The 121,794-nt window shown below is 48.9% G+C and overlaps 4 protein-coding genes and 1 non-coding gene across 7 annotated transcripts; 4 read left to right on the forward strand and 1 right to left on the reverse strand.

Moving 5' to 3' along the window:
• Nucleotides 1-617: 617 nt before the first annotated feature.
• LOC133373324 (uncharacterized) lies at nucleotides 618-9,922 on the forward strand. The gene is made up of 7 exons (XM_061602895.1): nucleotides 618-830; nucleotides 1,309-1,537; nucleotides 2,520-2,631; nucleotides 4,542-4,687; nucleotides 6,503-6,579; nucleotides 8,487-8,591; nucleotides 9,705-9,922. Exons 2-7 carry the CDS (start codon nucleotides 1,316-1,318, stop codon nucleotides 9,862-9,864), a joined length of 822 nt encoding a protein of 273 aa, XP_061458879.1. The 5' UTR covers nucleotides 618-830; nucleotides 1,309-1,315; the 3' UTR covers nucleotides 9,865-9,922.
• A 2,712-nt stretch (nucleotides 9,923-12,634) lies between these two features.
• On the forward strand, nucleotides 12,635-41,319 carry THOC5 (THO complex subunit 5). 2 transcript variants are annotated; one of them, XM_061602802.1, is made up of 20 exons: nucleotides 12,635-12,746; nucleotides 14,016-14,115; nucleotides 15,047-15,190; nucleotides 15,801-15,956; nucleotides 16,972-17,069; nucleotides 18,940-19,086; nucleotides 20,931-21,045; nucleotides 22,668-22,800; nucleotides 26,556-26,633; nucleotides 27,812-27,852; nucleotides 29,296-29,395; nucleotides 30,485-30,593; nucleotides 35,374-35,475; nucleotides 35,561-35,657; nucleotides 35,882-35,996; nucleotides 36,869-36,972; nucleotides 37,463-37,550; nucleotides 38,336-38,451; nucleotides 39,199-39,389; nucleotides 41,046-41,319. In XM_061602802.1, the coding sequence occupies exons 2-20, from the start codon at nucleotides 14,020-14,022 to the stop codon at nucleotides 41,107-41,109; spliced, it is 2,094 nt and encodes a 697-aa protein (XP_061458786.1). In that variant the 5' UTR covers nucleotides 12,635-12,746; nucleotides 14,016-14,019; the 3' UTR covers nucleotides 41,110-41,319. The 2 variants fall into 2 exon arrangements, with proteins under 2 accessions (XP_061458786.1, XP_061458787.1); XM_061602803.1 differs by having other exon boundaries at nucleotides 12,636-12,746; nucleotides 15,801-15,914.
• A 5,677-nt stretch (nucleotides 41,320-46,996) lies between these two features.
• Nucleotides 46,997-60,882, reverse strand: NEFH (neurofilament heavy chain). The gene is made up of 4 exons (XM_061602489.1): nucleotides 59,982-60,882; nucleotides 52,796-52,995; nucleotides 49,849-49,973; nucleotides 46,997-48,635 (listed from the first exon to the last, which is right to left on the reverse strand). The coding sequence occupies exons 1-4, from the start codon at nucleotides 60,880-60,882 to the stop codon at nucleotides 47,081-47,083; spliced, it is 2,781 nt and encodes a 926-aa protein (XP_061458473.1). The 3' UTR covers nucleotides 46,997-47,080.
• A 21,471-nt stretch (nucleotides 60,883-82,353) lies between these two features.
• AP1B1 (adaptor related protein complex 1 subunit beta 1) lies at nucleotides 82,354-117,054 on the forward strand. Of its 2 annotated transcripts, XM_061602567.1 has the most exons (22): nucleotides 82,354-82,530; nucleotides 90,403-90,464; nucleotides 90,820-90,925; nucleotides 91,561-91,696; nucleotides 92,441-92,686; nucleotides 95,295-95,485; nucleotides 95,862-96,083; nucleotides 97,613-97,733; nucleotides 98,132-98,227; nucleotides 99,578-99,693; nucleotides 100,649-100,814; nucleotides 101,547-101,645; nucleotides 102,325-102,584; nucleotides 103,085-103,286; nucleotides 106,065-106,085; nucleotides 107,408-107,548; nucleotides 108,590-108,735; nucleotides 111,106-111,235; nucleotides 112,092-112,176; nucleotides 112,287-112,373; nucleotides 114,157-114,311; nucleotides 116,399-117,054. In XM_061602567.1, exons 2-22 carry the CDS (start codon nucleotides 90,428-90,430, stop codon nucleotides 116,471-116,473), a joined length of 2,838 nt encoding a protein of 945 aa, XP_061458551.1. In that variant the 5' UTR covers nucleotides 82,354-82,530; nucleotides 90,403-90,427; the 3' UTR covers nucleotides 116,474-117,054. The 2 variants fall into 2 exon arrangements, with proteins under 2 accessions (XP_061458551.1, XP_061458552.1); XM_061602568.1 differs by lacking the exon at nucleotides 106,065-106,085 and having other exon boundaries at nucleotides 82,355-82,530.
• LOC133373584 (small nucleolar RNA SNORD125) lies at nucleotides 108,825-108,919 on the forward strand. The gene has a single exon (XR_009759711.1). It is a non-coding gene; the product is annotated as a small nucleolar RNA SNORD125 (small nucleolar RNA).
• Nucleotides 117,055-121,794: the final 4,740 nt, after the last annotated feature.

Raw genomic sequence — 121,794 nt, forward strand, 5'->3', positions numbered from 1 at the left:
TCTTTTTAGATTGTGAGCCTGAAGGCATGGACCATCTTTGCAATGTGATTTTTTATGCGATTCACATGCTTTTTCTAAATAACACTCTGAGAGCCTATTTGGCTGAAGGGCAAGGGGGGAAATGCTGTAAATAATAAAAACGATGCATTTCTGCCACACTTGGGCGTACCAAAATTCTGTTGAGAGTTATGCCCTCTCAGCTGGCCCTCCTATTACTGAACGAGCGGTCGCGAGCAAGAAACTCATCAAGCCCTGACGAAGGAGATTTTTACTTTCAGCAATACATATAGATTGTTATGCTATCCTCAGCTGCCAACGCTTCCTGGTTACTTTGCAACTCCACTACATGTGACAGAAAGAGCCTATTTCTTGGCATCCTTACTGCAAATTTAACAAGTCATCTATCCTGCTCGATAACTAGGGAGTTAAGATAGCATCATAATATATCTTTTGAAGCATTTTTTCATGAATTCTTGCTGACGCAGACGTGTTACAACCAGCTTACTCTTCCACATTCTGTTCCAGCCTCTTGTATCAATGGGGGCACCGCCCCACCAACCTCAGTCTGCTCTCAGCAAGGCGCCACTTGCCTGTTGTCTTATTTACAACAACCAGTGCAGACAGGGTGGCCCTGCCTGTCACCTTCTTCTTCAGACTCAGTGTTGTCCTTGGAGAACTCAGCAGGGAGGACTAACAAGACCGGAGTTAGTTGGCTCAGCCTCTCATTGGCTCTGGCTCCACCTACTGTTGGGCTCCCAGCCTTCCGCCCCACCTCCAGACCCAATGGGCACCAGCCATCGCTGCTTAGAGGCTTAAACCTATATAAAAAGGTAAAGGTGTCCCTGCACTTGTAGTGCAAGTCGTTTCCGACTCTTAGGGTGACGTCTTGTGACGTTTACAAGGCAGACCGTATATATGGGGTGGGATTGCCAGTTCCTTCCCCAGCCTTTCTTTACCCCCCAGCATATGCCGGGTACTCATTTTACCGACCACGGATGGATGGATGGATGGAAGACTGAGTGGACCTTGACCTCTTTTACCGGAGATTCGACTTCCTCCTTCCATTGGAATCGAACTCTGGCGTGAGCAGAGCTTCGGCTGCGTTACCGCCGCTTACCACTCTGCGCCACCTATATAGATTGCTTTTAAACCTATATAGTTGGTTTTTGGTCTGTTTCGAAGATATTTTTAGTTGTTTTTACATAAATCGACCTCACGTAGAAGATGATATTAACAACAACAGCAACGACAATAATAATACCACCCTTTGGAAAAAGCTTTGACATTTTGCCTCCTTCTTCTGGCCAGGTATAAGATGGAGATCTTGGGTGAATTTGACAACGAATCCCCGCTCTACGTCTCTTTCTGCAAGCGGATTTCCCCAGAAGACTTTGAGAAGCAGTCCTTGACATACACCCAGAAATCCCTGCAGGATCTTTACACCAAAATGGAGCAGAACCCAGGGATCTGCGAGTCGATTGTACGGAAGAGGAAACAACTGGAAAATAAGGACGCTGGCTTGGCCTCCTACCTGAAGGTAAGACTTGGGGCTTATCAGGAGAGTGATTGGGGCTCAGAGCAAAAAGGAAAGGGAAAAAGAGGCAAGCCCCAGAATTGAGTTCCTTACATTTTTCAGCGTGTATTGGGAGGCTTGCCTCTGTCGTTCCTCTTTTGTATTTAGAGCCTCTTTTTCTTGCTTGACTGTGGGGTGGATACATGTCTTCCCATTAATCATCTGCTCATCCCACACTTTTCTGTGCATTTCCCCATCACTTTCCTAACCGGAAAAAGTACATGCCTTCTGTAAAGTGGATTTGTTGTACCAGGGTGACAGAGCCCTGTAATCCACTTCAGTTACAAAATACTGACAGTCTGGAGGCACCCAATGCTGGTGCATCTGGGGAAAATTAAGGGCTCACATGATCCCAGCATATCGTCCCCATCGACAGTTCAGCAGCAGCAGGATTCTGCACCAATTGGAGCCTCTCGCAGAACGCCTCTCCCCCATTCATCACTGCAGCCCCACCAGGCGACTAATTGTTGGAAATAAAGCATCAAAACATGTTACAATCAACCTGAACTGAAGGGGGGGGCAGACAGAATGGCAATTTATTCTTCCCTCCCTCTGCTGATTCCTCCTCTGAAAGTGTTTGTTGTTTTGGCAGGCTTTGCTCCTCCTCTCCTCTCTTCTTTTACTGTCTTTGTTCTCAGTTAGTGAGTAATGGCTCCCTGGTACATATGCAGTATGCAGTTCTTAAGGTGCTGCATTTATTCCCCACAAAGACAAATTGAGGCATGTGGGATGCTCTCCTCCCTGCAAGTAGAAATCTAGCACATCAGAGAGAGGGCTTGGCTGGCAACTTTCTACTTGCAGGGAATAGTGTGTGTTTTTGTCCTGGCTGTGCGTTTCGTGGTAGAGCATTTACCACCCGGCTCCCTGCTATCTTATCCAGCCGCATGGCACGGTGCCCAGCTTCTCATAGGCAAGCTCAACTGCCCTCCCCTTCATTGTCTTCCAGGCCAAGTTCTCTTCACTGTTTAGCAGCAGCAACCCAATGGAGATGGAGGACATCCAAGAAGAAGTGGAGCAGCTGAAGCGAGAGATGCAGAAGGCCAGCAGCTACGCTTTTGGTATGCCCTGCCTTCCTCTAGCAGAGCTGGTCAGTTAAGGCAAATGGGACACTGCCCCACCAACCTCACTCTTGATTCCTCCAGGCCCACCTGCCTGCTTTCCCACTAACAACCAGCCCACTGCTGGTGGCACTGCCCCTCTGCTTCCTCTTTAGTCTCAGCATTGCCCCTGTTGAGCTCGGGAGGGAGGTGAATGGAGACAAAGCTAGAGTTAGTTGTCTCCGCCTATCATTGGCTCTGACTCCATCTACTGTGGGGCTCCCTGCCTTCCGCCCCACCAGCTGCAATGGGCACCAGCCACCACTGTGTTCTAGCCATGTAGGGCTGCCTACACAATCACACCGTACGGGTTATGCGCATGGCTTCCCCCAAAGAATCCTGGGAACTGCCGTTTACCCCTCACAGAACTACAATTCCCAGCACTCTTATTATTATTATTTATTACATTTGTATACTGCCTCATAGCCAAAGCTCTCTGGGCGGTTTACAACAATTAAAAACATTAAAACCAAATATACAAATTTAAAAACACATTTTAAAAAAAACAATTCAAAAACACATGCTAAAATGCCTGGGAGAAGAGGAAAGTCTTGACCTGGCGCCAAAAAGATAACAGTGTTGGTGCCAGGCACACCTCGTCAGCAACATCATTCCATAATTTGTTGGCCACCACTGAGAAGGCCCTCTCCCTTGTTGCCATCCTCCCAGCTTCCCTCAGAGCAGGCACCCAGAGGAGGGCTTTAAAGGCATAGCACGTATTCAGCCACAGTCTTCCCCATGCCTCCTCTCTTCCAAACAGCTGCCATCACTGCCTCTTTTGCAGGGGTGGGGGACTCCAGCCTGAGGGCCGCATTCCTTTCTGGGCCACCTCTTTTGCGTACGGAAGACCCTCCACAGCTGATGGAGGCTATTCAAATAAACAAACATCCACATATGTCCCAGGAGTGGGATGCTTGTGGTACTCCAGATATTTGATGGGCTGCAAACCCCATCAGCATCAACTGGGATGGCCAATGGGAAGGGGTGATGGGAACTGTAATAATAATAATAATAATAATAATAATAATAATAAATTTTATTTGTTGGTCGCCTATCTGTCCAGGTTAGTGGACACTAGGGTGAGTTAGTTCTCTGAGCGCCTCTCTTTCCATTTTTTTCCATTTATTTATTTACTGCATGTAGCCAAAGGCGTGCCACTTCCGGGCAAGATGGGGTGTCGCCACAGTCAGGAGAACCCCGGGGTTTGCAGAAGTCCCAAAAACTTTCTCTAACAATACCCTAAGTGTTCATGGGGGTGGGGTGGGGGGACGCTCCCCGAAACTGAAGCGAGTAGTATGCAGACACAGTGGCCATTAAATGCTGACCAGCTGTTGAAGGGCCAGGAGGAATCTGAAACCAGTTGGGAGGCGGAATGGAGTGGAGTAAGGAACCAGGATTGACGGTGATGCCTGATTGTGAATCCAACAGTCCTGCTGGATGAGGGCCAAAGCCACTCTAGTCCAGTGTCCGGTCCTCACGGTGCCCAACCAGATGCCCTGAAGGGAAGCCCCCACACAGGACCTGAGCGCAAGAACACTCTCCCCACTTGCGGTCCCCAGTAACTAGTACAGACAGAAGCACGCTACCTCTGGCCATGGAGGTCAAACACACCCTAAGAACCTAAAGAAAGCCTGGCTGCTTGAGCACAGTGGCCAACCGGATGCCCATTGTGGGATGCCCGCAAGCAGGGCCTCAGCGCAAGAGTGTCTCTCCTCTCCGGCGGTTTCCAGCAACTCCGGTATTCGGAGACACCCTGCATAACTGTCCTGGCTAGTAGCCACCGACAGCCTGATCCTGTTTGCAGAGCGAAGGCTGCTGCTGTGCGATGGGTGTGAAACAGTCCCCCTGAAACTGTCTTTCCTCCTTTTCAGCTGCCAAGAGGGCTTCGCAGGGGCCTTGGGAGAGAAGGGGAAGGAAGAGCATCCCAGTGGGGAAATTCGGCCCCAGCCACACCAGACTTCCCGAGCCAGCAACCATTCCATCCATGCCCAAAATCTTTGGCCCGTACCCAAAGCAGGTTTGTTGTGCTAATCGCTTCTGCCACACTCCTTTGACCTTTCCCTGGCTGGACAGCCAGCGCCAGGTGCTTGTCAATTGAGCTTTACCCCCACTGCCTCCATTTCTGTCTGCTCCCTCTGTTGAATTTTAGACTGTAAGCTTCTTGGAGCAGAGACCTGTCTCCATATTTGGTATCACTGGCGACTAACCCTGATGGCTATGTTCTCCCTCCGCTGTCAGAGGCAACATGCTTCCGAATCCAAGTTGCTGGAAACCGCTGGTGGGGAGAGTTGCTCTTGCGCTCAGGTCCTGCTTGCAGGCGTCCCAGACGTATTATTCGGTTGGCCACTGTGAGAAGAGGATGCTGGACTAGATAGGCCTCTGGCCTGATCCAGCAGAGCTCTTCTTGTGGAGGTCTATTGTGATAGCAGACCCTCCATGCTCAAGGGCAGTCTATCTCTGAATACCAGTTACTGGAGGAGAGTGCTATTGAGCTCAGGTTCTGCTTGTGGTCTTCCCTTTGGGGCATCTGGTTAGCCACTGTGAGAAACTGGACTAGATGGGCCTCTGACCTGGTTGCTCTGATGTTCTTATGCTTGCACATTGATGGCACTATGTAACATAAATATTATTATTACCAATTGGTACCAGTTGATTTCTGTACTGGATATGAATTGATTTTATGTATGTGCTGCCATTGTTTTAAACTCTCTCTCTCTCTCTCTCTCTGTATTATATATATTTATATAATGTGTGTGTGTGTTTTCTAAAAATTGTTTTTAAATATGCAGTTATATTTAACTGTTTTTATATATGTAACTGTTTTATATATGTTTTTATTATTTTGTGGGAAGTGATGCATAAATGAAATAAATTATGAGAGTAATGACAATTAAAGCCGTCTCTATCAAATTCGCACTTTCCCAAACAATATGATAACTGAAATGCAGCCATCCTTCGAAATCCACACTATGAGAATTTTGCGATGCAGTTTGCCAACCAAACAATATTTACAAAAATGTGTAAGTTAAGGGAAATGCACATGAATGTGTGAGTGAACATAACATGCAAAGATCCATTATATATGTGATGAGAGATGGATTGCAAAAATGTGTGTATTAGTCAAAACTGCCTATAAAAATGTGTTTATTAGGAGAAATTTGCACTAAAATGCAAATTTTTTAAAAAATTGCAAATTGCTCCAGAAATGTGGAAAACTGAATTTAAGATTTGAAAAATTATGAACTAAGAGAACTGAAATTGACAGACCTTTTCATCCCTAAGTACATCTAAAATAGAGAATACCAAACGTAAATAAGTAAAGAATAGCTCTGCCCTAGACTAGCAATCCCCCGGGGTGCTTCCAGGCTGTCACTGTTGTCAGGTGGGATTCAATAACTTACCGGCAAATTCAGGTTGTGCAAATAAAGCAGATGTGGGGCTGTTGCGCAAGAGACCTGCGTCCCCAAAACAGCGGACGTTTTGTGATAAGGAAAGTGACAGGGAAATGCACCAGAAAGTAGAGGATCACATTTGCTTTGACACAACGTCATTGAATCTCTCGGGATGAATGTTAAATGTTAAATAAGCAGGACTTCTGGAAGCGCTCCCTGCTTAATGGGAGCCAACCCATCATCCTGCTTCAACTGCAAAAGCAAACCCAAACTGGGACTACCAAAAGGAGCAAGGAGGGGATGCCATTGCCCCCTATCCTTTTCGAGAAATACCCCAAGATGGTGCAGTGGAGCAGCCCAGAAGCCGCAGGGGTCCTTTTAGATCTGGAAGGGCAATTGTTGACCGTGCATAACAAGCCTTTACTCTTCACCCCCAACAGACAGAGAGATCGACGGGTTCTTTGAACATGGACTTGAAGCAGCCCTGGGGGGGCATGTCACCGGTCAACCAAAAGAGGTGGGAGACAGCTGCAAGGCAAGAGTGGGCAGGGAGGGCTCACACTGGCCAAAAAGGCCACAATGTATGGGCGGAGAAGTGAAACCTAGAAGACAGTGGACGAAGGGAGCTCTCTGCCCCTGGCTTTATTTCATTTCTTGGCGGAAACTTTGATGGCACGCATGCAGGAAACAGAAATGGACAAGTGCATATAATTGGACCAGTGTTTGGATGCAGTGGTAGTTAACACCCATTGGGACTAGTAGGGCAGAAGGCAGGGCGCCCAACAGTAGGCAGAGCCCAGCAGTAGGTGGAGCCAGAGCCAATGATAGGTGAAGCCACCTAATTCTAGTTTTGTCCTCATCTTCCTCCCTCCTGAGTTCTACCAGGGCAACACTGAGATTGAGGAAGCTGACAGACCCTTCCAACCCCTGGACTGGTTGTTGTAAATAAGAAGGCAGGCAAGTGGGGCTGGCTGAGAGCAGACTGAGGATGGTGGGGCAGTGTCCCCATTTGCCCTAATGAAACAGCCTCCACTAATTTGCTGGTCTATGACCGAAATAAATTCATGCATTCATTCATTCAGCCTTCACTAAGGACCAACGGATGAGGACTACTAAACTGAAGCCAAATCACGATAAGACAAGAGTGGGTGGGTAATTTGCAGGTCTGGGAATCGGGTCGCTTCCCTGTTCTGGATGGGATTGCCCTCCTTCTGAAGGAAGAGGTGTGTAGCCTGGGGATTCACCTAGAGAGCCATCATGGTTGCCGGAGGCTCAAGTGGCCATAGTATCTTGTTGAGTTTAGATTTATTATTGTACTGAATGTTGCTGTATTTGTATTTCAATTGTAAGCCGCTTTGGAATTGCATCGCAGCGAAGAACGGGTAGGAAATATTTTAAATAAAACAAAATATGAGTGGGCAATGGAAATATGGGAGATAGTAAATATGGCAACATTTTCTAATATAATCTGGGTAAGCGTAGGTACACAATTCAATAATTTCTTCATTGAAAAATAGGACTTAGTTATTATGTACTAGCAGCCTCGCACCTGGCATTGCCCACTGAGACTAGTAGGGCGAAAGCCAAAAAAATCAGTGCAGTTTTGAAATCGGGTTAAAATCAGGGCCCTTTGGAAAGGCTCTGTCTGCCATCTTGATTCAAAATGGCATCCAATTGTACCCAAACGTACACAAAAAGCTGCTCCTTGATCTCAGAAACCACCAATGCAAAATTTGGTTACGATATCTTTTAACAGGTATCCAAATGCATAGCAGACAGACAAACACCTTTCCACAGTATAGAGTGCATAATAAGACGCAAGACAATATCCAGCCTTACATATACAATATCCTTACAATATCCAACCTTTGGGCAATAAAATCAGTTTTTATTCAGACACACCTTGGGCCCATAAACGGACTTGTTAGGGCTGTTGTAAATATGGTGTAATTGGTTCAACACTTTTTTATTGATGTATTTTACCTGCCTTAGTGTGTGTGTGTCGGGAGGCAAATGCACTATATAGATAAAGTACTCTTATACCACTTTTAACAGTCATGGCTTCCCCCAAAGAATCCTGGGAAGTGTCGTTTGTGAAGGGTGCTGGGAGTTGTTAAGAGGCTCCCTCTCCCCCTCAGAGAGCTCCAATTCCCAGAATGGTTTAACAATCAATCCCTCTTCCCAGGGAACTCTGGGAGTTGTAGTTCTGCGAAGGGGGAAAAGTCTCCCAAAAGCTCTCAGCAACCTTCACAAACTACAGTTCCCAGGATTCTTTGGGCCATGATAGCTGTTCAAAGTGGTAGGATGCTCCTTTAAGCATCTGGTGCAGACAAGCCCTGTGTAACAATGGGCTGCCGTGAGCACCACATGATGGCGAAGACGGGATCAAATTTAACAAATATATATTACACATTTGTGTTTTAGCTGCACGGTCAACCTGCATCCTTTAACGCTGAACCCCAGTGGCTGCCATCCCTCATCCCTGGGTAGCAACTCTGTCAGCAGGCTGAAACCCTCCACTTTCCCAAGGTAGAGTTTTCTTTCAAGGTTGCCCGATGCGACCCTTGTTCCCACTCCGCACGTGGTCCCATGCAAGGAGGCATTCCATATCAATATGACGGCCATGGCTTCCCCGTGACGTCTCTTCTAGAAGCTTCCATGGTTTTGAGCCAGGCCCTAGCTCCCAGGTAAGACCTTTTGGGCCCTTGTGAGAAGGGGCCTGGTGAACACACACAGAACTCTGCATTGGTGTTCTATTGAGTCACGGCTAGGGATGGGTACGAATTTTGATTCAGTTTGCATTTCAAGCCGAGCGTATCAAATTCGTGCTTTCTGAAACGGTACGAGAGCCGAAACACAGCCATCGTTCGAAATTTGCACGTATTTTAATTTTATGATGCTGTTCTCCAACCAGATAATGCTTAAGGAATGCATATATTAGGGGAAAGCATGCATATGAGTGAACGTAACATATTAAAATCCATTAGTTGATGAGAAATGGCTTGCCAAAATGTGTACAGTAGTCACAACGCCCCCCCAAAATGTGTTTAGTAAGAGAAATTCACACTAAAAATACTGGAGAATTTTCATGAGGATATATATATTAAAAAAATCTCTAATTGCTGCAGAAATGTGAAGAATGGAATTTAAGATTGGAAAAATGAGAAACTGAGAGAACCAACATTGATAGGTCTTTCCATCTCTGGTCGTAGCTTCCCCTGCCCAAAGAATCCTGGGAACTGTAGTCTGAGAGTCCTCTCTGTTGGAGAACCTGAGTCCCCTTTTCAGGACTACAACCCCCAGAATTCCCTTGGAAGAAGGAGCCAATGTTTCTAAGGCCCCATCTGCACTATACATTTAAAGCACTGTGATACCACTTTGAACACTCATGGCTTCCCCCCCCCAAAGAATCCTGGGAACTGTAGTTTGTGAAGGGTGCTGAGAGTTGTTAGGAGACCCATCTTCCACCCACAGAGCTACAATTCTCAGAGCAGTTTAACAATCCCTCTTCCCGTGATGACAGTTTAAAGTGGTATAATACTGCTTTAAATGTATAGTGCAGATAGGGCCTTAGTTGGTAGTGCAGATGTGCTCTCAAAAGATGCCACAGATTCCTCACAGGAACTGTTTTTCTGCTTCCAGGACTACTGCCAACAGCCCAGCTGAATCTCTCCACAGCACCAGCCCATCCAGCCCTGCCTCTGTCCTAAACACGCTTCTGCCGGCACAGCCAAGAGTCAAAAAAGAAGACAAGCAGGATAATGAAAATCTGGGCCCTGGTTCCCACCCTACGGGGGCCTAGACGTCTCTTGGTGTATCACAGGAAGATGCTAAGCAAAATGAAAGTTCAGTGCATGGTCCTTATCTGTGTGGTGGCTCTGATGTCGAAGCATCTCCGACTTTGTTTGGGGGGCTGGGAGGGTTAGGAGACAAAATGGCTGACCCAGGTAACATCCAACCCATACATTTACAGCACTCTTAGACCACTTGAACAGCCATGGAGAATCCTGGGAACTGTAGTTTGCTAAGGGTGCTGGGAAGTGTAGCTCTGTGAGGTAGGGATGGGCGAATTCATTCATTTTAGTTTCTCTGTTTCTCTCTTTCTCACTCTTTTTTGTGTGTTCTTAAGTTTATTTTTATTTATTTATTTATTTATTGAATTTATATCCCACCCTTCCTCCCAGCAGGGGCCCAGGGCGGCCAACAAAAACACTAAAACACTCTAAAACATCATAAAAATGGACTTTAAAATATATTGCAACAAAATAACTTTCAAAACATGTTCAAACAACACCTCTTTAAAAACATCTTAAAATGCAATCCCAGCACAGATGTGGACTAAGGTCTTTACTCAAAAGGCTTGTTGAAAGGTCTTCAGTAGGCGCCAAAAAGATAAGAGATGGCGCCTGTCAAATATTTTTCAGTTCTCCATCTCTCCACGTCAGTTTCCACTTTAAAAGGTATGATGGACATTTGTCAACACTTTTGTGTGAATGTCTCCTAACAGACACACCACTGTATGCAGCTTTGTCTGACAGACACATTTTTGCAAAGCAATTTTCACTCATAGAACACACTTTTGGGTGCTGTTTTCACAAATATACTACATTTTTACACACACTTTAGTATATATGCATTTTTGTACTTATTGCTCAGCTGGAGAACTAACTGTGTTGCAACATTTGGACAAGTGAGATTTTCTGAAGGAAGGCTGTCTTTTGGTTTGTGTATTGTTTCAAAATTATTATTATTATTATTATTATTATTATCATCATCTTTATTTATACCCCACCTTTTTCCAAACTGGAACTCAAGGCGGCTTCCAGATGGAAAGTACACATAATTAAGAACATACAAAAATCTGCATTAAAATATAATTAAACTTTCAAAAAGTGTGAATAAGCTAAGTTAGCCTTTAAATATGAACTGTATCTAATTTCTCCGCTGTTCCTGCTGTGTAAGGTCAGTGGCCTTAACAAACTACAGCCTTGGCTCTTAAAGTGATGTAAGAATCCTTTAAACATATTTTCGATATGGAGAGAAGAAAATAGACGGAAACAAGACAGTGCATAATTTATCTGGGTTCGGTACAAACGTAACAGCACACCCCTTTCCCAAATATCCCTTAAAAAAAAACAAGAGCAGCGATTCCCAAACTTTTCTCCCCATGGAGCACTTGAAAACTGCCAAGAACGTAAGAAGAACCTGTTAGATCAGGCCAGTGCCCCATGCAGTGCATCATCCTGTTCTCACAGTGGCCAACCAGGTGCCCTAATGCGACACTCATAAACAAAAAGGACCTGAGCTCAAGAACATTCTCCCTCCTGCGGTTTCCAGCAACTGCAGAACCATGCTGCCTCTGACTGTGGAGTCAGAGCCTAGCCATCATGGCTAGTAGCCTTTTCCTTCATGAATTTGTCTAAGCCTCTTTTCAATTCATCCATCGGTGCCTCTTGTGGGAGGGAATTCCATCATTTGACTACGTGCTGTGTGAAGGAGGACTTTCTTTTGTTGCTCCTGATTCTTCCAACAGAGGGTCATGGTGGCCCACTTCATGAATTCCCTGCCTGTGGTAGCAGTTCCAGTTCCGTAGAATTCAAACTGCAACACGATACAATACAAGGAAGAAGCAATAAATATACTGTTAAAAGTCTAGATGCACAAATGCACAAACACACCATGGACCACCTGAATGAAGCTGACTGACCACAGTTTGGGAACCCCTGAACTGGAGACCTGATTGCCCTGTAGCAGGAATGGAGGACCTTTGCCCTTCACCCCAATGTTGAGAGAGACACACAAACATGCTCCACCTGCCCTTCACCTTGCAGTCTGAAAAGATTCAAAACTTGCTAAGGACCTCCAGATGTTGTGGGACTTCAGCTCCCAGCAAATGGTCAGGGATGGAGGGCCATCTGCCCAGCCACAGGTGAGGCACTCTTGGAATCTACACACAGTTACAGCCAGCGGCTCCACCCCAGTGGGGCAGTGGAATCTGCTCCGGGCTTTAGTCCATACTATTGGTTCAGCACCTTGGACAGCTCCCTGAAAGTTCAGACAAAAACCTGGAGTGGATTCCACTGCCTCACCGACATGAAGCCACCAGCCACCACTATTTACACATATGCCTGGGAGGAGTAAGCCCCACAGAACTCAGTGGGACTGACGCTGCGTACACACCGTACATTCAAAGCACATTCCCTGTCTCCTCACAAAGAATCCTGGGACCTTCACAGATCTACAGTTCCCAGCACCCTTAGCAAACCACGGTTCCCAGGATTCTTTGGGAGGAGATGGGGAATGTGCTTAAAAGGGATGGGGCTGCAAGCAGCCTTACTTCTGAGTAGACACGATGGTGGCCAGGATTGTGGTGCGGGCACCTGTGGCCTCTCCGAGATGTTGCTGGGCTCGCCGCTCCCACCATCCCGGCCGGACCCTGATCCGTTTGCCCAGAGCCAGACTGCCTGCAGCGGCTGATTGGGAGTTGGCAGTGGCACCACAAGAGCCACAAGTTCCACAATCCTGCTGCAGCACCCGCAGGGCGCCACTAGGGGTCACAAGAGGAGCGGCGCAGACGCTCTATCTGAGCCTCCCGCTGGCATCTCCGCGTTTCCGGTTCGCTATTTCCGGCTGTGGTAGGGAACGGAGGGGCTGGCCGAGCAAGAAGAGGCTTCACCGGCGACGGTAAGAAGGGACGGGAACAACCTTTGAGGAGGGTTGAGCTGAACTTGGGCGGCTTTTAGCCCCGGGTCACGTCCGCCCTCTTGGCTAGCGCACAGCCTACTGGGCACTTGGTGCCTCCAGGCGAGGGTTTTCCTGAGCATGTGCAGATTGCTTCCCAGCCGCAATCTGGGAGCAATAGTGCCGTTGCTCTTTCTGGGTTGTATCCAGCCGAGTCCTGCTCGGAGTAAACCCAGTGAAATGAATGAGCCTAAGTCAGCCCTTAACTTCAGTGGGTCTACTCTAAGTAGGGGGGGCTTTGGAAGCCCCTCCTCTGTCACCTCTGATGGGGAGGGAAAGGGATTTAAAGAGTAGCAAATGGTAGTAAAATATGACAGGTAAGAGGACTGGTTTACATGTAGGGAATTGAAACTTGCGTATGACCCACACATTTACGTATTTATTTCATTTATGAATCACTTCCTACGAAGCGTGTCCAAGCAATTTCACAGTAAGTATTTTGTCCCTTGTTTGCCACCCTGGGCTCCTTCTGGGAAGAAGGGTAGTATACAAATTTAATAAATAATAACAATACAGCAAAAACATCAACAAAAAGATATCTAAACGATTTCATATATTAGAACAATTAAAACAATTTCAAATCCACTACAGAGCCAGTGTGGTGTAATGGTTAGCTTGTTGGACTAGGATATGGGAAACCAGGGTTCAAGTCCCCACTCAGTCATGAAGCTCACTGGGTGACCTTGGGCCAGTCACTGTCTCTCAGCCTAACCTACCTCACAGGGTTGTTGTGAGGATAAAATGGGGACAGGAGAACCATGTTGAGCTCCTTGGAGGAAAGGTGAGATATAAATGTAAGAAATAAAGAAATAAATACAGATACAGATTGGGATAAAAAATCACACAAAAGGCTTGATGAAAGGGAAAGATCTTCTATAGGTGCTGAAAAGACAATAGAGATGGCACCTACCTGTTATATAATGGGAGGGAGTTCCAAAGGGTAGGTGTCACCACATTAAAACCCAATTCCTGCATCCCAACAGAACAGACCTTGTGATGAAGTGGTACCTACAGGAGGCCCTCTCCTGCAAATCACTCCTGTAGGTCTCTATTTTAGCATGTGTATGCCTGGGAGTGACTGGATGGCTCTGGGAAATTTTAAATAAGAAAGGAATTTTCTTATTTGCACACATTGCTTTGGTGAGTGATTCTTCTGAAAGTAACTTTACTTAAATCCTTCTCTTCATGAATTGGCAAATTCTCACATTTTAGGAAAATGTCGTCAGATTCCAGTAAGAAACGGAAGCCCAAGGTCATCCGCACGGATGGAGGCCCACAGGAAGGCAAGCGGGGCAGGCCAGATACTGATCAGGTAGTTTCATGATACAGGGGCGCTGGTGGACCTTTTGGGTACTGTTTTATAAAGTGGAGTGGTTTGGATGCATCTGTAAAGTTTTGGCTACTCTATTTTAATAGCATGGTTTTGACGAGTAACCAGGTCTAATTAGTTCCTAGTGAACTTAATCAGAGTGTGGTCATTCAGCGTAAGTGGTGTTAGGAATAAAAAAGGAACATCTCAGAGCAAGCCCACCCAGTTTGTGAGCCATGAAGTGTTACAGCCCACCAGCTATATGAGTATGAAGCTGCCCGTTGCTCCGTCAAGCTTTGACCAAAATGGATGGATGTTTCCAGGCACCTTGGAGAATAATATCTTCACCCAATCCCATCTTAACTTAGTACATTGGACACGCATGTTGTAGGTTTCTGGATAAGATTTAACATGAATGCTTCTGCCAAAATCAATGCAGCTAGAGATGTGAAGGCCTGGGGGAAAACTTTCCCCCCTGAATTTTTCCATTCTTTCCCACCCCCCCACCCCCAGGCTTTCACATCTCTAAATGCAACTTCCCAGAATCATTTGAAGGAGCCTTTCAGTCGCTGGCATGCTGTGGGAGCCCTAATGCAGAGCTGCCTCTCCTGTCTTTCAAAAACAGATTCTCTGACAGGTGATTGGGAAGCACCTGACACCTTCATCCTTAGGCTGGACCTTTTTATCCAATGCTGGCAGGCTCTATCCTAATTCAAACTCATTTTCTCCTTTAATTCTGAAACTAGATCAACGGGAAGGACACTGAGGGAGGCTGCAGCCGGATCACCTTCGGCTAGCTTGATATTCTGCTCCCAGAGCGAATGGAGTGAGAAGCTGTAGAGGACCCTTTCTGTCTGACACACCTTTGCTTCTAAAGAGGAGATGAGGGGAGACCTTGCAAGAGTTAAACTTCCTTCTCTTTTCCCACTTGCAGGATGCCAAATACTACAGCGAAGAGGCCGAAGTGGATCTGCGGGACCCCAACAAAGATTATGAACTTTACAAGCAGACCTGCCAGGAGCTCCAGAGGCTGATGGCAGAGATCCAAGAGCTGAAGACCAAAGGCAACAAAGACAGTGTAAGGCAGGGGCAAGGGAACCAGATGCGGCCCTCCAGGCCTCTCTGTCTGGCCCTTGGACTCTCCCTGGCTGGAATGTGTCTTCGAACTCTGATCATGCCTCTTGCCGGCCTGGGTGGAGGATAGAGGAGTGTGTGTGTTTGAGCGTGAATCAAAGCTAGGCAAAATGTACGTGGGTTGCTCCGCTTGCTTTTGCCTCTGGCCCTGCCCACTCCTGGCATGTGGCCCCCAGAAGATAGCCTAGAAGGGAATGCGGCCCTTGGGCTCCCACCCCGGCATAAGACATCCTAGTGTGACCAGGATATATGTGTATGCGTGTGTCCGTGAGAGAGCAATGCTAGAAAAGCTCAGATTGATAGATACTTGAAAGAGGGAAAGAGCTGCCTGGGGAAGAGTTAGATGCACAGCCAGAAAATGGTCCCAGGCACACATGGGGGCCACCTTGCTGAAACCAAGCAGGCCTGAGTCAGGTCAGTGCCTGGTTGGGTAAAGACCAGGGAACCTCATGCATGCACCCTTGGGTTTGATGATGGCAAGAAGGCAGGAGACAAATGCAAGAAAATGAATAATCATCCCAATTAGCTTCCTGTTTTTCCTCTCTGCTGTTCAGACTGCTGAGATAGAGGAGCGGCGCATCCAGAGCTGCGTCCACTTCATGACCCTGAAGAAGCTCAACCGTTTAGCTCATATTCGGTTGAAGAAGGGAAGGGATCAAACCCACGAGGTACGGTGGTTGAGTCCGGAGCACCTGGAACGGGTTTCAGCGGTGAGAAGGCTGGATGCAGCTGGACAGAAGCTTGTGCCGCATATTGAAACCACCTGCCATTATACATATAATTATACATAGCAATTTTAGGCTAGATCTTCAAGCCTGTACCATGCCAGGGAGTGAAAATGTGGATTTTTAAAATCCCACCCTTTCAAATCCAGGGGAGATACATAGGAGAATATATCTTCTTTTGGACTGATGGAGCTGACTTTTTTTAAAAAATTGAGACTGTGAGGGTATTGATATATAATGTAAATAAATGTAAATGCTGCCTTCAAGTTGATTCCGACTTACGGCGACCCTGTGAATAGGGTTTTCATGAGGCTGAGAGGCAGTGACTGGCCCAAGGTCACCCAGTGAGCTTCATGGCTGTGTGGGGATTCGAAGCCTGGTCTCCCAGGTCGTAGTCCAACACCTTAACCACTACAGCACACTGTTTTTTGACCATGTGGCTTTCTGTGTTTTCTTAAAACGCTTCCCCATGTGGAGAACAAAATGTGTCATTTTGAATTATTCAGATGTGCAAATCAGGGTTGGGGAACATCAAATGCGGCCCTCCAGGCCTCTTTATCTGGCCCTTGGGACTCTTGTCAGGCCACATACACTCCCACGTCATATCCATTATCGCCAACTCTGCTTCGCACCCTCCTGGAGGAGTGTTGCCTGGCTGGGATGTGCCTTTGAACTCTGAACATGCCTCTTGCATGCCTGGGTGGAGGATAAAGAGGAGTGTGTGAAAGAAACTAGCCTACTGTGCAAAACTAAAATTTGCATTTGATACTCTGGCCCTGCCCACCACTGGCATGTGGCCCCCAGAAGGTTGCCTAGATGGGAATATGGCCCTCAGGAGATTACACACACACACACACGATGTAAATCTGTGATTTCAGTTTGGTCTCACCAACCTACCCCTTTGCATGAGGTCTCATCGTCTGCCAAGCAGCTTAGCCACATCAACTAGATTTATCACGGCCCGGCTCCTTAATGATTTCATTGTGTGTTTGGTTAACAGGCAAAGCAGAAAGTGGATGCCTATCACCTGCAGCTCCAGAATCTGCTGTATGAAGTCATGCATCTGCAGAAGGAGATCACTAAATGCCTGGAGTTTAAGTAAGCAGCTTAGCAAGGGGACGTGGTTGGAAGGTGGAGAGGCGAAACAAGTTTGTTGTTGGGGCTCACGAGGGTGGGAAGGGTGGAAGGGCCACAGCTGAGCGGCAGAGCATCTGCTTTGCATGCAGAAGGTTCCCGGTTCAATCCCCAGCAGCATCTCCACATAGGGCTGGGGGAGACTCCTGCCTGAAACCCTGGAGAGCCCCTGCCAGTCAGTGTAGACAGTATTGAGCTAGATGGACCAATGGGTCTGACTCTGTTCCTAATGTAAAGAGTGTTGTGTAAATTTGTATACATGTTAGCAGAGATTGTCAACGGTCTGAGCTCTGTGTGTGCGCAAGTGTGTGTGTTTACCTAAGTGGCAGGCTTTTACCCTGCATTGAGATCACTGAGACTTAAGACTTAGTGAAATAAGAAAAGCAACTGTATTTATAGAAATACATAGTAAATGGAAAGGCATACCTAGTTCTAACTAACTAAGTTGGAGGCGCAACGCCCAGACATGGGAGTTGCCCTCATGGCTCCGGACGGAGAGAGCAGAGACAAAGGTGTCTCCTCTCTCTTGGACAGTCAAAGGAGAAGAGAAAGGGTGGAAGGAGGAGGGGTGTGATGCGTCCTTCCCTGGCTCTCCCTGTCAGGTTCCTACCTGCTCGTGGTTACTGCCTGTCTCTAGGCACCACCAGGGACTCCACCAGTCCGGACCGCTCTCTCTTATGATTTCTCTCCCCGCTCTAGCACAGATCTCAACAGATCCCCCTGCTAGGCAACCACCAGTAACGTCCCAATACTAGTATTCCCAGAGACTCTGAATACTGGTATTGTTATTCTCTTCACCGCTGCCACCATTTGTTACAGTTCCCCTTCAGCCTTGGTCATTACCTTACCCTCCCTTCTGGTCTGTGAAACTCCAGCCAAGGATCAGACCTTTGGTAAACCAAATTAAGTATTTATTACAGATAACAAAGCTAACAAGATTAACAAGATTTCTTCTTAAGGCACATAAGCATATGGTTTTACTCAATACTAATCTGAACTCCACCTCCCTCCTGGTAAACAACTCTCTAAACCCCACCAAGCAATCCACTCTTTCTCTTCTCCCTCCAGATTCCACAATTCACCACCTCACATTCACCCAGATTTACCTGTCCTCCTTTCATTTATACTGTCAGCCATTTTAAACATTCAGCCAATCATCAAGCATTCTATTGCCCATTCACTCCCTCTCCTCTTTCACTACTTACCATGTATACTCTAAACAACCAGCACTTACCATATATACACTAATATATAGGAACATTACAAGGGGCAGATAAGCTTCCCTAAGACATATCAGTCTAACGACGGAAGGGAGTCAGTCACAGTGTCACAGGTAAAGGTAGGCAAGCCTAGCCATCTGGAGGACCCTAACTCTATTTCCCTTGTGGAACATAAACAAAAGAACGAAACAGGAGTTGCTCTCGCCCCACTTCCTACAAAGAATCTTCCATCCTATTGCGGTAGGAAAGAGAACACATATTCACTGAAGGTGTATCATAAGATCACCTGGAAAAACACATATCATACCGCCATCATTCCCCTCTCTACAAAGCAAAAATGTCCCCCTGAAGGAAAGAAAGAGGAATCTGCGTGTCTTGCTGCGGTTAAGTCCTGCTTTCCTCTACTGCTGTCACCTCTGGCCATTTGTTGGGGCTCCAGCGAGCCGTTTGTATCCCCTGGTGGGGGCGGGAGCAGCTTCAGTAAACCTTTTGCAAGGCCCAGCTTCTGGGTTGCCACTGAATTGCAGCTAGCTCTGTGTCGTGACCCCCAGGTGAAGAGAAACATCTCTCCTCCCTTAAGTTTATATGTGTTTTTTCCTGGACCCTTTCTTCAGGTCCAAGCATGAGGAAATTGAGCTGGTGAGCGTGGAGGAGTTTTACGTGGACGCCCCTCCAGAAATCAGCAAGGCAGAGATCACGCTCACTGATCCTCACCAGCAGACCCTCTCCCGTCTTGACTGGGAGCTGGAGCAACGCAAGCGGTGAGTAGGGTAACCTGGCGGATGCCACTCAGATCAGCCACTCGGTGGCTTTAAGCAAACTGCTCTTCTCTTTGCAAAGTCCCCCCCCCCCCGCCGTTCCAGTCTGCAATCTTGTTCCTTCTAACGGTGAACTTGGGTGGTGAGTGCCAGCAGGGATTGTAGCCCAAACAAGGGGCTACTAGGTGGCTTTAACCAAATTCCTATTCTCTTTCCCCAGCCTACCCCCTTCCCCTTCCAATCTCTAACATAATTCCTTCCAATAGTGAAAAAGACCACTGGTATAGCACAGTGGGGAGGAGAGCCTGGCTGGGAGGCCAGAGGCTGGGAGTTCAAATCCCCACTCATGTCTCCTGGGTGTCAAGGGCCGGCTAAAGATCACCCCCACAGTGAGTGGCTCAGGGGTTACGTGCCCTGCCACCTGTACAGCCGTGGGCAAGTTGCATAGTCCCAAGGAGCCCAGTTGCCCCCCAGCTGGCAGTTGCAGACAAGGAAGGGGCAGGCTTGTGCAGCTGCGGCAAGCTGAGCAGGCCCTGGCCAGCTGGGGAGGACTAGCCTCAGAGGGGGGCAATGGGAAACCCCCTCTGAATACCGCTTACCATGAAAACCCTATTCATAGGGTCGCCATAAGTCGGGACCGACTTGAAGGCAGGCCATTTCCATTTTCAGTAGTGAAAAAGTTGTCAGCAAGGATGTTGGGTTTTTTGTTTGCTTTTTTTAAAGAGAGATTGCAGTTAGACAGCATTACCTGTAAACCCAAATGATCTGATGTAGTGGGCAAATGGATATTATTATTATTTATTTATTAGATTTATATCCGGCCCTTCCTCCCAGTAGGAGCCCAGGGCTGCAAACAAAAGCACTAAGAACACTTTAAGACATCATAAAAGCAGACTTTAAAATATATTAAAAGCATCCTTAAAAACATGTTAAAACAAAACATATTTAATTTTTTTTTAAAAAAAAGCTTAATTAATTTATATATTTATATCCTGCCTTTCGCCCAAGGGAATTAAGGCAGCACACATGGTTTTCACAACAGTCCTGTGAGGTAGGTTAGGTTGAGAGAGTGCGACTGCCCATGATCTTCCCCATAGCTGAGCGGGGATTTGACCTGGATTTCCTCAATCTGACACTCTTTGGCACTGGATAATACTGTCTCCCAGATACGTGACTGAAAGACACTGGGATTTCCAGTCCATAGGAAGTTAAGAACGTAAGAAGAGCCTGCTGGATTGGGCTAGTAACCCATCTAGTCTAGCACTCATTTATCCTAGTGGCCAACCAGATGTCCTAATTGGAAGCCCACAACCAGGATCTGAGCTCAGCTGCACTGTCCCTAGCTGTGATTTCCAGTCACTGGTATTCAGACGCATACCATCTCCGACAGTGGAGGCAGGAGATAACCATTGTGGCTAGTAGCCATAGACAGCTTTATCCTCCATGAATTTATTCACCCTCTTTTAAAGCCATCCAAGTTGGTGGCCATCGCTGCCTCTTCTGGGAGCAGATTCTATCGCTTTAACTCTGTGCTGTGTCAAGAAATACTTCCTTTTGTCTGTCCTGAATCTTTCAACATTCAGCTTCATGGAACGTCTGCAAGTTCTCGTGCAGCACATGTGAAAGAACCTCCTTTTGTCTCCTCTGAAGCTGTCGATACAAGATTACGTATCTGAAACGGCTACCTCTGAAGGAACCTAAGCTTCCCTCTGTGCTTCTCAGTTCGGGAAATCTTGAAGATTTCTTAACAACCCCGAGAAAAGGGAGCCTGTGCGTACATGTTGCCTCTGAACCGGCCTCTTGCTTCTTGACGATATTGTTGCTTGTTGTCGCTCTCCTTTGCCCAGGCTGGCAGAGAAATATAAAGAAAGTCTGGCTAACAAAGAGAAGATTCTGAAAGAGATAGAAGTGAAGAAGGAGTATCTCAGTAACCTCCAGCCTCGCCTCAACAGCATCATGCAGGTATGTTGTGAGCCAGCGTTTCTTTTCTTTTCTGAATAGCAGTTCTTGACATGGGTGTCAAGAAACCTGTATATCCTGTGGATGGAACAGGAGAGGTGGCCTTTCATACTGAATCAAGCTGCCATGGAAGCCTGAGACTGATTTTTTTTTTTTTAAAGGCATGCTGCTAGCCCTCATCATTGTAGAGCGGGGAACATTACTAAGATGTTGCTGGACTACAGTTTCTGCTGTTCCAACCATTGGCCACACTGGCTGAGGCTGATGGGAGTTGGAGTCCAACAGCCTCTGTAAGGCCATGGGTTCCCTGTCGCTGCTGTAGAGGAGAAAAAAAAATCTGAACCGATATTATTTATATCTAAACAGTTCCCAGTAAAGATTCTGGGTGGGATTTGGGGCAAATCTGCACCATACATTGAAAGCACATTCCGTGCACTTTTAAAGCGCATGGCGTCCCCCCAAAGAATCCTGAGAACTGTAGCTTCCCACCCCACACACAGACCTACGGCTAGCAGCTCCCTTAACAAACTACATTTCCCAGCATTCTTTGGAGGAAGCCCTGTGCTTTAAATGCACATCGAATGTGCTTTCAAAGTATGGTGTGGATCTGGCCGATAATCTCAAGCCCCAGTTGCTCCCTCAGAGACCTTTATACATTTGAGGAGGCTGGTTTGTTTGCTGTGTAACAGGGTTGGCTAACCTGCAGCCCTGCAGATATTGTTGGACTCCAGTTCCCATATGCCAGTGGTGGGCAGGGCAACCAGCAAAAGAAGGCAGAGGAACGGATGTAATTTTTACTTTTGCACAGTAGTCTAGTATTTACACACACTTGCGCTTCCCTCTCTGTCCTCCAAACAGGGACACATCCCAGCCAGGCAAAAACACTCAGGGAAGGTGTGAATTAGGGCTAGTGAGGGGTGTGGCATGGGAGGGCCGGATAGAGAAGCCTGGAGGGCCACATTCAGTCTCAGGGCCTGAGCGAGGGGTGTGGCTGGGCAAGACTCCTGAGGGCTGGATAGAGAGGTTTGGAAGGGGTCGCTGGGCCTGAGGCTTCCCACCCCCTGGGAAAAGAAGTGTCGGGGTCTGCATAAAAAGAGATTGGGGGCCGCATGTGGCCCCTAGGTCAGGGGTTCCTGAACTGTGGTGCATGGGTCACCAGTGATCCACGAGCTTCATCCAGATGGTCCACAGCATGTCCATGTTAATTACCCATACTGACGCTTAATAGTCTTTTGATTGCCTCTTTGATATTTTATATATTGTACTTTATTGCTTTACAGTCTGAATTCTGTGGCATGCAAATGGTAGTACAATCAAATGCAATGAAAGAAGCAATCAAAGTACCATTGAGAATCATGCAGCATCTATCAGCGCCCATTACAGCTGGTCCAAACCATTAACTGGTCCTCCAAGACCCCCGCAATTTTCAGGTGGTCCGTGGGGGAAACAAAGGCAGCAGGTCGCCCAACAGTGCGCTGAAACATAACATCCACTGACAGCCTAAAAACAGCCATCGTCTGAGCACGTTGGTGATAGCGGGGGCTCTGGGGCGACTGCCCCGACACAGACGGATTTCTGACCGCTGCCCCCTCTCCGTTGCGCCTGCCCCTCCTCTTTCCCGCCAGGCGTCTCTCCCAGTCCAGGAGTACCTCTCGATGCCTTTTGACCAGGTCCACAAGCAGTACGAGACGGCCCGGCACCTCCCTCCGCCTCTCTACGTCCTGTTTGTCCAAGCCAGCGCCTATGGCCAGGCCTGCGGTGAGTGGTCTCGAAGGTGGCCGAGCCAGGCGCATCCTCGGCATCCTGCACTCGCAAGGGGAGCAGGGCTCAATTTCCCAGCTCCTTGCAGAATGGAGACTGTCATGCTGTTGTTGTTTTCCTAAATGTGATCAGCATAAGCTCTTTTGTGGGCTTCTCAGCTCCCTTGAGTCTGCAGGGTTGGCGGCGTGGGGCGGGGGAGAGAGAGCGAGCTGCCTGAAACCAGATGAAGCAGCTGCATTTGGGGACCTCGTTGTTCTGAAGCTGTAACTTGAAAAGCCCCATCAATTTAACTTGAAAATTCCCCTTTCCTCTTGAAAGCTCTTTCTTACCTTATCGATTACATTTGTACCTCCAAGGACCTCAAGGCAGTGTACACAGTTCTCCCCCCTCTCCATTTTATCTTCACAACAACCCTGTGTGGTAGGTTAGTCTGAGAGTTGTTAGAGCGGTATGACCATGGAACCCATGACCTAGGGAGGTGGTGGGCTCTCCCTACACTGGAGGCATTCAACAGGCAGCTGGACAGCCACCTGTCGGAGATGCTTTGAGTTGGATTACTGCACTGAGCAGGGGGGTGGACTGGATGGCCTTATAGGCCCCCTCCGACTCCATGATTCTGTGACAGTGACTGTGGCCCATTAAGCTTCATGTGGCCAAGTGGGGATTCAAACTCTGATCGCCCAGGTCCTAGTCCAGTGCTCGGTCCTGCTGCACCACACCGGCTCTTGTTGTGCTTAAAGAGCCCGTCTGCATGAGTCCTGTTTCAGCCAGGAACATCAGCATAAATAATAATAAATAATAATAATAATTTTATTTATTGGTCGCCTATCTGTCCAGGTTAGTGGACACTCTAGGCGACTTACACTAGCTAAAAGCTATACATAATATACAATATACAAAAACAATCTACAGTCCTAACAATTTAAAACCAATTTCCAGTTAAAACATCATAAAATTAATCCTCCTCAATCCCATAGGCCTGCCTGAATAGCCAGGTTTTTAAGGCTCGACGAAAACCTATCAGGGAGGGAGCATGTCGGAGATCATACGGAAGGGAATTCCAGAGGGTGGGGCCCACAACCGAAAATGCCTTCTCTCAGGTCCACACCAGCCTAGCTGTTTTAGCCGGTGGGACCGAGAGAAGGTCTTGAGAGGCTGATCTTGTGAGGCGGCATATTTGGTGATTCTGGAGGCGCTCCGTCAGATAAACTGGGCCGAAACCGTATAGGGTTTTAAAGGTCAACACCAACACCTTGAATCGGGCCCGGTAAACAACTGGTAACCAGTGAAGATCTATTAATACTGGAGTGATGTGATCACGGCGACGGCTGCGCTTGATCAAGCGTGCCGCCACATTCTGTACCAGCTGTAATTTCCAGACCATTTTCAAGGGTAACCCCACGTAGAGCGCATTACAGTAGTCTAAGCGAGAGGAGACCAGGGCATGTATCACCTGTGGGAGCAGATGAACAGGGAGGTAGGGTCGCAGCCTCTGTATCAGATGTAATTGATACCAAGCTGCCCGACTCACCGCCGAAACCTGAGCCTCCATGGACAGCTGGGAGTCAAGAATGACCCCGAGGCTGCGGACCTGGTCCTTCAGGGATAATCTCACCCCATTAAGTATCAGGTCTGTAATACCCAACCTTCCTCTGTCTCCCACAAGTAACACCTCGGTCTTATCGGGATTCAGCTTCAGTCTGTTCTCTCCCATCCAACCACTTACGGACTCCAGGCACTTGGACATGGTATCCACAGCCAACTCTGGTGAAGATTTAAATGAGAGATAGAGCTGAGTGTCATCCGCATATTGGTGACACTTCAGCCCAAAACTCCTGATGATAGCCCCCAGCGGTTTCACATAGATATTGAACAGCATGGGAGAGAGGATAGAACCCTGTGGCACTCCACAGTTAAGGGGCCAAGGGTCTGAAACCTCATCTCCCAAAGCTATTCGTTGGTACCTGCCTGAGAGATAGGAATGGAACCACTGTAGAACAGTGCCCCCTACTCCCAATCCCCCCAGGCGATCCAAAAGGATACTGTGGTCGACGGTATCGAAAGCCGCTGAGAGATCCAGGAGGACGAGGAAGGTATATTCTCCCCTATCCAACGCCCTCCTCATATCATCTACCAGAGCGACCAAAGCTGTTTCAGTTCCATGCCCAGTCCTGAAGCCCGATTGGAATGGATCCAAATAATCCGTTTCCTCCAAGTGTGTCTGTAACTGTTTGGCCACCACTCACTCAATCACCTTGCGCAAGAATGGTAGGTTAGAGACTGGGCGGAAGTTATCCAGCTCTTGGGGATCCAAGGAGGGTTTCTTTAAGATGGGTTTTATCACCGCCTCCTTGAGGGCTGATGGCATAGCACCCTCTTTCAAGGATGCATTTACCACTGCCTTGATCCCTTCGCTCAGTCTCTCTTTACAGCTCATTTTGAGCCCTGAAGGGCAAGGATCAAACAGACAGGTGGTTGGTTTCACAGTACTGAGCACCTTGTCCACTTCCTCAGAGGGAAGAGTCTGAAACCGATCCCATCGGACCGGAATGCAACTGGCCGACTCTGGCCCACTTCCTGTATCCACAGTGGGCGGAATCATGCTCTTCAGACGCTTGATTTTACCAGCAAAGTGTTTAGCAAAATTATCACAGGAGATTTTTGATTGCTCCATGGGTTCCAGAGACACTGGACTGACCAGACTTCGGACCACTTGGAACAATCTCCTGGGACAGCACTCTGCTGTCTTTGTTGCCACTTGGTAGGCAGTTATCGCTGCTCTAACCAGTGTCTGATCGTCTTCAGTGTGAGATTTCCGCCATCGGCGCTCAAGTCGTCTCACCTCCTGTTTCAGACCCCTCAACCGTGGTGTATACCAAGGTGCTGTCTGAGTTCTGTTCAGCGGGAGAGGACGTTTCAGAGCCACCCGATCCAAAACCCCAGTGATCTCCCTATTCCACTCCATCACCAGGGTTCCGACCGGGCGTCCTTCAGTCAGTTCCAAATCACCCAGCGCATTCAGGAATCCCTGAGGTTCCATCAGGCGTCTGGGGCGGACCATCCTAATAGGTCCTTGCCCCCTGCGGAGGGTGTGTGGCATCGAGAAGTCTATATTCACCAGATAGTGATCTGACCATGACACAGGGTTAGAAGAAACAGCCCCCATTTTCAGAGCACTTCCCTAAGTTCCCTAAGCATAAGGTGGCTTGCATGTTGTGTTTTTTTACCTTGCCCCATTTGTTCCACTTCTTCTTTTTTTAACAGGCTAGGGGAGAACTTGGAGTATTGTGGAAGTAGCAGATGAGCAAAAGCAGATTTAGAGACCCCTACCTAATCCCCTGCTCTTTTTGTAACCCTTGAGCTAAAATGCCTTGCTGTTTACATCCCTGCCCTGTAACCCAAGAGGCTTGGGAAAGGTGCTTGCCTCAAAGAGGGAGCTGGTCCTACGGCTAGCTGGTTTTGCATCTTGGCCAAGTGGCCCCAGTGTGACCACTCAGCTTTGCATGCAGGGAGCCTTTGGACTCCACCCTTGGGCACCTCAGCTAACAGGAACGGGTTTGGGAGAGGTGGAGTCCTAGGGCGCTGAGTTTGTGGTACTGCAGCAGCCGCAGGCTAGACAGACCTTCTAGTCTGACTTGTTATAAAACTGTGCCTTTTCTTAGAAGGCTAGTGTGCTTTGCGAAATGTTACAAGAATTGGTGGGAGTCGTCTTTGGGGGAGAGGCGTGGTTAATGGCGCCATCTCTTGCGCAGATAAGAAGCTGGCTGTGGCTATCGAAGGCAACGTGGAGGAAGCCAAAGCTCTCTGCAAACCTCCAGAGGACTCTCAAGGTAAGTGAGGGTCCCTAAGCTGCCTTTGCTTGTCGTGGCAGTAGAGCACGTGGCGTGCTTATTTATTTATTTTATTTTTCATCACATTTATCGCCCACCTTTCTGTCCTCTAAAGAGATCAAGATGTGGCATATGTGTATATCCCTGGCTCCTTTATATCCTCACAACAACCCCGTGAGGTAGGTTAGACTGAGAGATAGTGCCTGGCCCATGGTCACCCAGTGGGCTTCATGGCTGAGTGGGGATTTGAATCCTGGTCTCTCTCAGGTCCTAGTCCAACACTTTAACCACTGCACCACACTGTCTTGCATAAAGCCCCAGGTTCAGGCCCCGGTACCTCCGGTTAAAGGATTCCCAGTTACATGGGTCGAGATGTAACTCAGAGAGCAGCCACCAGTTGGCATAAACCAGCCCTCCCCAGCTTGACACCTTCCAGATGTTGCTGGACTACAACTCCTAGCAACCCTTACCATTTGCCATGCTGGCTGGGGCTGAGGGGAGTTGGTCTGCGCCAGCCTTCCCTCCAGGTGTTTGCTGGGCTATGACTCCCATCAGCCCCAGTCAGCATGGCCCAAGGACCAGGGCTGAGGGGAGATGTAGTCCAACAACATCCAGAGGGCCACAGAATGTGGATGGCCCACTGGCATCTCAAGTGTTGGAACTGGGGTCACATCCACCCACCATACATAGAAAGCACTTGGCTTCCCCCCAAAGAATCCTGGGAATTGTAGCTCTGGGAGAAGTAAATTACAGGATTCTTTGGGGAAAGTCATGTGCTTTGAATGGGTGGTGAGGCTGTAACTTGAGCCCAAAGCTATTTTTATCTCTCCCCTGGGAGCTAACCGAATGTTTAGCCAAAACCATGCCTGCAGAAAAGTTATTGTAGAGAACAAATAAGTGTTAACAGGTTTATATTGGATTTTGTACGTAGTGGCCTGGGCTGCGACCGGCCGTGTGTGCTCCATAACCAGGGAGGCTTTCCTGCTTTATTATAAGAGCATCAGATGAGCCCTGCTGGATCAGGCCAGTGGCTCACCAAGTCCAGCATCTTGTTCTCGCAGTAGTGGGAAGCCTTCAAGAGCAAGACCTGAGCGCAACAGCACAGAACGCTGGACTGAATCAGCCTTTGGCCTGAGCCACCAGCAGGGCTCTTAACGTTTGTTTATTTTGGTTCACAGACGATGAGAGCGATTCGGACGCTGAGGAGGAACAGACCACGGTAAGGGTTCCCCCCTCCCGTTGCCAGAATTGCGGGGAGGGATGTCGTGGTGAGCGGCATGTCTCCTTCCGCCTTGAAGCCCGTTTGCTGCGCCACAGTTCCATCTTCTTTCGCGTCTCGCGCATGTTGTCACTCTCCCTTCCGACCCCCAGTTAAAAGCAAAAGCAAAGGACCTCTCTTGTATTCTGTTCCCATCATCGGGGTGTAATGAAGCGCGGAGAAGCACCGTCAGAGATATCAGGGCGTTGGGGATGCGCTGACGTGCATACCACCCTCGTGGAGGTCCTTTGCTTTATCATTCTCTTTCAGCTGTCCCCTCCCCTCTCTTCAGAGGGACTTCTGGAAAGGCCGTACTCAGCGGTAGCGCATCTGCTTTTCTCATCGTCATCATCAATTGGATTTATGTCTTGCTCTTCCTCCCAAAGGAGCTTAGGGCATCAAACACATCCACAAAACAATTTAAAAAGCATTCTAAAAACAGTCAAAACATTCTAAAAATGGTTATAAACATGGTTTCATCCAGTGATCTCCGGGTTGCCAAGAGCTTCAGCCATCCGATGCCTGGGTAAATGGAAATGTTTTCAAATTCCTCCTGAAAGTCAGTAATGACAGAGACAGACATGTCTCTCCAGGGAGGGCATGGCACAAACACGGAACCACCACTGAAAAGGCCCTGTTGACGGGTTCATGGGCAGCCCCCCGGTAGCAGCACCACCAACACGTGGAAGGCCGCAATCCCTGGCATCTCCGAGCAGGGCTGGGAAAAGGAACTCCCTGTCTGAAACCTTGGAGAGCTGCTGTGGGTTAGTGCGGATAATAATGAACTAGGTCTGACTCAGTGGGTAGCATTCAGTGCTAATCCTACACAGAGTCACCCCATTTAAGTCAATGACCAACTTAGGTTCATTGATTTCAGTGGGTCTACTCTGAGTAGGACTTAGTGGAATACAACCCCTGTGGAGTTAAGGACCATAGCTCAGTGTTAGAGCATCTGCGTTGCATGCAGAGGGTCCAGGTTCAAGCTCCAGGTAGGACAGGGAGACAGAGCCCTGTCTAAAAGCCTGGAGAGTCGGTCAACGTAGGCAGCACTGAGGGAGATGGACTGATGGCAGCTTCCTATGGTGAGCCTTCCCTGTGTGCCGAAGGGTTAGAATTTTGAAACAGGGTTTCTCAGGAGGGGGCAGCAGGCCTCTTGGAGGAGAGCGGAAAGGCAGAGATGAGCAAATGACCACCGTCGCGGGCCCGATTCTTGTCATTGCTTGTCCTTCCTGCTGCGTGTCTCTTGCTTGCGCTTCAAAGCACCTGCGCGGGACGGACGGCGACAGCATAGGGTGCCTTGACTGTGGTGCAAAGTCACCGCAAACAAAAGGGCAGCTTTGCGGAGGAAGCGGGCTGGGAAGGGAAAGGCAGAAACGTGCTGTGATTGTCCCTTCCCTGCTACAGAAGCGCCGCCGCCCGACCTTGGGGGTGCAGCTGGACGACAAGCGTAAGGAGATGCTCAAGAGGCACCCGCTGTCCGTCACCGTTGACCTGAAATGCAAAGGTATGAAAGCAAGACAGTGCTGGGCTTTGTCATCTGGTGGCGCCAAGCGGGGAGTCTCGCCCTGGCTGGACTGGGAGGTGGGGACGCACCAATCTGTCAGTCCTGGCTTCTCTCAGCTTCCCACGTTTCCAATCTTGAGTGCGGCCTGCCGCAAGATTCTGGACTAGATGGGCCTTTGGCCTGATCCAGCAGGGCTGTTCTGATATTATATATTTGATGAACAAAAGGGCTCTTACAGACACACATGCTGGTTGAAACTTATAGAATTGTAGAGTCGGAAGGGCTCTGTGAGGCCATCCAGTCCAACCCCCTGCTCAATGCAGGAATCCAGATTAGAGCATCCCCGACAGGTGGCTGTCCAGCTGCCTCTTGAAGGCCTCCAGTGTTGGAAAGCTCACCACCTGTCGAGGTCATTGGTTCCATAGTCATACAGTTAGGATGTTTTTCCTGATGTTCAGGCGAAATCTGGCTTCCTGCAACTTGAGCCCATTATTCCGTGTCCTGCACTCTGGGATGATCAAGAAGAGATCCCGGCCCTCCTCTGTGTGGCAACCTTTCATGTACTTGAAGAGTGCTATCATATCTCCCCTCAGTCTCCTCCAGGCTAAACATGCCCAGTTCTTTTAGTCTCTCCTCATAGGGCTTTGTTTCCAGTCCCCTGATCATCCTCGTTGCCCTCTTCTGAACCCGTTCCAGTTTGTCTGCATTCTTCTTCAAGTGCGATGTTCAGAACTGGATGCGGTACTCGAGATGAGGCCTAACCAGTGTGAATAGATGAGAACCAATACTTCACACGATTGGAAACTACACTTCTGTTAATGCAGCCTAAAATAGCATGTGCCTTTTTTGCAGCCACTTCGCACTATTGGCTCATATTCAGCTTGTAATCAACAACAATCCCAAGGTCCTTCTCCCATGTAGTATTGCTGAGCCAAGTATCTCCATCTCGTAGCTGTGCATTTGGTTTCTTTTCTTCCTCAACTCAGTTGAAGATTGTTTCTTACTCCTTCTCACGTACACACACCCTTTCCCAACTTGATAATTTGCATCCCCCTTCCTAAACCCCCGGCGTCGGCTGTGTCATTGCAGACAGCAGCATGCTGCTCCTCACCTTCTACTATCTGATGAACCTCAATGTCATGACGGTGAAAGCCAAGGTGACTGCAGCTACGGAGATGACCATGCCCATCAGTGCCGGGTGAGCTTTGGGTGGCGGGACGCCACTTGCGGGCGCCAGGTGCCGGGGTGGGATCAGCTGTGTAATGAAAGTTGACAGGATATTGGCAAAGAAACCTGCTGTCAAGGCTCCCTGCAGGATCAATGTGGATTTCTAATTTGGCGGCTGTTTTTCCCCAAAGAAAGAGGAGATTTTCCAGGGCAGTTGCTGCTTCATTGAAATTCAGTAACGGGGGGGGGGGCACCCTCAAAGTGCCTTGCCAGTGAAAAGCCAAAGGTGGAAACAAAAGTATTTTTATTTACTGCCTGACACATTTTGGGTGGAAATAACCCTGTACCAAGGGCACTCTCAAGGAAATTTAACACTGCTGTCTTACCAGTATAGCCAACTGCAGCGTTACACTTTATAGGCAAAAGGTCCTGATCAACTAAGGCCACATCCACACTATATATTTAAAGCTCCATAGTCCCACTTTAAATAGTCATGGGTTTCCCCAAAGAATCATGGCAGCTGCAGTCTGTTGAGGGTGCTGAGAGTTGTTAGGAGACCCCATTCCCTTAATAGAGCTACAATTCCCAGAAGAGAGATTGATTGATAAACCACTCTGGGAACTGTAATTCTATGAGGAGGAATGAGGGTCTCCTAACAACTGTCAGCACCCTTAACAAACTACAGTTCCCAGGATTCTTGGGGGGAACCCATGACCGTTTGAAGTGGTATCACAGTGATTTAAATGTATTGTCCGTTTGTGGCCAAACTGTTTCTCCAGTTCTGTCACAGATGCAAATGTTTTGTTTCCTGGGGTCTTATTAAATCATCCACTCATCTGTGTAGAAGGCAACACACTGAAACAAGCGAGCATAAATGTTCCCCTATATTTTGAGACAGTAAATATATGCAAGTACAAAGCTCTGATTTCCATAATTTGGAGAATCCGTAAGGAGTAATGGAGAGCAGGGTTTGTCACCTGCCGTTCTTGGATCACAGAAATCATCAGCCAAGTAATCTCCGTATAACAGAGTTGAGCCTTCTTTTAAACCATGTTTGCCCAAAACGTCAGGAGAGGAACCCTGCCCAAGAATCTCCTTCCCCATCTAACTTGCAGAATTTGGCTTTCTGTCTTCCAAAACTGTCCTGCCACAATACGTTATTTGGGCACTGCAAAAGGTAGCGCTGCCCATCGAGTCAGAGCAGGGGGAGCTGTGGGCATTCAAGTTTGCAAAGTTGACCTTTTCCCTGAGCCGCATCATTCCGTTCAGCCGCTCGGCACTGTCGCCTTGTAGACGCTGCAGCTGCATCCCCTCTTGGGCCTTGTTGACCCTTAAAGAGCGGAGAGCCAATAGCGGAAGAGACAAGGTCTGTCTCTGGTCTCTTAATTTACCTTGGCTGACAGACAGGGAGGAGCCTGACACGAGGGAAGAGTTCCTGTGGGTCTGATCACTTGGGGGGAGGGAGAGACAGACCCATTCTCCTCACCACCCCACCGCGTCTCTGCTGATCTGTTCAGCCAGCACAGATAAATTGGTGGCTGATGGCATCTCATCTCCCTGTCGCCTTTAATTACTCTCCGGCAGACTAATCGCTTCCTCTTCCTTTGCAGGGCTGCTGAGTCTCTCTCTGTCTCTGCTCCGCTGCCGCCTCTCCCTCTCCTCCTTTCATTTCTGGGTTACCTTGCCTCAAGGACTGGAGCTTTTATCCCTTGGGATCCTGGAGAACTTGGGTTTAGAGTGTGTGTGTGAGCAGAAAGGTAGAAGGAAAATCTGGCTTGGAAGCATAGCTCCTGAAATGGGCTTGGAAGAAGCAGCTTGTGCTCTCTCTCTCCAGGTGCATCTCATTGGCATGCAACACTAAACCACGGTTAACGTTAACCATAGTTAATGGACCATAGTTAAAGCTAAGGTGTCTGGCAGACGGCCACTTAAACCTTGGTTTATTGTGTCGCCATCCCCTCCCCGGTTAAAGGAGACACAAGCCAGGAAGAGCCACTCTTCACTCGCAGCTCTTTAGCTTTGGGACGATGACAGCTCCATAACCATCATTAAGGAGGAGGTGCAGGTTGACACGTGACGCTAAGCTGTGGTTAACGTTAACTACGGTTTATAAACCAGCTATAAGCCTTGGTTGACCATTGTTCGTAAACCATCGTTTATGGTTTATAGTTGATGGCTGTGCAAAGGCGAGTGCTGAAGAGTGTTTCAGGGTGGGGAGACAGATGTTGCAGCAGACAGTGGGCTGCCTGGCGATGGCCCAACGCCAATGGGGGGTCACGTCAAGCGGGAGACACCAAGGGGATTACCCCTTTGGTGTTGCTCCATCTGCGGTGCCATTAGAGGGCAAAGATTGAACCCCTATGGAAGTAGTAGGTAGATGGTGGAAGGAACCTGAGTGAGAGGCCGGGAAGATCTCCCAGGGTGAAAGACGGAGACGAAAGGGAAAACCTGTCATTTGGGGGCAGGAGGGGTGGTGATTACGAGCTAGTTTTGTACAGAGTAAAGATTATCCACTTGTACACTGTTTCTGCACATGAGATATCCGGCTGCTTTTCCCCCTCCTTTATTTTTCAGCAGGCTGCTGTTGTTAGCTATGCGTTATATGTCTTAGCAGCACCCATCCCTGCCTTAATGGATTTTGATTGGCTGTCTTATTATGGTATTAATATTTATTGAACTTGATTGCCGAATACTGATAACCTTTAGGTGATTTACAGTACAAAACGTATATCTCAATACAAAAGCCTATGATCAATTCCACAGCTTTTAAAATGCACAGAGACATGGTGACTATCCGTGTAGCGCCATCCATATAACAACATTTTGCAAGATTACATTAGTTAACAAGCCAGACAGATCTGTGGCCCCAGGAGTTTACAATCTGAATTTTGACAGAGGAGGAAAGGGTGGCAGGGGGAGAGAAGAGGGAGGAGAGATTTCAGGGGACATGCCCGTGCAAATGCAGTTAGGCTGTTTTGTTTATTTTTGCTGCTGGGGAATTGTCTCAAAGGAAACTCCCCCTGCCCCCCAAACTACTTTAAGACATCTTTTCATGCACGACTATTGTGTGACTGCGTACTTCCTTTTTTTATTTATTTCTACAAAAACCAGATCTGAGAAAGAAAATTCTCCTTGGGTGAACGGCCCTAAGTTTATGTGGAAATTCACTTCTACATTGCCATGGGAACTCTGCATGAGTTCGGGGTGTGTGTGTGTTTCCGTGCACACACCCCTTGCGGACTGAAACATTCTGACGTTGCTCTGATCTTTTGAAATTCAGTTTTACATTCCTGACTGTGCTATTCCCCTTTTTAAACAGGCTGCAGATTATCATTTCGAAGCAATGAGTATAGAATTGCATGCATGTATACCCCCTTCTCAGTAAGCAAGCTCTCTGATCAGCTGCAGATTAAACTAAAAAGGCCAGTTAAAAGTAGTGTTGTTGACAGAGAGCAGGGCATCCTCACCAAGCAAAGTGCACTTTACTGAGACCATGGCGTGCAGGCAGGACCAAATCAAGGCACTTGTAGTTATCAGTTACCTTAAGCAGGAGGTTCAGTTTTGGAGAAGTAGCCTGGGCTGGGGAACAGGTGAGGCTGAATAGGAACTGGATGTATTTATTTATCGAATTTCTCCCCTGTCAAAGGGCAGCAAACAGCAAACTATTAAAGCAGTACAGTTTAGAATAAAATAAAAACCCAAATTAATAATAATAATAATAATAATAATAAATAAAATTTTATTTAGCAGACGCCCATCTGTCCGACTGAACGGACACTCTGGGCGACTTACAATATAAAATACAATATAAAATACAATCTACTCATATACATAATCATCACATTATTAATATCATAACATCTCATCTGAAGACCATCTTACATTAATACAATGTAAAACCTAACCCACCCCAGAGATCCCATAGGCCTGCCTGAAGAGCCAGGTCTTCAAGATTAAACATCTAAAAGCTATTTTAAAACATCTAGAACCATTTCGAGGCAGGGAAGGCCCACAGGAAAACCTTTTGAAAGGTGGGGGTCACTGATCAATGAAAGGAATTGATGCTTTTGCGGTAGAGTTTGGATGAAGAGGCGAAGGCTGAGATGTGGAAGTCTGGGGTGGCAGCAGCAGCCAGGCAGGAGGTGATTGGAGGGTGAACCAGAGTTTTAGCTGAAATGTTAGAGAGGAAAGGGTGGGTGTTTGCAGTGTTGTACTGAGGGAGAGCGACATGATTTGGCTAGCTGTTGAGGCTGCCATCCTATACGCCCTTACCAGGGAGAAAGCCCCACTGGACACCACAAAACGTAATGTACGTAGAACTGCCCTTGTGATTGGGGAAAGCAAAAATGAAGCCTGGCTGGTTTTCCTGTTCTACAAGGCAGAGGATGTTGTTGACAGATCTGGAGAGCAAACAAGGTGATGACAGATGAGAAGGTCAGCAGAGTTCCTGCAAACCCGAGGGATTGATGCTAACTTTCCCATCTTGCAGGATTTTGGACGATTTCAGAACCTCTGTCAAAACCATTTGAGCTAAAGGGCTTTCTTTTCTCTAGACGAATCTCTCGCTGTAAAAATGTGGATTGCTTTAGGGCAGGAGCCCACCTGTCTTGAAAGTTTTGCTCATGAAACTCAGTAAAAAATTGTGTGTGCTGTTGAACAACATAAATAATCGCCTTCCAGGTGCAAATGGGCATTTCCCTCCTCTAAGGAGTTGGAGTTAAAGTTGCACAGCAGAGGAGAGATTTCTGAGTTAACTGCTGCTACAAGGCATCGCAGAGAGTTTCATGTCGCTCGTCCCTTTTTCTTCCCAGAGACCTGCTTTCCCCCGACTCCCTCCTGAGCTGCCTGTATCCCGGCGATCACGGGAAGAGAACTCCAAACCCTGCCAACCAGTTCCAGTTTGATAAAGTTGGGTAAGCCAGGGGTGGGAGAAAGGTCTGCCTTCTAAGACTTGCCTTGGTGGGCTCTCATTGCACGCTCTCCATGTGTTTTCTCCAGCATCCTGACCCTGAATGACTATGTCACAGAACTGGGCCATCCTTATGTGTGGGTGCAGAAGTTGGGGGGCCTGCATTTCCCCAAGGATCAGCCCCAGGTAAGTTCAGAAGTGCCTTTAAACAGTCAGGAAGGGGGCAGCCCAAATCTCCGCCAGCCTTCATCATGGCTGCTGGACTTGGTTCTCCAGATGGCAAAGGGGACAAGCGTATGCTTGTGGGTTTCTGAAGGCATAAAGGGGTTTATGTGACAAGCGTGCCAGGCCAGCCCAGTTATCCCTTGAGGCGTGGAGGTAATGCCATCCGTGTTTTGTCTCATCTGCAGAATTTTGTGGTCGCTGATAACTCACTGAGTGCTAGCCACATGGAGAGGACGATGAAATTGCTCAAGATGAGGCTGGAGTCTCGCCTTGCTCTGCACAAGCAATTTGCTTCCCTTGGTATGTTGCTGCCTCCGCTGTGTCCCCCAGAGGTGGCAAAATGCTCTGATTCCAACAGCAGCACACTCTGCAGCAGCAGGAGCCTTCGACTTTTTCATCTCTTTAGCACCCGACTTGCAACATGAGCCCTAAGGTGGCAGCGGAATGCTCCTCCATACAATGTAAATAAATAAATCCCCGCATGTGGAAATCTAGCATGTCAGGGAGAAGATGTATCTAGAACCGATTTCCTCTGACAGTGCTAGTTTTCTGGGGGCAGGGATTTTTATTTTGTGTGGAGGTGCATAACATTATCAGCTAACATTAACAATAAAAATATTCCATTGGTCTTAAACGCATAAATGAATACAGGCATTTATAAATGGGGTGGGGGACTAACTCAAGTCACAGATCCGTCTTGCCAAGCCACAAGAATTGACCCATCAGCTCCCACAGCTTTATCACCCTTGCAGGATCAGAGTCCTAGCAACCAGCAGATACTCAACAGTCCACCGAGAATTATCCGGTGCTCCATGGGCCGGCTGTCATCCATCTCCTGCCTGCCCTCGATTTAGACAACCTTGCTCAAAGTGCCTTTGCGGCTTCGAAGCACCTCTCTTGATTTCCCACTTCTGTCTCTGATGGAGTAAGCTTGTGCCAATACCACATGTGTGGGCCTCTCAGCCCTGCCGCCGCTGTCAGAACTCCTTGGAGTCTTCAGACGTTCAGGCCCTTTTTTAACCTTCTGTGATAGAAACCCTGAAGCCGCAATGGCTCAGGTGCTAGATCTGGCCTCCAGGCCGTCGCTCATGAACGTAATGTGTTGGCTCGGCTGAGGAAGGTTGGACTCTTTTCTGTTGTATTCACATTCCTCTTTCTTCCTTGGGCTTCAGAGCATGGCATCCTGCCCATCTCCAGCGAGTGCCAGCATCTCTTTCCGGCCAAGATCGTGTCGCGTTTGGTGAAGTGGACAGTGCTCACATACGAGGATTACCTGGTGGGTGGAGTCGCGTGGGAAAGATTGGGAGAAAATTGATTGGAATCTGAATCCCCTCCCCCAGTTGCCAGAAATGTTTGATTTGAGAGAGGAGGGGATCCAAAACCCATTTAACGTGGTTTGAATATTCCATTTAAGGAAGCTCAAAGCTTTACTCTAAAATAATATATGCATGCAAGTGTAGGCAACTGGAAACAAAAAGTTAATTACAACTTTGCTCAGTTTGCTTGGTATTATATCGATTATTTTCCAAATGATTTTTCTTTTTAAATGAAGTAATACATTTTTAGAACTGGAGAACCTTTTCTACGAAGGTTTTTCCATCCCAGGTCGCTAGCATCAGCTGCGACTCAAACTGAGCCATCCAGTCACTGCTCGTATTACAAGAGTTTGTGGGCCAAACCACTCTGTTGGGTGTGGACACACTGTTTGCCTCCTTTCCCCCCACCTGACCCATACGACCAGCTTATGATGGCTTTCCCCTCGGTAGGAGCTGCCCTACACTAGAGATGTCGTAGATGCTGGTTTGGCGGAGGACACTCACCTGTATTACATGGCCCTGATAGAAAGAGGGACAGGTATGTACGTTTCCCTTCCCCTGTGGTTTTCCACCCCAGAAGACTTGAAGAATACATTGATGTAACGCAGGGGCGGGGAACCCAAGGGCCGCATTCATTGTGCACAACCTTCCGGGGGCCGCATGCCAGTGGTGAGCAGGGCCAGGGGGAAAATGGGTGGAACAATGGATTACCTTTGTTCAGTAGGCTACATTCTGGTCATGCGTTAGGTAGACTTACTTTTTTTTGGCTTTTCTCCTAAACCAGGGGTTCCCAAACTTTCATCCGTGGACCACCAGTGGTCTGTGAGCTTCATTCAAGTGGTCTGCAGCATGTCTGTGGATTTGCGGTTAAAGACGGGAAGCGGCGCGTCCGTGGCATTAAATATTCATATAGATTTTTAATTGTATTTTTATTGATGCATTTATTTCTTATGTCTTGTATTATTTGAATTCTGTGGAATTCAAATTGCAATGCAATAAAATACAATATATATGAAAGATATATGAAGCAATATATATGAAGCAATGAAAGTACAATTAAAAGTCATACACAGGCAAAGTTGTAAAACTCTAGCACAGCACATTCCAGTTGCGGCAGCAGGCAGAGAAAATCATGGAGTGGTCTTGCCAAAGACCCTCAGTTTCCAGGTAGTCCATGGGGAGAATAAAGTTTGGGAACCACCGGCCTCAACCATGAGGGGCTAGAATTTTAGTGAGAGTGAAAGGGGGGGGGAATCCTGCACCAGATAATATTCAGTGGATGCACAGCCTCGTTGATACTCGTTTCCCTTAAAAAAAAACTAGCTAAGCTCCAGGCAGCTGTGGTGCTGAACCCAGGCTACTCCTCGATGCCGCCCATCTTCAGCCTGAGCCTGAACTGGAAAGGGGAGAAGACCAACAGCAATGACGACAACATCCGGGTAAGGCGCTGGGTACGAACCGGGGATGAGAACTCTGTTGGAAGTGGGGCAAGAGCAACTCTGGTTTGGGTTCTTTTGTTTGTATTCCAGAAGAAAGATAGAGTTCGGGTCCTCCAGCTGGCTAGGCTTGCCTACCTTTCCCTGTGCTGTGCTCTTAAGTTCCTTCCGTTGTAAACTGATGTGCTCAGGGAAGCTGACCTGCCCCTCCTTCCTTTGTCTTCTTCGACTGTCCAAGGAGAGAGGAGACATCTCTGTCTTTGCTGTCTCTCCTGAGCCATAAGGGCAATACCCAAGTCTGGGCATTGTACCTCCAATTTAGTTAGAATTAGGTATGCCTTTCCTATCTACTGTGTATTTCTATAAATAAAGTAGCTTTTCTTATTTTACTAAGTCTCAGTGATCTCAGTGCAGGGTAAAAGCCTGCTTCTAAAGTAAATACACACACTGGCACACACACAGCTCAGACCGCTGAGGATCTCTGCACCCATTCATCCTCCCCCCCACCCCTCTCTCTATCTGTTTCCATAAACTCTAGCCCAGGGATGGGAACTTGTGGCCCTCTAGGTGCTGCTGGACTAAAACCCCAATCAACCCTGGTCGTTGGGCCGTGCTGGCTGTGGTTGATGGGTATTGGGAGTCCAGCGGCATCTGGGAAGCCACAAACTCTGCTTCCCTGATGTCGGACATCTGCTAGGAGATCTCTTGGTGACTAACTTTTTCCTCCTCCCTCCCTCCTGTTCTTTGCAGGCCATGGAGAGTGAGGTCAGTGTTTATTACAAGGAGCTCTACGGGCCCAAGCCAGGCTACCAGCTCCTGACCAACCAGCTGCAGCGCTTGTGCGTCGTCCTGGACGTCTACCTAGAGACGGAGACACATGACAACAGCGTGGAGGGGCCCAAGGAGTTTCCGCAGGAGAAGATGTGTCTGCGCCTGGTCAGGTAGGGAGCAGCCGGAGCTGCAAGCGTCTCGTGTGGACACATGAGGACAGTGGAGTCGGACAAACTGGGATGCGGGGGGGGGGGGAAACGGTTTTGAAGCACTTCCAGCAGAGGCTCAGGCTTTGGCCAGTCTCTGGGTGAAAGGAACCCCACAATTGCAAGCGAGAAGTAAATTTAAGAAGTGAATGTCGGAGTATTAAAAACAAAATAATCCTTCCTCTTCTCTCCCCCCACCCCCCAAAAAAAGCACACCCTGCAGTAAGAAACCTGATTTCTGCACCCAACAAAAATTGTAGTATTTGCTTATTTTTGCATGATTCTGTTTGTGCAATCTCTCCCTACCCCTTATCATCTCCCTCCTTGTGCAGCTGTGAGCCTGCCTTTGCACATCCACGCCTGCCTGCCTGCAGAAGACTCATCTCGCCCCTTCCCATTCTGGGAGGGGGTGGAGAGAGCTGCATCTCTAGGAGGCGTCTGTTCATTTTCTCTGGATCTTGGCGCTTTGATCTTGGCTCCAGTGTCTCTTGGGAGCTGTCTCCCATTTTTCATCTCTACTTCTGGCACGGTGTTTCCTAATTTGGCACCCACAAGCTTGATGGCGTTGTGGCAGGCGTTGCGTTCTGGCTGTCCCCTCTCAAGCTCCTCTTTGCTTTGACAAAAGCAGTCAAAGGTGCAAATGCGTATGCTGTGAAGCCGTCAGAGACTGCAGTATTTTTCTTCCTTTTCACCAAGGATGGCGGCAGTGTGTGGGTAAAAGGGCTGAGCTGGAGATGAAACAGCCGCGGGGCAGCTGACGTGTTGGCGTCTGTGGGGAAGCAAAGGAACATCAGAAGAGCCCTGCTGGATCAGGCCTGAGACACATCTGGCCAACCAAATGCCTACGGGACGCCTGCAGGCAGAACCTGAGTGCGACAGCGCTCTCCCCTCTTGTGATTCCCAGGCAACTGGCATTCAGAGGCAATGCTGACTCCGACGGGGGAGGGAGAGCATGGCCATCGTGGCTAGTAGCCATTGATCACCTTGTCCTCCCAAGAATTTGCCTAATCCTGTTCTGAAGCCACCCCAGGTGGTGTCTGTTGCATCTTCTGGAGAGGCGTTGGAGTCCCCGCTCCAAGCTGCAAGTAGTTCTCATGCACTCATTTTCAGGTTCAATACTGATTCATTTAAATGAAGGGGGTATTTTTAGAATCATGAGGACTATATCCCTGCAGTTTAAAATAAAGTCAAAGATTCTGCCTGTTTCTTTGTTTTGCTTTCATGTTAATGTACTGACTACTCTATTCAAGTTTAAAGGTGGAATTGTACTTTGTGTTCTCTCTGCTGACACCTTCTGATGACAGCTCTCCAAGCTAGCATCCTTATTTACTCCTTTTGTTTGTTTCTTTGCCTGTTCAATTGTGAGCTTTTTGGGTCAGGGAGCCTTGCTTTTTTATAATGCACTACAGAGAAGATACTATTACTTGAGTTCTCACCAGTCAAGTGCAAAATTCTTGACTGGCTTCCTCTATTGCAGCAGGACACCTTTACAAATGTTAAAAATGTTTTTTTAAAGGCCCTTTCATAATGATCGTAATATGGCATCCGCACATTTTTGAAAAAGACTGAGAGCCTTCCTACAATAGCCTTTGATACTCAAAAATCTCTCTCCTTTCTTAGGGGGCCCAGTCGCATGAAGCCCTTCAAGTTCAACTATCCTCAGGGATTCTTCAGCCATCGCTGACAACTTCCGCATGGGATCCTCTCTCCAGACAGCTCTGCATCAAGGGGAGACAGAGAGTTGTTCTCTGAAGTTCTCGGCTGGCACATTTCCATTTTCATCCTGCCCACACCATGCCAGAGATTTCTGCCCGCCTCTGGTCCATCCATTCCGTTTTATCTGTAGCAGAGGTAGTTTTGAAATAATAAAAGGACTGTGCTTTCCTAAACTCCATTTAATATAGATTTGTCTTATTGCTGTGTAGAGAATCCAAGATGGCTTAGTAGAAAGAGGAGTGTGTTAGACCCCTGTAGTATCAGTGCAGACTTTTAAGTCACACCCACCTGATGTTATATGATGTCACACAGGTAAAGATGTGGCTGAGCCGACAGCAAGGTTGACAGGGAGTACCGATTAGCTGTTTAGCTCTGTGTACTGTAAGTGGTTAAAAAAAAACTTCCATGGACAAAGTGAGTGTCTGTTTTGCTACAATCGCTTCCGTTTTGGAAGCACGGCTGTAACTTTTCTTGCACCTGTCTAGGTAAGCGCCTTCTACGAAACAGTTCTTGGCACCCGACACAACCTTACGCAGCTTATCTCTCTTCTGAAAATGACCACCGCCCTTTGCTGTCGGGACCAGTTCCAGGGATTAGAAGAGGCTTCCTTGCACAGATGTAGGCAGCAGCGCTGTTGCAACCAAGATGCAAAATGGGTGGCTCGGATTGGGGGTGAAAAGGCGGATCCCACTGCAGGGAGAGGTGTAATGGGGTTTGCCAGAGCTACAGATGACAAATGCAGGGACCTTTTGCTCAAATCCTCCGCGGCTTGGTTGGGGGAAGCAGATGGAGCTGAAGCCAGATTTGTCTCTGTTTCCACCTTCAAAAAATTGACTTCCCGGCTTTTTTGTCAAGTCAGCTGGCTCCCTACTGCCGAATGCAAGGATGCCGGGAAGCGAGGACTGCATTGCAGCTTCCATTAGGAGCCTATTTTTAGCCTCAACGTTTCTGACTTCTTTCTGTACCCGTAGGAGGGAGTGTTGGAGGATGGGGCACAGGGCGAGATGGGAAGAAGAAACTTAGAAGAGTGACAGGGAGAGAATCGAAGGTGCTTTGGGAGAGCACAGGAACTCCCCAGTGCCCATGCTGTTAGGCTGGCACGGTTGCTTATATTGCTTTGGTTGCAAAACCAAAAGCAGGAGCTTCCCCACATCTTCAGTGGGGCTGTGCAGCAACAAATATACCTTAGAACCGCAGAGTGCTTTTTCCCCTCAAAAGTGCTTCTTTACAACAATCCTGCAAGGCAGGCAGAATTTTCTGCAAACACACAGGCACCTCTCTGTTTCCGTTGTCTATCCAGGTCATCAAGAGGCATTATTGCAACTCAAGGATGCGTGCCAGCCAGACCAAAGCCCTTGAGGAGACCACAGAAAAGGGCTGGTGAGAAGTATGCCCTGATGGAAAGGGTGTGACTTGGGGAGAGGCCCAAGGGCCGGATAGACAGGCATGGAGGACCGCATTTTGTATTCGGCCCAAAAGAAGTTGCTAAGGAGTGCTCTTGCTGTAGTCGGAGCAGTAGCTGAAAGCCCAAATTCATTTTGAAGTGTCTAGAAAAGTTTTAAAATGGAAATCGGGTATGATCAGGTGTTAGATGATTCCCTTTTTGGGATCACCAAACCTGCTTTTGGATCTGCTGTTACTTTTTAACATGTGGATTACCCTGCAATGTCGGCATGAGCAAATAGGTGAAACGGTTTCCAGGACTAAATAATGACCAAGACTTCATGCCCACCCACCCCCCAAATAGGGTTACAGCTGGGCAGATCCACATCATGTGGGTAACGGAAGAACCATGTCTGTCATCCTGAGCGCCTTGGAGGAAAGGTGCGATAGAAAATAAGTAACTGCCATGTAGCCCACAGAACTGAGTCTAGATCAGGAATGGCTGATGTAGTGCCCTCCAGCTGTTGTTGGACACAACTCCCATCATCCCTGACCGTTGGTCATGTTGGCTAGGTCTGATGGGAGCTGTAGTCCAGAGGGCGGCATGTTGGCTTACCCTGGCTTAGTAGTTCTCAAGGAGGTGGCAGACCTCTGCCTTGGACAAACCTTAAAATGGCAGAGAGGAGCTCACGTGATGGAATAGCAAAACTAGCATGCCAGGGAAAAGGTGCTTCCAGGACCATTTCCCCTTACTTGCTTGTTTTCAATAAGCAGGGAAACGGCTGATGGAGCGCGATTTGAACTTTGTGAACCTGCCAACTGCAATGGTAAAGCCCAGGCAGAAGTAGGAAGCTGCCGTGTGTAGGAAACCACATCTTGCCCCAGTATTGTCTGCTCTGACTGGCAGTGCCTCTCCAGGGCCACAGAGACTGGCCCTCCCCATCCCTTGCTACCTGATCTTTTTAGCTGGAGAAGCCAGCCATTGGACCCGGGGACCTTCTGCATGCAAAGAGGAACTACAGCCTCTCCGTGAGACTCTTAGGAAATGACGTGGGCATGTGCACAGCTGGCCAGAGAACGGGAGTGTGCTTTGCTTCTTTCTTTTCTAATAACTCCCACGTATATCCAATTAGCTTTCCTTTTTGACATTTAGTCTTCAAACACATTTCCAGTTTCTGCGGCTACCGAGGATTGTTTCAAATTGGCTCTCGTTGATTAATGTTAAGAACTGCGCAGATGTTTTTTCCCCCGTTGTGAAAATGTTAGAGATGAAAGTGGCGGTCTTTCACCTTGGGATGGCTCTTCCAGCTAGAGCCGCTGAACTGTTTCTCTCCAAGGAGAGAGAACCCTTTCCTCTAAAATGGGGGCAGCCCACGTGGTGCCCTCTAGAGGTTGCTGCTGGATGGCAATTCCCATCACGAGCTAAAGCTGAAAATCAATAAGCCAAGCCAACTGTAAGGTGGCACACCTAGGAACGAAAGGCATCTGGAGAAGTCTTCCCCAACCCGGTGCCCTCCAGATGTTTTGGACTACAACTCCCATCGGCCCTATTCCAGCAGACCCAGCTAGAACGGATCTGGATTTTTCATCTTCAGAAACCCACATTCCGTAAAAACGTGGCCTGCAGGGCCGGACCTCCCGTTAGGCAGAGTGAGGCAGCTGCCTTAGGCGGCAAGATGTTGGAGGATACAGCTGTGCACGACCCAACCGGCTGGCTGCGCACCCGAGAAGCTAGTCTGCTGGCCTCAGGAGGAGGCTGTCCTATTGCTACCACTGAAAGAAGATTCATCAGTCCAGTCACTCTTTGCAAGCGGAACAGGCCTTGTCCTTTGCCTCAGCTCTTGTACAGCCTGGGACTTCTATACATAAAGGACCATCTTTCCCCATATGAACCTACCCGGATCCTGAGGCTCTTCTCGGAGTACTATCTCCAAGAGAGTACCAAAGGTTAGTGATACGATAACGGGGCTTTTCTGTAGTAGCTCTCCATCTATGGAATGCTCCCCCCAGACAGGCCTGCCTGGCGACAACCTTGTCATCATTTCAGTGCTAAGCAAAGACTTTTTGTTTTCCTGGGCATTTGGGCAGCACCCAATACCTGTACATTTTTTACTCTGACTATATTTCTCATCTGTTTATCTATTCTATTCTCGTTGAAAATCGCTTCAGGGCTTTTTGTTGCCGGAAGCAACGCAGAAAGTCAGTCAACCTGGTCGAACAGACGTATGGAAGGAAGTCGATAAGTGTGTCAAGACAAAGGGTTAGAGATGAAGCTGGATCAAGGCCTGTGCAAAGTGTCCATTTAGGGCTCATCCACACCATACAGTTCAAGCACATCCAATGCACATTTAAAGCACATGACTTTCCCCCTCCCAAGAATCATGGGGACTGTAGTTTAAGGGTGCTGGGAATTTGTGGCTCTGGGGAAAACCACAGTTTCCAGGATTCTTTGGGGGAAGTCATGTGCGGTGGATGTGGTTTAAATGCATGAAGTGGAGCTGCCTTGTTGTGTCTAGTTTCTTTCACTGTACTAGTAAATGCAGCTTCTAATCAACAAGCAGAGATGCCCCTCGGTAACTGCTCTTAGACATCCCCAGAAAGGCTCATTCAAGTTCAGGAAAGGTTAATGGGACACATACACACCTTCCCAATGTTCTCTCCCATGTATTATTGCTTCCATATTTGAGAGAGAGACAGAGACTGTTTCCAGAGGGTCGCTATTTTGCAGGTGGGATTCAGTCATGTAGCAGCAAATTTGTGCAATTAAAGTGAGCACTTCCACACACACAAAAAAAAATCTGGGCTTTTTGCTGCAAGAAAAGTGATGGGGAAATGCATCAGAATGCATGGGATAACAATAAACCGCCCAGAGAGCTTCAGCTATGAGGCGGTATATAAGTACAATAAATAAATAAATAATAGCTTGATGTGACACTCCCCACAGATGAATCTGAATGAATGCCCAATAAATTGTCATATAACTTTCCCCGGCAGACTAGAAGCATGGGGAGACGTGTGTGTGTTGGTTGCTGAGCCAGTCTGAAAATACCGCCCCAGGGCAGAGCTAATTAGGAATAAAGGAAGCTGTTTTATACTGAGTAACACCAGAGGTCTGTCTAGCTCCATCTTGTCCACACTGACTGGCAGCAGCTCTCCAGCATTTCAGACAGGTCTCTTTCACCCCTACCGAGACACGCTAGGGATTAAACCTGCAAAGCAGATGCTCCGTGACTGAGCTTTGTGACCCTTCCCATTCCAGAAGCATTACACCACGGTGACCTACCTTTGCAAGAACATCCCTTCGGCTCAGGGATTCTGACAGCCCGATTAAAGGAACATAGGAACCTGCCTTATACTGGAGTATTTGTCCATTTAGCCCAATATTGTCTGCTCTGACTGGCAGTGACTCTCCAAGATCCTGCCAGAGAAATGCCTTTCCCATCACTTACTTCCTGATCCCTTTCCGTGGAGGTGCCAGGGACTGGAACGGGGACCTTCTGTGTGCAAAGTATGTGTTCCGCCACTGAGCTACGCCTCCTACAACCTCACTCCTCACACCCCAAAACAGGAAACCACAACACAATCAGCTCTTGGTTAGCATTTTTATTTGCTTTTATTGCACAGAAGCAACTGGAAGTGAACTTTTGAGGTGATGTAGTGCACTCCTCTTTTTTTCCTGTATGTGTGTGTGTGTGTGTGTGTGTGTGTGTGTACGCATGTTTGTGTATGTGATTGTTTACGACAGTGTTGGAGGGCACATCTATACTTCAAAAACCTAAACCGGTTGTTTCAACCAGTTTTAACCAGCATGGTGCCTTCCCCCAAAAGTGGTGGGAGCTGCTGCTCTGCATAAGGAATTCTGGTGAGAAATCCCTTCAGTACCCATGGTAAACTTGCATTTCCCAGGGTCCCTTGAGTATGGGGAAGATGAGGAAGCAAGGCAACGAAACTGGTTTTCAAACCATTTAGGTTTCTCGTATAAAGCACACCCTTAATGACCTTCCTCCCAAGACCAGCTATGGATGAAGCTCTCGACAGTGGCTACAAAGGAGTGTGTGGAAAATGAAGACAAGGCATTTTTGAAAAGATTGTTTTGGAATGCTCTAGCCTACGATACACCTCCCAAAGCATATATTTTGGCTCTAACTGCATACATTCGTTTATTGCGTTCAACCCATCATTGCCCCTCCTTGGAAATAAATGCACTTATTTGAAAAGGGCAGTCAAGTGTTGCTCCGGATTTCCCCCCACCCGCCTCTCCCCATTTTTAAATAAATTCAAGTGTTTAAATATGGCATTCTGCATATATCACATTCTGCTACGGAAGCTATCATAACATTATGGAACCATTCCTTTTTTTCACCTTTTGTGGCAGCTCGGTTCATTGCTCCTTTAGGGTGTTCTGCTTGTCTTTCACACAAACATATTGCTAACATGAGTTCCCTGTCTCGGCGAGCGAGAGTCACCACCCGCCTAAGCAAAAAATCTGGCCTTTCAAGGGCAAACGGGCACTCGTCCAGAGGCCGGGAGGGCCCTTGCGCAACTCCGCGTGCCGTTCACTTCTCGCTCTTCTTTGCTGTCTCATCCACCGTGGCGGCCACCCCCTTCTCTACGCCTTTGCTGTCTTTGGGGTCTGTGCCGGAGGACTTCTCCACTTTCTCTGCCTTGGGCTTGGTTGCTTTCCCCGCTTCCTTTGCCAGCTCAGCCTTGGGGATCTCTGCGGCCTCTTTGCTGGGCTCCTCCTTGGCCGCTTCTTTGGGTTTCACTTCGGCTTTGGGCTTCTCTTCCATCTCCTTCTTGGGCTCTTCTTTCTTTGCCTCCATCTTAGGTTTCTCCGCCTCCTTTTCGGCTGGTTTGCTTGGCTCTTTGGCCTTCACTTCTTTGGCCGGGGCCTTTGGCTCCGGCTCCTTCTTGCTGGTTTTCTCCGCTTCCTTCTCGGTCTCCGGTGTGGCCTTTGATGCCGGTGTGGCAGGCTCCTTTTCCTTCACCTTGTCATCCTCTGCCTTGGTGGCTGCCTCCTCCTCCTCTTCTAGGAAAGGCAGCTCTGGCTTGCTGGCTTCCTTCTCTTCCACCTTGCCCTTCTTCTCTTCCACCTTGGCTTCCGGTTTTGGCACATCCTTGGCCGGGCTTTCCTCTTCTTTCTTGCTCTCTTTCTTCTCCACTGCTTTCGTTTTCACTGCCTCTTTCTCCTCCTCCTTTCCCCCTTTCTCTTCTTTCACAGGGGCCTTGGCCTCCTCCGTGGGTGGCTTCCCTGGTTCCTTTTGGGGGGTAGTCTCCCTTTCAGGCGATTTGACCTTGGACGGCGGCATCTTGGCCTTTTCGGGAGACTTCGTCTCCTCCTTTTTGACCATCCCTGGAGATTTCAATTCCTCCTTTGTCGGGGTCGCTGCCTTTTCCGGTGATTTTGCCACCGGGGACTTTGCCGGCTGCTTGCTCGGAGGCTTGACCTTATCGGGAGACTTCGCTCCATCCTTGGTGGGCGCTGCAGCTTTTGCAGGAGCCTTGGCCTGGCCTGTGGTAGGGGAGGCCACCTTCTCAGGAGACTTTGCAGCTGCAGCCTGGGCCTCGTCCTTCGCTGGAGACTTCCCTTTGGCAGGGGATTTGGACTCCTCTTTTGCAGGGGAGGCGGCTGCTGGAGATTTGGGAGCCGGAGACTTGGCTTCATCCTTCACTGGCAACTTAAGCCTGTCTGGAGATTTGATTTCCTCTTTTGCTGCCGGTGTGGGCACCTTTGCTGGAGCTGCAGCTTCCTCTGCCTGTGGAGGCTTCTTTCCTTTTGCTGGCAACTTAGCGGCCTCTCCTCCTGCAAAGCCTCCCTTTCCTTCCTTTTTTGCCTTACCTTCCTCTCCTCCTCTTCCTCTCTCCTCCTCCTCCCCATTTTTCTCTCCCCCTTCTTCCTCTGTTACTTCTTCGGTCACTTGGACTTCCTCAGTCTGTTCTTCCACAATCACTGTCTCCTTCTCACACTTCTCCACCACTTTGATCTTTTCCTTGCTTTTGACCTTGATATGAGTGGAAATGCTGGGGGCCTTGGGGAGGGCTTCGGGGAAAGGGAAAGGGAAGGGGTCCATCCCAGCTCCCAGGCGGCATTCTTCGCCTTCCAGGAGTTTCCTGTTTCCAAAAGATGAGCAGGAGAGAGAAAGGAAGTCAGAACCTGGTATTCAGTCAGCTGCAAGTACTAGCTGCTATGCAGAAAACCAGGCGGGCATGCAACAACGTCTGTCTTTATTTTCCTTTGAATCTGAAGCTCCCTAATGGTGGGTGAAGAAAATTTATTTCCTCAGCCTCATCCCCCAAAAAGTTCCCTTTCCAAAAAAAATCCCTAAAAAAATGATGGCTAGAACTATTTCTAAATATACAAGGCAGTATCTATCATTCTCTTACCACTAGCACAAGGGCCCTTGCACTAGCCGACAACAGAGTGTAAAGGTTGCACAACAAAGGAATCCAACACAACAGTTGTGGTAGTGGAAGTTTGTGGAGCAGCTGGTTCTCGTTGGGCAATCTGTTGTACAACAGTATTTATTTATTAGATTTATATCCCTGCCCTTCCTCCCAGTAGGAGGAAGTACATTTTGGCAGTGTACGTCTGTTTTCCCTTGCACAACTGCCCATTCTTGCCACACAGAGGAGGGCCGGGATATCTTCTCGATCGTCCCAAAGTGCAGGACACCGAATAATGGGCTCAAGTTGCAGGAACCCAGATTTCGACTGGACATCAGGAAAAACTTCCTAACTGTTGGAGCCATTCGACAATGGAACCAATGACCTAGAGAGGTAGTGGGCTCTCCGACACTGGAGGCCTTCAAGAGGCAGCTGGACAGCCATCTGTTGGGAATGCTTTGATTTGGATTCCTGCTTTGAGCAGGGGGTTGGACTTGATGGCCTTAGAGGCGCTTCCAACTCTATTATGATTCTATTATTCTTGTTATACAATCTGTAGTGCAACAATCTTTGGCAATGTATTTATATTTTCCCTTGCACAACTGCAGATTCTCGTTGTGCAGCAATCTTTGGTGATGTCCTTGTGTTTTCCCTTGCACAACAATGTCCTGCCAACTCAACAAATATACCACTAAATGACTTTAACTTTGCGCTGCATCGGATACAGCCCACAGTCCAGAGTTGTCGTTGCTTGTAAACTAAACCCGAGGAAAGAGTGGGCTGAGGAGAGATGGAGTTAAAGAGCCATGGAAAACAGGACCCTGGGGAAGACTGGGAAGGAGGCATGAGTCTGTGCATGAAAGCATGAAGCAGGGAGGGTGTCCAAACGAGGAAGGGCTCAAGCCTTTGGGCAGCCGAGCAGGGGCGAATCGACACTTACCTGTAAGCCGCAATCTCTATATCCAGAGCCATCTTGACGTTAAGCAGGTCTTGGTATTCTCTCAGCTGGGCTGCCATCTCCCACTTGGTATTCCTCAGCTCATTATCCAGCTGTGCAATGGACTCCTGTAGAAGAGAGGCAAATGATTTCGCTAAGAAGCATTTTATGCCATGGAAGGAAACTCCCAGGGCCGGCCCTACTGTTGGGCAAGGCAAGACAGCTGCCTCGGGCAGATGATGCCAAGGGGCGGCAGTGAAGTGTTGGGGGACAGGGCAGTGTATGCCGCATGCCCTACACTCCTTTAAGCTAGACTGCTGGCATCAGGCACGGTGGAGGAAGTTGCCCTGTCACCAGTATTGGCTTCTATACATAGAAATTTGGGAGGGGGAGGCGGCGTGAGGAACCTTGTCCCACATTCAGTCTACAGGCCAGCCTTGCACAGGGCAATTGCATCTGCATTATTAGGTGCTGGAAGTGGGGCAAGAGCAATTCCTGTTTGGGTTCTTTTGTTTGTGTTCCAGAAGGAAGATAGAGTGAGGGTCCTCCAGCTGGCTAGGCTAGCCTACATTTACCTGTGCTGTTCTGTGCCTAACTTCTTTCCGTTGTAAACTGATACGCTCAGGGAAGCTGACCTGCCTCTCCTTCCTTTGTCGTCTTCTTCGACTGTCTGAGGAGAGAGGAGATGTCTCTGATTTTGCTCTTTCTCCTGAGCCTCGAGGGCAAGACCCACATCTGGCCATTGCGCCTCCAACTTAGTTAGCTAGTTAGAATTAGGTATGCCTTTCCTATCTACTATGTATTTCTATAAATAAAGTTATCGGTTTTATATCCCACACCTTGTGCAAGTGCAAGTGCATCCCAGGCAGCTGATAATGTAAAAAGGACAGCAATACAGTCACTGACAATGACAAAAAAAGTCTAAATAAACCCTAATAAGAATCTCTTATCTTTCTACTATTGCTATATTAGAGCTGACACCAGTATTTCCCAAAGAATTTGTAAGTGTCGAATTTGTCACGTTCACGTTTTTGCCACAACCAAACCATCCTTAGACTTTGCTGAGGAATTTCTAAGTGTTTGTTCTTTTGAAGTGTCCTTAAAAGATACATTTCAAAGGTAACGTTTGGAAAGGTCTTGAAATTAAAAGATCCAAAACTGACTTCCAGAAACAGGCTGCATTTGAGATTTCTGCAAAAGGTTGTGCCCACTGGATAACTCAGGATTGTATCCACCTAAGCCATGCTCCGAAGAGACCTATTGAAATGGATGGACTTAAATTAGTTGTGACTTCTTTACCCTGGGTTTCCTCTGAGTATGACTTACTCATGGCCACCAAGCTCTGAAAATTAAAGGCAGAGTCTCTGGGGTTTTCTGGGAATATCAGCTGGAGCTGGAGACAGAAAATGGATTTTCGGAGAGTTGAAGATGGTACGATAGCTGCCTCATTTCCGTTTTCTTATGTAGATGCATCCTCTCTTGCATACTGCTATCAACTCTGGTTAAGTAGGTTGTGTAGGTTTCTGGACCACTGACAAAACCTGCAAACCTATTTGGCCAAGGCAGATAACGGAATGAGCACCCTGTGGACAACGTTTCTTTTAAAGAACAAACCACTCTGGTCTGCCTCGAGCCCGAAAGAGCTTAACATGTCCTGGGTTATCATCAAGTTATACAGCTAAGATGGGGGGTTTCAATTCAGAACATAAGTCTAGATACATCTGTCCACCCCAAGGGTGGGGAACCCATGGCCCTCCGGAAGTGGCTGAACTATGGTCCCATCATCCCTTGCCATTGGCCATTCTGGCTGGATGTCACATCCAAGCCGGGGAGGGGAGTCCTCATCAGAGGAGGACCATGAGGAAAGGCCGTCTGCACCCAGGGTGAATTTGGCCTCTTGCATCAAGGCTGGCTGAACGGGTCCTAAGCCCGAGAAAGAGGTGTTGCCTCAAATGCCAGTTGGAAACCTACATCCAGAGAAGTGCCCAACTACAGGCCAAGGCTCCTCGTGAGTAAAGGTCTGGCTGAAGGTGGTTGATAAGAGTCAGCTGAGGTTGGGGGTGTGATTCCAGCAACTCCAGCTCAAAAACCCCAGTGTTTGGCTGAAACAGTATATATGTACTGGGTTCAGAGGAGAGCAACGAAGATGATCAGGGGACTGGAAACAAAGCCCTATGAGGAGAGACTGAAAGAACTGGGCATGTTTAGCCTGGGGAAGAGAAGACTGAGGGGAGATATGATAGCACTCTTCAAGTACAGGAAAGGTTGCCACACAGAGGAGGGCTGAGATCTTCTCCCAATCGTCCCAGAGTGCAGGACTTGGAATAATGGGCTCAAGTTGCAGGAAGCCAGATTTAGGCTGAACATCAGGAAAAGCTTCCTAAATGCTAGAGCAGTACGACAATGGAACCAATGACCTAGGGAGGTGGTGGGCTCTCCGACACCGGAGGCATTTGGGAGGCAGCCGAACAGCCACCTGTCGAATATGCTTTAACTTGGATTCCTGCACTGAGCAGGGGGGTGGACTAGATGGCCTTATAGGCACCTTCCATGATTCTATGATTCTACCAGCCCTGTACCTGACCTGTCTGCTGCTCTCCTGTTGACTCGAGACCTGACCATGCACTACCCCAAATCTGCCCCTCAACATGCGCTTGCCTTGCTTTGCCCACAGACTGCTTGGATCCGACCTTTGGACTGCTGTGACCCTGCCTGGCCCCTTTGCTGTGGACTCTGCTTGTTTGGACTCTGACTTTGGACTGGCCCTGGTTGCTGCCTGCCTTGGCGTTGCTGCTGGCAAGTCTCTCGCTTCCTCGGGAGCCTAGTGAGAACAGGACACTGAGGCTGAAGGGACCTGAAGCACAACGTAAGATCCGGCGGGCACCCAGGTGGGGAAGACAGTTGTAGGGAGTCGCCATGGGTCTCCAGCTCAGCCCCACTGCGTGCTTACCTGATAAGACAGGACGTCAACATGGTGGCAATCTTCTAAGTCAGCCCTCTGCCTCTCCAAGGACTCTTTCGTCCCCTTGAGAACTTCGAGCTCGGTCGTTTTGGATTGCAGCTGGTGGCGGTATTCAGAAATCTCATCCTGGGCCGTGCGGATGGCATCAGTGTTCACCTTGGCAGCTTCCGACAGCTTGTCCAGCCTCACTGCAATACAGGAAAGGAGAGAGATCATTTACCCCACCCTCATAAAGGTTGCTGGAAGATTGGCAAGTCAAAACGCAGGGAGAGATCTTCTTTGGGTACAGATAAATCTTGCTCTGTCCTTCGCACTCTACAACAGCAGTGGAGAACCTTTGTATGTGGACAGAAAAGCAATCTGTTCTTCCCTCTGCTGAATCCTCCTCTGAAGTGTTGTTGTTTTTTCCAGGTTTTCCTCCTCCCCTTCCTGTCTTTGTTCTCTGTTAGTTAGCAATGACTCCCTGAGTACAAGCTGCATGGCTGCTTCGCATGTATGACTTTATATCATAGTGTAGTGGTTAGAGCAGCCTTTCCCAACAACATCTGGTGGCCCACAATTCCCATCTTTCCTGACCATTGGCAATGCTGGCTGAGGCGGATGGGAGTTGTGGTCCAACAACACCTGGTGGCCCACTAGTTGGGAAAGGCTGGGAGACCAGGGTTCGAATCCCCACCCAGCCACGAAGCTCACTGGGTGACCTTGGGCCAGTCACTGCCTCTCAGCCCCAGAGGAAGGCGATGGTAAACCCCCTCTGAATACCACTTACCATGAAAACCCTACTCGTAGGGTCGCCATAAGTCAGAATCGACTTGAAGGCAGTACATTTACATTTCTTAAGAAACCTTACGTTTCTTTTGTTTTTCCAAGTACCAGTCTAAACAGACCAGTCAGTTATTTCATTTATATACCACCTTTGCTCCAAGGAGCTCAAGGTGGCATACATAGTCCCCCCCACCTTGTTTAATTTTCACAACAACCCTGTGAGGTAGGTTAGGCTGAGAGGCAGTGACTGGCCCAAGGTCACTGGCTGAGCTTCATGGCTGAATAGGGATTTGAACCCTGGTCTCCCAGGTCCTATTCCAGCACTCTAACACACTGGCTCCCTAAAAACATTATGACTCCTGGAACATAGGGAAGTCCTTGGTCTGTATAGCTCAGTTTTGTCTACACTGACTGGCAGTGGCTCTCTGGGGCTTGAGACAGGGAGTCTTTCCCACCTCTACCTGGAGATGCCATTGGGGCTTGAACCTGGGACCTTCTGCATGCAAGGCAGGTGCTCCACCACTGAGCTATGGCCCTTTCCTGTACTCCATTGCAATATGTATATATGAAAATGAAAACCGTAAGAGAACTGTGTTAATTCCTCTTGCGTGCCTGGATGGAGAGACAGAGGTGTGTGTGCAGAAACCTTTGAATTGTGCATGGTTTGAAAGCAAGGTTGGCATCTGTTGCTCCACCCACTTTTTTCTTTTGGCCCCTCCCACCGCCGATACGTGATTCCCTGGAATCTTGCTCAAGCATTCTCTCTCCAGCTTCCATGTTTGGACTACAGTTCCCATCAGCCCCAGCTGGCAGAGTTGGCGAAAGGTGGGGGCAAGGGAGGAGGAAGAGCAGACATTATGGGAACCCTCCAGCCTTCCCCCTCCAGCACTTCACTTCCTGAGATGACAGGGTGGTCCAGCCCCCTATGCTGGGTTCTGCAACATGATTCAGCATCTTCTTAATCAGCACCTAGGCAAGTTCCAGGGGCAAATGTGCTGGGCACTTATAATGCTGTTTCTTAAAGAGATTTTTTAAAAAAATGAAAATAGAATGGTTTTGCATTTATTTTGCCATGTTGAAAACTGCTGTTCAGGTTTAAGAGAAGACATTTTGCTCTCAAATGGCCAGCGTGCCCTGCAAAAATATTCCCTCTGCAAAAATACCTATTTGAATATGCTGTTTCCCTCTCTTGTCTGTATTTTTGTATGATCTAATACAAAAACCATTGTATTTAATTTTTGTACTTAATACAAAAATCTGGGTTGTATCCAATCCTACTCAGAGTAGACCCATTGAAACTGATGGATATGGCTGACTTGGTCCATGAATTTCAGTGTGGTCTACTCTGAGTAGGGCTAGCATTGGCTACAACCCTCTGCATGTACAGCATCAGTGAACTATAAGGGATACAGCCCTGGATATACATAAGTCCTGATTATTTAATAGATTCAGCTGGGATTTCTTAGCTCAGAGATGCAGAGGAGGCATCCTATGAAAGGATCACTGTCACTGAATTGCCATATGTATGCAATCTGTGCGCCCAAATCAATTCTGATTGTTTTTCTCTGAATCTGTTCACCTGTACTGAGGTGCTGAAGGATTTTTCTTTTAGCTGGATTAATTAATTAATAATCTAAACATACCCCAAGAAAAAAAATTTTTTTTTTTAGGAACTGTTTGAGACCCATTGTTAAGTGGCTATTCTCTGCTCTCCTAATCTCTGCTCATAATGCATATTTAACTTGCGGAACTCCCCTCCACTAGGTGGGTAACAGCCATTGTCTTCGGAAGGTTTAAAAAGGTTTTTGATGAATGCAGGATGCATTTTTCTGTTAATGGCTGGGGACAGGTCTGTTACTGGCTCATCATGATAACTCGGTGATACCTCCACATTCAAAGACAGTCTGCCTCTGAATAATGTATAGGGACACAGGAAAGCTTCCTTTCACTGAGCCAGGCCACTGGTCCATCTAGCGCAGTATTGTCAACTCTGACTGGCCTTGGCTTTCCAGGATTTCAGGCAAGGGACATGCCCTGCCCTCCCTGGAGATGGGACCTTCTGAGGGCAGAGCAGACCTTATGGAGGGGATTTTTGCCATGATCAATTCCAGATTGGAGACCATAGAAAGGCGATATGGGAGGAGAATGGTTGGGAAGAGGGGAGAGCCAAACAGCATGGTCAGAAAAAGGCTGCCTCATTCAAGTGATATCAGAGGGCAAGGAACCTTTCAATCCTCATGAAAATAAATGAATGGGATCCTGAGAAATGGAAGCTGTCATGGACTCACATTTCCTGCACTGTGAAAAATAAGACTGCACTTAGAATCTGGCCTCTGTGTCTGTCTCAGAACTGTGTTCGTAAAATGTGGACAATAGTGACCTACCTCGTAGGGTTAGTGTGCAGGTGCAGGCTAATATTGCAGCGCAACTGGTATGTGGAGACTTGTGTATGAATTGTGATTTAAGGAGATTTTACTTAAGAGGCCAGATTCTGGGCTTGGAGACGATGGTGCTAAGGGAAGAGAAGGGTCCAACACAGCCCCACATATGGAAAGTTGAGGAGGGCGCATGCTGAATCCCTCTGAGTAGAGTGGGAATACGATGCTATAGGAAACGATCTGGTACCAGAAGAACAAAATAATGCCCTGTCCCTGGGAGAAGGTGTGTTGCAGCTGGACTCCAGCGTGCAGAAAGGAAGTCAGTCAGGGAGGTTATCCGTTTCTGTTCCTGTACAACAGCCATCCAAAGAGATGACTTTTCTGAGGGGCAGAATCAGTCCTCCGCCTCTTTGTGGCCCAGATCACTCTCCACTTGCTGGCGTACAGTTGGAATCTGCAACATTAACATAGCAGTCGATGAGAGTGCTCCTGTTCAGGGTTCCAGCCGACCGTGCCCTCCTCCAGGATCCTCTTAAGCCGCAAGGGGCTCAAGCAGGCCAATTTACCCTCTGCCTTCCTGGTTTCTGGCCTGCTGTCTCGCCAACAGACACTCAATATTTTGCCACTCCTGGAGGCCACTCCTGGAGGCACGTTGGAGGTGGCACACAGGATGCTGGCCTAGATGATCCTTTGGCCTGACGCAGCAGGGCTTTTTTTGTGTTCCCTTCTTTTGGAGGCTTATTGGCCCGTTTTCCTCTCTCTGTGTGTATGTTCTCCTCAGACAGAGCCAGTTGCTTGGTGAGACCAGAAGTGTAGTCATCCAGGGTTGTGAGGGGTGGTAGACCCCTTACATTTTTGGGAGCAGGGTCCCTCTGTACAAACCAGTCATCATGAAAGGGGAGCGTATTAGCCACTGAGAAGAGTCCTCATGCTTTCCTGCCAACTGGAGGTAATCAGAGCAAAAGGAGGTGAGTCAGCCACTGAGAAGAGTCTTCTCAGTAGTTAACACACAGCCTCCCCTTTCAAGCTGATTGGCTCCTAGGGACATCTGTTGTAGTGGAGTGCTGACATGGAGAGCAAGGGAGATGAGAAAACGTGAGAAATGGGTATAGCTGTGAAGGGGCGTGATGTGACTCTCATGAAGGGGCCCTGCACTTCTGAATTTGCCACTGCACCACTGGTTGAGACCAAGGTCTCCAGCTTGGATCCTTGGCCCACGTTCCTGCAGCCGCCTCCAGGCCCCCTGCCACATATCATAAAGACGTAGAGTGGGAGGACAGAGCCGGGAGCTGCCAGACTAAAGAACGGCAAGGGAACCAGGCGACCACTGTGTGCAGATTGACTAAGCATGGGCTGCAGCAACAACTTGGTTTTCCCCGTCTGTGGGAGGGGGGAAAGTATGTTCCTTCTGCTAACTTCCAGCAACAGGGACTCCAAGCAGGGTGGAAATTAAGAGAGAAGTCCGTTCCCCCGCCCCACGCCGCCCCACCCCAATCCTAGAAATATATTGTGCCCTTGTGATCAGAGCCTGAAGCGTCCCGTACTACATGAGCGGAAGCAGCAAGGTCAGGACCCTGGACAGCAGCCTAAAGGAGCCGGGTCAGCACCCTGGACAGCGTCACTATTTCCCACGTCGGTCGTCGCGACCGAGCAAGGCGACTGTTGCCCTAAAAAACAGCAGGATCAGCACCCTCGATGGCGGCACCCGGCCTCGTCGCGCAAGCCTCGCTACCCTCGGGGGCCGTGAATGCGGTTTAGCATTGGGGGGGGGAGGAGAGCTGGGGTCGATTCTGGGAATGTGCTTTTGCTGCAGTCCCTGGCTCCATCCCGTGATTGGGGGGTGGGGGGCGGAAAGGCCCCTGTGTAGGGGGAAGGGCCCTGGTAGAGCAGACCCTGGACAGCCGTTGCCAGCCAGTGCAGACAGTATTAAGCTACAGGGACCGAATGGGTCTGACTCAGGAAAAAACAGCTCCCCGTCTTCCTCAAGTCCAAGAAGGGCTTGCCTAGAGCTGCAGCCGATCCCGACTGTTGCAGCCTTTCCTGGCCGCCCCGACCACCCACTCACCCACCCACGCCCACTTCAGCTCGCCTCTTCTCTGCCCACAGCCAGCTGAATCGGGAGGTTTGGAGATATCCCTGGGGATAGTAGGAAGAGGTGACCAAGGGGGCGTTGCCAGGGGATCGGGCCCAGGGAATTTCCCCGGGGGGGGGCGGTGCTGGAATAGAAGCCAGCCACGCTGCACCAGCCCGGCAACTGCACCCCTCCTCGCCGCGCCCCCGCCCCCGCGGGCGCTGACTTCGGCCTCAAGTTACTGCAAGACGCAATGGCTGACTCAGCAGAGACTGCGGAGCGGCGCCAGGCGCCCAGACAGAGCCCCCCCCCCACGCACACACCTCGTCCCCCAGCAAGGTTACCGCCAGCCTCCTCCCACCCCGCCCCACTTTCTGCAGCAAGGCAGATAGGCTAGGATCTGCCCTTTAGAGGCACCTCTGCAGTTCGCCTGGGTTGGGTGACTTCCATTCAACACTCTCTCTTCCCCCTCCCCAATCAGTAAACTTAGAGAGTCGCAATTCTTCCTCCCGCGTGCAAGGGCCTGCGAATCTCGACGCCCCCCATTCTAAAGAGAATCTATCCCGCTTCGTTTCACATTGAGGGAAGACACGAATTCATTTTCTTCCTGCAGAAATTGCTCCCCCCACAAGCAAATTAATGAGGGGAGACCTCTTGATTCTTCCCCCTCCTTCAAGAATGACAGTGCAACGCCCTCCTCCCACCCCTGTCCACAGTTCCGAACCAAGGACCCTCTCTCCATCAGCCCCCCCCCCGTTTCCTAGTCCTTGGGATCTAGGCTAGTGTGTCTGGCGCGTTACCGGACCTCTTCCTCAATGTACCCCCCAATTCAACAACTCCTTCGGGGATATGACCCATTCTTGCTCCAACCTCTGCCAAGGGCTAATCCCCCCCCCAGGAATGCCTCTTCTCCTGTCCACTGCATTGGCCAGCAACAAATACCCCCTCCGCCCAGTTCGTCTGCTTCCTTGTCTATCTTTACTTTGGGGGGGGGTCTCAGCCTCACCCTTAGGGGGTGGGAAAAATATATCGGAGAGCAGAACAGAACTTCTCCAGACTAAAGCTAGATAGCCTTGTTGGGGACAGCGAAGTAGGGACACGCCCCCATTGCAAAGTCTTCCTTTGCAGGGAGCCCCACCCCCCATGACAAAGTCTCAGTTTTGCAGCCTTGTGGCTCACCATGGAATGCCACTCCCCCTCCCAACGCACAGAACAGCCCCCCCCCCTGCATTTGGAAGTTCCTCCTTTCGATACATTTTGGTCTCCCCTTTCTTTGGTGGGAAGGGGGTGCATTGGGGCAGGCACGCCGTTTCAGTGTTCAGGGGTAGGGGGCGAAGGAATCCAAGGTGCAGCTCCTCTATGTGTGTGAGAGAGAGAGTGAATGAATGAGAAAGAGAGAGAGGATTCCCATAGAGTTTTCACAGCCTGCCCTTGAATACATCCAAGATAAAATTGCTCTTTTAAAATATAAATATATATGTTTTAGAAAGAACAGAAGTGAATTTTACAAGCGTTCGTTCCTTTTCACACATAACAACAGTAATTATTGAATTGCAATTATTATAACATATTGCTGCGTCTAAACGAATTAGGAGGCAGATATTGAAATAACAGACAATTCATCGTTGCTCTTTGGGGACGGGGAGGTAAAAGGGCCCTTAATGAAACCCACAAGCCCCACACCCTCCCCAAACGACCCTCCAGCCACCTAAAAGAGCAGCTGGGTCGCAGGAGAGGAAATGCCCCCTCAGTCCCTACCCCCGTTATCGGATGAGGCCGCTCTTTCTCCGCTGCTGCCTGCTTGGGTGATCCTCCGGCGTCCCCCCTTCCCTCGGTGAAGTCGCTGGCCCCGGGGAAGCCCTTTCCGGCTGCAGCCGCTGGGATGGTTCTCCACCCGCCCAGTCCCTCCCTTGTTCCCCGGCGGCCCGCCCTTCCTGCCGCCCGCCCCGTCGAGACTCACCTCGGAACCACTCCTCGGACTGGAGCGAGCTCTTGACGGCGTGCCCGTCCAGCTGGGCGCGGATCTCCTTGAGGGCGGAGGTGACGTCGGAGCGGAGGAAGGCGTCGCGGGCCTGGAAGGCCACCTGGACGGCGCCGCTGCCCTGGATCTGGAGGAGCAGCTCGGCCACCTCCTCCTCGTGGCTGCGGTGCAGGAAGAGGCTCTCGTCGCGCAGGGCCTGCAGCTTCTTCTCCAGATCTCCCTTGGCCAGGTGGGCCTCGTCGGCGAACTTGCCCAGGGCCCGGATGGCCGCTTCCGTCTCTTCGCGCTGCCGGGCCTCGTCGTCCAGGCGCTGCCGAAGGTGGGCCACGTCGTCTTCCAGATGCTCCTGCTCCAGCTGCAGCTGCCCCTTCTCGGCTCTCAGCTGGACCAGCGAGCCGCGCATGTCGCGGATCTCCCGCTCGTAGAGCTCCCCGATGGCGGAGCGCCCGGCCTGCTGCTGCCGCAGCGCCGCCGCCTCGGCCTCCAGCCGCTGGTTCTGCACCTCCAGCGCCCGCACCTTGTCGATGTAGCCGGCGAAGCGGTCGTTGAGCGCCTGCAGCACCTCCTTCTCGTTGCGCCCGCGCAGGTCGCCGTTCAGCGAGGACTCCAAGCTGTCTGTCGAGGAGCCCAGCTGGCTCAGCGCAGCGGCAGCCGCGGGCGACGAAGCCGCCGCCAGGCGCCGGTAGCTGGAGACGGAGACGGCGCCGGCCGTCGAGCCCCGCGACCACGACTGCGAGTGGAAGCCGCTGGACGCCAGCGAGCCGCCCGAGCGGGAGGCAGAGTAGCGGGCCCCGACGCCGCTGCCGAAGACGGGCTCCTTGCGGAACGAGGGGCCGGTTGCCGGGCCGGCGAAGAGCGGGTCCATGCCATAGCTCATCATGGTGGCGGCGGCGCTGTCGGAGCGACACGCCAGAGAAGCTACTGCGGCAGACGTTAGCCGGCGGCTCTTATATACCCGGCTGCTGCTGCTGCCGCCGCCGGCAAACTTCCCAGGGCCGCCCCTTCTGCGAGAAAAGGAGGGGGAGAGGAGGGGAGGAGAAGCCGCTTCTTCCCCCCCATGCACCTCTCCCCACATCACCCCCTCCCCCTCCAGTGAGATCCTCAAGAGCTTGCCTGCCATTTCATAAGTTGCGGGGGCTCTAAGCTGTGCAGCTGCTCCTAACGCAAGACATATGGAGGAGGTTTGAAGGTCCCGGGGCTCACCCCAGCTTGCAATATGTGGGGTTTAATTGTTTTTGAAAGGTTCCCGGGGGCTTACGTCTCCTCCCCCCTCCCTAACTTGAGGTATGTGATGGTTTGATTTCATTTAAAAGGTTCCGGGGCTCACCTCTGTTCCCCCCCCATTCCCCCAGGGACAACCTTCGGGAGTACGCATACCAGTGGGGGGCGTGGCTAGAGACAGAAAGTGGGCGGGGCAACAGAGGGGACTCTGGCCCTTGCGCAGCAGGATAGATTCCAGACAATCCCAAGTCAAGAGGCTTCTACACAGGCCCACCCTCTGTCCGCCATGCAAGCAAACAAGAGGGATCATCACAGTCCAAAGAGACGGCCCAGCCAGGCACAAGCACTGGAGAAGAGGAAGTGGCCTTATCCTGAGTAACACCCTGGTCCATCTCGCTCAGTATTGTCTACACTGACCGGCAGCGGCTCTCCAGGCTTTCAGGCAGGGGATATTCCCAGCCCTACCTGGAGATGCTACCGGGGATTGAACTGGGGCCTTCTGTTTGCAAAGCACCCTCCTACTGAGCCATGGATGGACCACCTTCCAGTCAATCTTATGGCGACCCTACGAATGGGGTTTTCATGGTAAGCGGTATTCAGAGGGGGTTTCCCATTGCCTTCCTCTGAGGCTGAGAGGCAGTGACTGGCCCAAGGTCACCCAGTGAGCTTCGTGGCTGTGTGGGGATTCGAACCCTGGTCTCCCAGGTTGTAGTCCAACACTCTAACCACTATGTAATGCTGCCTCTCTCCCACTCAGCCATAGCCCTTGCTTAAAGCCTCAAGGCTGCTGCTGGATGACATTCGTGGGGCAAAATGCTCTGCAAGTTGATGGCATGATGGGGGCAAAATGGAAATATGAAAATAATGCTGTGATGGAAATATGGAAATAATTCATTGTTTGTGCTGCATATGTATGAAGATCAGAGCTGCAATGAGGCAGAAAGTTGTACCACCCTGTTAGACAGCATTTGTAAGGATTGCTGATGTAATGTATGTGAAATGCTTAAACAGGAAAAAAGTACAAATGTTTATTGTTATCGTGCATTATAGAAGTGGGAGCTGCAACAAAATGTTGCAGTGGCTTCCCTGGGGTTCAGGTAATGGCCTTACTGAGGTTTTGTTCCATCCTCCTCCTCCCATTTCCTTCTTTGCAAATTGAGCTCACTTGGGCACAACTTCATTTTCCCTAGTTGGGGGCAAGTTGGGGCAGACTCTTTCTTTTATCTGTTTATTTGTACTTTCTAAAAAAATAACCTTGGGGTTTCCCCAGGCTTGCTAATGTTTGTGTTTTGTGGGTGCCATGTTGGCTGCAATAGAGATCAGCACTCACCCTTGTACACTGCCAGGAGAAAGACACATAACATTGTTATTGCCAAGTTTGGATATTGCCACAAGGAGGAAACTGTTGGAGGGGACACTGCCTGCTCACTGGCAGAATTTAGAGCAGTTTGTTGAAAGAGCCCTGGCCACAATGTATGTTTCCGAGCCCAATTCAAGGGGCTGGTTTTGATCCATAAAGCTCTTTATGGCTCAGGACCCCAATACCTTTTGGAATGCCTCTCCCAATATGAACCTACCCAGACCCTTAGCTCTTCTTCTGAGGTCCTTCTCTAGGTCCCCCCTCTGAGGGAGGCTCAGAGGGCGGTGACAAGGCCTTCTCAGTGGTGGCTCCCCATCTGAGGAATGTGCTCCCCAGTGAGGTCTGCCTAGCGCCTTCATTGACATCTTTCTGGTACCTTTTCCCCCAGGCATTTGATAGACTGAGATGATTTTGTCTGTTATTAGTATGCCGCCAAAGCTTCCTGTTGCTGTACAGGGGTGTTGCTGTTTTATGGGTGTTTTTTTTTAATGGTATGATATATTTGTTTTTAACATTCTTGTAAGTCACTTGGAGACCTTCAAGTAACAAGCAACCAATAATAATAATAATTGTTTATTTTCCCCATCTCTCCTTCCCCATTCAATTAATAGGCGAAGGGGCAGATGTGGTTGAATGGAAATCACAATTCTGCTAGAAATAGGGAATCTTATTAAAAAAGTTTTCTTTTTTTAATTAGATGAAAGCTTTTTTAAAAAGAAAAATAAATCCCATGCACTCCTCCAGTCCCTATCAATATTAGCCAAATTATCCCCCCCCCCTTGGTGTTAGGAATATAGCAAGCTGTCTTGAATGGGGTCAGACCATTGGTCCATTCAGCTCAGCATTGTCTACACTGACTGGCAGCATCTCTGGAGATGCAAGGGATCCGGACCTGAGACCTTTTGCATGTAGGAGAGACGTTCTACCACTGAGCTATGGCCCCTCCCCCAAGAAAGGTTGCTTCTATTCTAGAAACAGAAGCGGAGGGTGCCGTCACAATCACTCGAGGGGGACCCCATTCCTTCTTGCAAGGAAATTGAGCACAAAGTTATTTTAGTGCTATGGGACTGGCAAATCTGGAGAATGACAGCTGTTTGCATTTTTAATAAATCATGCAGCTGATTGGGGAGGGGCTGGAGTGGGGAGGCGCTATATGAATGCCTTGAGTTTCTACATAACGCTTGTACCAGTCGGTTTGGCTCCCCTCGTGCTATCTGATATGTATCAGTCAAAATGGAAGAAATCTCCACTTACTAAACTTTCCGTTCTGGGTTTCTCTCCCTCTCCTATCTTAGCGCTAGGCTTCTCCCAAGCGAAGTTGGCTATTACACAGAGAATATTCGATATGGAATTCCAAAGCCACCTGTCCCTTGCTGGTCTTAATTCTGACCCTAGTCTTTATTCAAAAGATTTTACCCCGGCACATTACCTGGCCCTCCTCCATATACCCAAGACTCAGGAAAGCATTCACACTGGCCAAACATAACGCCCTACCATCTGCACTCTTAGAGGGTAGGTATCAAAAAATCCCACTCACTGAATGTCACTGTCCATGTGATACTGGTACTGTAGAAACCGTGAGCCACGTTTTATTAGAATGTTCCTTTTATCACGCCCTCCACAGTTGGTTTATTACTCCTATCCTACAGAAATTTCCAGGTAGGGATGCTGCTTTTTATGTACAATATCTTTTAGCAGATAAAAATCCCCAGCCAGCATGGCCAATGGGACAGGGAATATTGGAGGTGTAGTTCTGCAACATCTGGAGGGCCAAAGGTTCCCCACATCTGAACGATGTGAATCACCCAGGAGATCTTTTTTCTTTTTTGAAGGGTGGGATATATAAATGTCTAAAAGAAATACCAATCATAAATAAAGGGTGATGATGATGATGTGTGTGTGTGTGTGTGTGTGTGTGTGTGTGTGTGTGTGTGTGAGAGAGAGAGAGAGAGAGAGAGAGAGAGAGAGAGAGAGAGAGAGAATCTATTACCTTCCTTTATCTCTGCTTTGTAGTCTCTAGCCTTTCCAGACCTGGGACCCATCTTGAACCTAAACATGCATTTGAAAATGAAAGAAAATGGAATTTTATTTAGGATGCATTTAGGATGCTTTAATTTTAACCATGTGTTAGTACGATGGTAGTGCCACTGTTGCCACCCACCTGAGATCAGGCCATGGCCCGATTGTGGGTCCCTACCCACTTGCTGAAGACCAGCATCTTAGCTTACAGAGGGTACCTCTCTCAACCACGCCGGGACTAAATCAGAGATGGAGGCAGCTGGACAGACAGATTTGGGACCTTATCCTGGAAGACAGTTTCAGCTCTCCCCTTTCTGGAACCTTGTGCTAACATTTCATAGCAATTCCTGCATAAACGGATGCTTGAGGACCACCCAGTTGATTTGCTCTGTCATTCAGAGGACATTTCTAAAAGGCAAAGTGCTTGGAGAAGTCTATTTCCCTAGGCATCAGGAAAGCATCGGCTGCTGAATATGATGGAGCATTTCTCCTGTCTTAAAGACACAGTCACTTCCTGGCTGCTGTTTGCGGCCAGATTAGCTAGATTATTTGCTCCCCCAAATGCCGAGCATGCCGGCTTCAATGGAGCCCAACCAGAGCTGGCCTGCCTCAGCACAGCTGGGGCTCTGCCCCCCTCCCCCATGTGAATATGCAAGGCGAGAAAATGCTGGTGTGTGCTTTGACCTCGTCACCAGCAAGGGGAAAATGCTGGGAGAGGCAATACAGTTGAGCATCTTGGCAGGATGCAAGAGAAGGGGAGGGAGAGGGAGGCCTGTAACACTGAAAGAAGTGAGGGAGGTGGTGGTGGGCAGTTGCTCCATGAACCTTTTAGACACTGGAGCCCAGTGCAATTCAAAACTGCGTACTGCCAATTCAGTTTGGAAACTATTATTCACTTGCAAACCTCTAAATTTATAATAATTAATAATAATGTTGCGCGCCTCCCCAATCTCTGAGCGGTGAGATTTCAGGGGTCCCTGTGCTCCTCCAGGGTTTGGTTTCCTTTGGGAAGAAGGTCAGTGGAGACTGCGGTGTCTTTATGAAATATGGTTTGTTTATTTACACACATTCCAACCTGAGCTTAAGGATGGAGGGGTTCAAGGCATCAGCAGTCCAATATCCAGCTTTTCCATCTGGGTTGCAGGAGGCACCCCAAATGCCAAGGTGCAGAGAGCCAGCCTCTCTGCCTGCCTGCAGTTACCAAGCATTCTCTAGACACACTCAAAACTACAAGCCTCTGCTGGGCTCCAGGAAGGGGGGGATTCAATGACAAAAGGGTCTTCCTGGCCCATTCACCGTTGCTAGGCATTATCCTACCTGGCCAGTCTACTTGGTTAACAAAGGGAATTAATCTGGCCAGCCGAGCCAGCCCCAAGGCATAGGATTCCAAATCAGAGGCTGGGAAGGGGACCCACAGGAATCATCCAACCCACCCCCCCATGCTCATAACAATAATAATAATCCATTTATAGACCGCTTACTATCTGAAAGATCTCAAAGCAGTTTACAATAGAATACACAAGGTATAATAAAAACCGTAAGAACTTAATTTACATAACAAAGCACATGAATAACATCCATATCCATAAACACAATAGTAGTGTAATGGTAAATCCAGACGTGCAAGGTCCTTTCGTAACTGTCACAGCCATGCTCCTTCTAAGGTTACACAACCTTCTAAGATGACAGAATAACCTGGCCAGGTTTGCTCTGCTTCTTTGTCACTGTTGCCATTTGACTGTCCTTTCTCACTACCAGAGATATTGCTTGAATTGCTGAATTCAGTGTCTACATGTTTATCTCCTGCTGCTGCCAAACTGCTTGATGAGTAGATGGGATGCTATCATCAGGAGTCACAGTCTCTTCTTCTGCAGTTACAGAATTCTCACTCTCAACAATGTGGCTTTTGGAAGTAGGAACTCTTTTCACTCTGATTGGCTCCAATCAACAGGAAAGGACAAGGAAGCATGTGAGAAGAGTCTTCTCAGCAGCTAACACACTCACCTTTCATGCTGATTGGCTCCTAGGATGCTAGAAACATAGGGATCCTGCTGGAACCCGGCTCCCAAAAAGGTAAGGGGTTTAAAACACCCCACCACCACCCTGGACGACTTCACCCCTAATAACACAATAAAAAAGTCAGAGTATTACAAGGCCGTGTAATATAAAATAACAACCAGCATCACATGGTCATATAACCACTCACCCACCATTCCATACAACCACTACCATCATTCACTACCTCAAACACATCAGCCAGCCACTCATCCATCAGCTCAGCATTGAACTCAGCAACATTACAACAAGCCACATACAAAGAGTCATGCCCATGTAATCCAATCATGCCCATGTAATCATGCACATATAAGATACTCTCCCCACCCCTGAAGCACTCAAGGCTCATGCCCCATACCCATGGATTACTCCCCTCCCATCTCTCACCTGAGAGGGGCCCAAATCTATATCAGAGCAGGCTTCCACCCAGCAGGTGAATATAAAACTACTTCCACTCACTCCCAGCTACATGACCATAACAAGTACATGGTACTACACAACCTCAGCCAGCCCAGGGGCTGGCCCTGCCTGCCACCTAACTCCTCCTTAGACCACATCAACCCCAGACCAGGGGTGTAGTCCCCTGACAGCCACTGGACCTTGGCACCTTTGGGTCTCTCTTGGCTTGCTGCCAACGGCTTAGGACAGACAGTACCAGACATCAATATGACAGGCTTTGTTGAACTGCAAAGAGCCTCTTAGGGAAGAGCCGCGCCCTGTCTGGAGCGCTGGAGCGATCTCAGTGGTGACATGGGCATTGTGAGAAGGGTAAAGAGAAGTTAATCAAACTACAAATCTCTTGCATTAGCCATTTAATGGGGTTGCCAATTCCTTTTTGTGCCGTCCAGATTCTGGTTGTCCTTTGCAGTCTTGCGCGGATACTGCTGAAAGCCAGCTGGAGGCATTTCATTAGACTCTCGTTTATTGCCCCACACTGAAAACTGCTCCTAAGCGAGACATTAATGGACATCTTGAAATTAATAGGCAGCGAGTGTAAAACAATGCAAGTCCCTTCTTTGTACAGCATACAGATGTACTGGAAACTGCCTTATACCAAATCAGGCCACTGGTTCCCCCAGCTCAGAATTGTCAATTATTTATATTTGTTTGTTGCTTACTACAAAATGCTTGTCTCAAAACCATTGACAGTTTTTTTAAAAAAGCACACGATGCCAAATTGAAATATATCAAAAGAACATTATTAAATAAAAGTACTCCTCCCTTCAACGACATTTTTTTTTTAAAGGATGCATCCTACCTACACTGGCAGCAGCTCTCCAGTGAAAAAAGTGGATAAGAGAAAAATCAACTAATTTGAAATGAGGTGTTGGAGGAGAGCTTTGCGGATACCATGGACTGTGAAAAAGACAAATAATTGGGTGTTAGAACAAATTAAACCAGAACTATCACTAGAAGCTAAAATGATGAAACTGAGGTTATCATCCTTTGGACACATAATGAGAAGACATGATTCACTAGAAAAGACCATAATGCTGGGAAAAACAGAAGGGAGTAGAAAAAGAGGAAGGTCAAACAAGAGATGGATCAATTCCATAAAGCAAGCCACAGATCTGAACTTACAAGATCTGAACAAGGTGGTTCATTTTTATTTATTTATTTATTTTATTTTATTTTATTTATAGACCGCCCATAGCGAATAGCTCTCTGGGCGGTGAACAGCAGAGTTAAAATACAAAGTTACAATAAAACATACAAGGTCACAACAAGGTAGAGTAAAAAACATTGAATATAAAACATGAACGTTAAAATGCCTGGGAGTATAACCAGGTCTTAACCTGGTGCCTAAAAGAAAGTACCGTAGGCGCCAGGCGTATCTCCTCAGGTAAGTTGTTCCATAGTTCGGGGGCCACCACAGAAAAGGCCCTGGATCTAATAACAATCCTCCGGGCATCCTGATGGGTTGGTACCCGGAGGAGGGCCTTAGATACTGAATGAAGTGAACGGGGAGGTTCATAGCGGGAGAGGCGTTCCATCAGATATTGCGGTCCCACACCGTGTAAGGCTTTATAGGTCAAAACCAGCACCTTGAATCTGGCTCGGAAACAAATAGGTAGCCAGTGCAAGCGGGCCAGGACAGGTGTTATATGCGCGGACCAATGGGTCCCCGTCAACAACCTGACAGATGCTATTGGAGGTCACAGATTCATAGGGTCGTCATAAGATCTATGTGGCTGTCAAGTGGGGGGCCGCCACTGCCGCTATTTACAAGTACAGCGGTGGGATGGGGAATGACATCCAGGCCATGACCCACCCTGCTTCTGAGGGACTGGCTGGTGCTGGGGAAAGCTTACTTGTATTTTGCCACCAGAGAAGCTGATCAGAAGTTCAACTGAAGGTGTCGGACTTGCAAGCATAGAACCTGAGATGTTTCTGCTGCTCCAGGCGCCTGCACCACCCTGTATTCTCACTGGAAGTTGTAATCACTGTTTTTTAAATGTTATTTGTTATTTAATTTTTGTAAATTGTATTGTTTATTGATGTATTTCTATATTTGTGTTTTTCTTGTAAGCTGCCTTGAGGGCCTTTTGGCCATTAGGCAGGGTATAAATAAACTATAATAATAATAATAATAATTATAATTATAATTATAATAAAGTCGTAATCGACTTGAAGGCATATAACAAAAACAACAAATATTCTATTTAATAAAGCTTCTTCTTATTTACCAGTGTGTGTTCATTGCAGGAGTAGTGTGGCCCTGAATCCAGTACCTTGGCTATTTGGTCACCGATTACCGTATATTGGAATATTCTGCCTAAGGCTCCAAGACAAGGAGTGCTTGTTTGACTCCTGCCTGTTGGAATCCTTGGCAGGTCTATTTCTGGCACTTTGGGTTTTCCCTCGGCCCAGAGTGGGTGGCCAGGTTAGGGGTGGTGGCAGTCTACTTACCTTACAGGGTTGTTGTTGGTTTACTCAGCCCTGGTAAGGGAAGCACAGGTTTGTGCCTTTCCAGGATCAATTGCCCTGGGTTTGGGAATTGAGTCCTGGAACTCAACAGGGGTGGTTCATGACAGTGGGATGTGCTTTTAACCAAATTGTGCGTGAAGGTTCCTGAGCTCAAGAAGCAGGTTTTTCATCTATGTTTGGAGAGAGTTGGGTGCCATTTTGAATCAAGATGGTGGACCTCCCTGTTTGTCCTGAAATGATCTGGTAAAGCAGAATAGCAGCAGATTTGCTCAGACAGGAGGGGAGAGAAGGTCTCTAGGAAGGCAGCCACAACAGGACCTTAAGGAGCAGTGGTCTCGGTCTTAGACCCCTTACTTTTTTGGGAGCAGGGTCCCAGCAGGGTCCCTTTGTCTCCAGCATCCTATGAGCTGAAAGAGAAGTGTGTTGGCCACTGAGAAGAGTTTTCTAGCATGCTTGTCCTTTCCTGCTGATTGGAGCCAATCAGAGTGAAAGGAGGTGAGTCAGCCACTGAGAAGACTCTTCTCAGTAGCTAATGCTCTCCCCTTTCATGCTTATGGGCTCTTAGGGTCATCTGTTGTTGTGGGAAAAGGTGTTAACGAGGAACTCATTTTCAACCCAGCAGCAAAAAAGAGGGGGAAGGGGTGTGGCTGTGACTATCATGAAGGAAACCTGCACTTCTGAATTTGCCACTGCGCTACTGGGGAATAGAGTGTGCTATCTTGTTAGAATAAAGGTGTTATGGAAGTCTAACCATGATACAGGATTTTTTTTTATTAAAAAAGCAGATTTTCCAGCTATACATTCCCCATTAGACAACCCCCAGACTAAAAACAAAGCTGTAATGAGCACGAAGTTTGCTTTTCTGCTTGCTTACACCCTGTATTGCTTATACCCTTCTATGGGTTCTCAGTAGGAGTCAGCAGTTCTTGTAAACTACCCAGTGATTATTCATTTATGAATCCGTCTTAGTTCGAAGAAGCCGTGGTATGAAAGCGACTCTCGTTTTGGGACTCGAAGTTTAAATTGAATCACACCCTTAAAGAGTGGCTGTCCGTGTCCCTGCCAGAGCTGGATTATCCTGGAAGATGGCAAGAATTCACATTTCACATTCACGTTTCTGGTTATTGCATTGGGTGCCTTCTTTTGATCAGAGGCTGACTGGCGTAAGCAAAACCAGCCACGGCTGCTGTATAATTGTTCTGTGTCCAGATAACGCTAATCTCATTTTGCAAAGTCAGTGGGGTCTGAAGAAGCTTTTCAAAGGGGATCAGCAGGAAGGGTTTTTCAATGGCAAACTCCCCACCACCTACCACCCCGATGAAATGTAATTTCAGCAGCTTAAATGGAGCAATGAGGATGATTAAGTAGAACAACAATAATTAAGTTCAGTACAATGATTTAAGAAATGGTGAAATAAAATCCAGTCATTAAAGCAAACTAAGCAGCACAGAGATATAAAAGCTATCGGTTATTCCCAAAAGCAGAATAGCAGAATAATAGAATCATACAATAGTAGAATTGGAAGGGGCCTCTAAGGCCATCCAGTCCAACCCCCTGCTCAATGCAGGAATCCAAATTAAAGCATCCCGGACAGGTGGCTGTCCTGCTGCCTCTTGAAGGCCTCCAGTGTCGGAGAGTCATTGTCCATTGTCATACCACTGTAACCATTAGGGAGTTTTTCCTGATGTTCAGCCGAAATCTGGCTTCCTGTAACTTGAGCCCATTATTCCGTGTCCTTCACTCTGGGACGATCGACAAGACACCCCGGCCTCCTCTGTGTGGCAACCTTTCAAGTACTTGAATAATTTCATAACAATATGAAATTTATTGTTGTTTACAACTGTGCATATCTGTCGAAGTGGATATTGAATTCAGCTTCCTGAGAATCTCTTTTTTTCTCAAACATCCCAAAGCAATTAACAATAAAACAACGCTGAACACATTGTACAAATATCGTTTCCAATCCAGTGCAGATCTAGACTGGGATAAGAACCCCTTGATGGAAAAGGAAGGCCTTCAATAGTCGCCGAAAACACAAATATGCGCGATAAGGTGGCACTCTGAAGTTTCTACATCATACAGATCCTGGTAAGATGGCAGCTGCCGGAGGCCCTCTCCTGCTGAGCACAAGGACTGGTTGGGCATATGAGGGGTGAGAGAATCTTTTAGGTGTCCTGGGCCTCATCTGCAATCGTGGCTTTCCCCAAAGAATCCTGGGAACTGTAGTTTGTTAAGGGTGCTGCTGAGAGTTATTCCCCTTACAGAATAGCAACTTCCAGAGTTCTCTGGGAAGAGGGGCTGACTATTAAACCATTCCGGGAATTGTAGCTCTGTGAGGAGCGTAGGGGGTCTTCTAAACAGCTCTCAGCACCCTTAACAAACTACAGTTCCCAGGATTCTTTGGGGGGAAGCCATGACTGTTTAAAGTGGTATGAGACTGTTTTATATGTATAGTGCAGGTGGGGCCTCGGTCTCATCTTTTTGGGGGTGTAGCCAACTAAGCTTTACTCAAAGTAGACCCACTGAAATACATAAACCCAAGTTCACCACGTCCCTTAATTTCAGTGGGTCCGCTCAAAGTAGAACAAAGACGGGATACAACCCTTAGGTGCTCCACTCTTCTTCAAGGGTAGGGAGCCTCAGGCCCAGAGGCTGAATGTGGCCCTTGGGTCTGTGTATCCGGCCCTTGGGACACTCCATAGGCCATACCCCTCACTGGCTCTGCTTTGCACCCTGCTTGAGTGCTCCTGCCTCACTGGAATGTGTCTGTGAACTCTGCTTGCCTGAATGGAGAATGGAGAGGTGTGCGTTATGTATAGAAGTTCTGACTTTTGCATGGTTGGAATGTTGCCGACAGTAGACACCATGTATTTAAACCACATGACTTCCTCCCAAAGAATCCTGGGAACTGTAGTTTGTTAAGGGTGCTGGGAACTGTAGCTCTGGCGAGGGGTAAATGGCAGATACCAGGATTCTTTAGGGGGCAATCCTAGAAGGCTTTACATGTATGGTGTGGCTGTTCCAAGTACAGATCAGGTCCAGCAATGCTAGAAATTATCCCAGCCAGCCCCATTCTAGCTTAGCAGACCCACTTCACCTGCCACCATATCCCATATTAAGGGGAAAGGCAAGGAGAGAGCAGCTCTAAAGTTCCACTAACTGGATTTGAACGCAGTGCTTTACATTTTGCCATCTAATTGCAACATTGCCTCATCGGACCTAACCCGAGCCTTTCAGACAGGCGTAGGCGATAAATCACTCAAAGGAACAGATTTGCAGTGAGAGACCAGCTGTGCATATTTAAAGCTTCCCAACCAGGAAGGCTGTCTCTTCCTTCACTTTCCATCCTAGACAGACGGTTGAAGGAATCGAGTGCCATCTCCTGGTCTAGGGAGGCAGTGTATTCCCTTCGCATCCTCAGGGCTTTCCTTTGATGAAGGGTCCTGCAGTCTGACTGGCCTGGATTGAACCTGCTTACCTGATGTAACCAGGCTGCACCTAGCAGTAGTTATCGTAGTAGACCTATTCCAGCCTTCACCAACCTGGTGCCCCTCCAGATGTTTTGGAGTACAGCTCCCATCAGCCCCAGTGCAACACAACACAGCTGTAATTCCTCTGCTCTGCCTTAAATCTTCTGCTATTCAGCTTCATCGGATGACTCCAGGTGGCAACCATTATGAAAGAGAGGGAGAGAGAGAAACTTACATCTGTTAGAGTTTCTGGTAGATATATATAATGCAGCAGAGCGCAGAAATCCTGGTAGTTGAAAGAATAAAGAAACTTAAAGTTTATTACTACAAAGAGGTGAAGTCATACATTCCAAAGGAGCCATGTGGCTTGCACTCAGGGAGCCATTACTAACTAACTGACAACAAAGACAGGAAGAGAAGGGAGGAAAATGAGGAGCAAAGCCTGGAAAAACAACAAACACTTGAGAGGAGGAAGCAGCAGAGGGAAGAATAGATTGCCTTTCTACGTATCACCCCTGTGCTGGTGCTTTACTCCCAACAATATCTGCACACTTTCTCCACACAGAGCATAAGCCATGCTTTAAAATCATCTCCCCCAACCCGAAGCCCTCCAGATGTTCTGGAGTACAACTCCCATCAGGGAAGGGTTGTAGCCTCCATGGTAGAGCACATCCTTTGCACGCAGAGGATTCCAGGTTCAATCCCTGGCATCTCCAGGTAGGGTTGGGAAGGACTCCTGCCTGAAATCCTGAGCAGAGGCTGCCAGTCAGTGTAGAGAATACTGAGCTAGATGGGCCGATGCTCTGACTCATACTGAGTCAGCTTCCTTTAACCACTAGCCAGCAGTGGGCGTTGTAATGATGATGCCGGCCCTGCCTGGAAAAGAAAAGGGTCAGGGGGGGGCGTGACAGCGGCCTTCAAATATCAGAAGGTCTGTCATGCAGACAGGGCCCAGGCATCGTGGATTTTTGGGGGGGGCGGGATACAGGCATGTAACACAAGCCCTCTCCCATACACAAATGAACCACTATCCTCTCCCAATTCATGCAATCTCGTGAGTCATGCAAGAAAAAGTTATCTTTCCATGCCAAAATTACTTTTTCTATATTTCAAGTGAGCTCAGTGGAAGAACATCTGCTTTCAACGGAGAAGGCCCCGGGTTCAACGCCTGTCCTGTGCAAGTGGGACAAACTCCCTGTCTGAAACCCTGGAGAGCTGCTTCCAGTCAGAGTAGACAATACGGAGCTGGACAATCCAATGGTCTGACTCAGAAGAGGGCAGCTTCTGATGTACATTTCTGGGAATTGCACCATGGTGCACCACACTGATGCTGCCATCATGTATTTTTTATCATCATGCCCCAACTCCCCCCAAAGATGGTAAGAACAGCCCTGCCTTTGACGTATCTGGTGTTGACCTGGGAGGAATGTCTGCCATCTCTTGCGAAGAGAGACGGCAGAGCCAGTCGCTAGGCAGAGTTTTTATGGCCTTGTAAAACCCAGCTCTGCAGAGTGTTAGCGAATGGCTGGCTTGAATCACCAGGCAACTATAAGCCTGCAGTAAGGCATATCTATGTATGTGGGGTAATGTCACCTTCATGTTGTCTGCGTTCTTGTGCAACGCCGGCGGTCTATTGCCCCCCTCTTTTCCCCTGGAAACCTGCAGCTCACTAAGGGGGCCTGCTGCATTTGCGGAAATGTTGCATAGCCCTTGTGATCTTTGCCAGCCGTGCTCTGAAGCTTCATGTCTCAGAGGGGCAGGCATGCTCGTTGCAGACAATCGGACAGTGATTTAGCCTACCTTGCTTGTAAGGGTGAATTTTGCATGAATATTGGCACAGCAGCATTCTTACATGAACCATGGCCCAAGGAGGAAACCCCCCAAATCTGCATCCTGGAAATAAAATCCAGATTCAGCAACTGCAGTGGTTTGCATTGATTAAGGGGAAAAGCAGGCATTTCCTTAGACTGAACATGTTGTTCTGCAGAATTCAATAATAAGAGAGTTGGAGTAGTGGTGGGATTAGAATGCCAGGCAGACTCAGGTTCAAATCCACCCTCAGCCATGAAGCTCACCAGGTCATTCTCTCTCAGCCTAACCAGAAATGTAGTGGCAAATTCAGAAGTGCAGGGTCCCTTTTTTGCTGCTGGGTTCAGAATGAGATCCTTGTTCATGCCTTCTTCCACAGCAACAGGCAGACCTGGGAGCCAATCAGCATGAAAGGGGAGTGTGTTAGCTACTGAGAAGAGTCTTCTCGGGGGCTGATTCACCTCCTTTCACTCTGATTGGCTCCGAACAGCAGGAAAGGACAAGGAAGCATGCTAGAAAACTCTTCTCAGTGGCTAACACACTCTCCTTTCATGCTGATTGGTTCATAGAATGTTGGAGACAAAAGGACCCTGCTGGGACCCTGCTCCCAAAAATGTAAGGGGTCTAAGATACCCTGGGACCCTGGATGAGTACACCTCTGAGCTTAACCTGCCTTGCAGGGTTGTTGTGGGGACATGATAGAAGTAGGAGAACCTCGTAAGCTACCTTGAGCTGCTTAAGAGCAATGGTGTGATAAAAGAAGGAACAATATTTCCTCCAGTTATTCCTGTTTACTACCCAGATTTTATGGTGCATAATTCTGATCTTTTACATAGCGTGACCATGTGTGTTCCCCTTTTCAGAAGACAGCCCTGCGTTTGAAGGGATGTCTACCCTAATAACATCCTGCTGGATCAGGCCAATGGTCCATCTAGTCCAGCTTCCTGTTCTCACAGTGGCCAACCAGAAGCCCATTAAGGGAAGCCCACAAGCAGGACATGAACACAAGAGCTCTCTCTTCTCTTGAGATTCCCAGCAGGATCCAAAGGCATCCTGCCTCCGACAGAGGAGGGAGAGCATAGCCATCCTGACCACTAGCCTTACCCTCCATGGCTTTGGCTGCAATCCAGTATGTGTCTACTCAGAAGTAAGCTCCATTGAGTTCAATGGGACTTACCCCCATTTTAAGGTCACCCAAATTGATGGCCATTATCACAGCCTGTAGTAGCAAATGCCATAGATTTAACTATGTGAAATCCCTCCCCCCAAGATGCCATTTCATCCAGATTTACTCCCCCCCCTTACATATTAGATATTCCACAGAAACAAGAAAACTAGATTAAATTGGACAGGACATTATTTCGATGAAGATGAGATTGTGTGGACACTGAATGAAACGTGCACGCATGGAAACTGTACTTTGCCCCTCACAGAGCTACAAGTCCCAGCACCCTTAACAAACTACAGTTCACAAGATTCTTTGGAGGAATTTGTGTGCTTTAAATGTGCCTTGAATGCATGTTGTGTACCCAGCCTGGGAGTGAATCCCATTGAGCTCAAAGAGCCTTACTTCCCAGTAGGCATGTTCAGCATTGCCCTCATAGCACATTTTTCTGGAAATGCCTGCATTCCTTTAGCTACTTCACCTAACAAGTACAGCCAGGGCAGCAGTGAGATGGTCCAACATACTATTCGGGCACAACCATCACCCTAATGTCTACTCAGAAGTAAGACCTACTGAATTCTATGGGGCTTGCTCCCAGGCAAGTGGAGTTGGGATTCCAGCCTTAAACATCCCTTTCTCTTTTTTTCTTTTCAAGGCTTTTCACTGTACAGCCTTAAACATTTTTGATACACATTCTATATATTTGCATAGCCATTAGTGCCAATGTACCCAAGTGATGGAAATTCCCTAGTAAACTCCTTTGGGCAAATGTTTAGCATTAGATATGGTGACAGCTTTGAATTTTAACACCCACACGCGTCCTTAGATGTGTTTTTCATGTCTTCTCAGAAGTAAGTCCTACTGAAATCTATGGGGCTTGCTCCTAGGTAAATGGGGATTGGGACTGCAGCCTTACACACCCTTCACACAAATTCCATATATTTGTATAACCACCGGTGCTAATTCATCCTAGTGTTTACCCTAGTAAACTCTTTGTGGAGAACCTTTAATATGAATTATATATATTGTGATAGCTTTAATTTCATCGATGCAAATACATCCCCTATTAGGGGTGTGTGTGTGTGTGGTTTTTTTTTTTTTAAATCCCACTCCTTCCCCGCCCCCTGAAGAATGGGTGGGCTTGGCAACCGGCTCCTTAAGATAAGGTCCCGCCTTGCTGCTTCGACTTTTTCTCGTAGTTGCGTTTTGGACAGCCGAGGGATAGGCGCTTGTTGCTGTTGCTGCTGCTGCTGCTGCTGCTGCTGCGCGTTCAGTGACTGATTGCGCGCCTGCGGCGGCGCGTCCTTTCATTCATTCATTCATTCAGTAAGGTAGCCACGTGGGCGAGGCGGCCCCGTTTTCACTATTAGTGGCGGTTGTTGCCCACGAAGCGAGGCAGCCCCAGCGGAGCTCTGGTTTGGGTTAGTTGGAAGAGCCCTTGAAGCAGACGGAGCGCTCCTGGGGGCTTGGGAGGGGGCACTACCGTCCATTTTATGAAAGAAACCCCCACTCAAAGTTAGGTAAAAATACCCTCCCAGTTGAGTAGACGCAAGTGGGGACCAGAGGCTGCCTGTAGAGCCTAGTTGTGAGCTGAACTTCAGGGCTTCCTTTCCCAGCAAAGATAAGATTAAGGGGGGGGGAGAATTGTCCTTTCCTTCCTTGATAAGGGGGAAGGGGGCAACTGTTTGGGGAGGGGTAGAACAAAACCAAGAATAAATCCAAAAGCAGAATTGGCTAGGAGGGCAGGTGTTGGCTTTAAGGATTGCCCAAGGGGAGATATTGAAATGGGCCCCAAGAAAGTGTTGCAAAAAAAGGGGGGGAAAGCAAAGTGCCCTCCCCCAAAATGTGCTGATCCAACAGAGTCATCCTCAGATGTTCCCTTCCTGCTGGCTCGAAGGCAGTACCTGAAGGAGGCCAAGCTCCAGGAAACCATGAAACAGGAGGCCACCACCGGAGACTTGCTGTGGGCCATCACCAAAAAGGCTGGAAGACCTGTTTTTGCAACCCAAGCCCAGGTGCTGGAAAAGATAGACAAGGAGGAGTGGCCAGGAAATCTGAAACCAGCCAGGCCCAAAGAAGGGTGGAGCCTGGCCCTAGAGTGGCAGTGACCGGTTGTGAGTGCCTGGAGGGGGTGGGGCCACAGTGCAGAGCACCCACCCACAAACAGCCAGGGGCATGTATAGCTCCCACAGTGGAGGGACTGCTAGCCCTGGGTCGCTCCTGTATATGTGGCCTGGAACTTGGGGGGTGCCGTACCCAAACAGAGGTCCATTTGGGGAGTGGTGGCAGCCTCTGCCCCCAACTGCAGTATATGGCCATGTACACCAAGGTGGGGTGCAGTATCCATGGTGCCAAGTCTTGGCAGGGGGAAATCAAGGAACATCTGGAAGACCCCTAGCATGCCGGGTTCTTGCAGCCGGAGCCAACTCCTCTGGAAAAGCTAGCCTCTCCTAGGGATCACATTTGCTCCCGGCCACGAAAGAAAAAATCTGGTGGGGAGAGTATGTCAATATTTTTTCACTGCTCTTCCGAGAGCTGAAGGCCAGAGAGGATGAAATTGATAGAAACTGGCACAACTGGATGGCGGGCTTTACTATCTACATGGGGGTCATTGCAGAAGCCCAGCTGAGCAAAGTTGCAGCGCTGATCACCTACTTTGATCTCATTCACCGGGCCTTCTTAGAGTTCCGAGAGCCCACATGGCTCAGTTACGATGAAAGCTTTAGAAGACGAGCAGCTTCCGATCCAGCCTTGCCATGGAATACCCTGTTGCCAGAGCTGTGGTTAAACTGCGCCATGCAGGCCAGGGAGCCTGTTGGGGAGCGGGCAGACAGTGGCCACATCCTGACCTGTACCCCTGTGGGCACACCCACAGGTCCATCTCTCCAATTCTGTTGGCATTTTAATTCCCTAGGTTGGTGTACCAGACAGTCATGGAACTTCCGTCATGCATGTTCCGTGTGTGGAGGAGAGCATCCGTGTACCGGCTGTCCAGGGGATGAATGAAGGGAGAGGGAGGGATGGGGGGAAGGGAAGTACAAAGCCTACCCCCCATGGGTCATATGGGAGTGTCCAGGAGCCTAATTAAAAGTGTGTAAGTGAATGAGTCTTTTTGCAGTGTGATCAGGACAGAGAAATTGTGGCCTACCTTGAGCACACTGTTTTAAATGTGGTTCTGCATTTTTTATGAAAGCCTCTGGGTGCGTAGGATGTCCAACAACCTGAAGTTGATTATAAGAAAGCTGCGCAGCAGGGATGGGCTTCTCTTTAAAGCCGGGCACCACCTTTTCAGGTTGCGCCATTCTAAGCTTCTACCCTTGGCACAGTGTGGGATGTTTCTGGTTGCCAAATATTTTGGGGCCACGTAGGAATTTTTTCCCCTTAAAAGGTACATATTGGCCTAGGGCCTGAGAGGTTTTTTTTTCTGCCTACGTCACACTGGCTTGGGGAATTTAGCTAGGTAGGTTCTTAATGAACAGTACAGGCAAGGGTTCCCGGGGAGGCGAGGCGAGAGAGAGAGAAGGGGAAATTAAGAAGGAAATAGTGCGCACCTTGACAAGTCTGCTGGGAGCATCCTGAATATTGCCTATCAAGGCTATGAGGCTCGGGGGCGATGGGAGTTTCTCTTGAGGTCTGACTCTCCCTTCCATCCGAGAGGGTGGAGGGATGCTCAGAGGGACAGTGATCCCTTGGCACATTAAAATTCTGGGTAGGGGTATGGAGGCTTCTGCTCTGAGGCCTTGAGCCAAGGGAGCTTGTCCAAACCTTTGAGACCCAAAGGAAATGCTCCAGTGTTTCAGATTAATACCCCTAACCAGTGGGGAGGAAGTTTAGTAATTGGTAGATTTTCTTTTTAGCCAGTTGCAGATCTTTTAAACCATTATCAATAAAGTTTGTGGCCAGTTTGAAAACCAAACTACTGTCTCATCTCTTCATTGCTGGGGTTTTGGGTGCAAACTCTTTCCGGCTGATATCCTGAGATCGGAAGTCAGTGCAGGACAGGGTTTTGCAGACAGCAGGCTGAGAGGAATGCTGGCTTTTGCAAGACTTATTAAAATGAAGCACAAACAAAATCAACAAAAACACTATATGCAGGCAGTACAAGAACATATATTGTCGACCTTGCTACGGATCGCCTGAATAGAGGTTGCAGGACAGTTTGGAAGCCTCTGGACTAGAACGGAGCTATCTCGTCTAGATCAGCCATTCCCTAATTTGCACCAAGAAGCCATTTTTAAATTCTTCCTGCTCTAGGGCAGAACCAAGAGTTGCCCATAGAAATCAGTGGAGAAATCTCAAGTTTTAACCTCACTGGAATTGAGCACCAGGCACCATTGTGTCTACACTCCTCCCCCCAAACAAAAATTATTGGCAAAGAGAGGAATTTCTGCTCTTTGATGGATAGCCAACCAAGTCATCTTCCAAGTAGACCCAGATGTTGACAGACTCCAGCTCCCATCAGCTTGAGCCAGCAGGGCCGGTGGACAGGAGCAATAGAAACTGTAGTCCAGCAATATCTGGAGTGCCACAAATTGCCCAAGCCTGCTCAAAGCTGTGAGAGACATCCCTCCCTGTAATCCTGTCATCCACACAAGGCTGCGGTATCATTTGAGTGGGCCCTTTTTCATGGAAGGTGTTGGCTTAAGCAGGTTGCATCAGATGCACAGGTTGGATGCAATTGCGCTGACCTTGCACCTGTGTCTCCAGAAAACCAAACATGACATGATATACAAGCATCGGTACCCTCACTCCACTGTTATGTAAAAGATGCTCCCTTTCCATAATGAAAGAAATAAAGTAAGTTGTGCCTTAAGTAAAAAAAGAAAGGGGGGGAGTTCACACTCTGTGGTGTGAGTCCACAAAATGAGCAGCCCCATTTCTATAGGATCTTTTAGCATAACCATCTAAACCAGTTACTGATATGTTAAAAATACATTTCCCTATAAACCCCAAACCTCTTTTATTTGCCATGTTTTGGAACCATATAACATTTTAACCCTTTCTGGCCCTTCAGATGTCACTGGGCTGGAACTCCCTTCGTACTTAACCATTGGCCTTGCTTGGTGCTTGGGCTAATGGGAACTGGAACCTAATAGCATTTGGAGGGCCACAGATTCCCCACCTCTGGCTTATCATTTATGTAAGAAAACAAAAGGGGGAGATACTCTGCACTGCTTTAAACGAGGTTAGCTGCAGGAGGCTGCTGTGAGATGCGGGCTTGTGAGAGGAGGAGAAGAGAGAGCAGTTTGCAGCTTTAACCCACCCAAGATGAGAGTCTTTGGACAAAGCCTGACGGTTTTCAGACATTTTTGTCAAGAAGCACTGTAGCTCTATGGGAGAGCCCCTGGTTTGTATGCAGAAGGTCCCAGGTTCAATCCCTGGCATCTAGGTACAGCTGGGAAACCGTAGAGAGACACCGCCACTCAGTGCAGACTTTAAAAAAAAAAGGTGGGTTTTTTCCCAACACACACCCTGGAGGAGGGATATCTCCATTTACGACATTCACAAGCGTACACACAGATTGCAGGAGAAAAGTTTGACAGTCCTTTCAGTATCATATGTGACATTTCCCTTTTCTTTCTTTCTTTCTTTCTAGACCATGACAGGTAGGAATACAATTTGAAAAACAGCGTAGGGATTGCAGGCTCCTCGGGGTTGAGGACCTGCCTTTCTCCTCTGCCTATCATCATCATCATCATCATTTATTAAGTAATCAAGAAACTGTCTTTATAAATAAATAAATGCCTAGTACCCTGCATAGGGAATATAGGCTCCTCAGAGCGGAGAACCTGCCTTTCTCTGCCCAGTATTTCTATTTGTTTATTTAATGTATTTTTTGTGAATATGTGTTTGTGTGTTTTAAATAAATGCATAATAAACAGATAAACAAATAAAGCCTCTCATCCTGCGCAAGGATTTGCAGGCTCCTTGGGGCAGGGAACCTGCCCTTTCTACTCTGCCTTATTATTGTTCTTATTACTTCATTTATGAATAAATTACACCTGTCATCCTGGACAAGAATACGCAGGGTCGTTGGGGCGAGGAACCTGCCCTTTCTACTCTCCCTTATTATTATTGTTATCTGTTATTGTTATTATTAATAATAATAGTTTTTTTAAAAAATGAATACATATAACGTTAAATACATATAAGGCCTCTTTATCCTGAGCAAGGATTTGCAGGCTCCTCGGGGCGGGGAACCTGCCCTTTTTACTCTGCCTATTATTATTATTACTACTACAACCCTCAGTTGATAGACAGACAGGCTCCCCTGTCTGTTTCTGGAGGAAGGTCAGTGCCCCTCTCCCTCCTTCCGGTCCCTCCCTCCTCCCGCCCCGGAAGTGCTTCTGCGTGGCGTGTTCCCCCTCGCTCCCCCCTCGCTCGTCTCCCCGCACTTCCGCTGGGGCCGGAGCCAAGGGAGGGCGACGCGGCTGCAGCCGGAGAGGAGCGCCCCGATCCCCACCGCCAGCGGGAGAGAGCAGGAGGCGACAGCGGCACCCGGTAGGAAGAGCCAGACGAGTCTGCTTGCCTGCCAAAGGAGACCCCCCCATTTCCAGTCTTGAGTGCTTGCCTGCTTTGGGGGGGTGTTGTTGTAGGAGACCCCCCCGTCTGATTGCTTGTGGGGAGGAGGGTAATGGGAGACCCTTGCCTGCCTGCCTGCCTGTATTTGGGGAGGGAGGTTGTAAGAAGCTGCCCCTGCCCTCTCTAGGGGAGGGGCCTGTCAGAGACCCTTTGCCTGTCTGTACATGGGGGGTTGAGTGGGGGGGGGAGCAATAGGACATTAGCCCCCCCACCCAACTTTCCGACCTGCTTATAAGGAGGAGGGCAATAGGAGATCCTGCTTGCCTGTTTGTTCCATGCCCGTCTGTCCTGGGGGAGGGCACTGTGAAAGACCACCCCCCCGCCTGTCTGTACATGGGGATTGTGGGGGGAGGGGGACAGGGGATCATTTCCCTCTCCCCCACTTACCTGATTATGGGGAGGAAGTTAACAGGAGGTACATAAGAAGGCATCTATCTGTGGGGGTTGTAAGAAGCTGCCCCTGCCTGCTTTTGTGGAGAGGGCTGTTGGAGACCCCTTGCCTGTCTGTACGTGGGGGTTTGGGGGGAGCATTAGGAGATTACCCCCGCCAACTTGCCTACCTGCTTATGGGGAGAAGGTCAATAGGAGGTCCTACCTGTCTGTTCCTACCCGTCTGTCCTTGGGGAGGGCTCTGTGAAAGACCAGCACCACTGCCCTTGCCTGTCTGTACATGGGGATTGGGGGGGACGACAGGAGATTATTCCCCCTCCCCACTTATCTGCATGTGGGGAGGAGGATAATAGGAATCAGACAAGCAGGGTTGTAAGATGTGACTAGCCATTCTTGGGGAGGGGGCTGTTAGAGACCCCATGCCTGTCTCTACAGGGGGGGCAATAAGAGATTACACACATGCAGACACCTGCCTACTTGCTTATGGGGAGGTGGGCAATAGGGGTGCCTGCCTGTTTGCTCCCTGCCCAGCTGTCCTTGGGGAGGGCCCTGTAAAAGACCACCCCCCTGCTTGTCTGTACATGGGGATTGTGGGGGGGGAGGGACAGGTGATCCCCTCCCCACTTACCTATTTATGGGGAGGGGGGTGACAGAAGGCAGGGAAGTAGGCATCTCTCTGTGGGGGTTGTAAAAACATGTGCCTACCTCCTGTTGGGGAGGGGACTCTTAGAGACCCCTGGCCTATTTGTACGTGAGGATGACTGTGCCCCCCCCCAATCTACCTGTTTATGAGTCTGCCTGCCTGCCGGTTTGTTCCCTGCCCATCTGTCCTTGGGGAGGGCTCTGTCAAAGACTCTCGCTGCCTGTCTGTACATGATTACCTATCCCCATATGCCTACTGGCTGGCCTGCCTATGGGAAAATAGTTATAGGGGGTCCCCTCTTCTTCCCAGGGGATGTCTGGGGAGCCTCACCACTCTCACTTTGCTTCTCTTACCTCCTGCCCCGCAGGTAAAGTCTCAACCTTTCCCCCCGTGAAAGCCCTAGGGTTCATTGCCCCATCTTTTGTCTGTGTCTGTGTGATTCTGTGCGCTCTGTAATTAATTTTATATGTGTGTGTAATTTATGCTCTGGTCCATCCATGACATCTGTTTCCAAGCACTGGTTTCTGCGTCTTCAAAACAAAAACAAAATTCTGGAAGCTGTGAAGTAAGGATTAAGATTGAAAGTGGTTCCCTGAGCATGCTCAGAGTGCATTTGATGAAGAGGACAGTCCCCACACCGCAAGGAATGAGTTTCATGAACTATTACTAGCTTCTAGTTGAGATTCGATATCCCTTTTCTTTTCCCCAGAAATTTCTCAGTAGCTGGAAAGGAAAGGCCTGGTTTGGTAAGCCTGGCAATTGAATGGGCATCAGCTAGGTGTTTTTCTGGTTTCCTAGCCCAAAGGGCAAAATGTTCCCCCCTTGACCTCAAATAGATTGCATCACGTGAACTGGCTTTTTTGCAACATTGTGGTAAAGGAAAGGTGTGGAATCTGCAGGCCCTCCAGATATTGCTGAACTACCGTTCTCATCATCCCCTGACCCTTGATCATGGTGGCTGGGACTGATGGGAGGTAGGGTTCCAGCAACATCTGGAGCTGCACGGGTTAGCTGCCCCTCTAAAAGGCTCACTTCACACATTGTGTGTGTTGTAGAGGGAAGAAAAAACTTTGTGCACCGCAGATATAATACAGGCATGGGGAACCTTTTCCCTTCCAGCTGCTGCTGAACTACAACTCCCATCAGCCTCAGCAAGCATGGCCAATAGTCAGGGATGATGTGAGTTGTAGTTCAGCAACATCTGGAGGGCCAAAGGTTCCCCACATCGGATATAATGCGTGAATGAGACACAGAAGCACATCTTTGTTTATTTAGGTGCGCTTGGCTAGAACGAGGATTGGCTGCCCTGCGGTTGTCTGTCAAGCATACGCTCAGTGGCGCAGGAACATAGTGAGTCAGAGAATTGATCCCTGGAGCGCCGTGTTGCCTACCAGTGTTCTTCAACTTTGGGTCCCCCAGATGTTGATGGACTACAACTCCCGTCGTCCCTGACCATTGACCATGCTGACTAGGGATGATGGGAGTTGTAGTCCGGTAACAGCTGGGGTCCCAAGGTCTACACTGACTGGCCGCGGCTCTCCAAGATTTCACGCAGGAAGTCTCTCCAGTCCTGCTTGGAGATGGCGGGATTCGAACCTGCATTGGTTGCCAGTGAGCTGCCGGACCCGATTCAAAGTGCTAGCCCTAAATGGTTTTGGACCCACGTTCCTAAATGAGTGCCTTCCCCGGTATCTCAGACCCCACAATTGACAGGGGAGGCCTTGTTGGTGGTGCAGCCACCGGGGGCTGCCCGGTTAGCATTGACCCATGAGGGCCTTTTCAGTGGCAGCTCCCTGTTTGTGGAATGTCCTCCTTGGTGAGATGCAACCATCTCCCTTGTTACTGAGTTCCAGGCAGAATTCAGATCCATTCCTGCTTACCCCAGACATTTGATGGCTCAAAGATAACTGTTCCTGGCAACCCTGAAATCCCTGGTTGAATGTTTTTGGATGTTTCTTTTTAAAAATTTTTTAACTGATGTGCTTGCCACCCTGGCATTCTTTCAGAGGAAGGGTGAGATATAAATTGAATTAATATTAATATTATTATTGATGATGATGATGGCAAATTGGTACAAGAATTCTTTAAATGTATGGCACAGATGGGATTATTATCAGGGTGAGTCACTAAATCTTCTTGCTGCTTCCTTTAATGGAGGTGGGCGGATATCCACTCTGTTGTTGTCACAAGTAAGAATCGCCTTGAAATGAACAGGCAGCAAAATCTGTCTTGTTCCCCCCCCCCCTTATCCCTTAAGCTCCCATAAGTAGCTCATATAAAATGTGTGTGGGGAGGCAGGCAAACTTAACTTGCAATGCTGCGTCAACATTTTTCCAAGAGCTGTTTTGTTGTTCCCGCTTGAACCCTGTGATCAGTTTTCTGGTTACCTCTCGTCTCATTCCTTTGTAAGTGTAAGGGTAATACATGCCTATTAGGCAAATACTTCACCCTGTGCCCTAAACTAGCCTTCCCCAACCTGGTGCCCTCCTGATGTTTTGGTCCACAACTCCCAGCATCCGCAGCCAGTTGGGCAATGTGCTGCAAACATAGTGAAGGAACCTACATTGTAGACCTGTTTGTGTCTGTGTGGAAGTAGTTTGAAGGGACTTATTGAGGGGGAAACACGCACGCACGCACACACACACACACACACACACACACACAGTACATTGCTGTTCACTTGAGCGTTTTTTGCATATTCCTGTGCTTGCAAAAAGTGCCCCAGTGAAAGAAGTATCTGTGTTTTGTGTTCCATTTTTAAAATTTCAAAATGTCAGTTCCTGGCTGTTTCTGAGGTCGTTGGTCTCTAAGCCCGTAGTTTTAGTTAATGGACTTTCAACCCTTCTCACAGGTCTCCTGCCTCCTAGATTCTGCTCTAGAGGCTCTGTGTGTGTGTGTGTATTTCTGGACCAGAAATAGGCAAAGACTACTGACCTATAGTGTGAACTGTTTTTGTTTTAGGAATTGCAGCCACTGATAACTCTTTCTCCTTCATCTTTATGAGTCCAGACATGTGAGATCTGCTTAATGAATTATCTGGCACTCTCTTATTTTTGAGCCTCCTTAGTGAATGCTGCTGTTGATAATGTAGCTGCCCTGGGCTCCCACTGGGAGGAAGGGTATAAATTTAATGAATGAATAAATGGAAATAAATAAATAAATGGCACTGTCTGTGGTGAAGAGGGAAGAACTGGGAGGCTTCAGGGAATCCTAAGGTTTGAAAAGCACCTAACTTTTTGAGAGAGAGAAAAGGGATGGGGAAGGCCCTAAAATGGGGGGAAATCCAGACTGTTGTATATAGCCTCTCCTATATAAATCAACTCATTTGAAATGCGGTGCTGGAGGAGCGCTTTGCGCATACCATGGGCGGCAAAAAAGACTAATGATTGGGTGTCAGAACAAATTAAACCAGAACTGTCACTAGAAGCTAAAATGATGAAACTGAGGTTATCATACTTTGGACACATCATGAGAAGACCTGATTAACTAGAAAAGACCATAATGCTGGGAAAAACAGAAGGGAGTAGAAAAAGAGGAAGACCAAACAAGAGATGGATCGATTCCATAAAGGAAGCCACAGACCTGAACGTACAAGATCTGAACAGGTTGGTTTATAACAGATGCTATTGGAAGTCACTGATTCATAGCGTTGCCATAAGTCATAATCTGCTTGAAGGCACACAACAACAACAGTGTAAAAAAAAAAAGCAAAATACAAAAACTAACCACCCTGCAGGTGGAAAACTAGCTCTAGCACTTCCTGCTGGGCTAGCTTACCATCTCAGGACTCAGGACCTGATGACGGTGCACATACAGGCCAGGCCTGAAGAGTGTCAAGGGGAGCTATTTCTGGGTTTCCCAACACCCCTAGCTAGAATTTTTGCTTCACAGCTGGATTTGTAGATGACTCAAGAGAGGAAGCAAAAGAGAGGAAGCCGGAGGAAGCCGGCTTGCCTATTTTCAGACTTCGAGGAAAGCTGCTTCTCTTGAAGAAGGCTCTTCTGAAGGTTTGGCTTTCTGTGGTTTCCCCCCACCCCCTTCCCTATGATTGCCAAATGTAGATTCCCACCCCCAATATGTAGGATGGAAAGTCACTGAACAAATCCAAGCTTCTTTTGTAACAGCTCCCCTTTGGAGTATAAATATGCCAATTTGGTCTTCTGCGATCGTCCTTCTAAGTTGCAAAAGGGAGAACACAGAGTAATTATGGAGGGCAGCTTTGGGTCAAACTGGACATCTGTCATTCCATGTGCAGGACAGGATTGCTCTGTGCTGTTAAAATATCAAATCTGAAGACCTTGGACTGCATTGCTAACACATTGTTTCCTGAAGAGAGCATTTGGGGGGTGGGGGGTGGGGAGAGCAGATAAACAAATGATGCAGTGTAATGACTTTTGTATTTAAGACCTCATGCAAGGTGGCAGTTTCTATAGCATTATAAGTACACATGGTGTTTCTGAGTAGCGTAAGCAAACATGATAGGTCCCTGTCCTAAGCCACTTACAATCTAGACTTTGACCCTGGCTGGGGGTGGGGTGGGGAGGGAGACGCATCAGAGAGAGGAGTGGGAGGCAACTGACGTAACTGAAAGTAGTGTTCGTTTAATGTTATTAAATTTCTGAGTCGCTTCTCACAACGCTGTTCTGAAGCGATTTACGACAAAAATGAAATAAAACACAGAAAAATACATGAACACCTTTCAAAGTGCAATTTCCAAAAACTCTAGCCTGGTTCAGATGTGATGCCCAGCCACGCTTTAAGAAGATAAGATCATCCTGCTGGGTTATACCAAAAGGCCATCTAGTCCCTCCTCCTGTTCCCACAGTGGCCAACTGTGGGAAGCCAAACCTACAAGCAGGACCCGAGTACAAAAGCATCCTGTGGTTTCCAGCAACTGGTATTTAGAGGCATACTGCCTGCAACAGTCAAGGCAGAACGTAGCCATTTTGGCTAGTAGCCACTGATAGTAGCCTTACCGTCTATGAATTTGTCTAATCCTCTTACAGCCATCCCAGTTGGTGGCCATTGCTGCCTCTCACAGCCAGGCATGTCTCCATCAAACCCCCTCCCTTAACTTGGTTCAGTGCAGCGAAACAAATGGGAAGGATTGCGGCAGAGAGCCAGGGTCACCTTTAGTGAAGCTGTGCAGCTTGACAAACGGGGAGAGCCTGCTTTGACTACGGTGGGGCGCTTTCGTAACCAGCCCTAGGCATCCAAAAGAGGCTGTTGTAAAAATGTTTTGGGGAAGTAAAAACCAGGAAGTTAGGGCTCTAAAGTCTGTAGCCATTAGCATTTCGGTCTTCCTGGTTTTGCTACTGAGATCCTTTTTTTAAAAAAAGGGAATTCTGGAGGTCAGGTCCATAAGACGCTGCCTTGATCCATTTAGCTCAGTATTGCCTACGCCAGGGGTTCCCAACCTGTGGTCCACGAACTTCATTCAGGTGGTCCGTGGCATGCCCGCATTAAGTATTCATGTTGATTTTTATTGCTTTTTGTTTGAATTTTACTCTATTAAAATGTGAATTCTGCAGGATGCAAATTGCGATACGAGCATCACAATATGGGAAATAAAAGGAGCGGCAAAAATGCCATTAAAAGCCATACGGTATTATTGCAGTTACTGCAACAGGCAGAAAAATATATTAAGTGGCCCACGAAGATTGTCAGCAGTTTTCAAGTGGTCCGGTAGGGGGAGAAACTTGGGGACCACTGGCCTACACTGACTGGCAGCAGCTCTCCAGGGCTTCAGGCGGGGGACATTCCCAGCCCTACTTGGAGATGCTGGGGATTGAACCTGGGACCTTCTGCATGCAAAGCAGGTGCTCTGCCACTGAGCTACGGCCCTTCTCCGATCATAGGAAGCTGCCTTATACAGAGTTGGACCCATCTAGCTCAGTATTGTCTATCCTGACCGGCAGCAACCCTTCAGGATATCAGGCATGAAATCTGAGCTAATTCCCTTTCCCCCAAAAAAACTTCTCTTTATCCCATAATAGGAGCTGCAGCTCAGTGGTACACAGTGCGTGCTTTGCATGTGAAAGGTCCTAGGCCCAATCCCCAACCTCTCCAGGTAGGCCTGGGCAACCTGGACAGCTGCTGCCAGTCAGTGTAGACGATACTAAGCTAGATGAACTGACCCTGCATGAGGCAACTTCCTATGTTGTCATTTTTAAAGCCCATTTTGGCCGAAACCCACAGAGAACATCTCATAGCAATGAATTCCCGATGTAAACTGGGGGTTGACGTGTTTGTGTGTGTCGTCGTCACTTCCTTTACTTTGGCCTGTCGTGCTGCTGCCGCTTCTGTTGGCAGCGAGCGTGCTGGCTCTTCCCTTTTTTCTTTTTTGGCATCTCCCCAGCCATTTTGTGGGGTTATCGGGCAACCTGGTGGCACGGGTGTTGCTGTTTGAATCCTGATTTGTGGATCCGACTGCCGTTGCTGTGTCCGTTTCCTCCTTCTGGGAACTCCCCGCGCCCTGGCGAGGCCAGCCACCGACCCCTCCTCTCCTGGGCTTAGGACCCTCTTGTGAACCTTGTTAAGGCGCCTCTGAAAGTCCCAGATAAGACTTGCCTCTCATCCGCCAATTGCTGAGTTCCTTCCCCCTCCTCCTTTCTCCCTCTCTTTTTTTTTCTGTTGTGTTTCTCTCTCCCTCGGAGGGACAACTAAATTCTCTCCTCCTTGCCTTTGCCTTCCTCTCTTTTGATCCTTCAAGGTGTTTAAACCTTCTCTGTATTTTATTTTATTTTTTTCTCTTCCAGCGGGAGCAGTGAACCGGAAACCAAAATGACGGACTCGAAGTACTTCACCACCACCAAGAAAGGTGATGCTAAAGACGGGCTGTTTTTCTTCTGAGAGCGCGTGAGAGTGTCTGCTTTCCACAAACAGCACGCAAGACAATAAAATTGTTCCTGGGCTCCTGTCGCGTTGGACTGCATGTTGGGCTGTCGCAGCTGAATGCTCTCTGGCAGTGGGAGCCGTACATGTTCTCTGCACATAGAAAGCTTGTCAGTGTTCTGTGCTTGGCTCCTTCCTGACATGATAGCTTTCAGTCTGCAGAGATCTCCACCCCCACCCCCCCAAAAAAGGAGAAAGAGCTCCTTTTCAGGTGCTGGGCTTTGCTGGAGGATTTGTGATTTAAATTTCCTTGTGCTTCTTGTGTTTGTTTCCCTCTCCAGGGGAGATATTTGAGCTGAAGGCTGAGCTCAACAGCGACAAGAAGGAGAAGAAGAAAGAGGCTGTGAAGAAGGTGATCGCGTCTATGACGGTGGGCAAAGATGTCAGGTACGTTGGCCGTTCTGGAACGTAGTGGGAGTGCCTGTCGATCAGAATCTGCCAACCTGGGGCCTTCCAGATGTTGCCGGACCCCAACTCACAACTGTGTGCAGGGATTTTTTAAAATACTGGGAGGGGTGGGGAGCATCCAGTCATGTGATCATCCGCTCGCAGCGCACGGGCACCCGTAACCAGGCAACGAGCCGTCTAGGCAGGCCTAAGTCAGCAAAGCCATTGCAAAGGCTTCAAAAAATCCCCCAGAACCTTGATGCCTCTGGGAAACCCGCAACTGGGACCTAAGTGCGATAGCAGCACTCTTCCCGCTTGTGATTCCCAGCAACTGGCATTCAGAGGCATCCTGCCTCCAACGTTGTAGGTAGTTTGTAGTCCTTCCCTCCGTACAGCTTTGCCGTGTGGGCTGATTTTGGGCCGCTGCCCATTTGTGCAACTGCTTCTGCTGGAGTGTATGATTTCTGCCCAACCTGGCCTGCTGTTTTCCTGCTAACACAATTTCTGAGGCTTCCTTTTCTCGGGCCTATTGACCAGCTTCTCTAAAGAGCACGGCCTGCTGCTCTCGGCCTGTTTCCTGGTTCCTTATGCCACCTGCCTGCCTTTTATTTATTTTCTCTTTTTTTGCCTTCCAGTGCTCTCTTTCCAGACGTCGTGAACTGCATGCAGACTGACAACTTGGAGCTGAAGAAGCTGGTTTACCTGTACCTGATGAACTACGCCAAGAGCCAGCCGGACATGGCCATCATGGCGGTCAACACCTTCGTCAAGGTGAGCGCAGAGGTGTCGTTCGGCTGTGGTGGCCGTGGCCACTGGTTCCTCAGCAAGGCCAGCTTTTTGAAATGGAAGAGCCCAGGGGGCCACTCAGGGAATTCCTTAATACAATTCACAATAGATTGAACCCGACACTGATCCCTTACATAGATGTTATGAAAATGCATCCCCCAAGAATTCACCGGTATATGGTAGTCCAAATTAGTAGAAGATTTGGGCCAGCCTCTGGCCACTAGCCTCCAGAAGGTGGCCGAGTCCTTGTCCCTTGAGGCTTTAATTAGGGACTGCCAGCATTGCATCTGCGCTAATCTTTTTTTCTCTTTGATTAGAATAAAATAAACAGTATGACAATCCAGAAGAAATGCACTTGATCTCATTTATAGTCTACTGCTAGTCAAAAATAAGGGCTCCTTAAAACAACACTGGACGTGTTTCAACATTTTTTTTATTTCTTCAGTGGCCTAATATTTAGTCTTTATGTTTCTTTGGAAATTCCAATATAGATGTCCGAACGGTTTTCAGAAATCAGTGCAAAGCCATAAGGTCAGCTTTCCCCAGCCAGCTGTTTTTAGACTACAGCTCCCATCAGCCTCAGGCAGCGCAGCCGTGCACCAGTTTGAGGAAGGCTGCTTTAGGTCATATTAGTTTGGTGCATTTTAAAATGGGGGAAACTTAGCTCTTAAGCCTAGTCTGCATGTTTGACAGGACAAACTCCTGATTGGCTTCCCTCGTATCTCATAGGACTGTGAAGATCCCAACCCCCTCATTCGGGCCCTGGCTGTCCGCACGATGGGCTGCATCCGCGTCGATAAGATCACAGAGTATCTCTGTGAGCCCTTGAGGAAGTGCCTGAAGGATGAAGACCCTTATGTGCGCAAGACGGCGGCCGTTTGCGTGGCTAAGCTCCATGATATCAACGCGCAGCTGGTGGAGGACCAAGGCTTTCTGGACACCTTGAAGGACCTCATCTCAGACTCCAACCCTATGGTGATTGACCCTCTTCTTGTTTGGGGGCTGCCCCTTTCTCTCTGAGCAGATCCACACCGTACATTTAAAGCACATCCAAATTATTTGAGTCACATGACTTCCCCCCCCCAAAGAATCCTGGGAATTGTGGTTTCTCCCCCCCCTACAAATTCCCAGCGACCTTAACAAACTACACTACCCATGATTCTTAGGGGGAAGTCATGTGCTTTAAATGTGCTTTGAATATACAGTGTGGATCTGCCCAATCTCTCTTTCAGACTCCAGGCTGGAAAAAGCTCTGCTGAAAGCTTTTTTTTAGGACTGGAGGGGTTCCCCACTACTACTCCCAACACACAGGCGTCATTGTATTTGTAGAAAAGGAGCCAGTTTCAAAGAGTCCCTGTCAGATAGTTTGTCTCCTCTGCTGCTCACGCGGTGTGCTTAAGAGCTCTGCAGCCGGCAGAAATTGTTCGTGTCAGTGAGGCTGAGAGGCCTTTCGCTCTTGCCCTTTGCCTCACGCCAAATACTCACGTATCAGTTCAAGCTAGAGATGTGAAGGCCCCGGGGGAGGGAATGGAAAAATTCAGGGAGAAAAAGGGTTTTCGTTATTTACTCCCCCCCCCCCAGGCCTTCACCTCTCTAGTTCAGCCACACCCTTATATATTATCCGGAAGGATCGAGAAGATGAATACCTCTGTGAGGAGCCGCAGGTGGAAACAGCCACTATCCCCCATCCCACCCACCCCCAGGAGAAACGATGCCTTCCTTCCTTTAATCTCTCCAGGTCCGACTCCCTCCCCTCCCACCGTGTCTTCTGAGTCCAAATGACAAGTGATGCAGTTCCTCCTGTCATGCTTCACCAGCGCCTTCGTCCACTGAGTTGTGTCCTGGCCCACGGTTGAGGCAGGCAGTCTAACGGGAGCTCTTAGCCAGCGGGAGAGCTGTGAGCCTCCTTCTCTGGTCGTCAGTTTCTATATCCAGCAGAAGAGAGGAGGTGAAGCTTTCTTGGACTGTACTGCTGCAGATCGGCAGTGCATGGGCTTGCGTGCTCTTCCGTTACGACATAACCAAAAGAGAGAGGGAGGAAATCCCTGCATGTAGAAAAATAGCATCTCAGGAATATGTCTCCCTGATAGGCCTTTTTTTCTATATGCAGGAATTTGTGTGTGTGTGTGCTTAAGGAGAGAGATCTCTCACACCCACACATGCACACTCCCACACACGTGCACCCACTCTCTCTCACGCAACCCCAGCCCTGCAGTGGCACAGTCCAGATAAGCTGTACCCCTTGATTCTGCTGACTGTATAAGCTGCCCTTGTTTGTCCCTGCTGAGCATATGGCCAGATTTTTATTTAATTTTTTTTTTGTCCTTGCGGTCTAGTAGCTGGTGTCAAATTCTGTTCTGGGAGGCCTAATTCTAAATCCCTATTAATCACAGAACGACCGGCTGGCCTCTGGCCAGGCTGCATCTTTTGAAATGGGAGTGAGTGGCAAAGCGCCGCCTGCTTGGATGTTCCTCTCTTGCCCATTTAACCATTGTTGGAGAAACGCCTAACCCAAGTCCTGCTCCTCTTCTTTGCTATTTTTTCTCCTTCCCTCCCTACATTTTTAAAAAGCAAGTAACTGGAGAACTATGGGCCTTCTCCGCAGGCCAGGTTCCAGATGAATTTTTAATGTAGACCAAATGGCCTAGAATGCTCCTTGAGCGTGTGGGTTGTCGAGAGAATTGCAACCTTGCTTGAAAGCCTTCCTTCATGCAAAAATAATACTCAGTTTTACTTTTTGTGGTGGTGGGGGGAAGAGATAGCTTTCTACACATCTCTGTTCCCCCTGCAGCCCCCGGGAGCCTTTTCTGTTAAGTTTTAAAGAGCCAGGAGCTGCTGACTGCCTGGTGATGCCTACAAGACTCAGAAGAGCATAGATGAAACTATGGTTGTGTACACACCATACATTCAAAGCACACCCCCAGAGAATCCTGGGAACTGTAGTTTGCCCCTTAAGAGAGCGACAGTTCCCAGGCCCCTTCACAAACTGCAGTTCCCAGATTTCTTTGGAGGAATAAATGAGCGTTAAATGTACGGTGTGTAGACATCCAAAAGTGTGTGCTTCAGCAGTGAGATCTCCTTAGAGAAGGGGTGGGGAATCTGCGGCCTTGCCGATGTTGTTGGACTCCTGGTTCCCCGTCGGTGGCCCCAGCCAGCACGGCCGATGGTCAAGAATGATAGGAATAGTAGCCCAGCAACGTCTGGAAGGCTGCAGGTTCTCCACCCCATCTTAGGATATTTTAAATTGTCAAATAAATCTTGGAAGAAGCATGAGTATATTTTTAAATAAACGAACAATTGCTTTGGCTCATAGGGACACAAGAGCATAGAAAGCAGGTTTACACTTATTCATCCATCTAGCTTACTATTGTCCACACTGGCAGCAGCTCTCCAGAGTTCCAGACAGGGGACATGCCCAGCGCTACACTGAGATGCTGTCTTAATCCCTGGAGATCAGCGTCAACAACGCTCCGCTAGGTGGGCCAAAGGTCTGGCTCGGGATTAAGGCAGCTTCCTGCATTCATATTTTCACAGAAGGTTACTTCTGTCTCTCTCCCCGCCCCTTGCCCCGCAAAACAATCAGGTGGTAGCTAACGCTGTAGCAGCCCTCTCGGAGATAGCAGAGTCTCACCCAAGCAGCAACCTGCTCGACTTGAACCCTCAGTCCATCAACAAGCTGCTGACTGCCCTGAACGAGTGCACAGAGTGGGGCCAGATCTTCATCCTGGACTGCCTGGCCAACTACATGCCGAAGGATGACCGCGAGGCCCAGAGGTAAGAGGCGCAGCTCGGCTCGCTTACTTAAGCCCAGCTCGGCCAAGCAGCTTTGCAGGCACCCTTGTGTGATGCAACCCGCTCCTTGCCTGCGCGGCTTGCACTCTCGGCATGTGTGCACGGGCCTTTCTTTCTTGGTTAAATTTTGGATCTCACACATCTTGTTGGCAGTGCTCAGGGCAGCAAATCTCTTCATTGTAGCACTCCATGTTTGGGAGGCTCAGTACAGATGCAGAGGCTTTTGAGGAGGGGCCTCGTGGTCGGAGCAATGAGAGTGGTGAATTATTTTTGCAGCATGAGTGCTGGATATTTAAGAATAAAAATTAATAATAATAATAATTTCTTTCAATGGCCCCCCTTCCTCTCCCCCCGGCAGCATCTGTGAGCGGGTGACGCCCCGGCTGTCCCATGCCAACTCTGCCGTGGTCCTTTCGGCTGTGAAAGTGTTGATGAAGTTCATGGAGATGCTGTCGAAGGACTTGGATTATTACGGCACCTTGCTGAAGAAACTGGCTCCCCCGCTGGTCACCCTGCTGTCGGCAGAGCCTGAGCTGCAATATGTGGCCCTCCGGAACATCAACCTCATCGTGCAGAAAAGGTGATTTCCCCGTTGGCTACAGACAGGTGGAAGGAGGGGGATTTCAGTGTTCCTGTTGATACAACGAGATGCTTTCAGGCCTCCAGCTGTGGCTGCGTAGAACTGGGAGGCTGCTACGTATCATGCAACATTCGCTCCCACAAGATGCAGTGACAGCCACCAACTTGGGTGACTTCTGAGGACAAATTCATGGAGGCAAAGTATCGCTGGCCACTAGCCACAATGGCAGTGTCCCCCCCCCCCCATGTCAGAGACAGTATGATTCTGGAAACCAGTTGCTGGGAATTGTCACTGGGGAGAGTGCTGTTGTGCTCAGGCCCTGCTCGAGGGCTTCCCATAGGCATCTGGTTGGCATGGAGGACTCCCCACATATGGCAGCCAGGCACTGCCCTCCCAGTAATCCTTGTGCAACCCCCCCGGTGGTTGGCCATTGTGAGAACAGGATGCTGGACTAGATGGGCCTTTGTTATAATCCAGCAGGGCTTTTCTGACGTTCTCATTTCAATAACAACAATATTTATTTGCAGGTGTTTTTTTTTAATTTATTCAGCTCTTCAGCTTGCTTTTAACTTTAAATACAGGGAGATTTGGGTTGGATTAGGCGCAAGGGTCTGCTCCTTGGCTTGAGGATGACAAAGGGACATCCTTGCAGTGGGCATGATCTTTGCCACACCTCAGCTAAGCAGGCAGGGCAAAGCCTTGCTCCGTAGCTCCTACAGACATAGAAACTGAAGAGGACAATGGCAAAGCTTTCATTTAGATCAGGGATGGAGAGCCTGCGACCCTGCAGGTGTTGCTGGACCCCAACTCCCATCATCCCTGACCGTTGATCAAGCTGGCTGAGGCTGATGGGAATTGCAGTCCAGCAACATCTGGAGGGTCACAAGGATCCCCTTTCCTAACTTGGATAGCGAAGAACTCCTTAGGACAGGGGTTCCCAAACTGCGGTCCGTGGACCACCAGTGGTCCATGAGCTTCAATCAGGTGGTCCACGGTGTGTCTCGACAACAGCAGGAGCATCAGCTGTGAACGGCGGGTGCAGCACATTGAATATTCCTGTTGATTTTTAATTGTAATTTTATTGCTTATATTGCACTTTATTATTTATCGTACTTTATATTGTATTCTGTGGAATTCAAATTGTAATACAATAAAAAGCAATATAGGAAATGAAAGCAGCAATACAAATGTAATTAAAAACCATATAGCATTTAAAAGAGCACATTGCAATTGCTGCAGCAGGGAGGAAAACTGTTACGCAGCCCGCCGAGATCATCAGCAATTTTCGAGCAGTCCGTCGGGGGAAAGGTTTGGGAGCTGCTGCCTTAGGATAAATAATGAAATGTTGGTCTTAAAATTGTAGTTGGGCAGAGCCAAGGGGAATAATCAGTGATGGGGTTGGCCCTCCCAAAGACATAACGTTATGCCCCTATTGTGAGAAAACAATTAACCTAAATTGCCCATTCTACACCTTTGTGGGTTCCTGATGCTTTTTTTTAAAAAAGCATTGCTTTTTTCTCTTCTCCCAGACCCGAAATCCTCAAGCACGAGATGAAAGTCTTCTTCGTGAAGTACAACGACCCGATCTACGTCAAACTGGAGAAGCTGGATATCATGATCCGCCTGGCTTCCCAAGCCAACATTGCACAGGTGGGCTGTCTCGAGCAAACCCTCCCTCAACCCCCTTCCCCACCCCACCACTTTAGAGCCTCCACTAGCCAGTGTGCAGCAAACCTGCCATAAGTAATCAATATATTAGCAAAAACTTGGTGCTGTTTTGCATCCACCACCCCCAGCGCCTGCATTTTCTAACCATTCAACATTCTACAGCCACTGTGGACGCTGTGTGGGTGTTGTGCTTTGCCCCTGAATTTTTTAAAGATAGGTTTGTAAGAGTGCTGGTTCTTACCTCGTGAGGGGGCATATTAGTTTCATTTCTGTTGGCACTCGCCACCTGCGTCTGCTGTTAGAAGGTGATACGTGCCTCCACAAAGACCTCCCTGCTTTTCCCCCTCCCGTCCTGCACCCCTCCCCACCTCCTCTGATAGGTCCTCGCTGAGTTGAAGGAGTACGCGACGGAAGTGGACGTGGACTTCGTGAGGAAAGCTGTCCGAGCGATTGGCCGGTGTGCCATTAAGGTCGAGGTGAGTCTCAGAGGGGAGGGAGGTACCTCTGCGTGTGTGGCCAATGCAGAGTTGCTCTTCCCTGGAAGATTTGTTGTGTAGCTGGTGAAATCTTTGGTTTCATTGGAGGAAACGTGTTCTGGGGGCATTGAGCAGCCAGCGCGCATCTCCCAACACTAGCACTGAGCCTTTGGGGGCTCTCTCCAGAAGGGGACCATAGCTCAGTGGCAGAGCATCTGCTTGGCATGCAGAAGGTCTCAGGTTCAGTCCCTGGCATCCCTGGGACAGACCTTTGCCTGAAACCCTGGAGAGCCATTGCCGGTCTGTGTCGACAGCACAGAGCTACATGGGCCAATGATCAGTATAAAGGCAGCTTCCCATGTTCCTATTTAAATCAGCTCTTTTATCCAGGAACATGAGGGCTAGGATCTTTATCTTTAACAGAAGGACCATAGCTTATTGTATTTATTAATTTTATTAAATAAATCCAAGGAGCTCAAGGCGGCTTACAAATGTGGCTCTCCCCCTTCCTATTTTATCGTCACAACAACCCTGTGAGGTAGGTTAGGCCAAGAGACTGGCCCAAAGTCACCCAGTGAGCTTCATGACCAAGCAGGGATTTGAACCTTCGTCTCCCAGGTTCCAGTCTGACACTCTAACCAATACACCACACTGTCAGCTTATTGGTAGAGGGTCTTCCTTGCGTGCAGAAGGCCCCACGTTCAATCCCTGGCATCTCCAGGGAGGGCCGGGAGAGAACCTTGTCTGAAATCCTGGAGAGCTGCTGCCAGTCAGTGTAAACAGTATTGAACTAGACCGATGGTGTGATAATCTACCTTATAATGAGATTCCTATATTCCACTGCCAGTCACTGTCGACAGTACTGAGCGACATGGGCCAATGATCTGATTCGGTATGAAGGCAGCTTCTTACGTCCCTATTTAAATCAGCTCTTTATTTGGGACCCTGAGGACCAGAATCTTCATCCTTAAAATAAGGAACATAGCTTGGTATGCAGAAGGTCCCAAGTACACATGCTTTGTACGCAGAAGGTCCCAAGTTTCAATCTCCGGGTAGGGCTGGGAGAGAGCCCGCCCTCAAATCCTGGAGAGCTGCTGCCAGTCAGTGTAGACAGTTCCAAGCTAGATGGTCCAGTTGGTCTATCTCAGTATAGCGCAGCTTCCTGTGTGACTCCAACTGTTTTGTAAAGGCCAGGAAATTCCTGGCTTTCCTGCTGCTGACACCCGCCCTTGCTGAGAGATAACCCAGATGATCTTAACTTCCCCTTTTAAAGGGAGCATCTGTACTTCTCCTCAGCCTCTTGGCTGAACCCAATGCCACCTCTTCTTCTTTTATCTCCTTCCTGCCCAGCAATCGGCGGAGCGCTGTGTGAGCACGTTGCTCGACCTCATCCAGACCAAGGTCAACTACGTGGTGCAGGAAGCCATCGTTGTCATCAAGGACATTTTCCGCAAGTACCCCAACAAGTACGGGGCCTTTTCTTCGCTGAGCTGCTGTGTATTTTGCTTACTCCGATGTGGCTGCATGTGAGACTGGGAAGGCCCCTGTTCAAATCTCGCCTTGGCCATGAATTCACTAGGCCTGGGGCATCAGGCTAGCCGCTCTCCCCTCGGTCTCGGCTAACCTTCCAAAGTCACACTACAGTAGCAGTAGGGTAATTTTTATTGTTGTTGTTTCAGAGTCTGTGCGTGTGTGTGTGTTTATTGTTCCATTTATTGTTTTATTTATTTATAAAAATATTTGTATACTGCTATTTTGTTAAAAACATAAAAAACATGTTGGGAAAAAACACACAACCACCATAGAAAGAAAACATAGCACCAGTGCCAGGGGGCCGAGGGACACTCAAGGTGGCATACAAACATGACTCTTCCCTCCTGATTTTATCCTCCACGCTGGCTCTTAAATAACATTCAGAGAGACAGCCTTGATCTTTTGAATTCATGCACGTATGGCACATGGGTCAGGCCAAAGGGGGCCCATCTAGTCCAGCCTCCTGTTCTCTCAGCAGCCAACCAGATGTCCATGGGAAGCACACAAGCAGGGCCTGAGTGCAAGAGCGCTTCCCCTCCGGCGGCTACCGGCAGCTGGTTTTCAGAAGCATGCTGCCTCTCTGACTGTGGTGGCAGAGCACAGCCATCGTGGCTAGCAGCCCTTGACAGCCTTACCCTCCGTGAATTTGTCTAATCTTCTTTTAAAGCCATCCAAGTTGGTGGCCATGGATGCCTCTTGCTGGAGCGAATTCCATAGCTTAACTGTGCACCGCGTGAAGAAGCAAAAGATCACATGTGATTCACAGAGCATGTTCTGGCTCTTGGCCTTCAAAAGGAGCATTCCGGTTAGACGAAGGAAGCTTCTCCGGCTTGTGTGTGTTTCTCTGGGGCATCTCATTTCCTTGTCTTCCTCTTTCTGTGCGCGTAGGTATGAAAGCGTGATCGCCACCCTGTGCGAGAACCTTGACTCCCTTGACGAGCCTGAGGCCCGAGCTGCCATGATCTGGATCGTGGGCGAGTACGCGGAGCGCATCGACAACGCGGATGAGCTTCTAGAGAGTTTCCTGGAGGGATTCCATGACGAAAGCACCCAGGTGCAATGGGGGTGCAGCCCCGATAGAACGTGGGGTGGCTGAGGGTTAGGCAGGGAAGCTTGCAGCGGGGCCCTCTGGATCGGGCCCGAGGTGTGCTGCTGCTCCTCCCTCCCTCCCAGCAGCTAAGCTGGATCATCTGGAGATGTTGCACCCCCGAGAATCCTGTCTCAGATGATGTGCCTCTCGGGGTGCATGCCGTTTCGTTAGCCTCTCCTGCAAAAGGTGCCTCCTTCGACTCCCAGTTTGGGTGGCTTGTACAGTTTTCAGGCCAATTTCTGCCGAGATTGTGGCAGATTAGGTGCTGCCTTGCATGCAGGAAGGTCCCAGGTTCAATCTCAGGCATCTTCACGTGGGTCCGGGAGAGACTACGATCTGCCCCACTGGCCGCATCTACCTCCCAGCTCCTGTCCTAGCATGCAAGACCTCCACCCAGAGAGTGTGGCTTTATCTGCCCGGGATCTTGGTGGCCTGGCACAGAGTTCTTCAGCCTTGCAGTCCATCAACATCTGGAGAGTCCAACTCCCATCGTCCCCGGGTAGCACAGCCAATTGACGGGAAGGTGGGAGTTGTAGTCCGACAACATCTAGGGACCAAGGCTGAGGGACGCTGGCCCACAGCATCCGTCAGCGACTCCTTCCAATCTAGCTGCCCTCCTTCTCCCTTTGGCCAAGGGCCCTCTGATCAACAAACCAGAATCCTGTAAATCTCAGACCTTTTCCGTCCGCGGTGCAGGTGCAGCTGCAGTTGCTGACGGCCATTGTGAAGCTGTTCCTGAAGAAGCCCACCGAGACCCAGGAGCTGGTCCAGCAGGTCCTCAGCTTGGCTACACAGGTATGGGAGGCTGGGGGCTCCCTTCTTGGCTTGCTCGGATATACCAGCGCCACCCAGTTAACCTGAAGGCCCACATCTATTCTTGCGGCAGCTCTGCAAGGCCAGCTTAGAGCCGGGACGGGGGACTTTTTTCAACCAGAGAGCCGCATTCCCTTCTGGGCCACTTTCCAGGGGCCACATGCCAGTGGTGGGCAGGGGCCAGAAGCAAACATGGGTGGAGCTATAAATCTAGATTTTACCTTTGCACAGTAGGTTAGTTTCTTTCGTATTCTCCTCTTTATCCTTCATTGAGGTAAGCAAGAGGCATGAGAAGAGTTCAAGGATACATTTCAGCCGGGCAAAAACACTCAAGGAGGCCTGCGCAGGGTCCTGAGGTCCAGGCTTACTTGCTCTGCTTAAGATTATATCCATCAGCTGAAATGCATTCAGGCCAGCTTTTGCAGTCATAAGGTCTAGAACCTTGATTTTCTTTTTTAAATGAGATGTGTCAGGAATCTGGTCTCTGCCTTGTATCCCAAATTCCGCATGGGCAAAGGGCAAAAAAGAGCAAACGCTAGCAGGCAAATCAGCCTGCGTCTTGTTTAAAACATGCAACAGTAGACATCATCTTGACCTATTTTGAGAGCCCCTGGTGTAAAAATCTCACGTGCTCCGTTTCTTTTCTGCTCCCACCCTGCAGGATTCAGATAACCCCGACTTGAGGGACCGTGGCTACATCTATTGGCGCCTGCTTTCTACAGATCCCGTGGCGGCCAAGGAGGTGGTTCTGGCGGAGAAGCCGCTCATCTCCGAGGAGACGGACCTGATCGAGCCGACCCTCTTGGACGAGTTGATCTGCTACATCGGCACCCTGGCCTCCGTCTACCACAAGCCCCCCAGCGCCTTCGTGGAGGGGAGCCGAGGCATCGTGCAGAAGAGTCTCCCTCCGCGGACGGGCTCGTGAGTGCTCTCCAGCGGTGGGCAACCTGTTGCTTAGCTCGTTGGCCCACTAACTCTTTGGGCAGCTTCCAATTAACGTGTTCCATCCGTGCAAGGGTTTCCACTTGTGCAGTAGAAGTGCCCTGGACTCCTCCCCCGTGCACCCGCTAAATGTGTCCCGAGGGTTCTCCTAACCCGCCAGAGCAGATGTGGGTCGGGTGCGGGGCAGGAAGAAGGGGAGTTTCATTGCACAAGCGTAAATCCTTGCGCTGATGGAACAGGTTACTTAGCACTACACCGGATACAACCCTCTGTCTGTCTCTCCAAACAACCCATTCGGTGGTTGCAGGCAATGCAGTGAGAATCGGATCTATCAAACTCTTCTGCTTCTTTTTCATCAAATGTTTTCTGGGGGAGGGGGAGGGCGAACTCTGTCTCAAGTCGGTTTTGGAAGGAAGCAGACATTTGTTTTAATTTCGCCTTCTCACTCTCCCTCCTGCACCCCCTGCCCGCAAGCACAGGAGCGAAAGCGCAGAGAGCCCTGACATTGCTCCAGCGGGGGCTCCCCAACCCGAGCAGCCGGCTGTCATCCCAACGCAGGGTGACCTCTTGGGGGATTTGCTGAACCTCGACCTGGGACCCCCTGTGAGTGGCCCTCCGATCACCACGTCGTCGGTGCAGTTGGGTGCTGTCGATCTTCTCGGCGGTGGCTTGGACAGCCTGGTAAGTCTGAGCCAGCATGTGAGTGTGTGAGAGGGTGCTTGTAGGTGACCCGTTTATTGAGCATTCAGTCCGATTTGTTTCTGGGGAGGTTAGATGCCTTTGCGTCAAAACAAATGTTATCCTAAAAATAAAATAGTTGACTTCCGATTTGTCGCAGATCAGCTATAAGTATATAATATACATCAAACCTGTCCCTTAATGTATACATACAGGATCACTTTTCTCCATAGGCTGTCTTAGTTAATCGTCAAATCCCAATATCATCATTTTATTTTGATCTTTCAACAAAAAGTCTGAGAGGCTTCCATTCCTTAAGAAATGTATCTGTCGATTTTTCTCTAAGTAGACATGTCAATTTATCCATTTCTACTAAGTCCATTAATTTCAATAGCCAGTCTTCCGTTGTTGGTGTTGATTCCATTTTCCACTTTTGTGCATATAATAATCTTGCTGCCGTAATCATATATAATATTATTCTTCCATATTTCTTTTCTATTTGTTTATCCATAAAACCCAATAAAAAAAATTCTGGTTTTGACTGAATATTTATCTTTAGAATGTTTTTGCATCATCCTACCTATCTGTGCCCAAAATGATTTTGCCTTTTTACACAGCCACCACATATGATAAAATGATCCTTCTTGTTGTTTACATTTCCAACAAACATTAGAAACATTACTATACATTTTTGACAACTTTTCTGGAGTCATGTACCAACGGTACATCATTTTATAGAAATTTTCTTTAAGATTATAGCATAATGTAAATCTCAAGCCTTTTTTCCACATATTTTCCCATTGATCCATTTGTATGTTATAACCAAAATTTTTTGCCCACTTTACCATACACTCTTTTACTTGTTCTTCCTCCATATCCATTTTCAGTAAGAGTTTATACATTTTCGCAATTATATTTTCATCATTTTTTATTTTTTATTTTTATTTTTTTTGTTGTATTGTTGTTTTTTGACTTTGTTTTGTTTGTCTTTTGAAAAATTTGAATAAAAATTATTAAAAAAACCAAAAAAAACAAATGTTATCCTACACTTTCCAGTGCATTCCCCCGTCCCTTCCATTGTTGCAAAAACGCTAGTCTTTTGGGGAATTGTGTCTCTTGCTCAAAACCTTCCAATCCACAATAATTTTGCACCCCAAATTTGCCAGTGTGTGATCGAATCCTACCCAAAAATAGTAGTAGTCTGGAGGCACCCACATAGAGAGACTTACGATACAGTTTCTTCCCCTTAGTGTGGGGGTAGCCAGCATGGGCTGTGCATCTTCTATAAAATGCGCATATTAGAAAATATAGTATTATTCACTACATAATTTCATGGCTTGGTAGGCATGGGAGTCCTACCCACAACCAATGGAGTTCTTACTCATTTATCTCTTCTGATTTTTCTGAAATACCAAACGGGCTTGAAAGTGTGTGGACAAGGCTTACCTTCACAGTCATAAGGACTGGGAACTTGGGTTTTGTTTTCAATGAAATTAACATGTTATAAGGCACACACCATGTTTGTGAAGTGCTTTGAATCCTCAATAACAGCTATATAAACGCTGCTGCTATTATGGTCTGTTGCTGTGGCTTTTGATTATTAGTCTGTCATGTTGTCTCTGTGTCAAGATTGTGTACGGATATAAGATTCTGTCCAGAGCAGAGGCATTGAAATTAATGGGCCCAAGTCGCGTTCGTCAATTTCAGTGGGTCTACTCTGGTGAGCGATGGATGGAAGCCATTGGTCTTCGAGGACTTTTTCACAGAAAGGCAGCTAATGAATTCAAAAGAGTTGGTTCCGTTCCCCCCCTCCCACTGTTTTAGGGCCGCATTCAACACTGTGTTATCCCCACCTTTAGGACATAAATGATTAGGTATGCAGGGGCCTTGGGGATTAAGTACCTTTCCTGGGTCTCCAGACTTCTTACAAGGTTGGCAGGTACGTCATACGCTTGAGGGGCTGTTTGGGGTTGGGGAGGAAACTTGCTTAGAACAGGGGTTCCCAAATTGTGGTCTGCAGACCACCAGTGGTCTGTGAGCTTCTGCCAGGCGGCCCACGGTGTGTCCATATTCAACATTCGCCTGAGTTTTACTTGCATTTTTGTTGCTGCTTATGTTTCTTACATGGTGTTTAATTGCATTACACTCTTAATTCGATGGAAGTCACCTTGTAACGCGCAGGAAGTTGCCTTATACTGAGTCAGGCCAATGGCCTGTCTAGTGCAGTGTGTGGTCTACACTTGACCAGCCATGGCTGTCCAGGATTTCTGACAGGAGACGCTCCTGCAAATGCCGGGGGATTGAACCTGGGCCCTTCTGCGTGTGCGGCTGATGCTCTCCGACTGAGCCACAACGTAAGAAATAGGAGAAGCACCAAAATTAAAAATGAACATTTAAAAAACCACCTAGCACAGCGCACTCCAAATGTTACAACTGGCAGAAATCATTTAAGTGGCCTGCTAAGACCCTCGGCAATTTTCAAGTGGTCCACGGGGGGGAAGAAGCGGGAAAGTTCGGGGACCACCAGCTTAAGAACACATGTTCCCCTTGGGCAGCTTAGGAAAGAAAGAATGTGTTTGCTTTTCTGGGGAACTGTCTCTGCAGTGGTAGTGCAATGGCTGGCATCTGTGTGTTGTGGTCTGACTGACTAACCTCTCTTTCACCCCCTTTCTGTTCTCTCCCTCCCTCTCCCTCTCTCTCTCTCCTGCCCCCCATCTTTTTTTTGTCTCTTTCTGCATGTGGCTGGCACTTCTCTTCCACCTTGTCTGCTTCTTCTTGGAGATGGGGGACGAATCCGAAGGGGTATGACTCTGCCCTCTTACTGGTTTTCTGAAATGTGCCTTCATGTCCACGAGCTGCCCTTATTCCCCCCCTTTCCTCTTTCATTCTGGCAAACAGGGTCCAGGGTGGGTGGACAGGTGCCTGTAGGATGCTGGAGTCCATTTGCAATCCTCCCCAACAGCAAGTGAACCTGTTGAGAGAGGTCTCTCCTCCCTTTCTCACAATACCCTTTTAAGAACATAAGAAGAGTAGCTGGCTCCTGGATCGGCTCAGTCCAGCATCCTGTTCACCCAGTGGCCAATCAGATGCCCCGATGGGAAGCCTGCAAGCTCAGAATTCAACTCCGCCCTCCTGCCCATCATGTCGTCTGGTGGGTAGGCGTGGTTTGGGTAAAACAGCCTTGCAGGCTAACTTGGACCCCCTTGTGGGTCAAGGTTAGCCCACAGGCCAGAGTCTCCCCACCCCGAGATAGAACCTAACCAGCGTGTCATCTGACGAAACTGTTTTGGCAGCAGAGTTGCAACTGATCAGGCAGTAAACAGAACGTGTGTTTAGTTTATGAAACTCCTTGCCACAAGATGAAGCGGTGCCCCAGATGACTTTGAAAGGGAATTGGGAAATTTAAAGGGGGAGTGTAAGGGTCTGTCAATAGCTACTGGGGATCTCTGTGTCCAGGACCCATTGACTGTTGTCAAGGACAGAAAGCAGGAGAGAGCTGTGGGTATGCATGTCATGTTCCATGGATTTCCCTTTGGCGCATCTCGTTGGCAACTGTAGGGACCAGGATGCTGGATTGTTTTGGTGTGATCCAGCAGGGCCTTTTTTATATATATATATGCCATGTCCTTGGGAGAAATTTCCTCCCCCAAATTTTGCAGAGCTTGGGCTTGTCCGTCTCCCGTGCATGTGTGTGTTTAAATGTAAGTCATGCTATTGACCTTCCAGGTAGGGCCGTAGCTCAGTGGTTAGAGCATCTGCTTTGCATTCAGAAGGCCCCAGGTTCAGTCCCCAAGGGCATCTCCACATAGCGTTGGGAATGTCCCCTGCCTGAAACCCTGGAGAACTGCTGCCAGTCAGTGAAGGCAAGACCGGAACTAGATGGACCCAATGGTTTGATTCAGGGTAAGGCAGGTTCCTATGAGAGCTTCTGTATTTGTCTGTTCTTCTAATACATTAGCTTCCCCGGCCCCCAAAGGGGTGCCAACTGATGCAGGTCTATACAATTCCTCTTGTTCCTGTGCTCCCTACCCTCGGACCTTCTCCTCTACGCACACGTTTTCCCGCCTGCCTTTTGAGTTGCCTCTCTGCCCTTTTAACACCTGGATGTCCTCCTCTCCCTACAGATGGGAGGCCCCAGCTTTGCAGCGCCCAGTGCGGTCATGCCCTCCAACTTGGGTGCCCCCCTTGGCGGGGGCTTGGGAGACCTCTTCGACCTGGCCAGTGGCGTGGGCACTTTGTCCGGATCCTACGTAGCTTCCAAAACGGTGAGTAGCGTTGGCCTCAGAGGAGTACCAGCGACCCGAGGGGTTGTAGCCAGTGCTTTTGAAGTGGATGGACCTAAGTTACTAGTGCGTTCATTTCAGTGGGTCTGCTCTAGCAGGGCTATCCGATGGATGCAGCCCAAGGACTATGTAGCTCTCAGTAGCTTCACTCATAAGGTGCTTAGAGCTGCTGTTCCCTCTGCTTGATAGAACTGTGCACTCTTTGGGTAATGGGCATCTTCCCTTTGGGTTCGATCGGGGATTGGGAACGTCTGTGGCCCTCCGGATGTTGTTGGACTTCACCTCCCATCATCCCCCAACCAGCATGCCCAGTGGTGAAGGATGATGGTAGTTGAAGTCCAACAACATCTGGAGGGCCAACCCTGCTGTAGTCTTAACGTACTCTCATTCACTGTTGGAGCTGGCCCTACTGTTAGGTCAACATCCCTGATCATTGGCCATGTTGGCTGGAGTCCAACAATATTTAGAGGGTCACCAGTTCCCCGTCCCGGGCTAAATGCTGAACTAGTTCAATTTTGTGTGGCTTCTCTCTCCCCTCATCCCCTAGCACCAGCAAAATGGGCAGCTCACAGATTATTATTAACAAAAATGACAGTGAGAATATTTTGCCAAAAACATTTAAGCGCCGTTCAGAAGTAAAAACAAAAACAGGCCCTGCAAGTAGGCTTAAGGCTGAGAGGGATGAGGTGATTCTTTGGGGGTGGGGGGGATATCCAGTTTTAGTCAAACTCAGATTAGACCCATTGAAATCAACGAGCTGAAGCTACTTGTCTTGGTGTCGAATTTTGGATTGTAAACTTCTCACAGTCAGGGACCAGTCCTCTTGTGTCTTGTAAAAGTGTATGGTATAAAGAGTGGATTGGGTGCAGAGCTGAGTTGGCTGAATTTGGGCCCCATTGAAATCAGTGGGACGAGTTACTCTTGACTTGGTTCCTGTTGCAATTGATGGGATTTAGAAGTGCAACTGCCTTAGTCCGTATCCAACGCTGGTGTGTTGATTGTGGTTGCCTTGTACAATTTTAGGTCTGGCTCCCAGCAGTGAAGGCCAAGGGTCTGGAGATTTCGGGTACCTTCAGCCGGCAGGTGGGCTCTATCTCTATGGACCTCGTGCTGTCAAACAAGGCCCTCCAGGTCATGTCTGACTTCGCCATCCAGTTCAACCGGAACAGGTAAAGCCTCCAGTTGTCACCTCTTTCTCGTCCATGCCAGGTTTTCATGTGGCCTTTCCCCACCCTCCCACTCAATTTGGAGAGAGTTGTAGCCAGCTAGCCTCTCATGATGAATTTTGTCTCACTGAGTGCCTGATGAACTCAACTGACCCTCTAAGAAGTTGACTGAAGAGGCTTATCGAGCTAAGGCCAGGGTTGGGGAGCCTTTTTTCAGCCAATGGGCCACATTTCCTCTTAGGCAAGCTTCCGGGGGGCCACATGCTAGTGGTGGGCTGGGCCATGAATGGGACTGTGACTGCTGTGGCCCCTGCAGGGGGCATGAAGAGGGTATGAAAGTGGAGCCTATTGGCTGCATGTGAGAGGGGGCAACTGTCAGGGCTATGGCAGGGCACTCGAGGACATGGAGTGGGTATGGTAGGGGGCATGGCCTTTGAGCCCCGAGGTCCAGATTGAGAGAGCAGTCAATCAATCAATCATTTATTACGGTCAAAGACCAGCACTACAAAATATTTTAAAAACTATAAAAACATATCGACATTATACAGAGAACAAAACAAACAGTTGCAACATGTGATAATATGACTCTAGTGGTTTTGAATAAATACCGCAGTGGGCAAAAAGCCCCCAGAAGGTTAGCTGCTATGATGATTATGTCATCGCTCTCCGACAGGTAACAGCTGATGCACAAAATCTTGCCACACGATATGTGGCCTGCAGGTTCCGATCGAAAAGGAAATACTCTTAAATAAAATGCATCAGACCTCCCTGGGATTTTTTTTTTGAAGAATTTGGCTGATAAGATCAAGTCGGGAGTCCTGATAAAAAAGACAGTACAACAGCGCACGAGCAACGGTTTCCACATCTCCCACTCCGCAGAGGCATAAGCGCTATTGAAATGGAACCTAGTTAAATCTGCCTTCTGAAAGCACAGACCTCTTCCTCTTAAAACAGGTTTTCATTCACGAGCCCATTTAAGTGTTGGGATGTAGAAGCCCTTAAAAAAAAATAAAACACCAGACCTGTACCGAATATACACTAGTCTCAGTTTTGAGGTACAAAACTAGCAATTCCAACAGGATACTTTTCTTCTTTTTTTGAAAGGTGGCTTGTGCCAAATCTCCTTATTTGTAAAATCTTAATTTCACATATACGCTCAAGGGGTCTGAACTGGCGGTGACCGACCAGGAGAGAGACCTCGGGGTTGTAGTGGACAGCACGATGAAAATGTCGACCCAGTGTGCGGCAGCTGTGAAAAAGGCAAATTCCATGCTAGGGATAATTAGGAAAGGTATTGAAAATAAAACAGCCAATATCATAATGCCGTTGTATAAATCTATGGTGCGGCCGCATTTGGAATACTGTGTACAGTTCTGGTCGCCTCATCTCAAAAAGGATATTATAGAGTTGGAAAAGGTTCAGAAGAGGGCAACCAGAATGATCAAGGGGATGGAGCAACTCCCCTATGAGGAAAGGTTGCAGTATTTGGGGCTTTTTAGTTTAGAGAAAAGGCGGGTCAGAGGAGACATGATAGAAGTGTATAAAATTATGCATGGCATTGAGAAAGTGGATAGAGAAAAGTTCTTCTCCCTCTCTCATAATATGAGAACTCGTGGACATTCAAAGAAGCTGAATGTTGGAAGATTCAGGACAGACAAAAGGAAGTACTTCTTTACTCAGCGCATAGTTAAACTATGGAATTTGCTCCCACAAGATGCAGTAATGGCCACCAGCTTGGACGGCTTTAAAAGAAGATTAGACAAATTCATGGAGGACAGGGCTATCAATGGCTACTAGCCGTGATGGCTGTGCTCTGCCACCCTAGTCAGAGGCAGCATGCTTCTGAAAACCAGTTGCCGGAAGCCTCAGGAGGGGAGAGTGTTCTTGCACTCGGGTCCTGCTTGCGGGCTTCCCCCAGGCACCTGGTTGGCCACTGTGAGAACAGGATGCTGGACTAGATGGGCCACTGGCCTGATCCAGCAGGCTCTTCTGATGTTCCTTGGCTTTCGGTACCACTTTTTTCTTGGCTTTTGCTGCTTCCTATCTAGATTAGGAAAAACTGCTAGGTGGAAGGCAGGTGGAAACACAGATAGGGTTGGGAGAGGCGCCATGCCCAGAACCCTGGAGAGCTGCTGCCAGTCAGCGTAGCCAGTCCTGAGCTAGATGGACCAATGGGTTGGACTCAGCATAGGGCAGCTTCCTGTTGGGCTGTAGCTCTCAGTCTCTTGGCTTCCTACCTTGCCGACTCACGCCAGCCTGGCATCCAAGGTCAGGCTTCTCAAGGCACGCACGTTTCGCTGCTGCCTTTCCATGTAAGCAGCCCCTGTCGCCGCTGCCCGGCCCGTGGCCTTCTCACTGGGTGTTCCTTTTCAGCTTCGGCTTGGCCCCCGCAGCGCCTCTCCAGGTCCACGCCCCCCTTGCCCCGAACCAGAGCGTAGAGCTCTCTCTCCCGCTCAGCACCATTGGCTCGGTCATGAAGATGGATCCCCTGAACAACCTCCAGGTGAGGCAAGGTGGCGTCGGGCTGTCAACAGGTGGGGGTGGTAGAGGGACTGTGGCCCAGGGGTTAACGCCTGCGCTTCGCGTGCAGAAGCCCCCAGTTCGGTCCCCAATGGCATCTCCAGGTAGGGCTGGGAGAGCCGCTGCTGGTCAGTGTCGGCATTACTGAGCCAGATGGACCTCGATATGAGGCAGCTTCCTGTGTGCCTGTGAGGCACGGCTGTGTCGTTGGGAGGGATCGTAGCTTCGTGGCAGAGCCGCTTGCTTTACATGCTGGGTCCCAGGTTAAGTTCCTAGCATCTCCGGGTCAAAAGATCTTCTGATGACAAAGGGACAGAGTGCCTGAGACCTTGGGAAGCCGCTGCCCATCAGAGCAGACAGCACTCGGCCTAGCTGGTCGTGGTATGTTTGGCAACTTCCTGTGATTCTGATTGACGTAATCTCAGGGGATCTGTAAAAAAAAATGGAAATCCAATTCCATGCCTAGGAAAGCAAACTTTAATCGTTCACTCCAACCTCCTTTGCACGATTGTTTCCTCGCCAGAAAGAGAGGCCAAGAACTTTGCAAGGCACAGAATCTCACCACTTGGCGAATCTTATTCAGACTTTCCTCTGACTTCTGTTTCGGCAGGCTTTCTCTGTTACTCTTTGAGCGTATCTTCACGGCTGTAAGGGCCAGAAACCTGAGCTGTGTTCCGAAACAAAGTTCTGTGCCCAACCTCACGTCCCGTGCTCTGCTGCAGAAATCACAGCATGTACGCACGGCCCGGCTCTGGAACTCTGTGCCCGAATATCTCTTGGTGGGCCCCAGTCTAGCCAGAGAACCTGCATCTTTTTTCTTTATTCCCCTTTGATTCCAGGTGGCTGTGAAGAATAACATAGACGTATTCTACTTCAGCACCCTCTTCCCTCTGCACATCCTCTTTGTGGAAGATGGGAAAATGGGTAGGTTGGCGAGACTCTGGGACGTAGAGGGGTGTGTGGGAGGGAAGGAGCCCCCAGTAGTCTTCCCCCCACCCCATTGTTCAGCCCCTCTCTGCTTCTCCCTCCTCCAGAGCGACAGATGTTCCTGGCCACCTGGAAGGACATTCCCAACGAGAACGAAGCACAGTTCCAGATCAAAGACTGCCCTCTCAGCACAGGTGAAAAGAGAGCTCTCTAATCCGGCATTTTTGCCACAGCAGCTGCTGGTCGGGCGCTCAAGCTCTCCCAAGAGCTCAGCCGGCTTTCTGTGTTGTATGGAGGGAGTCAGCCGCTGTGCGGCGATTCTCACACGCTGACTTTTTACGGGGAAGGGCTGTAGGCTGGAGGAGGAGTGTCTGCTTTGCATACAGAAGGTCCCAAACGCAATCCCCAGTGACATCTCCAGGTAGAGCTGGGAGAGACTCCTGCCTGAAATCCCAGAGAGCCACTGCCGGTCAGTGTAGACAGCACTGACTTAGGTGGACCAGTGCTTTGACTCTGAATAAGGCAACTTCCTACATTCCAAGGTGTGTACTCTCCAAAGGTACATGGGAAATTAAAAGCGGGAGCAAGCTTGTGTTTGCAAACCAATTGGAACTGGCCTGCCTTCAAGGCGATCCCGACTTGTGGCAACCCTATGAATAGGGTTTTCATGGTAAGCGGTATTCAGAGGGGGTTTCCGATTGCCTTCCCCTATAATGCAAATCAAGATATCTCCTTTATTTTCTTAGTTTATATCCTGGTTTTCTTTCATCAAGGAACCCAAAGTGGCACACATGAGGTTCCCAGGTGGTCTCCCATCCAGGCACTGGCCAGACCCAGACCTGCTTAGCTTCAGCAAGGTGGTGGCCTCAGGTGCCTTCAGACCATACCCCGGGCACATTGTAGCTGGTACTTGACTAAGGAGCTCGGATGGCCTGCTGTGCCTACTCATGTATAGCCAGTGATAGACCTAAGCTTGCCCTACCTGATGTGTGTGAGAACCTCTTGACCAGTGGTGGCTGGTGCCCATTGGGACTGGCGGGGCAGAGCCAGCTAGTTCTAGTCCTCCTTCCCGCCGGGTTCTGCATGAGCAAAACTAAGACTGAGGAGGAGGAAGCTGGCAGCCAAGGCCACTCCCTGGGTTGGCTTTTAAGTAGGAGGGCAGGCAAGTGGGGGGCTGGCTGAGGGCAGACAGAGGTTGGTGGGGCAGTGCCCCATGCACCCTAACAGGCCATCCTTGGCTGCTTTTGAGGGAATTGGAGGATCCAGCTCCATTTCCCCCTGTACCGGTATAATTAAGAAGCAGGAATTTTGGCTATTTTTCTGGAAGAACTGTGCTGGCCCAAAATGCTCAGACTTGCTGCTCTGCTCATTCCCCATTCCTGTGTTTGCGTGCAACTTACCGCAGAGAAAAGCAGCTGTGGATGACCTTTTACGCCTCTCCCTTCAATCCCTTTTCCAAGGCAGTGTGGCATTCAATTGATTATATTGTAAATTGCTTCCGGGGCGGCGGGGGTGTCTCGTGGGAAACCATAAATGAATTAAATACTAAATAGTAATAGCAATACACAGATCTGTAGGAAGGCAACTTTTTTATACTTAGAGCATCGTGCATTCCGTAGCAAAAGCATCTCGAGTTCTCTGACCTACGTCAATTATGCTTTATCTGCATAACTTGTTTGCATACTTTTTATGCCGTTGTAGCTAATCATAGGCAAAAGGCTGTGCAGGATGTTCAGACCCTGACTGTCATTCACGCTTCTAGATTTTGAGAGGTTTGCTAGATGGTGCCCACGCTGGGTGCTCCTGCAAACATAAGGGCTAGAAACTTGCTTCTTTCAATTAAAAAGAAAGCTGGGAGTCTCAGGAAACTGAACTCTGTACCCCATTCCATTTTGTATGTGTGTCCTTTTGTGGCATAAGCACAACCCTGCTTAACGCCAAGTTATGTGTATATATGTGTGTTTTCCCGTCCCACAGACACAATTAGCAGCAAGCTTCAAGGCAGCAACATCTTCACCATTGCAAAGAGGAATGTTGAAGGTCAAGACATGCTGTACCAGTCGCTCAAGCTGACCAACGGCATCTGGGTCCTGGCCGAGCTGCGAATCCAACCAGGGAACCCCAACTTCACGGTACGCCCCTCCTCGTTTGTGCGTGTCTCTCTCTCTCTCTCTCTTGCTGTTTTAGAGACTCTCTTTCCAGCTCTGTCATTAGTTTTGGTATAAATAAATCTGTGAAATGTATAGGTGCTCTTCAGATTGCTAGGTACTGTGCAAAAATTAGAAATAGCACACCTCTGGCCCGGCGCCAACAGTTGGCCGGGTTGGGCACTGGCCAAGCTCCCCAGAGGCTCAGAAAGGCCTCTTACTGGCCTGACTCAGCCATGCCAACTCATTGCCTTCCCTGCTGGGATCCACAGCCAATGCCCAATCTGGCAGACCGTTGCTGTCAGGTCCATGTTGGTTTTGCTCAGTGCCTAGCAATTTTAAAAGTCACGTGAAAAAGGTCAGTGGGGGATAGGGGAATCAGCCAGATTTAAAAGCCTGTGGATTTTTTTTATAAAGTGTGAGCCTCCCTGGGGGAGAGCATCCCATAGTCAGGGGGCCACCACCAAGAAGACTCTATCCTCGGTATCCAGAGTCTTTGCCGAAGGGTTGCTGCTGAACCCTTCTCCCCAACCCAACCCAATTTTTTTGTCTGCCTTGAATTGTTCATCTGAAATGAGACACGACTACCACCACCCCCTTCGCCGCCTCCTTTCCACCGCCTCTCCCCAAAATGTCCACTGGGATAGATCAGGTGACACTCTGTCATTTTTCCTTCCTGTTTTGGTTGTGCTCAACGTTCTTTCCCTTTGGGGTGACAATTTAATCTTTTGTGTTTTTGTGTGTGTGTTTTGTTGCTGCGTGTCCATCTGCCCCCCATGGGCCCACCCCACCCCGACCTTTCAGGACTTGGAGGTTAGCAGAACGTTTGTGTGCTTTTTGCTTAAAAAAAAAAGTCTTCTGAATCCAGCTGCCTACTCTCCACTTGACCCCCCTACCATTTTATTCCATCCCTTCCTCCCCCCCAGCTTGCTTCTGATGCTCCTTTCAGCAGTGCCCCGCCACCACCCAAACACCATGCTAACAAGTAACAGTTCATGCTGGAGGTTGGCGGGATTGGGAGGGATTTAGAAGACCAAATGTACCAGCAATGGGGAATGGCCCCGGAGCCATAGTTTGGTTAAAGTGATGTGTATCGCAATACAGGAGAGGGCAGACTTCAGGCTTGCAGGATTCATGTTGCTTTTTTATATATATAAATTAGGAACCCCTGCCCTCCCCCTCCAAGACCCACCAACTCCCATCATCCCCGACCATGCTGGCTGGGGCTGGTGTGAGCTGGAGTCCAGAAACATTTGGAGGGCGCTGCATGGGCCACTCCCCGTCCACTGGCTCTCTGCAGCTGGCCTAGGGAGCTCTCACCAGTGGGCCTCTTTCTGGGCTGTGGCTCCTGGGTGGTGACCCTTGATGCTGTCCCTGTCCTTCACAACGCCTGAAGCAGTGAACCAAGAGGAAAGCCACTGTTGGGTTATCATCCAGTTCCGAGTCTCTTGTCGACATCAGTGCCTTCAGCAGAGGAAGGCATTGACCTGTGGGTGTATGGGTGTGGCCACATCCGCACCAGACATTTAAAGCTATGTCATACCACTTTAAGCAGTCAGGGCTTCCCCCAAAGAATCCTGGGATACGTGGTTTGTTAAGGGTGTTGCTGAGTGTCGTTAAATAAGCCTCTGTTCCCCCTCACAGAGCTACAGGGAAGAGGGGTTCATTGTGAAACCAATCTGGAAATTATAGCTCTGTGAGGGGAATAGGGGTGTCCTAACAACTCTCAGCACCCTTAAACCCCAGTTCCTTTGGGGGGAAAGCCCTGACTGTTTAAAGTGTTATGATTGTCCTTTAAATGTCTGGTGTGGATGTTGCCTTTATTTCAGGAGGAGAAGTTTTCCCTCTACTGGGAAACGTTTTTAAGGCAACCTTGAGCTAAGACAGCAGGTGGGCCACTCTCTGCTCCTCTCCAAATAACTTGGCTTAACTGTCCTCTTTTAAACTCTTAGCATGGCTTCTTTTCCCCCGGCCTCCTGGATTATTAAACTTGCTCCAGTTTACTAACACCGCTTGCCTGGTCAAAACGTAGCCTTGGACACTGAATTTTTTTTTTCCCCCTTCCTCTTCAGCTTTCCCTGAAGTGTCGTGCACCCGAAGTCGCCCAGCACGTTTTCCAGGCCTATGAAACCATCCTGAAGAACTGAAGTCTCTGCCTGCCCTCACCCTCCCTCCCTCCCTCCCATCACCTCCCCCTCCCCGAAGCGGTGGTGATTTCGTCGGGACCAGAACCCCTCCAGGCTGCCTCTCTCTATGTCCACAGAAGGAATCAACCCCTGAGATGCAAGCCGTATTCTCAACCCTTCCAGAAGGATGGCATTGATCACCTAAGAACTGGGAAGGGGGGGAAGAGAGAGAGAGAGAGAGAGAGAGAGTTGAAAGTAGCCAGGATTTGAGTCTTCAGCTTCAGGGGAACGGAGAGGTGTTGGGAAGATCTCCAGAGGGGATGGGAGACCGTGCTGCACATCTGTCTCTGTGAGGGTGGGTGGGTGTAAACTTTAAAGTCATGCCATGTGTCCCCTGTGCTGACGTCCTGCCCTTTCTCAAGAGCCCTGTACTCTCTTTCCCCCCCTTTGTTGCCCTTTGTACGTGTACAGAAATTGACAGGCAGTGTGAGCTCATACACCATACTGCAGCTACACGGGGGGGGGGGATATCCCATGCACCTTGCTCTCTTGCTAAAGTCTCCCAACTGAATAAACAATCAAATGCTCTGCTAGGGAAAAAAGGGGTGTGTGGTTTGTGCTTTATTTGCCCAGCCTGAGAAAAAAAAATCTCTGTGTGTTTGGGGTGGGGGGCGGGAGAAGGGGGCAGGAGAGGTAAAACGGTGGTCCCCCCAACGTTGCTGCCATACAAGGCCCGTCATTTATGCCAACATTATGCAGCTGTCCTTTTAATGATTTTTGCATTGTTTTTAATCAGTTGTGTGTCGTTGCTGCACTCTGCCCTGCAGTCACGGTGGTGGCTGTTGCCCACTGGGGGGGTGGGAGGCAGGGAGCCCAGCAGTAGGAGGAGCCAGAGCCAGTGACAGGCAGAGGCAGAGGCAATGATAGGCAGAGCAACTCATTCTAGTTGTGTCCCCGTCATCCTCGCTGCAGAGTTTCAGGAGGAACAACACTACAGTGGAGGAGGAGGAAGCAGGAAGGTGGGTGGAGTGGTAGTGGCTGGGTCAGGGTAGACTAAGGTTGGTGGGGCAGTGCCCCGTTTACCCTAATGGACCAGGCTGCACTGAGTATATAAATAACAAAATCACCCTCTCCCAATTAGCCATGCTGCCTGGGGCCAATGCCACCTGCAGGCTCCCCAGCCCCGCATATAGAGATTGCAGCTTTTTAGGAGCCAGTGGGATATACTGGTTAAGGCAGCCTTTCCCAACCAGTGTGCCTCCAGATGCTGTTGGACCACAACTCCCATCAGCCTCAGCCAGCATTGCCAATGGTCAGGAAAGATAGGAGTTGTGGTCCAGCAACATCTGGAGGCACACCGGTTGGGAAAGGCTGGGTTAAAGTGCTGGACTACGACCCGGGATATCAGGGTTCGAATTCCCGCACAGCCATGAAGCTCCCTGGGTGACCTTGCGCCAATCACTGCCTCTCAGCCTCAGAGGGAGGCAATGGGGAACCCCCTCTGAATACCGCTTACCATGAAAACCCTATTCGTAGGGTCGCCATAAGTCGGGATCGACTTGAAGGCAGTACACTGCATTTGGGGCTACCCGGATCCCCTGTCAACGCTTTTCTCTGTGTGTGTTGTATTTGTGTTTGGGGAGGAGGGTGTTCATAAATGGGCTTATTTCACACCAACGGCAGAATGGTAGAAACAATTCCTAGGGCTGCAGTTTCTTCAGACGCCAGGCCAAGAATCGCATACAATTGGATGCTTCTGCAAAAAGAAAAGACCAGCGTATCTGTCACATGGACCGCCCTGCATCCTCCAATATGGTGGAGAACGCTGTTCTGGAAGCAAGCAGACAGGTCACTTTGAGTACCTTAAAGTGGTGGGAAGCCCAGGGCCGGATTAAGCTGAGGAGGGCCCCTAGGCTGGTTCTGAGCTGCCTGCCGTCGCATCCCATCCCCCTGCTTCACATACCTTTCCACTCTTTTTGTGGCTGTGCGCACAGGTTTGCCATCAATCAAGATGGTGGCCGAGGTTTCCCTAAGGGGCTGAAGCCTCTGTCGCCATCTTGGTTGATGGCAACAATCCGTGCGTGTAGCACGCATGCGTGCCATCAGCCAAGATGGTGGCAGAGGCTTCAGCCCCTTAGGGAAACCTCAGCCACCATCTTGATTGATGGCAAACCGCAAAAAACAGCATAGAAAAAGGTAAGAGAAGTGGGGGGCGGTTCGGAAGCTCTTGTCCCGTGATCTGCGGCTCCTGTCCTGCTTCCATGGATCATGGGCCCCCAAGAGCTCCAGGCCCCTAGGCTTCAGCCTACTAAGCCTAATGGATAATCCGGCCCTGGGGCAGCCCCCTCAGATGGAAGCTGGGCTTGGCTTCAGTTCAAAAGTGGCATTGCCACCTGCTGCTGGAAAGTATCTGGAAGCCCAGTGAGGAGGGCAGTGAATGGTGGCATGACCTAGTTGGGCCAGTGAGAGACCCTTCCAAGCCCCTGGGACCCTCAGCCAGTGCCTGCCTTGACTGACCGCAGGTGCCAGGCCTGGATATCGATAGTTTAAAGGAATCAATTGGAGAAATGACCTGAAATAATAGCTCTCCTGGTCACTCAGGCAAGTGAGCCAACTCAGACTGGACCGGGGGGTCATGCTAAGATTTCCTGTACTGTACCATCTTCTTTCCCCCCACCCCCTTTTTTTGCTTCACCTTTTGAAGTCAACATTCTAGCTTTTATCCAAAAAGTGGAGGCATGGTTGCATCTGCCATCTTGATGTCTGGAGTGTGTTGGCAGTTTGGCTATTTTTATATTCCTTTAACCATTAAAATAAAGAATTGAAAACCCTGGAGCTGAAGGCTTTCTCTAATGCTGAACTTGGGTGAGATTCCTCTGCAAGTGGGATTCCTTCTGTGGACAAGACTCACCCAAGGCAGCTGCGCTTGCCCATTTAGAGCAAGGGTGGGCAACCTCTAGTTCACTCTAGCTGACCCTTGGGGTTCCTCCCAGGCCACACCCCTTGCTGGCCCTGCTTCACTCCTTCCTGGAATGTTTTTGCCTGCCTAGGATGCATCCTTGAACTCTGAACATGCCTCTTGCTTGCCCAGGAGGACAGAGAGAAAGGGGTGTGAATGTGTGTAAAAGCTAGTGCACAAGTAAAATTTACATTCATTGCTCTGCCCACTTTTGCCTCTGGCCACTCCCACCACCAGTATGTGGCCCCCGGGAGGCTGCCCAGAAGCGAGTGTGGCCCTTGGGCTGAAAAAAGAACATTCCCCACCCCAATGTAAGATCGACATTGTGGGCTTGCTTTTGCCAAGTCTGGTGTGTCAGCCCCCCCCCATTCCACATATTTTTCTCAAACCTTGTTCCCAAAATACCCTCCTTGTGCCTCTGTTTATAGTGCAAGGCCGCCTCCACTCTGCACAGTCACATGGCCAGCACATTCCCTTGCTGCAATTTTCCTCATCTGCTCTTTTCCTCATCTGCTCTTTAAATTTGCAAATCCCTCCAGCTGCCTGTTAGGGTTTTCCATCTGGAGCCGCCCCTCTTGGAGTACAAGTGATCCCTCCCACTCTCTCCAAGCTGCTCCTCTAGGGCAGGGGTGGGGAATGTTTGACCCTCCAGAAGTTGCTGAACTAACCTCCCACCATCCCTGGCCCACTGGCCATGCTTGCTGGGGTTGATGGGAGTTGTAGTTCAGCAACATCTGGAGGGTCAGGTGTTCCCCACCCCCTGCTCTGGGGCTTTGCGGTCTAAGCCCCGTATGCCTGGCATTTCAACCAGGATGAAAGTAAAGGTACCATTTTGAAGATGGGCGGGTGTAATGCAGGAATGGGGAAACTTTTTCAGCTTGAGGGGGCCATTTCCCTTTGTGGGCAACCTTCAGGGGCCACAGATACCATGCAAGGCCAGATGGAAAAGTGTGTGGAGCTATGGATGGGACTCTTACTTTTGTATAGTAGATTACATTCCAGTCATGCAAACTCAGAAGTTTCTACACATGCGCACACACACACACACACAGACCCACTGTTCTTCAAACTTGATGTTAGTGGACTACAACTCTCATCATTCCTGACCATTGACTATGGAGATGATGGGGGTTGTAGTCCAGCAACATCTGGGGACCCAAGGTGGAAGAATAATGGTCTGGAGGATGCTAGGTTCCCCATCCCTGTGTAGACTAATGTTCTGACCTGACCTGTCAGTGTAAGGCAGACCAGTAGTTTCAACACCATGGAGAGCTCTAAGTGAGCTACTTGCTCCTAGAGTGTCTGGGACTTGACTGAAGCCTTTCATGCCTCCAGGGGCAGGTCACCCCTCTAAAGGTCTGCCCCTTCCTCAAGGAGTGGAAGGCCAGGGTGCCTGGGGTGATGGAAGATGGAGTCCAAAACTTCTGCAGGGTGCCGGGTTAGGGAAGGCTAATATAGAAGAAGGTGAACTGAGGTTGACAAGCTAATACAGTACTAACTCCTCCATGCCCTGCTGATGGGTATCCTAAAAGCATCTATTGGGAAGAGAATACTGTGAAATGAATATCTGGGTCCAATCCATCAGGGTGCTTCTTATGTTCTTAACGTGTGGGCTTGTTAAAAGAGGCAGAAACCCTTCTGCCAAACCTGGTTATGGTGCACCGCCAGCATCTTCTAAAAAGATTGGCGAAATGGTGTTGAGAGAGTGTGAGTAAGCGGTTACGACCTCTGAACTCTGATGGGACGTGCAAGCAGTGGTGAAAGTGGATTGGGTCCTGTCAGATATGGAGTAGCAATGCAACCACCTGAAGCTGTTTTCTTAAACTTTTTTTCAGGCCTCTTAGTGGCTTGTTGCCCTGCCTTCTGCAAGCCAAGTGCCCAGTTCCAATTTGCGGATGATAAGGCTATCAATGGCTTATAGCCACAATGGCTGTGTTCTGCCTCAGCTGTCAGTTGTTGGGAGGATTCACAAGTGGGACGAGATGTTCTTGCCCTCAGGTCCTGCTTGTGGGCTTCTCATTGGGACATTTGGTTGACCAGCATGAGAACAGGATGCTGGACTAGATGGGCTCTTCCTGTGTTCTCATTTTCTCTCTCGTGCTTCAGCTAAAAACTAGGAGGTTTCACAAGGTGAGTGAGAATCTCTAGACCCTCCTATGAAAATATTAGAGAGAAGAAGAGCCTCCCATTCATCCATCTAGCTCAGTATATTGTCTACACTGACTGGCAATGGCTTTCCAGATTTTGGGCAATGGTCTTCCCCAGCCCTACCTGGACGTGCCAGGGGACTGAACCTGGAACCTGCATGCAAAGAAGATGCACAGTGCATAAACTATGGAATTTGCTCCCACAAGAAATAGTGATGATCACCACCATAGGTGGC

Source organism: Rhineura floridana, chromosome 19 (assembly GCF_030035675.1).
Source record: "Rhineura floridana isolate rRhiFlo1 chromosome 19, rRhiFlo1.hap2, whole genome shotgun sequence".
Taxonomy (NCBI): domain Eukaryota; kingdom Metazoa; phylum Chordata; class Lepidosauria; order Squamata; family Rhineuridae; genus Rhineura; species Rhineura floridana.

Bases quoted from the DNA above. Each gene is read 5' to 3' on its own strand.
- LOC133373324 (XM_061602895.1), top strand. From the start codon at position 1,316: ATGGAGATCTTGGGTGAATTTGACAACGAATCCCCGCTCTACGTCTCT. The intron at 2,632-4,541 runs GTATGCCCTGCC...CCTCCTTTTCAG, and splicing joins GGCCAGCAGCTACGCTTTTG to CTGCCAAGAGGGCTTCGCAG. The intron at 4,688-6,502 runs GTTTGTTGTGCT...CACCCCCAACAG, and splicing joins TTGGCCCGTACCCAAAGCAG to ACAGAGAGATCGACGGGTTC.
- THOC5 (XM_061602802.1), top strand. From the start codon at position 14,020: ATGTCGTCAGATTCCAGTAAGAAACGGAAGCCCAAGGTCATCCGCACG. The intron at 35,476-35,560 runs GTAAGCCAGGGG...TGTTTTCTCCAG, and splicing joins TTCCAGTTTGATAAAGTTGG to CATCCTGACCCTGAATGACT. The intron at 35,997-36,868 runs GTATGTTGCTGC...CTTGGGCTTCAG, and splicing joins CAAGCAATTTGCTTCCCTTG to AGCATGGCATCCTGCCCATC.
- NEFH (XM_061602489.1), bottom strand. From the start codon at position 60,882: ATGATGAGCTATGGCATGGACCCGCTCTTCGCCGGCCCGGCAACCGGC. The intron at 49,974-52,795 runs GTAAGCACGCAG...TCTCTTCTACAG, and splicing joins TTGACGTCCTGTCTTATCAG to GAGTCCATTGCACAGCTGGA. The intron at 48,636-49,848 runs GTAAGTGTCGAT...TTTTGGAAACAG, and splicing joins ATAGAGATTGCGGCTTACAG to GAAACTCCTGGAAGGCGAAG.
- AP1B1 (XM_061602567.1), top strand. From the start codon at position 90,428: ATGACGGACTCGAAGTACTTCACCACCACCAAGAAAG. The intron at 91,697-92,440 runs GTGAGCGCAGAG...CGTATCTCATAG, and splicing joins CGGTCAACACCTTCGTCAAG to GACTGTGAAGATCCCAACCC. The intron at 111,236-112,091 runs GTGAGGCAAGGT...CTTTGATTCCAG, and splicing joins ATCCCCTGAACAACCTCCAG to GTGGCTGTGAAGAATAACAT.